The 144,179-nt window shown below is 38.8% G+C and overlaps 2 protein-coding genes across 2 annotated transcripts; both read right to left on the bottom strand.

Moving 5' to 3' along the window:
* Positions 1 to 364: 364 nt before the first annotated feature.
* ITGA1 (integrin subunit alpha 1) lies at positions 365 to 84,218 on the bottom strand. Its single transcript, XM_083353521.1, has 31 exons — positions 84,120 to 84,218; positions 61,390 to 61,510; positions 60,965 to 61,077; positions 59,401 to 59,489; positions 57,572 to 57,683; positions 55,896 to 56,023; positions 48,787 to 48,935; positions 48,395 to 48,545; positions 47,118 to 47,283; positions 43,430 to 43,503; positions 42,366 to 42,510; positions 40,719 to 40,861; positions 38,468 to 38,611; positions 38,072 to 38,329; positions 37,091 to 37,221; positions 36,287 to 36,450; positions 34,768 to 34,904; positions 32,857 to 32,967; positions 32,124 to 32,209; positions 30,153 to 30,288; positions 28,727 to 28,807; positions 18,758 to 18,834; positions 17,381 to 17,470; positions 16,037 to 16,139; positions 15,134 to 15,247; positions 13,370 to 13,474; positions 11,958 to 11,963; positions 11,650 to 11,847; positions 8,718 to 8,810; positions 6,961 to 7,077; positions 365 to 4,635 (listed from the first exon to the last, which is right to left on the bottom strand). Exons 1-31 carry the CDS (start codon positions 84,187 to 84,189, stop codon positions 4,591 to 4,593), a joined length of 3,657 nt encoding a protein of 1,218 aa, XP_083209647.1. The 5' UTR covers positions 84,190 to 84,218; the 3' UTR covers positions 365 to 4,590.
* Positions 66,113 to 72,347, bottom strand: PELO (pelota mRNA surveillance and ribosome rescue factor). The gene is made up of 2 exons (XM_083351022.1): positions 71,142 to 72,347; positions 66,113 to 68,703 (listed from the first exon to the last, which is right to left on the bottom strand). The coding sequence occupies exons 1-2, from the start codon at positions 71,865 to 71,867 to the stop codon at positions 68,272 to 68,274; spliced, it is 1,158 nt and encodes a 385-aa protein (XP_083207148.1). The 5' UTR covers positions 71,868 to 72,347; the 3' UTR covers positions 66,113 to 68,271.
* Positions 84,219 to 144,179: the final 59,961 nt, after the last annotated feature.

Genomic DNA, 144,179 nt, shown 5'->3' on the forward strand with positions numbered 1-144,179 from the left:
AGCTTGCCATTCCATGAGTGATGCTAATTTGTCAGTAAAGTTAAATTACAGTTCACTTGTTCTTTATCTAACACAAAATAAGATGAATACCTCTCATAAATATACAAATCTGGGTCTAATATAAAATTTCAAACTGTAAAGGAAGGAAATTAAGGCTTCTTTGTGATCCTATCCATACATGGATAGAATTAATAGAAAGTAGTAAATGTTTAATCAGCCTATCCTGAGGGACTTTTTCAAATGTTGGTCACCTACAGTCATTATTATTCATAGATCTTAAGTTGTATATCTTCATGTAGTGTCTGCTAAATTATGACTAAGCAAAGAGTCTTATTCACAATTTCAGACAGGATTGTGTAATTATATTAGTAACACACATATACATTCATATAATCTCCCCCACACAAATAATATTTACAGAAAAAATGGAAATGAATACATGGCATGTTACTTCTATCGATGCTGCAAGGCAGGAATCAGGCCTTTACCTCAACATGATATAATGGACAGATTTTTTTTTAAGCTCTGTATAAAATGGCATTTCACCGGGAGTTTTTGAAACAATTTGATGATGACTTTTTTTAAATACACAAGGAGAAGATTATTTTAGTGAAATTTTCTTGCATGGCATACAATATTCAGGAGCATATAGAGTTCCATGCTGAGCAAAAATCTTGTATGAATGTTCTGTCTTTATATAATGTCTGCTTTTTTTCCCTTTTTCCAAATTATGAATTGAAAATTGTATTTTGAACCCAATTTTGCATGGATAAAAGTCAAGTTGGCAGCTGCAAAGAAAGTCCACATGTTTATGTCCTCCCCCCACAAAAGTGGAGCTTTGATTATATTGTTATGTCCATCATCTTGATTTTTTAAATTGTGCCTTGTGGTCACTTCTGTGTCCAACACAGATTAGGGTTTCCCAGTTTGACTGCCAGTAATGGGGCAAAATGGATTCCCATCATTTGCTACTGCAAATTGGTTCTTAATACATCAGAAGAAAATTTATAATCCCAGTTCAAAACTAAATACTGTGCCCTAGAGATCCTTGATGTGCGTGGAGGTAATAATTATAGACACATAGATGAAACATTCCATATGAAAAGAAAATTAAATAGTGAAATTTCTATTTCAAAATCATGCATTTATCCATATGCTGCTCTTGAAATGACAGGTGCATGACAGTTTATTATACACAAAAATGACACAAGTGGGAGAAAAGGTATTTTTCACATTGTGTGGCATTGTACTCACAATTTATGACCTACTTTCTCTAGGGCATTTGAACAGTCTTTAACCAGAATATTTAAAAATATTGAATGCAATTGCTTCTAGGCCATGTTCCTATGAATATTTGAAACTAAATTACTTTAAAATAAGTACAGTGGCTACACCCTGCAATCACTATCTAAATAAAATCAGCTGTACCTTCAAATTAGCTGTGCCAGTAATATTTGCACAGCTAACATTGGACTTTTAAGCTGGACTTTGTCACTCTTGGTTAAGTTCAAGTAGATTTAGACCATAGTGTTTAGTAGTGGTTATTAGTATTCTAAACTGCTTAAAATATTTTATCTAGCCCAGAATACTTTATCTATACACTGTACTATGTACAGTACAAATTAATATTTAAGACATTAAATTTAGCCACTTAAATAATTCCTCAATTTATAAGTAGCAATTTAAAGTCCATTTGACAGTTTATAGCAGTGTTTCTCAAACTTGCAATTAAAAGAACAGTGGACTTCAACTCCCAGAATTCCATAGCCAGCCTTGATATGGGAAGACTGTACAACTCACAACGAAGTCACAAAATTTAAGGGCATCAATATGAAATACAAACATCCCTGTAATGCTTGAAAAGGGAAATACAATTTTGTTTACTTTTCAGTAGGGAAAACACTTTGTGCAAACAATCTGGATCAGTGGTCCCCAACCTTTTTGGCACAAGGGACTGGTTTAGCAGAAGACAATTTTTCCACAGACCAAGGAGGGTGTGGGGGGGGGGTGGTTTTGGTTTTGCTCACTGACTCGCTACTCACCTCCAACTGTGTGACCCGGTTCCTAACAGGTCACAGACCTGTTGTAGATAAAACTAAAACAGTTCCCTCGGTGGCTGGGGAATTCTGGGAACTGAAGTCCATACATCTAAAAATAGTTCTACAGGATACCTTGTTTTATTTCAATCCTGATCTGAATTCTTATTGTTTGTAATGCATTTAAATTGGAATTTTGTTGCATGCATGACTCAAAACCTCATCGCTGCTTTTCACACATATTCAAACTGTTTTAATTCAAGCTTGGGAAACATGTAAAAATAGAACTGAAATATTTGAAATAAAAGCTCTAGAAGCTCTAGTAGGAAATATATATGTATCCAAATGAAACTAATTCTGAGGAAATCCTGCTCTATCAATTTCATGATTTGTAGAATTTCCAGTGTGGGCCATTTTTTATTGCCTTTGCTATGTAATTCTCCAATAATAAGTCTTCAGATATATTTCAGATTTGGATTTTTTTTTAAAAAAAATCATAATGGTCTGTTTATGTACAAGAATTATTCAGCATAACATTTCCAAAATTCCAGTGGATTGATAAAATGTTAATATTTAACATAAATAACCGTAAGTATTCTAAAAGGCTATTTGAACAAATATTTAAATTACATCTATTGGCAGATTGATATGGGAAGATTGTACAATTCACAATAGAATTTATGAGCACCAGTATAAATTTCAAACATTCCTGTAATATTTGAAAAGGGAAATACAAAACTGATCACCTTTTCAGTAAGAAAAAGCATGGTGGCTAAAATAGCGACAAAAAGCATCTGAGGAAAATAGTGAAAATAAACCATTATGTGAATGCATAAATAACATCTATGATGGTCAGGCCATGTTGATTTTTTGTCAAAAACATTTATTGCCTTATTATAGTGTTTCGTATTACAGTGGTCTGCTGATTAAAAAAATGGAGCAGGGGAAATTGAATCCTAGTCTTGCCTAGGACCCTGAAGCCAGCTGGGCTAGTCATTCCCTCTCAGCCTTGGGAAGAAGGCTATAAACCTTTGTCTAGAAAACTGCATGGACTTCTACACATAGTCACTGATATGAAGGCAAAAAAAGTATCTTATTTTTCTGCTAACAAATCTTCAGGGAAATTTATCATTAGTGACTTGCACGAAGATCCATGTTCTCAGTGTAATAAAGCACTATGATTTAACTTTTTCAGGAAAACAAAAATCATTTTTCATATTTTCCACTAAATATGAAGCAATGTATTTTCAAGGATTCGTCATTAGTAATGAGAAAGCAGTGAAATCATCTGTGCAGATAGTTATTCTTAGTCTATTAGATTGAACACCAGGATTTTTTCTTTATTAGAAAACCAGTATTGTACTGCCTCCTGGTGGTCAATATATACAGTACCTGAAAACATTGCCAAGGATATACACTATGGAGGAATAACAGCGGGTTCAGAGTTAGGCATGATTGTAGTCTTATGACCTATTTCATAAGGGGAGGCTAATTTCCCCCTATATGAAGGAATGGCACTGCTTTCAAATTCATCCCTTCACTATAAATGAAGTCCTTTCTTCATTTCTTTACATGCACAAAATACTTAAAAGTTTACATTTCTAGAAGTAAACTAAATATAAGACCCTGTATAGACTTTTCTCCACACACTTTTAATTTATGAGAAATATAACCTTTCTGGTATTAAATCATAACACATAGCATTAACTAATTCAGAGTGATGTATAACAGGTTTTCTGTTTTCTGAATGTGCAATTTTCCTTCTCAAATTGGAGATACCAAGGAATGTACTTGAGATGCTCTGCATACAAATATGACCTTAGTCATTAAGTAATAATTCTTCTACAGTTTTACAAAAGGCAGGGAATTCCATCTGATGCTTGAAATTTTATGGTGTGCAGTTGCTAATTTCTGAGGGGTGTTTTTCCTCCTGGATAAATGTTTTCCAAAACAGTAGCATGCCCATCTTTGAATATAGGCTTCTTCCCCATTTAAGAATGATGATAAATCAAAGTTGCAGATGTTTCTTATGCATGTCAGACCTTGTTTGAAATCCTCAAATTCAATTCAGTAGGATGTATGCCCCTGTGCAGACATTAGAGATTCAAAGTTGTGGGTTGTGTTCTAAAAATAAGTGACAATATTAAAAATAAGGGGTAAAATCTGAGGAGTAAATTGTCTGTCTGGTATCCCTAGTTTTGAATACGCTTTGGCTTCAGAGTTGCTTGTATATCCATGAAGAAAAAGTTATCTGAAAAAAAGTTCCAAGGTCAGAACAGTCGTACAGATTTTTCTCTTCTGTTCGCCTGTAAAAAAAGGAAAAGAAAGTTTCCTTTCAGGATTATTTTTTCTATCTTTGGTTTGTTCATTTTCGTTTTCTTTTTGCTTCCTTTATGGCTCAGCATATGATGTTGTCTGAAATAAAACTTCTGTGACCTTTCCTACATTAAACCAAGGATTTGATTTATAGTCATATCTCAGAAGTCCACCTGAAGGCAGATCATTGTAGAACAGTTAAAAGAGGTTTTTTCCCTCCTTGTTCTGGAGTTTCTTCTCATTTCTCCATTTTCTTCCTTAAGGGCCTGTTGAAAAATCCAGCCTGCAAGGAAAGTAATGGGGAAAAAAAACATAGCTCAGATTAAAATTCACTGCATTAGACACAAAGGAGATAAGTGCAAAATCTTATAATGCAACATGTATAAATTCAGACTATGAGCTAATGACAGATTCCAGGTGTCAATTATTCCAATGCTCACCCCAATGCAAAAATGATTTTTTTTCACATTTTTTTTCCAAAAGTCGTAAAAACAATATTAGGACAAATATAAATTGTGAAAAATCCATCAGTTAATTTGATAATATATACTAGATTTATTCTGATGGAAATATATAAAATAACATACATGCTGCTTGGAATTAAAAACATTGTTTTTTAAAATTGTACTAGTGCCGTTTATTTTTCTACCTTTTTCTACTATCCTCTACCTTTTATTTCTAATATCATTTAATATTCCATATCCTCCACTTGTCTGTTACTAAGGCGCTATCTTAATATTTTCTCTCTTCTCTCTCCATTTTATTATACTGATACAAACTTGACTATGTTGTTGTTAGCTATGATAAATGGGTCACTTTGTGGTTACATTAATAGCAGTTGAAACAAGTACCGTATTTTCCAGCATATAAGATGACTGGGCGTATAAGACTACCCCCCAACTTTTGAGATGATTTTCAAGATTTTTCATCTTACATGCCGGAAAATCAGCGAGCCCGGGAAGGCACGCCCTCCCCTCTCACTGTGGAGGAAGCAGGGCAGGCTGACGTCTGGCGGGAACCGGCAGGGCAGTCCTGTGCACGCACGCACTCCCCGGCTCCTAAGGAGTCCTCGGGGAGCCATGGCAGGCGCCTCACGCTCTTCCCTCTTGAGGCAGCATCGGCGGAGCCGTTCGGCATCAGGCGGGAGCCGGCAGGGCAGTCCTGCGCACGCGCGCGCTCCCCAGCTGTTAAGGAGCACTCCTTAGCAGCCGGGGAGTGCGCGCATGTGCAGGACTGCCCTGCTGGCTCCCGCCCAACGCTCTTCCCTCTTGAGGCAGCATCGCTCCCCGGCTCCTAAGGAGTCCTCGGGGATGCTGCCTCAAGAGGGAAGAGCGTGGGGCGCCTGCCATGGCTCCCCGAGGACTCCTTAGGAGCCGGGGAGCGCGCGCGTGCGCAGGACTGCCCTGCCGGCTCCCGCCAGACGCCAGCCTGCCCTGCTTCCTCCACAGTGAGAGGGGAGGGCGTGCCTTCCCGGGCTCGCTGACTTGCAGCCAAGCCGGAGCCGAAAGGGGCTTTTCCTTCCACCCACCCTTTGGAATAGACGCAAGAGCTCCCGGGGTCTGGCGTTTGCAAGGGGGAGGGGAAGGGGCTGAGAGGCTCTTGGGGGTGGGAAGGGAGAGTCACGTTGGAGGGGGGACTGGACTAAGGAGGCTTGAAGTTGCTTTGCAAGAACGGGGGCGCTCGATTGATTTATGTACTATTTTCCGGCATATAAGACGACTGGGTGTATAAGACGACCCCCCAACTTTTGAGATGATTTTCATGAGTTAAAAAGTCATCTTATATGCCGGAAAATACGGTAATGAAACTACAGTGTATCTCCTAAGACAGTAAAAGATGTTTCAAGTTGTGAAGATCTTATTTTCTTAGCTTTGACAAGGCTACCATTTATGGACAGATGACTAATAACACTTAGCTGTTTTAACTGTTTTAGACTACATCACTCTGTGCACTGTGTTTCGAACCTGATGAGATGAATTTATTAATATGACAGCAATAAAGTGTTTTATATGAAACACTGGGAAGAAATGAAAAAATTCCCAGTAGAAGAAATTTGTAAAAATATATTTATGAAAATTGAAAACAGAAAGCTAAATAGTTAGCTTTCATGAAAAAAAGACACATGTGAGAAATAGTATTTAGGAAAAGCCAACTTTATAAGGAAGTGCAAGTTGAGACGAAAAGTTTAGCCTTATATATTGCATCATCTACTGTAATTCAGAGCACTGTTTTTCTCTTTTGGATTATCTTTCCATCAAAACAGATAATTCCATGATAACAATACCAATCTGAACAGCCACTAATCTAAGTCCAAAATATTTTGCATGTTTTTTTATAACATTTAGAATCTGACTGTATAAATATTAATTGAAGACCATTTAATAAGAATATATACTCCAGCTTTCAAAATCTTGGCATACAAAAACTGTCTTCTGAACCAAGTTTGTTTTCATTTGTAAGACAGAAAGCATTGATTTTTTTTTAATTCATGGGTGGCTCATCATTTAAGTGGCATTGCTTAAGCAGTAATCAGAAAGATTTTCTCCTTCTTGCCTTTGGCAACTCACCAAGGCTTCAGAAAAGGGAAATGTGGAAAAATGCATCATACCTTCCATAATGCAAATATAAGCAAGGTAAGAATCAGGAGCCCAGCAAAAACACTTAGCAGAATGACCCATAATGGCACACGGCCAGGAAGAAGCTCCTTTGAGATTTGAATTATTGTCTGAAAGATATTAAATCAACACAAGCATTCATGATTTCTCTAAAATAGAAACTGAGGCATCAAGACAAATAGAAATTACTTTTTTATTCATTAGAAACTCAAATTCTTTTGTTATCAAATACAACTTGGGATTGATTCAAGGGTTCCTGTTAGTGAGACAGGACCAATTATTTTTATCCCAGCAACTTTCCACTTGTCTTCAAAATCTGCTACAGATGTTGGATGAGAAACAGCCACTGGAACTATATATCTCCCTTAACTCTGACTCTAACATAGCTTTTTTAATGAATAAACCTGTTTAGGAAAAAGTTAAAAAGTGTAAATGTAAGTGTACAAATGCTAATGTTAGGAATATTTTAACTCTGATTCTCTCCATTCTATAGATAAATATTTGTGCCTTGGAAATAAAAGTGTGATAAGTCACATGTATCAACTGTTCATCATTTCAGGCATATTAATGCTCCAATTCTATACCTACATTATACTGTAGCTATAGTTCTAGAGTTGCTGATTTGCAAGTTGATACCTAACTCTTAATCCTAATAGAGGGTTTAGATTTTTTCCAAATAAAAATAGGTTTTATTGACTTATTGATTAAATTTATATGCCACCCATCTCTGTATTGAGCAAGGCAATTATATTCCAGTCCTGTTTAATATGATGCATCACATATATAACACATACATGAAAAATACAGATCTTCAGTTGTCCAATTGTGCCTGACAGTTTGACTCCTGAATTTAATGAAACTTTTTAATGTCAGTGAAATAGTAGCGAAAAATATAATAGGCAAGAAGTAATTTTATTTTATTTGTATGCCAAATAAAAATGAATACTTTCTGAGTATCTAGGTAAAGGTAAAGGTAAAGGTTCCCCCGCACATGTGTGCTAGTCGTTTCCAACTCTAGGGGCCGGTGCTCATCTCCGTTTCAAAGCCAAAGAGCCAGCGCTTGTCCGAGGACGTCTCCGTGGTCATGTGGCCGGCATGACTAGACGCCAAAGGCGCACGGAACGCTGTTACCTTCCCACCGTAGTGGTCCCTATTTTTCTACTTGCATTTTTACGTGCTTTCGAACTGCTAGGTTGGCGGAAGCTGGGACGAGTAACAGGCGCTCACTCTGTTACGCGGCACTCGGGATTCGACCCGCCAAACTGCCGACCTTCTGATTGACAAGCTCAGCGTCCTAACCCACTGAGCCACCGCGTCCCTCTTCTGAGTATCTATCAAATCATAAATATTCACCGAAGTAATATAATGCATGGTTGTAAAGTTATTTTTTAAAAAATGCATAATTTAAAAAAGCAACTAAACAGATAACTGCATGATATGGGCTGACATCTTACACATTGTACATCTTATGAATTATACCAATTATACGTATCTAAATATTATTTCTAGAAGGGCACTCACAAATATTTATTAATTTGTATAATGCCAACTGCTGTATTAAGGTTCGAGTAAAAATGCTAACTGAGTTGCTAGCAAATATAAAGCTAATGGTCTGAATGGTTACTTATAAATAATTTTTCTATATTTGTTGGGATTTTCCACCTAATTACAGGCAGATAATTTTTTTTTTCTGGCTAAATTGGCATGCAAATTGAATTTATGATATGCGAAATAAACTGCTAGAACTCACCTCTATTTTTTCATTTTCTTTCTTCAGGATCATTAATGAGTTTTCAGTCCTTAGACTTGCTTTCACAATGAGTTCTACACTGTGAATTTTTGCCTAGAATAAAATGGATTTGATAATGTTTATGCTTACGTTGATAGTTCCAAATTCAAAAGATGACTCAGAGAAGAAAATGATATTTATTGCTTATAAGAAATTGCAGGGGAAGGGCACATAAAGGAATTTGCCGTGATGACAAATAATTTGCTATTACACTCCTTTAATGGCCTTCATCAGGAAAATAAGCAGTATTTTGGCTTATTTAAGAAAATCTTTTCTTCTAGAGGTTGACACAAGAAGGGCCAAGGGAAAAACTATTGGCATCAAAATATTTGTGTCCCTCAGTGGACGCTGCAGTTTCAATTCATCTCAAACTCCACGATAGTCATCAAGGCATACCAGAGTTGGGAAACAAAATCTAGACTTTAGACAAATGTTGCCTACCATCTGGACTCACTTATTGTCCAGTGCTTTTAGTTGTTCCTCTCCTACAATTTCATGAGATGAAACTTTGGACCAAGGAGAAAAAAATGCTTGCAAGCTGAAGCCAATGATAGAACAGGGAGAGATTTTTCCCCCCCTTTCTACACAGCTTGTAAGGCAATATCTTTGTTGTAAAAATGCTTACAGGAAACCAGAAACATATGGTTTATAGGCTGCATATAAAGATTTGAGTATGTGCCATCAAGCTATTTTCCACTCCTAGCAACCAAATAGATTTTTTTTTGCAAGATGATCTGCCCCTAACCTATTCTTCCATGTCTCCCAAGATTGTACTCATGACCTTGTAACTGAATCTATCTACTTTGCTGCTGCTCTCCTCTTTCTTTCTAACCTATCCAGCATTAGAGCTTTCCCAGAGAGCTGGATCTTTACATAATGTGTCCAAAGTAGGATAATTTGAGCTTGGTCATTTGTGCCTTAATGGAGAACTATGTTTAATGATTCTCAGTAGTCTTTTCCAACCTTAAATTTCAAAGGCGTCAGTACTTTTCCTATCCTGCTTCTTTAAAGTCCAACTTTCACTTCCATAACATGTCACAGGAAATATCACGGCTTACATAATTCTGTTTGTAGATATAGAGACGTTGGAGCATTTCAATATTTTTCCCAAGACCTTCATGGCTGTTCTGTCAGACGGTAGCCTTAACTGATTGATCCTTTACTGTTGATGGTTGATCCTAAACAGCAGAAGCTCCTCACCACTTTGATACTTTCATTATCAATTTAAAGCTGTTGTTCTACCTGTTTGGGCTTCCTAATATGTAATTTTAGTCTTTTTTTTTACTGTACCCTTTGATTTTTTTTTAGTCCTATCACATGTCTGAATACTGAGACAACATTCCTTCTTTTCAATGGTATATTCCAGGGGTCTTCAAACTTGGCCCTTTTATGACTCGTGGAGTTCAGCTCCCAGAATTCCTCAGCCAGCCTGCCTGGCTGAGGAATTCTGGGAGTTGAAGTCCATGAGTCATTAAAGGGCCAAGTTTGAAGACCCCTGGTATATTCTCTTTTTAGCTTTAGCTCCCTGGAAAATTTCCCTGATGAATCAGTGCTCTAGTTTTGTCTTATATCACCTCTTGGCCTTGCTGGAAGAGGCTCCCTTATGGTGAACTGGGAAATCCTTGCCACGATGGAACAAATGGTTGCATTTCTGTTTAGGTCAGTCTCTGTTTCTTTGAATGTTAACAATATTAACTTTTACTGAAAAATAGTTAACTTAAATAGTTAATATAAAGACAATTTTGGTCTGGTTTCAAAATCAAGAATCCACCAACATCCATAAAAACTTTTAAGCGCTATCAATATTTTTCTTTTAGAGGAAAGAAGGCAATTCTTCTTTTCACTCTACTCTCTGTCTTAGTGAAAGGAAATTAATTACTACCTGGCTTTCAATAGAAAGAAAACTCTAAAGGTTATTGTTTTACGACATTACATGCTGTAATGTTTGATTGGCCTCAAACATATGTAGATGGGTGATATGTTGCTCATTACTTTAGCAGGAAGAAAGGAAACAAGGATATAAGAGGAGAATTTAACACATTCCTTTTCTTAAGTCACAACAGTATACAGGTAGTCCTCGACTTATGACAACAATTGAGCCCACAATTTCTGTTGCTAAGGGAGACAGTTGTTAAGTGAACTTTGCTATTTTATGACCTTTCTTGCCACAGTGGCTCAGTTTATAATTGCAGTTGTTAAGTTACTAACACGGCTGTTAAGTGAATCTGGCTTCCCCATTGACTTGGCTTGTCAGAAGGTCACGAAAGGAGATCAAATGACCCGGGACACTGCAACTGTCATAAAAATGAGTCAGCTGCCAAGAGTATGAATTTTAATTATGTGACCATGGAGATGCTGCAACGGACATAAATGTGAAAACTGGTCATAACTCACTTTATTCAGTACCACTGAAACTTCAAATGGTCACTACATGAACTGTTGTAAGTTGAGTACTACCTGCCGTTGTACACTCTGTGAAACTCAGTATAGTTTACTCTTCTATCTGTTACCATCGAGAGTTATTGAGCTTGAATTTCCAGACTCTCAGTATGGCTAACACCTGGGAATTCTGAGCATAAATGAAAATCAGTAACTCCATCAATTCCTCAAAAGTTGTACCCATATGCTCCGTTCAAATTTGGCTTACAGCAACTACAATAGCAATAAAATTACATGAAATCGAATATACATCAAGAAATAACTGTAAAAACATTTGCATCACAATAAAAAAACTTGCCGCCTGAACACATTATGTATTAATATAACAGCATAACAGTTCTTTCAGTAGAAGCTTCCTAGCCAGTATCAAGCAAGTAGCATGATGCATGTACCTATAATATGTATGTGTTTTTGACAAGATATCATTTAAAATTCCTAATAAATGGTAGCTCACCTTTATGAAAGTAGGCTTCCAGAGTCTGAATGAAATATTCACATGAGTAATATTTGATGGGGCTATAGTGCAGTTAATGGATGCACAATCATATCTATCACAATTCTGTATAAAAGACCATAGACACATCTCATTAATATATTTGCAAACTATAACTACCCAAAATAGCAAAATTGTAGATAACCTGACACATTCTCCATGTCATGCTGAAATAAGTATGAAATGTTCTGATAATAACAATGGTGACACCAGTAAAGTTCAGTCAGTGTTTAGAAAACTCATCATTTTGCATTCAGGAAGGCCCTCACTGCAAGCTATAATAAATAAAATAAAAATATGTTTCTAAACCTAGTAAGGATCATTCTGCTAATGTTATTTGTTTAAATATACTGTATATGGCTGCACATCTGGGTGCCACTTACAACATATTAAAACAATTAGAAGAAATATTAGCAAAGAAGGAAAACTACAATGGTCACTGAGGATAAAGCGAAACAAAACAAATAACAAACAATACTCAACGGGCCATATAACTCATTGTTTCTCAACCATGTTAAGATGATTTCCCATGCTGGCTAAGGAATGACAACAGTTAAACTCCACACATCTTAAAGTTGTTGACATTGAGAAAAACTGATTTAATCTTCCAACCCTAGCCTCCCAATACCTAGGCCTTGGAACACATCCAGGTCTTCAATGCTTTATAAAAGCATTGTTAGGACCACCACCCAAAATCACTCCTGTACATAATCTGGTTCCATGACATGAAGAACTTTGTAGGTGACAACCAGCATCTTAAATTGAATCCAGAACCATTGCAACTAATGGAAAAGCGATGTAACATGGGCATGCCAAAATGCTTACACTATTCCTTTGTAGCTTTTGGATGGTGAAGGGCAGACTGCAAAAATCCAAATGGGAGACGACTAAGGCATGAATAGTACTTCAGGTCCAGGAAGGTGTGCTCTTAGAATGAATTATTTTTCTCTGACAATGAAAATCTTTTGCATAGCCATGGCAGCCTTATTAACAGGCATCCACCAACATTTTCATGATAGGTAATTGTTCTAATTCAGACATGTCAAACACAAGGCCCGGGGGCTGGATGCGCCCGCGAAGTGGTTTCATATGGCCCACGAAGCCATCCTGGAAACAGTGAGGGAACGGCCCCCACTGCCTTGGCCCTGGCCCAGGAACCCTCCTTCTGCGAGAGACCCTCAGATCTGTCCCACTCCTGCCCAGGCCCCCATAGGCACCCTTGATGCGAACGATGTAGAGCTGGCCATGCCCATCCAATAGGCCATACGCACTCTAGGCACGCCCACCCAGTAGGCCACGCCCACCCTGGCTATACCCACCCGGCCCCCTGAGGGCAACCGCAATGCTGATGCGGCCTTCAATGAAATTGAGTTTGACACCCCTGTTCTAATTGATGATTAACTGAAAGTTGTTTTTTAACCTCCTCATGTGGAGAGATGGTGAAAATCAAATTTCCAAAGCTAAACATTTTAAAAGTCTATGTTATAGATTTAAAAACATTATTTACAATTACATTTCTGGCAATAAGAATATTATAGCAGGAAGAATATTACGGTTGCATATAATTGCTCTTAGCAAAAGAAAAATATACATATGATGATCAGTTCAATCCCAACTTAATGTTGAATACTAAAATGCATTATTAACTATTAAAAAAACCCATAAAATCAGGTATACATACTATGTTGGGATCTTTTAGAGGTTCTTGTATTCTTGATGTTGTGAATGGATTACCCATATCAATCTTTAACAAATCATTTGGGTGGCTGGATTGGCATTTTGCATTCTATCACAAGAAGAAAAATGTAATTTTATAAGTATTTTGCAATAATTTTAACAGAGAACTCTAAGTCTTTCCCAAAGATAATATCACCTGACTATTTTCTGGCCAGAATGCTTTAACTGCTAGAAAAAAGCATGATTGTCACCAAAGTTACTGTCCTCCAGCTGTTCTTAGAGTCACTTTTTCTAATGAGCCAGAAGGCCACTCAAAATATTGAGAAACACAGGAGCTGTGGGGGAGAACAAATCACTAGTTCCTTCTACCTTCATTTTTACAGATCAGAGTACGGTATATAAATTCTTAACCTCTGCTAGCAGCTTGGGGCTACTTTAGCAATTATTGTTTTCTTTTAGCATTACAATTTCTGGTGCTTATATATTTAATTTTGCAATTAATAAGAAAGCTTTATATAAAGTCTACAAAAGGATATATTGAGCATAATATGTAACTTTAGAACACAGTTTAAAACTTGACCAAAATTAAAATATATCAGAAATATTTCAGTTTTTCCAGTTGTTATATTCATACAATTTCTTTTTTTGGAGTTGACGTCTGTGCATATTGAGGGATGTCCTTTATTTTTTATCACTGTTAAGTAGTTTGGACTGAAAGGTAATGACTGAGCCTGTTATCCAGTGAGCTCCATGTTTAAAACAGGAATGAACCTGGGTTCCTTATCTGCCAAATTGGCACGTTCATTACTATACCTTTTTGGCTCTCTGAAATGCCCAAGTGGGTTTGTATTCCTATTTCCTCATTTCAATGCCTAATTATTATACCAAAACTCCTTACTTGGTACGAGACCAAGATCTGAGCATTTGAGACATGAGCATTGTGCGACGGGGTGAGTGCCTGTCTTTGCCTAGCTCCTGCTCACCTTGCATGTTCGAAAGCATGCAAATATGAGTAGATAAATAGGTACCACTTTGGTGGCAAGATAACAGCACTCCATGACATCATGCGGGCCACATGACCATGGAAATGTCTTTGGATAGTGCTGGCTCATGGCCTTGAATCAAAGAACAGTGCCGCCCCCTATAGTCCTCAATGACTAGTGAAGTAAAATTTGCAGGGATTCCTTTCCTTTCCTTTCCTTTCCTTTCCTTTCCTTTCCTTTCCTTTCCTTTCCTTTCCTTTCCTTTCCTTTCCTTTCCTTTCCTTTCCTTTCCTTTCCTCCAGGTTATATCTCCAGTTATTCCAGACATGAGACCCGTAATTCCCAATCAGTAGGTTCAGCAGATCTCTTTTCTTTCAATGATAGTAGCTTGACATCTGGATGGAGTCAGTTTGCAGAAGCCTCTGATGTGGCAAACCATGCTTGAAACTAAAGGCAAATAGTAATTTGTATCATGGCACGTGTTTTCCATGGTTATGTCTTATGAATATAGATATTGTATCTCTTTGGATTTAGATTATATAGAAAAGGAGACAAATTGTTTACCTAAATTATAACATTAGATAAATGAAACATTTTTAGAAGATAATTCCAGAGAACATTTCATATTTTATCTAATTTATTATAATAACCATTTCCTCCCATATAAATACCAATGGAAAGAAACACATGGAAGACTTACTCATTCAAAGACCTGTGTTGTGGAAATCAAAGTCTAATTTTGAACTGCAGAGCAGTGTTAGTTTATATATATATTGCCTATTTACCTCTGAATATGATATCCTGGTGAAGTAAAGGATTTGGTTTTCATCTGAAATATTCTTTGGAAATGAGATTTGCAGTGCAAGCTGTGGCTGTAAGAAATGTTCTCCTTTCTCAATCTAAAAAGATAAATGAAAGGCTAATTAAAAAATAACAATCAATAAATGTTTTTCCCCACTATTAACAGTTGCTATAGTCCCTACTAAACAAATAACCCAGTGTACAATTTTATTTCATAAAAGTAGATCTCCAACTTACCAAATTTGCATGCAAGGAAAATAATTAATTAAACATTATCTTAGAAATCGAAAGTCTATAAATTAAACCAGAACATATCTCTAAGGTATAGAAAATAAATGATCTATGGTATATTTCCAGTGGCCATGTTATATCGCACTGACACAATGACTTGTTCTGGTTGGTCGTAAATATGTTTAAATCTCAGTAAGATTTAAGATTCCTTCTCAATATGGGTTCAAGGGAAAAGATGAAGCAGGAAGAATAAGTGGCATTTATTTTTCAGTAAGGTGTCCATAACCGGCAAATGTTATAGTTGACTGGAAAGCTTCCAGATTTGAATGGATGAATTCTAGCTGTACCAAATGTCTGTCACCGAGCTCCTGCCAGAAATGTGAATTCATTTTGACCTTCTATCACAATGCCCATCACCCAAATCTGTTCTGAAAGTCTGGGTATCCTTTGCAGTAGATTTTTGGAGGCGTGCAGGGGAAAACACAGGATAGGAAAAATCTGTCAGGTAACCAGAAGTTCCATTTGCAGAAAGTTCTGTCAGGTTCATAGAAATTATTACAAACTGGCATAATAAAAATTCACCTGATTAAAAAAATACAGCACATAAATGTTAATTTTCAAAGTCCACAACCAGAAAAAGTGGCATTGTCTCTTACCAAGTAGTATATATTAATTTCTTCTCCAATACTATCAGTAGAATTAATTACTGCAGGTATTGTATCATTTGCAGCAATGATGATGTGATATGAACTAGGTTCTCTTAAAAAGAAATAAAATAATGTTAAGTGATTTAGAATCACAAAGAAGTCACATGTGTTATTTCAATTATCTATACAAAATGAAATGAAGCAATATGATAGTGTTGTTCTCGTTCAATAAAATATGAATTTAATAAACCTGAGATTTTTTTTCTGAATAATGCATAATTTTTCCCATTCGATTTATTCAGTATGAAATTGTTACAGTAATCCAGTTTAAACCAGATAGTGAAACACAATAATCTAATTCCATTCTCTTTAAATAGCAGTTTTCTGCCAGATTATTAAGAGATAAAATATTGATTAATTGAATATGTTTTCAGTGATGGAACAAGCCAGATAATACAGTATGCAATTTTTTGTCATATATACAACAGGGGTCCCCAACCCCCAGTCCATGGACCAGTACTGGGCTATGGTATGCCAGCAACCGGTTTGCACAAACAAGCAAAGCTCCATCCACGAGATGCAGGAAGCACACAAAACCACGCACTCTCTGGTCCACGGAAAAACCTTTCTCCATGGAACTGGTCCCTGGTGCCTAAAATGTTGGGGACCTCTGATATACAACATGTGGAACAGTTTGATTGCTCTATTGACTTATGATTGGTTGCAGCATTTTGATTGCTCCATTTACTTATGATTGGTTAATTATTATATTTAAATTTAAATTATAACATATGTAGGGTGTTTTATGGACTGGTCATTAAGATACTGCGGTGAAGATACTTCTTTCTTCTTTTCTGTGAAAGAATCTGAAAAATGACAACACTGTATTTCAAGATCTTTCACAGAGTAAAAACAAAAGCCAACTTTAGCACCATGCTTTGGACGTGAAATATCAGAAACAATAGAGTTTTTGTTTGTGTTTCTCTGTGTTTGTGTTCACGTGTTACATTAATGGATTCTGTATAAAATCAGGACTGGGAATAAAAAAAAGTATGTGGACTACCAGAATGGTACCATGGCTAAGGTTCAGCAACAGTCAGAATCAAGAGCCATTAGTAATCCATGGTCAAGAGAACTAAGGAGCAAATTAGGAAGTGATGCTACCACATGACTCTTGTTTTGGGGAAGAGGGGATTTTTCCACCTACAGAACAGAAAAAAACCCCTAGATGATCAGTATAAAAATAATTAAAATTAGGGAGGGATAGGTAGGGGAGGGGGAGGGGGGATTGTTAAAGATAAAATGTATTTTAAAACTTTTCAATAAAAAAAAATAATTAAAATCTAGTTATACCTTTTAAATATTAATCCACTTTCATATTTTACTGGAATTGAAATAGTTCCTCTGTTATCTCCAAGAGTCTCATCAAGTTCATCACTATCACTAGAACAAAACATATTTTAAAAGTTGCTTTAGACCACAATCTATTTTAACTGACAAGCTATTATATTCAAAACACCCACCCATGCTTTGCCTTATTGTTATGTTATAAAATTATTTCATTTTTATTTGTAAAGAAAAGAACACCTGAAGTGGAAAAATGTGTAACTTAAGAATCAACTTAATTTCTGAGAGCGAAGCCCAGATTTAAAATAGCCAATTAAGTATGGAATCCAAAAGAAATGTTTTTGGTGCAACAATTAATTAGTATCTATGCTGGTTTATCATGATTTGTAGATGTAATCAGCTACCATTGTGAATTCAGACATGTAATGACCAATGGAATTTAAGGGTAACTTAAGAATGTCAGCAGCCAATCAGATCATAGGGTCACTGCAAGATACTGATATCAGTAAAAGATTAATTCCTATAAAGAAGCAAGGAAATATTTTCTGATGTTAGAGGAATAGCAATAGCACTTAGACTTATACTGCTCCATAGTGCTTTATAGCACTCTGAGCAGTTTACAATGTCAGCATATTGCCCCCAGCAATCTAGGTCCTCATTTTACTACCCTTGGAAGGATGGAAAGCTGAGTCAACCTTGAGCCGGTCAGGATCAGACTCCTGGATGTGGGCAGAGTTAGCCTGCAATATTGCATTCTAACCATTGCGCCACTCCTAAACTTTTATTTCACTATAAATGGACAGAATATTCTACCCTTTGAATTTCTTTAGCAGATAGTAACCTTTTTTCCCCTTTTATTTTTTCTTTCTTTATTAAGTTTTTTTAATTTTATCCAAAGCTGAAAACCACATAAGAACATGGAACCTTCCACTAAAGTAGTAAATAATGAATCTATTTTAGGATTTAATAGTTCAGATGCTTAACTATACTTACACTATAAATGGGATTTACAAGTGTTAGAACTCAATTCAGTATTTCTCATTTAAATTAATATAATATTTGCCATTGGTGAAACTTTGATTAATTTCAAATTTACCCTTTATTAATCCCTTTTAACCATTTATATTACCATTGCTTTATGTATTATTTTACTATATTGCCATTAATTCTCTTATTACATTTTAATCATTCAATGAAGTTTATTATTCCATTTTACTCTTTTTATATATCACCAGTTAGCCTTTTATTCCAATAAATTATAGACTAATTTTTCTTCTGTGCAATCTTGATTCAGTGGAAACCTTCCATAAATTCACTGGAGGAACCCAAAATACAGTGGGCCTTGATTCAATCTAAAGTTGTGTAGATATTACTGGAACCAACCTTGTAACAGAAAAGTGAATTATAGTATTTTCCAGGAGGTGGGACACATTGAACTGGAATCCTATTTCAAAGAAAATCTAAATAAAAAGAAAGTACATAAAACGCCAGTGATTATAATTAAATTAAATAAAACTGCAATTATATTTTCAACAAAAATTGAATACAAATCATCATTACATTTTCCCTTAGTAAAAGAAATGTTTTATTTTTATCTATACTGAGCAATAAAATGAAGAAGTGTCAACCATCTGACTTGTTGTTGTTAGTTGCAAAGTCATATCCGACCCATTGCGACCCCATGGACAATGTTCCTCCAGGCCTTCCTGTCCTCTACCATCTTCTGGAGTCCATTTAGGCTCACACCTATTGCTTCAGTGAGTCCATCCAGCCACTTCGTTCTCTGTTATCCCCTTCTTCTTTTGCCCTCAACCTTTCCCAGCATTAGGCTCTTCTCCAGTGAGTCCTTCCTTCTCATTAGGTGGCCAAAGTATTTGAGTTTCAACTTCAGGATCTGGCCTTCTAAAGAGCAGTCAGGGTTGATCTCCTCTAGGACTGACCATCTGACTAGCAAACTCAAACTCATCGGTTTGTGCTTAAAAATTGTAAGCCGCCCTGAGTCTTCGGAGAAGGGCGGGATATAAATGGGATTTAAAAAAAAATCAAGGAATCTTCAACGCTTTGAAATACCATAAAAGATAACATTTTATTGAGTACACATCTCATAACTGAAGTAGTAAAACCAGCTCTGATTTTCCCATGCAAAAATCTGCCTAATTAACAATAGCTTCCCTTAACCCCCACCCACCCAGTGTTCACATTACCCAATCATATGTCTTTGGTTTGTTATGTCTCCATCAGACACCTGAGCTAGGGACCTTGGCATTTTTATAGGTTCTCACGGTCTGTGGACAGCTTCTTAGAATTCCGTTTCCTCCCAATGCTTTCTATCCCCTCTCCCATGTTTCTATGGCAAGTTGAGTGGTGATAGAAGTTATCAGGCATCTTAGCAATTCAACCTTGACTAGATAAGAATGTAAAGTCTGGAGTGTGTGTGTACACACACGCACATTATGAAGTTCTCATACACATTTGTAATGATTCTATGGAAATACAGATATATTTATATAAAGTCTGTGCATATGAAAAAGAAAGGCAAAATAATCCCAGTGCTATAATTCATTTAAAATTTCTGTTTTAATTTATAAATATTACATGCAGGTATGAACATGGACTTAACATTTGAAAATTGTTGCTTAAAATAATTTTATAATGCCCGTCACATAGACTACCTCCAACATATTATTAATGTTCAAATGTGGGCTATTAAGACTAAACTCTTTTTTTGAATATTCCCCTGAAATGGTAGAGACACATCACCTTTGTTAGGCATATGGTGTTAGCCTACAATGTTGGGTTGAAAATATATTAACCATGATGTTATGTCTTTAAGATGTTAATTGGCCAATGGGTGTGTAAGTGTTCTCATGGCCATAAGAGGGAGCTAGTAACGTAGTTTCTCTCTCTCTCTGAATTCACTGCTCTCTACTATTACTGTTTTTGCTCTGTTACTGTGATAAACCTGAACTGTGTATTGACCTCTGGACCAGTAAGAAGACTTTGTATTTTGGATTACTCCTTGGACTGTTGCTATTGTGTATGACCTGGACTGTTTATTTTTGACTGTGCATTTTTTGTTTTTACACCACCTTAAAGTAAACTACTTTTTGCTTTTACAACTCAGTGTACTCTTGTGGTTACTGTGTGACTCTTACTGCTCTCAGTACCCTTCCTTGTCTGTGCAACTCTTTGGTAGCACAAGGAGACCTCTGCACAACAAATTCCTTTAACAATCTTTATAAATAACACAGGCACCAAAAGAAGGAAATATGCATGGATTAGAGGGTGTCCCTGAAACTTGAGTATAGAGATGTGAGATCTGAAGGAAATATTTTAAAGAATAAGGAAGACAACTTTAACAGAAATATGCAAGAACTCTTACCTAGGCAAAGGATACAATACAAACAAGCTTGCAAGGTTCTATTACTATAGCCAATCTCCACAAAAAGCAATTTTAGCTTTCCTATGGGGTTGATTTCTTGGTCTGGTCTACCTAATGGCCAATCTTGCAAGTCTGATAATGTTGTGGACCCTCCCGTTCACTAAATAAGGTTGGCATCTGCCTGAGTCACTTCCAAATGTTAGATTATTACTGTTGATTTTAAAAAATGTTTCACTCCCCTTCTGAAAGCTCTTACATGTTTCTGACAAGCTTATGTCTCTTCCTGTCTACACATAAGAGTTAATTTTCCTCTGTTGCTTTAATACCAAGCAAACCAATTGTTTCTCTGTTCTATTCCACTGGGTTTCACTAGCAGGTTTTTAGCTTTCTTTAGAGGGTTTATATTGCATTAAACAGAAGGACAGCTTTGTATAAATATACTTCATGAACCATGCAGCAAAAAGCTGCAAGTAGTAAAGGTATTTTGCTTATAAGGCAGTGGAGAAGATATTGTGGGAAAGTTTATTTTTAGCCAAGTTCCTGTTGAGACAACTAAGCCAGATGACAGAATATGACAATCTGGTAAAAAGAACAGAATTCCACATAAATTATTTTTCTAACGTCTCAGTCATACAGAAAGACTAAGAAGAATGGCTGGATGATACCAGAACAGCTGTTCTGTCTTCACTGGTCAATGTGAGTGAAGGTAAGAAGTATATTTTAACATGAAGCATCTTTCATCCCATCATCCTAAAATGTTACAGCTGTTTTGGGCCTTGCTTTGCCTAAAGCAGGGGTGTCAAACTGCTGGTCCACGGGCTGGATGCGTCATGGTGAGACCACACCCACCCCATTGCTGGCAATGGAAAGAAAGTCACGATACGTCACGACATGTCATGTGACATTGCAAGTTTGACACCCCGGGCCTAAAGCATAACTAATGGAACTCTGACTCATTCATTTGATGGCATCCAATCAAAAAGGATGTCTGTTCCAGAGCATCAGGGCATTTCTAGAGTGGTCCTTGGTGGTCTCTGAGCTTGCTTGTTTTCTTGCAGACGTTTCATTATCCAAATTAGGTAACATCATCAGTGCCAGTCATGATGTTTCCTAGTTTGGATAATGAAATATCTGCAAGAAAACAAGCAAGCTCAGAGACCACCAAGGATCCCTATTGTCCTTTATCATCTCTAGAGTATTTGAAGCAGGTGGTATAAAATTGAAATAAGTATAATGCACATATAAATAAAGTACAAGGGTTTTTCTTATCCTGGAAATATAGGTAATGGAGGCTCACATTTAATATTTCTATGAGTACAATTAATATGCAATTTTTAAAATTGTAACTAGCAGTGACTGGAGAGTAGGAAGGACTGGGGCTGAATGAGATGGAGAAGGGAAGATTCATTATTTTCTTTGGAAGAGAGAAAGTTCTCTTGATGATGATGATAAGTTGGAAGGGACCTTGGAGGTCATCTAGTCCAACCACCTGCTCAGGCAGGAAACCCTAAACCATTTCAGATAAATGGTTGTCTAGTCTCTTCTTAAAAACTTCCAGTGTTGGACCATTCACAACTTCTGGAGGCAGGTTGTTCCGCTAATTAATTTTTCTAACTGTCAGGAAATTTCTCCTTAGTTCTAGGTTGCTTCTCTCTTTGATTAGTTTCCATCCATTGCTTCTTGTGCTTTGGAGAATAGCTTGACTCCCTCTTCTTTGTGGCAACCCTTGAAATATTGGAAGACTGCTATCATGTCCTCCCTCTCTTCATTAAACTAGACATACCCAATTCCAGCAACTATTCCTTATATGTTTTAGCCTCCAGTCCCCCAATCATCTTTGTTGCTCTTCTCTGTACTCTTTCTAGAGCAGGGGTGTCAAACTGCCAGCACCCGGGCCGGAGCATCACGGAGAAACCACGCCCATCCCATTTTCGGCAATGGGAAAAAGTTCCGATACGTCGCGCGACATTACGTGATGTTGCGAGTTTGACATGCCTGTTCTAGAGTCTCAACATCTTTTTTACATCACAGTGACCATCTTTCTGTGTATCTCTTTCTTTCTCTCTCTGTGTGTGTGTGTGTGAGAGAGAGAGTGAGAGAGAGCAACCAGAAAGAGAATGAATCATAGTTCATATATTTTAAACAATGATTTGTTGAATAAACTAACATTAGTTAAGTTCACACAAGAAGTTAAACCAGAAGGTGGATGGCTCTGGTCAAAAATTCTGTTACATTATTTCTCATCATTTTGAAATGGGAAATTAAAAATTTGTGTAAATGTGTTTTTAATTTTAAAGACAATGGGTTTTTTATAGTTTTAATTTCAGCTATAATTTTATAAGATTTGGAGAGCTGGACCTGAAGATCAGGGTGGTTTTAAAGGTGGAGGAAGGAACACCAATATACTATTTGGTTAACATTTAAATTAGCTGAAAATGCAAGTAGTGCAATGTCTAATAATGAAATTCAATAACCCTGAAGGTGAAGACTAGATTAAATATACAGAAGAGCAAGCTATGACAGAAAGTACATCCACCAGCCTTAGAACTGACAGTGAAGATACTGAAGTGGTGGATAGCTATTGGGATTGTCTACCTATTGGGACTGTCTATCAAAAGTAAATGAACAGCAGTCAAAAATATGTTGCAAACTAGGACTTAGTAAACAGTGGCAGCCTTGGAAAAGATATTCTAATACTGTGATATGCTTATGCCTACAAAGATCAGAATTGTTCAAGAAATGATTTTCTCCGAGACACTCTATGGAATAAAAGTTGGATTTTTAAGAAGGTAGGAAGAATGTCAGCTTTTTGGTGTGGCTTAAGATTCCTGAGAATACTACAGATAGTTAAGGAACAAATAAATAGATTATACCACAAATCCATCTCAAATTCTCATCCAAGGCATGAGAGAGCGGGCCTAAATTATAATATTTTGGCCCCATTGTGAGAAGACCTAACTCTTTTGATAAGTCCACTGTACAGTGCTGGGAAAAGAAGAATGAAAAAGCAAAAGATGATGACTACCAGCAAAGTGGATGGACTCAATTACAGGGTTGGGGACAGATCAGTCTAAAGGAAATATGTCTATCTAGTTGCTAAGAGTCAACATCTACTTGATGACCTATGTGAACTTCATTATTATTTTAAGCATAATAGTTCTTCCCTTTCAGCTTTTATGGAACTCTGCATAAAAAATTGCAAAATAAAACAAAATATGCACATGCTTTAATTTCCTGAATTATGAAGAATCTTTACAAAGTTGTAGTATATATTGGTATTTTTTTCTAATGTTTTTAGTAGAGAGTAGTACTATACTACTTGGCTATTCCACTCTCCTGTTTTTCCCTTAAGGAAGTAGAATATTTATGGGAAGTTCACATGATCTCACACATAGGCCAGAGGCCAGGCTTCCCACATATCCTGTCACATAAACTTCAATTCTCAGAGGAAGATCTGAATCAAGAGTCTTGTTGCCTGAACTTTGTCTAACTGAAGATAAACGTAACTTTGGTCACAAGCACTAAGGAAGCAATTGCTCTTATGATCACAAAACCATTAAGGCATGCTTGACTGATTTCTGTAACCAGGTCCATTTTGCATCTGGGAGTTAGTGATATATAAATACATATTACCCACAAAATGCAGCTTGGGGGCACTTTGACCTCTTGGAAAATTATTTATGTTCCCATATAGATCCCAGTCTGCTTTTATGATTTTCAGAATTCACATACGATAAACCCTGTGCAAGCCATTTGGTGTTATTGGAAAGGGACTTTCCGGAACTTTTGTATTCTTAAACCAGCATTGTTGCAATTTCATAAGAAAATAGCCAAACATGGGGAGTTCTGGTATATTATAATAGCATCTGGAATACCCAGACTTCCTACCCTTTTAAATATTCTGCAATTCAATAAATTATTCTTTTTTAAAAAAAATCCTTCCCTCTTTTATCAATTTATGATTAGAGATAAATTAGTAATTGGAATTTCATGTGAAATTTCTTGTGGAATTGACACCTTTACCTGATTGCTGAATTCACATAGGCCTTAGGTTTGTACAATATTCTCTAAGCAACAAATAATCTACTGTAACCAAGGTTAGATTGTTGTGAAAATCAATCAACTAGGTCTTTACTTGAGATGGTTAAGTATGTTTCAAGGCCAACCTTCTGTTCTTTTCAAGATCCAGACTAAAGTCCCTTCAACTCTGAACTGTTATTTTCCTGTTACTTTTATTGATATTTATCGGATAGATAACATTTGGACTAACGTCATCTTCCTATCCCATTATATAAACTAAATAAGAATGCAACAACTTTATCACATCTAACTATATCTCATCGCATCATAATTAAGTGCACAACAAGGTTGGATTCTCAAATGATCGAATTAATTAAGAATCTTCCTCATTAGACTTCTGGTTTTGTGCCCATAGCACATGCTATGCAAGAGTGGACTTCTGCTCCCCATGGCTAGTTTCATCCTCCTTGGGGGACCCTAAATGGATCCAAAGTTGCCCCGAAGAGGTGACCATGAAGAAGGGGCACCCTGTTGATCACGAAGTGACAACAATTGCTTTGTTGGATTCGGGAAAAGCCCTCCAAACCCGACAGGAGAAAGGCTAGTGTGAGATCAGTGTCTAGCCCAAGCTACTTGCAGCTGAAGTCCCAGAGCACGAACCTGAACATCAGTTTACAGCATACTTGGAATTGGTGAGAGTACTGATCTTTTTTCTTCTATCTAATGTCTAAGTCTTTGAAAAGATCCCCAAAGCAAGAAAACCTCCAGAAGTGAAGTGAGGCGACTATATCCCTATTCCCTTACAGATGGAAACGGTGAATTACTATTAAAGGAGGAAAGAGATATACTAAAATTTGATTTAAAATACTACAGTCTGGACAAATCTAGAAACTAAAAAACTGTCAAGATTATACCCTAAGGAATTTTTGATGGAATTATAAAAATATATAACAAAAATAACTTTTTGATTGAAAAAAAACTGAAAAAAGAAATTACTGACATCTAGTGGAGAATCAGAGAATAGAACACTAACAATAAGGACTCAGAATTTGGCAGAATGCCTAGAAACAAAGAAAAAGTTGTTTCTTTGAATTGCAAATAACCTTGAAGACAGCTGGGAACAAAGGAAGAGCCAGCTATTAGATTAAAAAGTGTCTGAAAGAAAAGAAAAAACACCTGGACTGTTGCTTAAATCTAAGAACTGTTTATGGAAAAGAAAAACCTTGGCTTTTTGCTAATCTTTTAGAGGAGAATCTACAGGAAGGATTTAAAGTGGCCTAACACACTGAATTATAATTGTGACTGACTGATAAATTGACTTTTGAATTAAAACATTGATGAAAGATTATTTGAAGGGGGGAGACAATATGGATATTACATACATATCAAAAAATGACAGGATGCCATATTCAATATTTTCTCCTGAAGGACTTAGCCTGGAAAATCAAGGGCCTCCAGAAGCAATACTTCAAGGCAAGATAAATGCTTTCCAGGAGGAAATATATGTAATGTTAGGACAAATACAAATGAATATAGACTCAAACCACAAGGAAATTCGAAACAACTTTGATGATTTCAATAAGCAGTGTGTTAGGATGCTGAGCTTGTCGATCAGAAGATTGGCAGTTTGGCGGGTCAAATCCCGAGTGCCACGTAGCAGAGTGAGCGCCTGTTACTCGTCCCAGCTTCTGCCAACCTAGCAGTTCGAAAGCACGTAAAAATGCAAGTAGAAAAATAGGGACCACTACGGTGGGAAGGTAACAGCGTTCCGTACGCCTTTGGCGTCTAGTCATGCCGGCCACATGACCATGGAGACGTCCTCGGACGAACGCTGGCTCTTCGGCTTTGAAATGGAGATGAGCACCAGCCCCTAGAGTCGGAAACGACTAGCACGCATGTGCGGGGGAACCTTTACCTTTACCTTTATTTCCAATCTAAATCTACAATTAAGAAACACCCAGGAAATAACAAATGAACAAATAAATCAGACAGCAGACTACAAATTAGAAGAGTATGATCAAACTGATGAAATAACAAAAGAAAAGAATAACAATTTGACACAAACAGGAAAAAATCTACAAGGTTCTGATACAACGAGAAAAATAGATTGGATTATAGAATTATCAGGAGAACCATCGAAGTTTGGGAGACAGAAAGTATTCATCTTACTTACTTCATCTTTTGTATTCCCAGCAACATTTGTAAAAATTCAGGAACTGCTGGGTAAGCAGATTACATCAACTTGGAAAATCACTCGGCAAGAGAAGAAGACCAGAGACAGATACAAGAGATTTGATTCGCCCTACCAGATGGTCTATTATGTGAATAAACATTTGTTTGAATATGGCTATAAAAGAATAGAGAATTTTGAACATAAAGGGGCCTTCTAACAAAAGGGTAAGAGATTTAAGTAATATAGTATGTTTTATAATATATGGGTTTGTTGTCACTGTGAGTTGTGGTGGTGGTGGGGCACGAAGGGAGGCTCAGCCAATCTCAATGTATACATGGTTGTACTTTGACAATAAAGGTTCATTCGTTCAAATGTTAAAATACCAGGTTGATGCAACTTTTATTAATATAAATGAAATATAAACTGATTAAAAAGGATGCTATATCTAGATACTATAAGATAGATAAAAAGTATAGTAATTTTATAATGCATGACATAAAATATTGGGGTGATGTACCTAAATGGGAAAATTTGGACAGTTATATGACCAATATGAAGAAATTATGACTGATAAGAATTGGATTGACTATAAGAGAATTTAAGCGAACAAAAATTATAAAAATAGGATGCATGCTGAACTTATGAGAATAATATAAGCTGAAAAAAATGTTATGTAGAGAGATTATTATTATTATATCTAATCATTTATATATTGAAAATATTAAGAATTATATTTTGGCTAAGGTTGAAGAAGGAAAATACAAATGTGAGAAAGGAAGATAAAAGAAATATATAATTAATTAATAAATGATATTATATTATATATTATATAATAATATAATATTAATTATGGAATTATCAAGTTTAATTATTATTGATTCTTAATTAATTATTATTGTCCTTTTTTCTTGTTAAAATATAAACCAAGACAACACACTCTGCACTAGGCACTGGAGATTGTTATAGTTAAAAACCAAAAAAAAATATTTATATAAAAAAGAATCTTCCTCATTTGAGAAGGTGCTTGAAGCCAAAGTTCTAAATATGCATTCTATTTGTTGCTTCTCTATTTATTTCCTCTTTACTTTTAGTTTTTTTACATTCTTGTTTTGTTTCCTGTGGGTTTGAATTGAAAACATGAGATATATTAATGTTTTGCCAACTAGTAATCTCTGTTCATTGTAGGATAGCAGTTGAAGAAATGTTGAAATATACACTTTTAATTCAGACACACAGACATGTATGCATGCATCTGCTTACATATAAATTCATACATACTATGAATTCTTAAAAAAAATGGCAATATGGAACTTTGAATGTTGGGCACTAGAGGGAAGCAGAAGGAACCAAATAATACAATTAAGGAGAAGAACACTTTAATTTGACTTACTAATGCAGAATGGAACATCATAGTGGAACACTGGACATATTGAAAGATATTTGTGAATAGTGGACTTAGAAGTTAATTTTAAGAGTGCTTACCATTATAGATGATTATGTTTAAAAGATGTTATGGAAAACGAATAGGTTTTACCGGATAAGACTGTGACTGATCTGAATGTGGATTTAAAAATGACAGGCTACCAGAATGATATAGAAAAAGATCCTACACTGGACAAATAAATGAACATACACATCACTTTTGGCTCAAGGTCTAAGCACCTCAAATTAAGTAGTGGTGGGAGGAGAACAGATATGTTCAAACATTATTTGTATTTGTTTATATTTACATATTTATAATATGTATACATCCCCGCACATTTATTGATGACCTTACCTCCTCCTTGGGAGACAGGAAGGGATAGCCTACTTTACAAGTGATGTTATGCCCTGTATCACAGCTGTCTTTTGGTATTTTCTGTATATAAAATGATAAGAAATCAATTATTTAAAAATAGTGATAACAAAAAAAATCAGTGCAACACATACCCCCCCCCCAAATATTTGCACATTAATCCCATCATTTCTGGACCATATACTGTAGTCCCAAACTTTGTGAACCAAAACTGAATTTATCTCCCTGTGCAGCTTCATGCCTGAGCAGGAATTGAAATTCCTATCATGTAGGGTCTAGTCAAGCCCTATCTACTAATCCACCTTGCTCTGTCCTCTGTCCTCCCCCAAACTCACAATTTCTTAAAGTGCTATTTATTTTAGAAACTTTCGTCAACACTAACAAGAGCTTCCTTATTGGAAGAGTAATAGCTGGGCATGATTTTAATTAGGACTCAAGGGTTCAGGAAAAGTTTGAGGGTCTCTCTTCATCTCCCATGGCCGATAGGGATTTATTCCTCATGTTCCTTATTCTTAAATAGAAATACAAATATTCACACATTTAACACGCAGGTCTTGATTTACTCTTAATCACTATAAGACAGTTTTAAAGAAAATAAAATCCTGCATGAGATTCAGTGCAGTTTTATACATAACAGAGGCACATTTCCCCTGAAAAGTGTGCAGAAAGTGACAAAAAGTGGGAGAGAAAATTAAATTGTATTAATTAAATGCAACAGACAGGATAGCTCTTTATGTACTGCATTCTATGGTCTTCCCCTTAACATTAAACTATGGGTTCAAATTCAAGACGTTTTGGCTACCTATATCTGCTTCATATATCTGCTCAAAACTAGGTGTCAACTGGATTAAATAAGGTTTGCTACCATGCATAGAACTCTGGCTTCAATCAATTATTTTTTTAATCAACATTTTCCTTTCCTGATAATGGTTACCAAACTTTGAAATCTCCACAGGATTGTTTGCAAAGAAACAATATATTGTCACATTTTGTATGTGTAGTATTATATTCATAGAATGGTTATTTTGTGGAGGGAAAAATAAGAGACTGTCTCCCATATGCCTCCTGCGGCTTCCTGAGAAAATATGTGGTATAAATATATAATAAATAACAGTCAGTGTAAACCTGGAATGCAGGAAAATGAATTATGGACATCCCAGGAACTAATCCTAATTTCTCTAAAGCTATTCTAAGCAAATGAGTTTTGCATTACTTTTCTCCCTGTCACTGCCGTTTTTTTTAATTTAATTTAATTTTAAGTTTTAAGTTTTACAATAGAATATGCCTCGGATTTTCTTTCTTTGATATTCACCATGCAAATGAACCATGGTCCATCCTCCTCTGGTTGGAATGTTAATTATTCCGCGACACTCCCCTCCCAGCAAGATGATAATTTAAAAATATCTACCTCAATTCCAGAAAAAATAATATTTGGAGAATGTTGCACATAGACTCTTGTATTGTAAGCACTATCTTTTTTATTTCTGACCAATATATGGACCCAGAACTTCAAATTATTCAATTTGATGATGAATGGAGATAAACTGAAAAATGTAAAAGATAAAGATAGCAGATCATAAACAAGTGTAAAACAGCTCTGGATTTTTATGTCTTAAACTATATCTTTTATTAAGTCAGCAGTATATAAGAAAGTGATAGTTGGCTCCCATGTAACTTCTCAAGATTATGCCTAGTTAACCCATGTCTTGCAGATCACATGTGTAACTTTCAGCTGTTCTTTGTGACTACGCAGTTCTTAGGGCTACTGCTGCCCATTCCTGGTCACAACCCAGATATCAGTGAGCACCTAAGTATGAATACATCTGTCCTATTCAGTTTGGCTGAATTTACCTTATCCCAAACATAAATCATGTTTATTTTTTAAATCACATTTATACAGCTGCCCATCTCAGTGACTCTGGATGGCGTACATAGTAATAATCAAGAATATACAGAGACCACTAAAACAACCAATTTAAAATAAAATTAAAAAACAAATTCATGTGTCAGAAAAAGTTGTCATAAATACTGGCTTGTACTCTCCTTATGCACTTTTATTATGTGAACACTGATTGTAAGTAACAGGGAAATGTATTTTGTACATACGTTTGATATGTACATTTTTAAGCAATTATTTTAAATGAATTGCTTTGCCACATTGTGAGACACAAACTTTGGCATGCATCTGCAATCCATTAGTGGCTCAAATATGAAAATTATGAATGGAATGATGGGATGGGAGGGAGCATAACCTCCCTAATGTCACAACCTTGCTAATTACATCCACAGAAGTACTATTGGAGAGAGAAGAATTTTTATCTTTTCCCAAGAGAGCCTAATGTAATTGAGATAATGGGAAGGAATTCTTTAATATTGCCCCACTAATGACCCCATATTTAGATCCATGAAATTAATTCCATATTTCAAAAATGGGTGTTCCTGCTACAGCAGTCTGGCTTTCTCAATGATAGCATGGAGAACTCTTAATTTTGCATGCATTCCCAATATGGAGATCTCTAGATAAAATTTTGCTTATGTTCAGCTTTTGTTCTACCTTCTGACTGGAAAATGTGCACCCCACTTCTAAAATAGGAATATGGTCGCCTCCAGCCTTCAATGCATAATTCTTGAAAATTTAGGAGCTGCAAATAATGGTAAGGAGGACTAAAGCTCCAAGTGACAGAATAACAGAATAATAGTTGGAAGGGAGGTCTTCTAATCCAACCCGCTACTCAGACAGGAAACCCTATACCATTTCAGACAAATCATTGTCCAATCTCTTGTGAAAAACCTCCAGTGTTGGAGCATCCACAACTTCTGGAGGCAAGTCATTCCACTGATTAATTGTTCTGTCAGGAAATTTCTCCTTAGTTCTAGGTCGCATATCTCCTTGATTAGTTTCCATCCATTGCATCTTGTCCTGCCTTCAGATGCTTTGCAGAATAGGTTGACTTCCTCTTCTTTGTGGTAGCCCCTTAGATATTGGAACACTGCTATCATGTTACTTATAGTCCTTTTCATTTAACTAGAGCAGGGGTAGGCAATCTTGGCTCTTTTATGACTCATGGACTTCAACTCCCAGAATTCCCTTCTCACCCCTCCCCCCATTCCTTTTGGAGACTCAGTGCTCATATGAGTTATCACATGATAAGAAAAAAAGGGACAGATGTAAGGGTCTCCTATTTTAGGCAACCACCAAGCAATTTCCATAATGTTTAGTTTAGTCTACTTTAGAGTTTCAATATTTTTTTTATAGATTTATCATTATTTTTATTTCTATTTTTGTTATATTTAACTCTTTAAATCATATTTTAAAAGAACATTATATTAGAAAATAGAGAGAGGCAGAGAGATAGAATTTATGTTTCCTTTGACTTACCTGTTTCCTCCTATGGTTGCGTTAGCAGTCAGATGTAGATCTGTGATACATTTGTTCTTGTTTCCACAGTCTTTTGTGAAATGTATCTGCAAAGAATTCTTGATCAGCAATGAAATGATTACACATTATCCAATCTCATTTCTCCTTTCCCTCTGGTCTTTGTCCTGAGTTCTGGAAAGTACTGCCTAGTTTTTAATAGTGTCATCATATTTACAGAAGAGCTGGGCTCCAATATTTCCATAAAGTATCTAATAGCAAGCCCAAGCTATGTATACATGCCTACCTATTAACAGTATGCTGAGAAAGAATGTAGCTAAAATGTCTTTTTCTTCCCCTGTCACAGAAAGACATTGATTGTGTTAAAGAATGGAGAAAACAAATAGAAATGTATAATTATAGAATAGGCACATGGCCATGTTCAGCCAAGCTTATAATAGCTGCCTGTCTTATTTTACTAAGGACAGGACCCAACTTGAGATGACCCAACTTGACAGGACCCAACTTATTTCTTCATTTTGGGAAAATGTAAGTGATCTCTCTAATCGGTCCTTATGTTAGAATGTTGCATTTCTGCTATGGCCCTTCTCACCTTTGGAACAAGTTGACTTAAAGAGAGGACAGAAATGAGTGGGAGCAGATGGAGTGAGTCAACTCACATGTAGAGGATCAAATTTCATGTATAACACTATACTGTAACACAAAAGTTAAACTTTTCCACATTGTAGTGACTTACATATTCAACTACTGAATTGGGCAGCTCACTATCAAGGATTGGTCCACTCTCTGGATCAGAAAAATTAAACTCCAGCAAAACCTTTATTGGGTCACGAAAGTCAGGCTTGTCCTGGAAAAAAAATCCGAAGCAAATCAAGCATTAGAATTTGCTCTTTCTTCAAGAACAAGAATACTGTTTACAACAATGAAATCTATCTCACACTGAAAATTATCTAGCAAGCATGGGACATGTTCCTGACAGTTACATGCTATTGCTAGGCAATCTTGGTTGTCAAACACAATAGATTTTAAAGATCTAGTTCCTGAAAATTGGCACAGAACAAAGTTTTCCATTTTGGCCTGATCCAAGGATGTCTAGAAACCATGGTAAATTATTGCCTGCTGCTACCTCCTCAAAATGTTAAAAAGAACAACTATTGCAAGGTAAAAGTTCCAAATGAGGAGCTTCTTCATCATCTTTGGCAGGTGAAGGTCAAAGATCCTGCTGTGCTGCTGGGGGGCACTGGGAAGTCAGGGACAGTGAGGGCAAACCATATGAAAAGCAAAATGGTCATAGCATGGATTAAAGTTGATTTGGATGCAGATGTTTAAGTACTATCATGGAAAGCCCCTCTGGATGGTATGAGATTTACTGTCTGGAAGTAAAGCCAACTAGCATGATTTTTCATATTAGGAGGGTGGTACCCAAACAAGATTACTTTTTTTCTTGCAAGTTATAAGCTTCACTAAAAATTCATGTTTTCAGGTCTAATTCAGGTCTAATTCATGCCCATAATTAGTTAACAAGCATTAAAAAGAATGATGATGATGATACTGATGACAACAGTGACAGCAGAAGGAATTGTCTCTAGACCCTAGTGCTTGATAAAAATTAAGATATTTCCTTTCCAAGTTTTTATTTGTAACTAATGAGATATTGCTGTGTCTCGTAAATAGTCTTGGTGAAGACTTTACCTGGAACCACAAACATTTATGCAAACATAAAATGACATGTGTTAATTTTCTGGGTTGGCAATGGCCTTTCCTTAAATACAGGTCTATTCAATTATTCTTTAATTGCATCTGTGCTCAGTTGTGATCATAATTGAGGGTTATGTATGTTGCTTTCTTGGCAAAATATGGAACAGTTCATGATTTTTTCCAGGAATGTTGGGAATGCTACCTATTTCCTAGTGATTTTGATGGAGGATGTTGGTTTTTTTTTTTACAAGACTAACCATGTTTAGCTAAGTGCTGCCACCCTTATAGGCAGTGGTGGGATTCAAATATGTGAACAACCAGTTCTCTGTGTGGATGCCATTCTGGGCTTGGGAACAAAAAATTAACTACCAGTTCTGCCGAAGTGGTGCAAACTGGCTGAATCCCACCACTGCTTATAGGTAAGTATGTGGGAAGTACACAATAAGTTGGGATAGAGGGCATGGCCTGACACAAATCGTCCATTTGTCATAACAGGCCCCTCAAGTTGTGGTTTACCATCTCAACATGTGACATATTTCCAAAGTTCTGAGCTTCAGCCATCCACCATATTTAACCTTCTATAAATGCATATGGAAAATGGAAAAATAATGCATATAGAAAATGGAAAAAGAAAGATGGGGAAGATATTCAGGTGATTATATATATATTTAAACTGTATATTTTTAAGGTATTTTCTCCATGTAAATATCAGTATGCTGTAATCAGTCTGTGATAATGGAAGTGAATATACAACAGTTTATTGTGCCATTTTGAACTTGATAGTGAGAGCATAGTGAGTTACAAGGCTATTGTCCCCAATGAGATCAATATTAACTTCCTATAGTAGACCAATACAATAGAAACAAGCTATTTAAAATTGTTTAATAATGAGATAAAGGCAATTATAGCAATAAACAAAAGAGACAGCCACTTTATATGATTTACTTGCCAACATGTAGAAGTTGTGCTTAATACATTCTGAACCTCTAACTGTGATGTTGTTTTGAATCTTCCGTTCATTTGCTTCAGCAAAAAGTGTTCGAGACACCTTTCTTTGTGAATCAAGGGTAAGCCAGTACTGTATATCTAGGAACAACAATAGGAGCAATTAATTCCATATGTAAAACTTTTCTAAAGTAGCTCTGTATGAAAGCTGCTCATCTGTTTCCCTTCATTAGTTCTATCACTTTTAAAGACTATGTTAATACAATGTGAGTGTATCAACTATAATATGTGTAGCTTAGAGCTGTCATGTTGCATTTCTGGAATTCTGTTAGTTAGGCTTTGGGGTTGAAGATCTTTACATTGATTGATCATGTAGCTTTCTTGATAGTTGCATGGAAACAACTTTCTAGTTCCTGTTCTGCTCCAGGTTATGTTTCAGTTCTTTCAGTTTAACTTTCTGAAGGTCCCTCCCTCTAAGTCCTAACCCGTCCTGATGCTACTAAGCTTCCAAATCTAGACAGGTCAAGGCTGCTATCTGCTGAGGCAGACCAGTTCAGTAAAACTAAAGGCAATGGGCCAAAATTTTAACAAAGGATATACATTTCCTATCCTACCATTTGTGCAAAAATATTAATTGTCCATGGACAGAATGTGTATCTAATTGTGAGACAATATGTGGTTGCTCACATACACTGAAACAATTATTTATTCTCCTCTTAAATAGAGTTTAGTTTCCATTTCATTCTCAATTCTAGGATAAACCTCTGAGGATCATCATTGGGGTTTTTCCTAGCATTCTATATCCTGCATAATCATCTAAATAAATAACTATGATTATCCTTTGAATCCTGAATACTGTTGTTAAGGTCCAGGGGATTTGGAAAGGGAAAACTTTAATTATTAATGAATCTTCTGTTTCTTTAGGTCAGGCATGTCAAACTGCTGGCCCACAGGCCGGATGTGTTACGCCAAAACTGCGCCCACCCCATTGCAGGCAATGGGGAAAAAGTTGTGATACGTTGCGATGTTGCGAGTTTGACATGCCTGCTTTAGGTCATTTGAATTGGTTATTTATTTGTTCCCTTTATTCCTCATTAGTAAAGTTCTAAGTAAAGTGATCTTTCAATCCCTACTTCAACTTCTAGCCAGTATGAAATACAATATTATAAAACCATTTAAAAACTTCAGTTCTGTTTTATTTTTATGCAACAAAGGTATGCCCAAAGTGATGGCCTAGGATTTAAATCTTTCAGCAGACTACCAAAGAACCGTTTAGAAGTCAGTGTTTTTTTTATTATTACTGCTGTGTTTTGAACAATAAACACAGAAGCATCCTCAGGAGAGTTGTCAAAACAGTCAAGGTAGCAGCTTTTTTTAATGTTTGTTGTATGCATGACACACATAAAAAGAAAAGGCATGGAGATTAGTGGTCACCATCTTGATATTTGACACCTCCTCCTCCCAGCAGAAGTTTCTGGTAGAAAACATCTGTGCAGAGTTCAGAAATCTGGATGTCCACCTACCTGTTTCATTAATTGTGATGTCTTTTGACTTTAATCTGACTTCAAAACAAATTGTGGAGTTAATATACACCTTTTGTTTTTGTATGTCACTGCTTAACTTCTGAATATCAATTTTGTTTGGTATGAATTTCATGGAACCATTTACTTGGGCAACATCTCGAGACCTAAAACCATTCAAGAAAACAATTAAGGAATATTGCAAAATGTTCAGCATGTTATAATATTTAGTGGCATGTGTGCTTGCTTGCTCTGAGCTGAATATAAGAACTGTCTGACAGTATGCTGAGGGCAAACTAATCTGGAAATTTCTTCAGTAACTTTCTAAGACTTTCATGCATAGAAGAGGGTTTCCTATGCTTGTATAAAGCCCCAAACATTAATATTAGACAGTCCTAATATTATTATGAACTTGATTTCCTCTCTCTCTACTTAACATTTTTCCCCAATGTTTCTTAAAAAAGAGTCTATTTTTGTGTCCACACTATGACATATTTTTGCTCAAGATGTCAGCCTGCCACCCAGTTATGCTATTTTCCTAGATTCTGCATTCCAGTTTTCAAGAGTTGTTTTAATTCAATCACTCAACATTTTATGCAAAACACAATCAGCTGATTTAGGGTTCTCAGAAACTTCTGAAAATCATGCCAAGTTCTCCAGCCATGCCAGTACCTCCAGCTCTTCCTTAAGAATGGATATTATTCCCTCAGTTACATTCACATATGACAAAGAATTTAGTTAGGGAATACAACTGATGTATTACTGATAACAAGGTTGAAGTTTAAACTTAAATTTGAATACACCTACCAGAAAAGGGCTGCTCCTCCTAAGCCTCCAATAGTGACATCTGTAAGTCCATCTCCATTTAAGTCCATTTCACCATGTATTGACTGTCCAAAAAATTTCATCTTTTCCCCATCTCCACCAGAAGCAATACGCTTTGAAGAAGCACAGTTTTATTATATCCAACCAGAAAAATATATTTAAGCAAATTACAAATAGATAATTGTTTGTGATTCCAGATCTTGCTCCTTTATAACTCTCCCAAATCCCTACTAATGCAGAAAATAAGTAATGTTGAATAAACAATGACATTTATGTAGGAATGATGTCCTGCCTAAATAACAGAAGGATACCTGTATGATACTTCTTCATGGGATTTACAAAGGAAGGTGGTGAGTGCTTTAGATTCTTCTTAAATGCCAAAGATTGATGAAAGATTTTGAACAGCAAGAAGAAGAAATATAAATTTGGACTATTTGATCAGGAATAAAGTATTTGTTTGATATTTGTGATAATTCCTAATGCACTGAAAAGTGATAATTTGTGGATTGTGCATGGATAAAAAAGCTATGGGAAAAAGAGCTTTTTTATTTGTAATTTTAAAAGAGGGTGAAAATTAATATATTAGCATAGACTCAGGTTGATAAGGGACGGAAGTCACTTTTTTATTATTGTCTTTGTTTCTTTTTTCTTTTACTGTTCTTTTCTACTTTTTTCCATGTTTCCTTGCACTTTCTGAACTTCTCTTTAGTTTTTTCCTGTTTAGTTTGTATTAGTTTTTATTATGTTTACTAAAACCTTCAATAAAATTATTTTTAAAAAACCCTGGAGGATAGCTATAAACTTTGAACATTGATTAATTCATATACACTTGCACACAGCAACTATATTGTGTTTTACGCTACTTCTTCCTTTCTGCAAAAAGGGAATACTTTCCAGAGGCTAAGAATGCCATAATTAAACTACTCTTGGTTTTGGAATGAGACAATTGATTCTGAGCCATACCTGGGCATATTCTTTCTTTATACTCTTCCCATTTCCATGATAAACATACACAGCCCCTCGATGATCATCTTCAAGAGGAGCACCTATGACTATATCATTAAAACCATCAAGATTGAGATCCTTTATGGGAGCAATTGATGTCCCAAAACGAGCTCCGCATGGTTCATTTTTGTGGTGATTTGTGCAATCCTTCTCCTTGTGTACCAAACAGCAAGTCTGCTTTACAGGCTCAAGTGTCATCTGATATTCAAAGGTTTTCTGTTAAGGCAGAAATAATGCACAAAAAGATCCATCTGATTTGTATTACAAGTTATTTTGATAGCCTAGACATGCAATCAATTGATGTTAGACTCTCACTTGAATTCCCAATCCATATGATTTTTTTAGAATCATTACCTGGTTCAAAGAATAAATGTACACCTTGCCTTGTTCTTCTTTCTCGGTCCCCATGTACATAGGTGCTCCCACCAGAAGAAGATCTGTATATGTATCCTTGTCAATATCAATTGTTGTGATAACACTTCCAAAATATGATCCAATCTGTGATTTTAAAAATAGCACCCCATTGATACATGTTAATGTATAACAACATTGGCATTATAAAAGCCACAGGTCCTCAAACATCATGGTATCATGAGCCTGAAAATGATATTTTTTTGTGTGATTTCCCCTACCAGTGAATAAAATAATGATTTCATTTGGATTAAGATTGGATAGGAATTAAACAATCAAATTAAAACCATCTTTTTTTAATGGCAAGGGTGAGATTACTTAGTTTTTCACAGTTTTTGTGTGTGCATGTGTGTGTGTGTAGATGCACAAAGAAAAAGAAAGAAAGAAATCAAGCTTATTTCAGGTTGAGAAAATAAAATTAACAGGTGGCCACTAAGGAAAGAAAATTATGCATTACATAATCCCCCTGTCTCCCCACTTTGCTAAGTAATATAATTCATAACTTGTATGGGTTGTGTATAACTTTTAATATTGGAAAATATATCAATATGAAGTGGGGGTGGGGGTGAGGACTAGATAAACTATTTTGAGGCCCTTGGTTTGAGATTGAAAAATGTGACTTAGAACACTAGAGGTTGGCTGTTACTAAAATCAGAATATTAAGAGAAATACAAAAGCATAATCCATAAATCACATAGGTGCAGAAGTGAAATTCAGCCAGTACATATTCTTGTTTCAGTGCTGCTACTCTTACATAAAAATTGTTGTTGTTGTTAGCTGCGAAGTCATGTCCGACCCACCGCAACCCTATGGACAATGTTCCTCCAGGCCTTCCTGTCCTCTACCATCTTTTGGAGTCCATTTAAGCTCACACCTTCTGCTTCAGTGACTCCATCCATCCACCTCATTCTCTGTCCTCCCCTTCTTCTCTTGTCCTCAACCTTTCCCAGCATTAGGCTCTTCTCCAGTGAGTCCTTCCTTCTCATTAGGTGGCCAAAGTATTTGAGTTTTAGCTTCAGGATCTGGCCTTCTAAAGAGCAGTCAGCGTTGATCTCCTCTAGGACTGACCAGTTTGATTGCCTTGGAGTCCAAGGGACTCGCAGGAGTCTTCTCCAGCACCATAGTTCAAAGGCTTTAATTCTTTGGCGCTCAGCCTTTTTTATGGTCCAACTTTCACTGCCATGCATTGCAACTGGGAAGACCATAGCCTTGACTATGCGCACTTTTGTTGACAGGGTGATGTCTCTGCTTTTTAGTGTGCTGTCTAGATTTGCCATGGCTTTCCTCCCAAGGAGCAAGCATCTTTTAATTTCTTGGCTACAATCCCCATCTGCAGTGAACTTGGAGCCCATACATAAAAATGCCTTCCTTCAAACATGATATTCTGTAATTTGTTGTGTTACAAGTTGCTGCTGGATAATTGTATTTAGTTGTGCATGCAAGTTTTGCTATGCACGTGGGTTAGGACGCTGAGCTTGTTGATCAGAAAGTCAGCAGTTTGGCTGGTTGAATCCCGAGTGCTGCGTAACAGAGTGAGTGCCTGTTACTCATCCCAGCTTCTGCCAACCTAGCAGTTCGAAAGCACGTAAAAATGCAAGTAGAAAAATAGGGACCACTACGGTGGGAAGGTAACAGCGTTCTGTGTGCCTTTGGTGTCTAGTCATGACGGCCACATGACCACGGAGATGTCCTTGGACAAGCACTGGCTCTTCGGATTTGAAACAGAGATGAGCACCGCCCCCTAGAGTTGGAAACGGCTAGCATGCATGTGAGGGGGAACCTTTACCTTTACCTATGTGAAACTTTCCTTAGTATAGACATTTTTAATACGGACATTTTGAACTGAGAATTGCATCATAAAGAGGTAGTTAGAAAGTGCAAATAAATTCAGTTTCTTTAAGAATGAAGATAAACTAAAAAAATCCTAATATTCCTATAAAAGAACTTAAAGCATGTACTGTATATTAGTAATTGTTAAAATAGATATACAGTCATTGACAATTGATGCAATAGTTTTGAATGAAATCATTACTTGTAATTCTTTTCTTGAGTGAATATGTGGTGCACATAACTTTATTATTATAAGTGCTATTAACCTTTGCATTAGTTAACATTAAAAATGGAAATATAGTGAGGATGTGCTTACTGATTTTTTTACCTCCAGCAGTAGATTAGTGTCATAATACATACTTACCTGTTCACCACTTAATTTCTGAAGTATTTCTATTTCAGTGTCCTTCATTCTATATATGATAACTTGACCAGTGTGATTATAACGAGGTTGCCCTGCAATGTATAGCAGATCTCCAGGTACTGAAGCTGAACTGACTGTGTAACCTAAGGAATCAGAGAATAAGCACTTATTATAGTCATATCATTTAATAGCTACTTTTGCTTTACATGCATACATTTGTCTTACAGCAAATTGCCTACATGCCCAACCTTTTTTGAGTCCCCATTCTACCCCACAAAATCTGAAAGGAATTTGTCAATATTGATTCTTCTTTACCAAAATGTCTCCTGTTTTTTATGCCTACCTGTAGAAATAGTTTACACCAACTTATAAAGAACAAGTATTTCTGGGTTTCCTAAGGATATCTATTTAAGAATCCCTGTTATGCCAGCCTTCCCCAATATGAGTGCCCTTCAAATATATGAATATCAGCTACCAGATTTCATTCCAAGCTAGCTGGTAGTATCTGAGAGTTGAAATTCAGATTGCAAAAAGATGCATTATCCGCATTTTAATTATCTGACTCAGAAGAAACATTTACCTTCTCCCAATAGCTTGTGCCTATCCACTAAAAGAAAGTTTGAATTGTCTCTGTTCTCTGAAATAACATCCCCTGGAATCAGTTTATCATGTATACTTTTGGTGTTCCATAAGCCAATTAACTGAACACATCAGTAATTTTATATTTAAGTTAGTTAAGAACTCCTAGCTGAAGAATATGTAAACTCAGTTATTTGTTTGCTTCCAATTTGTGGACTTCATAAATTGAAGTCTTGAAGACTTCATAACCTCTTATTATTTAGGACAGAGAATCTGAGGGGTGACCTTGAGGAAATAGGCAAGAACTGTCATATAAACAAAGAGGGCTGAAGCATTCCTTAAATTCTGGGAAAAAAGATTGTGTTTGAAGAGCCCCAGACAGACTTCTCCATGGTTCAGGGAGGAGAGTTAAAGCACAATGGGGCTTGTTGTTATTATATCCTATCTCAATATAGCAGTGTACCAGTGGTATTTATATTCTGATCTTGTTTATTCCAAAGGGCAGACATTAACTCTGATTTTCTTCCTCCAAATTAACTATGGTATCTGCATGGCTGCTTCTACAGAGAATAAAGCCACAAATAATTCATTCAGCTTCTTTGCAACACACACACACACACACACACACACAGAGAGAGAGAGAGAGAGAGAGGGGGGGGAGAGAGAGAGAGAGAGAGAGAGAGAGAGAGAGAGAGAGAGAGAGAGAGAGAGAGAGAGAGAGAGAGAGAGAGAGAGAGAGAGAGAGAGAGAGTCTCCAAAGCCAATACATTAGGGTGCCTTGTTTTAGAAAGTCCATCTAGTGGCATAGATTTCCTATAATATATCCAGAGTACAATATGACTGTTGGAGTGAAATGGCCAGAATTTTAGGATTTAATTTTTAAATATGATTTTCTAAATTTAATTTGATTCATAAAAATAAAAAGAAGAAAGTATCTTCTAGTAGTAGATCTACTTTCTGGATCTAATGTACAATACAGCCATTGATATTGGGAAAGCCACTCTTGATTAAAACACTTTGGTATAAATTATTATAAGAGTAGGACAATCAGCAGTCAATTTTACTCACCTAAGTAAGCTGCAAGACTTTCATTTCTTTCTGAAAAGTTGCCATCAAATGCATTACTTGTTGGTGTTAGAAAATTGCTGTCCTTTAACATGACAACAGTCCCATTCCAGTCATATGCCCCAACTGCTCCAAGCATGATCCAGTCCTTTACAAAAATAGCAGAGAAATCATTGCATTACTATATTCTCGGGGAGATTTATACTGGGGAATAAACCAAAAAAGTGGACTATGTTGGGCAGCCAGCTTATGGGCGGACAAAGTAGAGCAATTCAGTCATACATCAGTATTTGATATATAACAAAACAAAACAAAAGAAAATATGAATTCAGAATTGGTATGCCAGCATGTATTTGTTTCAGATGTTTAGTAGGTTCATAATCAGCATCTTTAAATGGAAATCCATCAATATTTTTGGTAAATATGAGACATTACTAAACAGTTTTCCTGTTTTAATTTAATCTGATAAGTGAATATAGAACATAGAATAAAATCTTATAATTCAGCTCCTTGCTCATGCAAGAGACACTATACCATTCTGAATGAACAGTTATCCTTGAAAATCTCCAGTGATGGAGCATCTACAATTCTGAAGGTAAGCTGTTCCACTGATTAATTATCTCCATTAGGAAATTTCTCTTGTATTTTATCTATGCTAGATTAAGTTAGCATCTCAGATATCATCCTGTTTCATACATCCTGTTCAAATTAATCCTAATATATGGAATCAATATTTTTTTGCAATTTCAAATCAGCAAGTCATCCTGAATAGCCCTAGTTTCTGATGCCTGCATATTCCTACTGAATATTTTGAATAGCTGTGATATCCAATAAAATGCCATAGGAACATGTTTTGTTGTTGTTGTTCAGTAGCTAAGGCATCTCTGACTCTTTGTAACCCTATGGACCAAATGGCAACCCAGTATCCTTGCCAAAATAACCTATGGATAGTATCAAAAGGAGTAAGGTACTTTCAATAAATAAGTCAAAAGTTATTGCAGTTCATAAAGATTATTTTTTATAACATACCCAGTTTTTTTCTTTCTAATTGAATTTAGTTACTTTACCTGAGAATAATGGGCACTGAAGCCAATTTGAGACATTTCCATTTCAAAAGAGGCTGCCTGTTGATCATTGGTAGCTGTAAAACAGGAAATATTTAGTGTTTTAGCATAGTTGGTTGAAAATGCTAGTATGACTGTAAGGAATTGGAAACAGGAAAAGACTAGATTAGGGGTTAGGAATGTCCAGACTGACCAACACATTAAATATTTAGACATGTATCTGAAGAAGTGAGTGTGGTATCCTGAATCCATATTTACCATAGAGACTGATACGGTGACATTTAGCTTTGAGGCCACAATTTATCACATGCACACAGTAGATAAAACAGTAGATAAAACATTTAATTCACCAGAAAAGCACAAATTTATGCCCAACTTTTCACTTGTTACAATACAGTATGTAATAAGTCTTATCATCCTTGAAATTTTTCTGCATTAACTTTGAAAGATTTGTTTTAGATGAAGTTCGTTATAGTTTTAACCTATGGCAGCTTCAGCCTCAGCCTTTTGGAAATTAGGACTCTCAAGAAGTAGATTCATGCTTTGGTTCAACATTTTTTTCAAAGAATTCCTATGGAATTCTAATGACTGAAATGTGAAAAAAGCTATGTTTATAAAAATCATACAACTATCTCTCCAGAGTCCCAAGAGGGATGGCCCTTTCTCAAGAGACCAAAAAGAAAGCAACACTTGGAATCATTGGTATGCAGGAAAAAGGCAAAGACAGAACTTCCCCAGAAATTCACAGAGTATATTTAATAGTTATGCAGATAGTTGCTTTAGCATGGCAAGATTTCTATCAATAGGTGAATGTAATAAATAAACTAGTCAGAAGTAACTCTAGGTGTCGTTCTTGATTTCTTAAGCCTAACGTTAATCTTGCCATTTTCTGTACTCCTAAGAAGAAGGGAAATCTTGAGAATGGTGACAGACCTGCAGGAAGCACCAGTTTCTTTGCAGCAGCTAGCAGACACATTGCTAGGACATCATTAAAAAGTTGACACACAGATCCCAAATTATTTACAACCAACCAACCATTGTGCAAATTTTGCAACAGGTGGGACAGAGTGCTCTACAACCAGTGGGTGCAGCACTGTCAGGCACAAAAGACTAGGGTCACATGTAAAGGTTCAATTAAACTGATTTATTGATAAAAGTCTGCGTAGAAGAATCTTTTCAACTTCAGCATCTGCTTAGAATTAGATAAGGGTTGGACTGCTACATAGGGATTCTAGGCTGATCCCTCTTTTCACTTGACCCACAGGTTTGGTCATCTGATCTCCTACAGATATGCTGCCATCCTCCATGTCTGAGGAATTATCCCTGCCAGGTGACTCCTTGGACGAAGCTACTCTCCTGACTGCCCCTAGCTGCATCATCGCTTCTGCGTAAGTCTGGAAAAGCAGTAATGTGGGAAGAGGGTCTCATGAAACTCGATTTAAACTGGGTTTATATATCCCTCCCTGACTCTGTTTCAACTTTTCTAGTCGGTCATCTATAACTATGCAACACTGATACAATCCCTCCAACGCCTATGGAAAGTCCCATGTCATTATTTCATACTGCTTTAAAAAATTGTGCCATTATTTAAATATACGCTTTTTTCTCTTCACACAGTATGAAAATTGCAAGGAAAACTGGGGCTACATGTGTTACTTTCTCTTTTGCACATATATAACTTCCTTGGAACGCGACCCATGTTTATAAGCAAGACAGTGGCTACTTTTGCAGAAAACAGGAGCAATATATATCTTAATTGAGATAAACTAAAACACTGGAAGCCTTTAGATACAAACATGGTTTTCATAAAAAAAACTTTACCATTTGAATAAGGTTCATAACCCAATATTAGTAATGAAATGGCAATTCGTATATTTTGATGAGTGCATTTTTATATTTATTGTCTTTCTGGTCTTATGGTTGTGTTTTCCATAAAGAAGCTTAGTTTAATTACTCAAAAAAAAGATCGACATAAAGTATAAATGTAAAGTATACACAGATGTTTTCCTTGCTGGGGAATATAATCACTTACACATTATTTGGATTTCTGCCTAACATTTTAAAGCATTAGTAGTGCATTAAGCACTGCAGAGAAGAACGGAAGCAATCTTCTTGCTGCCAAGATAGTTTATAAATGAAGAACAGGATATGGATAGGGATTGTAAAGGATTAAGAACAACCGAATGGAGGAAATTGACTAATATGGAACATGTCACAGTTTAAGTGACAGCAAACTCAGAATCTCAGATGAAAAGATATCAGTTCAGTTTTGTAAAGTTATGATTCCAGAAAAAGGGAGGGGCGGAGAGATGGAGGGAGGAAGGTACAGTCCATCAATTCTCATGTATGAATTGGTATGATTAGGGCATTTATGTTACATGTTTTTTACCTGAATCTGAGATATCAATTATACAGTTTGGTCCTAATTGTGACACAGAGCAGCATGGAAGGAAAATAGACTAAGTGCATGGAAATACATTATCCAGGTTCAGATAGGCCACCATCTAGAGGTTATAAAGGCAGGTGATTCTCAATAAGAAGGTATGAGAACAGAGCTTAAGATAAAGGCCTCATTCTTTCCCAGCACAGCACCTTTCCTAATCAGGATTGCAACTCCCAGAATTTCCAAATCTGCATGAACCTTAGAGGATTTAATATGTGTAATTCAACCATAAAAAGGTTAAAGGTAACGGTTCCCCCGCACATGTGTGCTAGTCATTTCTGACTCTAGGGGCTGGTGCTCATCTCTGTTTCAAAGCCGAAGAGCCAGCGCTTGTCCGAGGACATCTCCGTGGTCATGTGGCCGGCATGACTAGAAACCAAAGGCACACGGAACACTGTTACCTTCCCACCGTAGTGGTCCCTATTTTTCTACTTGCATTTTTACGTGCTTTCGAACTGCTAGGTTGGCAGAAGCTGGGACGAGTAACAGGCGCTCACTCTGTTATGTGGCACTCGGGATTTGACCCGCCAAACTGCTGACCTTCTGATCGACAGGCTCAGCGTCCTAACCCACTGAGCCACTGCATCCCTTAATTCAGCCATACAGTGTACTATATACAGAGGACAAGAATGGTTTTATAGCTGAAGAAGATTTAAACCCAATAACAAGTAACTATTTCAAGACATTAATATGCAGATAAATCTACACAACAGATTAAACAAGCCTCCCATTAATAGAACCCCTGGCTATGCAATCCCATCACAATTTCTGTAATGAAGTGCTGCTTCTCTTATCTATCTGTTCCCTAGGCAGCATCCCTTCAACTCTTCTCTCACATAACATCACAATTTCTGTTGTCACAGATCATCCCAGTTAAGTATCCATTTGAGTTCCAGAAGACTAGCATCAGAACTCACTACCAGAACCTACCTTCATGTCATAATTTTGGGAGAAAAGGAGAAGCATTTTTTTTTTTGGCCATCCCACTAATCTGCAGAGTACATGGCCGCTAAAAATAAAAATTACCATCACAAAAATACTAGAAAGTTTTACTTCCCAGAACTTCCAGTAATAAAGTACTTCTCCAGTCCAATCTTAACTCCTCTAGCCAATGGATTTTGAGTTAGACTAGGACTAGGTATCAGGCCTAATACGGCAATTATTATTTGCTTACAACAAACAGAAAATCAAAGTAGATTAATAAAACAAACAAAACAACAGAAGCAGAGGGGGAAAAAGCCCCCATACCTTCCAAGGCAAATATTCTTTCTCCAAGAGCTTCAACAATTGTAAGGAGAGCTACTTCATTTGAGACGTTAAAGAAATGCTTTTCAGTTGGCCTGCTTGCGATGGACTTGATTTCCTCCACTAATTTCTCAGGGTTTCGATTTCCTCTGTTATAGGAGCCAAGAATCTGTGGTATGCAGAAAAAAAAGGAAGAAGCAATTTTAAAAAGTAATGGTCTACATGTTACTAGTAGCTCACAATTGGTAACATGTAAGAAACATAACATGGCACAGTCAGCAACTCTGTCATAGACTTCAACCTCTAGAATAAATGTAGTGGAAGTGGTTGGCCCAGACTAACAGCATTCAGATCTGAACCAAGTGTGTGCTCATCAGAAATTTCCCACCAGAAGAACAATCTAGGATGACCTTCCCTAACCTGTTGCCTTTATTTAAGGATTAAAAGACTGAAAATTCCCAAACAATGTATTGTGGATTCTGGAGGTCAGATGTTATGTGTGTTATGAAAATTACATAGGCTAACCATGACCAGCTCTACAGTATATAGTTAAAACACAGAATTATTATTTCCTGGTCGAATATCACCATATTTGAAAAATTCATTCTTCGAACACATTGATTCCATTGTATGTAGCTATAGCATAGTAACCTAAAAGTATTATTTTTAACAGCAAGTATTAAGATTTTGGATTGGGATTGGGGATGCTCAGATTCTAAGCTACCCTGAAGCATGGAAACATGTATGATGATTTTGGGCTAGTTGCTTTCTTTTAGCCCAACCTATCTCACAGCATTGTTGTTATGGAAGTAAATAGGAGGATGTCCATTATATATTCAAGATACATAATGAGAGAGAGATACAGATAGATAGATAGATGATAGATAGATAGATAGATAGATGATAGATAGATAGATAGATAGATAGATAGATAGATAGATAGATAGATAGACTATAGAAAAAGTGGGATATACATCTAAATAAAAAACATTTGTGTGAAACAATGAGTATTGACCTTCGTGATCTTGCTGCAACAGTTTTCCTGAAGCAGTTTATTTTCAGCAAAGAGAAATAGAAGAACATGTCATTACTAGTAGAGTCAACATGCACTTTAAACAAAAACATGAATCCAATGAGTAATGAATAAAAAAATAGCATGTTGCTAATATTGGAAGAATACTAACTCATCAAAAAAGGATTCTTTCCTCAAGGCAAATGAAAGAAAGGGAAAGAACCATTTCTAGATATACAGTACAGTTTTTATACTAAACATCACTTACAGCAATAGAAAATCTCTTTATATTGTCTTTTTCACAATCATCAATCACTTTTTGTAATCGGTAATTGTCATGAGATTCTCCATCAGTCACAACTACCATGACTTTTTGTACCCCTGGGCGGGCCCCATGAGCTTCTGTAAATGCTTCATTCCTAAAATGAGAGTGAAAACCTGTAAATCTGCAGACTGTAGACAAGGACAAAACATAAATACCAAAATCAGCAGGAAAAATTTTAAAAAATGGCATGGTGGATGATTCTATAGGCCTTTGGTTTGAATTTTCAGGGCTCCCCTTATATTCTTAAAATCAAGTTGTACATGGACGAGTCTGTGGAAGATCAGCATAGTTCTTTACGTAGGTTGATACTTATTTATAAGGCTGTAGACACTTACCTTGCTGTTTCAATGCCAAGAGCTGTCATGGTCTCGAATCCTTCTCTCTGTTTAATTTTGCCTGCTGCTACAAGCACTTCTTCTGTGGTTGAATATGTGTTGAGATAAAATTCATGGGTTACATTTTCTCCATATTGAACGATCCCAACCTAGAATTACAAAATCTTCTGCTCAGGAAATCTTCACAATGATGCTATAATTCACAAGACAGCAACTGAAGAATTTACCTTTCAGTTAAAGACAGAAGACCACCCACACTATTAAGAGGTATTTTTTTGTTTTATATGGTAAACCAGAAATGTGGTTTACTAAGAATAAGCATTAGGCTGTTGGACAGAGTTCAATGATACAGACTTGATTCTTCTTGCCACTTGAAGCATCTAAAGAGAGCACATGAAGTCTTGTCTCACTCCTTTGCAGACTTGGAGTAAGTCTGTTTCACCATGTTCCATTCAACTTGTATCTTATTGTCTTTGTACAAGTTTCTGAGAACATGAAACCTATAAACAATAAGAACTTCTGGGATTCTCATTTTCTTCAGAATATTTTACAGCTAAAATCAATTCAATTGAAGGTCTTTCCCGAATCAATGAAGCACATGTTGATGGCTTTCTCAATTACTAATGGCATTAACAATAATCTTTTCTAAAGCCTAAATATCTACTATTTCTATGTAGAACTCTAATCTGCATTGGATGATTATTTTGTTAATGTGTGAAATTAGACAGCATACTCTGTTAAATTTCCTTCCTTTGATGTAGATACCTTCACTATATTGGCTATTCTACAGAATTGCTGCATAGATTGGTTGGATCTTCTACTGATTCTTCCTCTGTAAATGTTCTTCAATTCCTATAACCTTCCTACATATTAATGACACAGTGTGTTCTTTTCTTCTATTTCTTAGTCTGGCAGTGTCTTTCCACACCCAACTTTAACAATATGTTTGATTTCATTCTACAGTTCCTCTGATTTTTCCATCAATGAGCTCGGAACTTCAAAGTGATTCCTGATGTTTTCCTTGAAAATGATGGAAATCAAAATAATCAAAACTATACTGTGGAAATCTGTTGGCTTTTTATTTCACTTCAGCTTGACCTGCAACTTGCACATGATCTGTTGCCTAGCTGGTCCCAAATATCTTTCCTGTTATAATTGATTTGTTCTACCACATTGTAGTAATAATATAGTCAGTTTGATCTTTGAGTACTCCCTTTATATAAGCATCACAGCTTCTTTAAGCAACAGCAAACAGGTGGATTCCTATAATTGCTAATCAATTCTCTTTATAAAAGAAAGGTGACGTGTAACAAAATAATAGTGTTTTTTCCCCAAATACCCCTTTCTTCATTTTCAGCTACTTAATTTTATGAAAGGATCTGGTCTAAATGTGAGCTTCGTAATGTTCCACTAGTATATTTTAAATGTATGCTCTACATTGATATTTTGAATACGGTATGCTGCCTAGTCCAGCCATTGAATGCTAATATACTCTGTCTTGGCATGTTTACCTCTTATTCATCCATTATTAAAACTCTCATACTCTTAAAAGACTGAACATTAATACAACCTATCCAGACATATACTTTTATAGCTGGATCAGTTTACATTCTAGCTTTTAGTTTTCAGATGTGTTTCTCAATCTGTTTTATAGCTCATCCCTTTTAGTACAAACATCTTTGTTTACTGGCTGTCTTTGATGCAATTAAACTGAGGAATGTAAGGGTCATTAAGAGTCAGGAAACTGATTAAGACCTGGCCTTTCCACAAAGCTTTTGGAGACTGAGATGCTTATATGTGAACTATTAAAATATTTCTCCTAAGTTGGGAAGGAGGTTGTTCTGTGTCATAAGGAATGTGAATATTAGTGAAATTCTATCAGTCTCTTTTCTACCAGTCCAGTGTGTATTTTTCCATATCTTCATTTTTTGATACTTTGTAGGCCACTTACAAACATTATATAGAAGTGGCTTACAAAGTCTCAATATTGAGTAAAATATATAAAGAATTTGCATTTTACAAAAATGAGCATAAGAAGAATGTTCTTCGAGTTTCTGATGATATATATTCACCTGAAGAACAATAATGAAAAAAAAGGTTGCATTTCTCTTGCCTATGGATTCCTGCAGCTGGTGCTTGTTGATCATTAAGGAAACTGGGATGGACATCTGCTCTGTTGCAGCAACATTCTGTTTTCAGTCCTTAAATTTACTGGATACATTCAATGTATCTGATTCTATTGATCTTCTACTTGAGAAGATTGTGTTCTGTGCAGATTGGATAGATCTCTCCCATGCTTGTACAATATATAATGTTCCCCTTGAAATGTTTTGCTGACAGGTGGTTGTAGGGATGTATGCTTTATAGTGATGGCATCCCAAAGCAGATTCCTGTTCTTAGCAGTTGATTTGGAAACGAGGGCATGCACGCCCCTACTCACACGGAAGGAACTAAGATCATTTCAGCTTCTTGAAAATTCTATAGAGTTCTATCATAGGGAATAATGGGAAGTTGAAACAAAGTTATGACTTTCTTATTTTTGAACCTACGACTACAGAAATGGATGGCATGGCAATCCAATCCTTGATGACAATCTACATTTCTTCCATGGACATTCCAATAATATGTATTTATTTAATGCATTTTATGCATCTCTAAGGCCATTACCTTCATCCAAAAGATCAACCCCCCCCCTTTTACTTCTCCAGTACACTGTCCACTTTTATCTATTCCGGAGCTTAAAACAACAAAACTTCACCTATACCTCTTCAACTCATCTATGAATTCACAAAACATGCTGGTTCATTTTATCTTTCTCTTCTTGATATTTAATATTAATCCATTTTTAATTTTCCATTTGTTGTTTTCCTAAGGCTTTTTACCTTTGTCTAACAGAACAATGTGATCTTCATATTTTAAACTGTTCTTGGTTTGACTTCCAATTTTGATTGCAGTTGTTATATATTCTGAAAGTGCCATTCTTGAATACATTCATTGTAAAAGCTAAGCAGATGTGGGGACAATGGGTATCCTTGTCTGTTTATTGTGTTTCTCCTAACTCCACCCTTCATTGTAAAAGTTCTTCAAAATAATAATCAGAAGTTCTAGCATGATCTGCCTCTTAAAAACCTTAAATGCTCCCTTCAATATCATTTTGTGTTAGTTATCCGATCATGTATTCCTCTGCCTTTTCTGAAACCTTCCGGCTCATATGGCAATTTTCTGACCATATATGGCTTTATTCTTCTTTGTAAGATCTTAAGCAAGCCTTTGTTTGTGTGAGGAATGAGTGTAATATTTTGACAGTATGCGAATATACAGCATTTTTCAATCTATGTCCCATGGTGTTGTTTCATATTTGTTGACATACAGCTGTTTGTACTTTAGATGTTTCTTTTCTGAAAACTTTCAACAGTTCAGTCAGTTCATCTCTGATGCTTTTTCTACAAATAATTTATTGCTCTCGTATATCACTTGTAAGTAGAGTCAGTTCCTAAATGCATTTTCTCTATATAAATTGATTTATGTTACTTATTTAAAAGATTTCTATTGCCGGACATCTTAAGACACAACTCTGAGTGGTCATGCAAATGTTTTTTTGTCATTCTATACTAATCCTAATTTCAAGAGATTTCAGTATAGCCTTTCAATTGTTCTATAACCACATTTTCTTTCTCTATTTCCTGTCTCCCATATGCACATACTGTATATTCCTATCATGCTATTTCTTTCAAGGTAAGCAACATTATATAAAATATATAAATACAAAGTAACAAAGCTATGAGACAGGAGAAAACAAAAGGAAATCTAACTACATCTAGTTTACAGCTCCCCAATTCACTATATTTATCCATCCTTGCAAATCATCTTGCTTTTAGTACATTCCCATGCTGATTCATACATTATTTTTTGGTCTTTGAACTTCTCATTTTCCTTTTTCTAAGATCTCATAGGCTTCTGCAACTTTTTCAGTCCTCTCCTTCCTCTCAATTGATATGCTTCTTTTATGCCTTAGCCCTAATTCATTCTGTAGTTATGATCAATCTACCTCAATAAACATATTTTATTTAAAAAGGTGATATACTTTTAATCACCCACTCATTCTTGATCTTATCTCTTCTGCTTTTACCACACATACTTTTTAGGCACCCAACTCTTACTGCGTGCAGCCACGGGCAGAAAGACATGGTCACCGTGGCATTGTCTCCACCCAGTTTTATACTACAAAGTGCAACTGTTGGTACAATGGAAGAATAAAAAGCATGCAAAGAGCATCCACCCAGCAAAATTGCCTATCAGCCTCATGACTGGGAATTTGAAGTCGCTTGAAACAATTAAAATGTCTCAGCAGGTGGCAGCACCTGGAAGATTTTGTTTTGTCTTAGATCAGACATGTCAAACACAAGGCCCGGGGGCCGGATCCGGCCCGCGAAGTGGTTTCATGCGGCCCGTGAAGCCATCCTGGAAACAGTGAGGGAATGGCCCCCACTGCCTTGGCCCTGGCCCAGAGACCCTCCTCCTGCCAGAGACCCTCAGATCTGTCCCACTCCTGCCCAGGCCCCCATAGGCACCCTTGATGCCAACGATGTAGAGCTGGCCACGCCCACCCAGTAGGCCATACGAACTCTAGCCACGCCCACCCAGTAGGCCACACCCACCCTGGCCATACCCACCCGGCCCCCTGAGGGCAACCGCAATGCTGATGCGGCCCTCAATGAAATTGAGTTTGACACCCCTGTCTTAGATGCTTAACATCTTCTGATACATACAGGTGAAACTCGAAAAATTATAATATCGTGCAAAAGTTCATTTATTTCAGTAATGCAACTTAAAAGGGGAAACTAATATATGAGATAGACTCATTACATGCAAAGCAAGATAGTTCAAGCCGTGATTTGTCATAATTGTGATGATTATGGCATACAGCTCATGAAAACCCCAAATCCACAATCTCAGAAAATTAGAATATTACATGCAATCAATAAAACAAGGAGTGTACATAGAACAATATCGGACCTCCGAAAAGTATAAGCATGCATATGTACTCAGTACTTGGTTTGGGCCCCTTTTGCAGCAATTACTGCCTAATTACGGCATGGCATGGAAGCTATCAGCCTGTGGCACTGCTGAGGTGTTATGGAAAACCAGGATGCTTCAATAGTGGCCTTCAGCTCTTCTGCATTGTTCGGTCTCATGACTCTCATCTTTCTCTTGGCAATGCCCCATAGATTCTCTATGGGGTTCAGGTCAGGCGAGTTTGCTGGCCAATCAAGCACAGTAATCCCATGGTCATTGAACCAAGTTTTTGTGCTTTTGGTAGTGTGGGCAGGTGCCAAGTCCTGCTGGAAAATGAAGTCAGCATCCCCATAAAGCTCGTCTGTGGAAGGAAGCATGAAGTGCTCCAAAATCTCCTGGCAGATGGCTGCATTGACCTTGGACTTAATGAAGCACAGTGGACCAACACCAGCAGATGACATGGCTCCCCAAATCAACACAGACTATGGAAACTTCACGCTGGACTTCAAGCATCTTGCAGTGTGTGCCTCTCCATTCTTCCTCCAGACTCTGGGTCTTTGGTTTCCAAATGAGATGCAAAAGTTGCTCTCATCAGAAAAGAGGACTTTGGACCACTGAGCAACAAACAAGGTCTGTTTTTCTTTAGCCCAGGTAAGACGCTTCTGACATTGTTTGTTGTTCAGGAGCGGCTTGACAAGAGGAATACGACATTTGAAGCCCATGTCCAGGATCCGTCTGTGTGTGGTGGCCCTTGATGCACTGACTCTAGCCTCAGTCCACTCCTTGTGAAAGTCCCCAACACTTTTGAATGGCCTTTTCCTGACAATCCTCTCCAGGCTGCGGTCATCCCTGCTGCTTGTGCACCTTTTTCTTCCACACTTTTCCCTTCCACATAACTTTCTATTAATGTGCTTTGATGCACCACTTTGGGAACATCCAACTTCTTTTGCAATTACCTTTTGAGGCTTTCCCTCCTTATGGACGGTGTCAATGATGGTTTTCTGCACAACTGTCAGGTCAGCAGTCTTCCCCATGATTGTGATTCCTACTGAACCAGACTGAGAGACCATTTAAAGGCTCAGGAACCCTTTGCAGGCGTTATGGCTTAATTAGCTGATTACAGTGGGACACTTTGAGCCTAGAATATTGCACCTTTTCACAATATTCTAATTTTCTGAGATTGTGGATTTGGGGTTTTCATGAGCTGTAAGCCATAATCATCACAATTGTGACAAATCACGGCTTGAACTATCTTGCTTTGCATGTAGTGAGTCTATCTCGTATATTAGTTTTCCCTTTTAAGTTGCATTACTGAAATAAATGAACTTTTGCACAATATTCTAATTTTCCGAGTTTCACCTGTATTTTGAAAGAAAACCTTCAGGAAACAGCAGGGCTGAAAGCTGTGGTGGGCAGTAGGGGAAAAACATTATGGAAGAAGGTAATAGCATATATTACTTCAAATATAATTTCAACATTTTATAGCTTTGCACTGGCCATAGATAAAGCAATGAAACAAATGAAAGGAGAAGTTTCTCCATACACCTGTACAGAACCAATATGATTTTCCCCATAGACGTAGCATTTAACACATGGTTCTTTCATTGCCATGTCTGTGTTTTATGCAAATATGCATGTGCCTTTGGTATCTAAATGAATTTATTTGTTTGTTTGTTTGTCCTATTTGTAAACTGCTCATCTCTCTCAGACATATTTTGTTCATTTACAATAGGGTTCACTTTTTTATTGGAATTACAGCATAAATGTTTCTTAGCTTTGTACAATGCTTGAAGTGGTTTTGGAAAGTTACTCCTAATTTACTCCTTCTGTTGATGGCTGAGAATGTCTGACTCAACCTCTGACAAGTTGATTATTTGTAATACAGTTTTTTTTTTACAGATGATATGGTACCCTTAACCATTCGCTTTGATAGCTATGCATTAACTGACAAGCTATAAGAATTTTCTCATCTATTGCAGAACCACTGCTAGGATTGGTAAATTAGAAAAGTTTATATTATTGCAGGTATCCTTGATTGTATAGCTATGCTATAGATAAAATCAAATCAAATATAAAACATTTGCCTTAATTACCTGTGTATCATAGGGGCCTATACTCATATTTTGCAGTATTCGTTTCAAAAAGTTGGTGACATCTTTCCATTCAAAAATACTGTTAGATCCATCAAGAACAAAGACAATATCGAGCTGGGACTTGCATTCTGCAACAGGAAACATAAAATAAGGAAATGATAGAAGCACACAGTGGTTTTTCTGTTAAATTGACACTCTTCTACTCCTTTAATTCTAAAATAAATTACTCATAAGAGATATGATGTATCTCAGATACAATTAATATGCAACATGAACTGCTCTGAGTTTCTACATTCCATTGCACTATTATCTATTTTTCTAGTATAGTTTATACAGTAGAGACGTACACAATGAAGCACATCAAAGCAGAAGTTCAAGGATGAAGTTTTTGAGTTGCTATAATTTGAATCAGTGCCTTTGGAAAATGTGCATAATGAGGTTCTGCTTGGTGAATGGAAATGGAGGTTTATCTTCTATGGTTATTATGAAATTCATTGCTATTTTGGACCAGTCATTCCCTCTCTGCCCAGCCTGAAACTCAGCCTATTTTGCTTCTAGAGGAAATGTTGGACTCATTGCTTGCACCGATATCGTGATGCTTTGGTTCTGAAGCTTGTTGCAAATGGATGGTGATAAGTCATCAGTGCAGGAGATGGAGCTATTGATCCAGTCTAGAAGGTTTCAGATTAAAAAGCTACTAGCATCTTGAGATATTCCGACATGGCCTAGAGTAGCTTTGTAGACAGGGGAGAGCATGTTCTGGTTAATGGGTATTTCATGAATACTGGACCTTTGCCCAGCTACACGGAGATCAAGAAATATCTCAAGAATAAAGAATGTTTTCAATTTTCAATGATTCATACCTATGTTTAAAATGTGATTTTAAAATATAAACAGTTTTGTTAAGATTGCTGTATAGACATTATATCTATTGTACTTGAAATGTTTCTTTCGTGTGTGTTTTGTGTCCACTGCTAACCATTTTAGCTATTTCAAAATGCATAATTATAGAAACAAGCTCTTCATACAGCTTGTCACACACTGTAGTGATTGTCTTGAAGAAATCACAGATGCCTCTAATATTTAGAACTTATTAAGTCTAACTACATGAATGGTTTGCTGGCTCTGCAGGGGACTTGAATAGAAAAGAAAAGTAAAAGTATTGGGAAAGGACATTTGTTGCAGTTGTCCTCAACCAAGGAGCAAATTAAAGAAAGGAAGAAGGAAGATGGTAGGTTAACAATCATATCCTCCAAGAAGGGCTTCACAAAGTATTTTTGAAAATAATGTTTTTAATATGATTAAAATGTCATCTCTGCTTCTGGGAATCAGCACAAAGAATGGAGCCTTGTGTGTCACAAAAACCAATGCAAGGACAAGTATTTCTTCTTCTTAAATTAAAGAGGCATTCAGCTTTCTGTGATGGCTTGAGGATTATTTTTAGATTGATTTTCATTTGTGAATAATGCTAGGAACCTGTTTATACTAAAACTAAATTTCAGGGACAGTAAGCATTTAAGTAATATACAAACAAGGATACCATTTACCTAACTTGGTCATGCCAGTTGCCTTGAAAATTAGTTTATAATTCTGATATAACTCTGTGTATATATTAGACTTTTTTCAAGCTCCATCTGCGTTCAACAGACACAAAAACAATTTCCATATATACATACCTCGCAATGGAGCAATGGAATTTACAACTTCAAAATTGGAGCTAACGTTGGAACAGATGCCTGTTGTATAATAGGAATGTCCACATTTATAAGCATAAAGAGGCCCGCATGCCTTTGATAAAGAAAAAAATAATACTTTTTACTGTTTAAATAATTCACCATATTTTATAGTAGCTATTTTGATATCCACAATGGTTGGAAATATGCTTACTGAAGTCCTAAATGAAAACTATAGAACAATGCAACAACAATATGATGGCACAGCCACAATAGAACCAACCAAAGGGATCTGATCCAGTTTTGGAATTCTGTGCAGGTATTACAAACAGGTATATCTAATTCTAGATTGTGTCCCGTCCTAGGTCATTCCAATATCACAATAGAGACATGTGTTACTCTGCTTTCATTAGAGACACATTTGCCAGCAATGCGCCTCTGGATTTTACACAGAACAAACCAGTCAGTCGTTGTGAATAATAATAATAGTAATAACACTTTTTAGCACATTATAATTGCTATTGGAAAAGGTACTTGTAAATCTGTCTCAATGCAACCAGCATCTCCATAACCTCCCTATTTTTCTCCTTGGCTCATCCCAATTTAAATCTTGTATCAGTTTAGCTAATTCAAGCATCTGAGGATATAAGTTTTTATTCATGAAAGCTTAAACCTTATAAATTAATTTATTTGAAAATATGCTACCAAATTCTGATTTTTTTTAATTCATAGGCTAATACAGTTCTCCTCCTTCAATAATTACTCCTTGGCATGGAATATAAAGTACCATGGCATGGAATATAAAGTAGTTCCAAGAATCTGTGCTGGTTATCTATGCATCAGAGAGGCCTTTCTCTCTATTTTATTAACAGTGGTTGAGTCCATTTTTAAGGAGCAGAATTCAATTCACGGATCTTGGAGATCTTACTTCCCACTAATCCTGCAATTCTCTGCACTACCTGAACATTTGTAGCCATGCTGGCTGGTAATTCTGGCAGTTGAAGTCCACATGTCTTAATGTTGCCAAGGCTGAGAAACATTGCTTTAGAGCATCACTTAGCATGCCATGACAAGTGGGAGAAGGAGTGGAAGAAAGATGGCAGCACTGGCTAAAAGTCGGTCTCCTCATTTCCATCTGTAGAATCATTGCTGGATCTAGTGCACAGGTGTCAAACTTGCCACGTCACGTGACATGTTGCGACGTAATGCGACTCTTTTTGCATTGCCGACAATGGGGTGGGTGTGGCTTCGGTATGAGGAAACCAGCCCGTGGGCCAGCAGTTTGACACCCCTGATCCAGTGTGTCACATGGATGATGATGATGTCATCCATTCACTCATGTTTGACTCTTGGCATTTCTACAGGCCAGGTTTCTCAAACTCTTCCATTCCTACTCTACTTCCTTAAGTTGTTCTATGCTCTGGCTTGTGTCAGCTTTGATGGTGTCCAACTACCATGTTCTTTGGCGGTCTGGGTTCCTTTTACTACTAACTCTTCCCAACATAATTGCTTTCTCCAGTGAATTCCCCAGCATGACATTGCCAAAATGAGTGAGATATAGTTTTGTGATTTTGCCTTCCTTATGTGGATAGAAATAGTCTTCAATTATTGTGTATAATTTCCCAAAAGTATTTAGATTCCAACCTTGTCAGACCAAATCACCAAGTTTAATATTCAAGAGTGATAGAAACAATATCCGGGCAAGTTCTGTATTCCTTCTATAAATGGAAAAAATATTCATATGTGGAAGCCTTTCAGGGTAAATATTATAGTATTGATTATAGTAAATATGCATATTGTTTTTTTATTTTCCCCAAGATGTATATGCTCACCAAAAACCCTCCTTTGGGATTCGTCACTAAGGTTGACCCAAGAGTCATATTCTCCTTTACTTCTGTAACTTGAGGAATTGAAGTGTCAGCTATAGATAGATTAAAAATAAAGTTAATTATGGGAATATATGCAAATGAGATATTAAATCATGTGATGTTCAAAATGCCAAATTTGTATGCAAAACATGGATCTTTTCGGCTTCTTTTCCTTTGTTCTCCCTGTTCCCTCTTGGTTAAAACTATGAAATACAAGTCAAATGCCTGGCTTTCATCCCAGAATCTTTTGTCTGGGATAATGGTTCACATAGTTTTCCCGAACCTCAAACAGAATGTCAAAATAGCAACAGGGTGACAGTAGAAAATATGAATCCATTTAAAATTGAAAATTAGGAACAAATAAACTTTTTTCATTTTCTGTATAGCTCTACTGTTGGATCAGTAAATTATCAGCTGTATACATAATATGTCAGTGGGCAATAAAGGTTATGGGAACGGCAATGTAGCAGAACACACACTAGTTGCTTTGTTAGCAAAAACTGTACAACTGATATTGGAGGAAGTTTTTGGACCTTTGGTAAAAGATTTCGAGAAGTAGCAAATATAGCTGAAAGACCCGTTACAAAAAGGGGAAATGAGTGGAAAGAGAATATTGGAATTTACAGATGGTCCTCAACTTACGATCATTGTAACATGTCATGCTGTACACATCCCAATCATTTAACTGAATTTTGGATGCTTGGGAATTGGCTACAACAGGTAGCAGCATCCTGCAGTCATGTGATCATGGTTTGCTTTGTTTTTTGTCTGTTTCCAGCATTTTTTTGCTGGAAAATGACTTTGGAGTTATGACTACAGATTTGCTTAACAACAGCTATGAAAATCTTGTAAAATAGGGTCTGTCATGTGGGTGCCTCAACTTATGACGGTAATGACTTATAGCAGGGGTGTCAAACTGCTGTCCCGCAGGCCGGACACGTCATTGGGAAACCACGCCCACCCCATTGCCGGCAGTGGCGAAAAAGCTCCTATATGTTGCGCGACGTCAGAAGTTTGACATGTCTGAATTATAGTGTAGTCAGAAATACTGTTCTAGTCATGATTGTAAGTTGAGAACTACTTGTATACCATTTATATAAAAAAGCTGTCTTGTAGCACCCTCCTCCTCTTTGCAGAGGACTAATTTCTTTTTATCACCTCACCTGTTTAGTGAACGTCCTTTGATTATGATGCTTTTTATCTGCCCCCAACCTTCGTTCATTTCGCCGGGATCTGAAGACCTGGCTCTTTGAGCTCTCCGGCCTGGCTGAGAATTTTTATCTGGGGTTTTTATTTTTAGGGATGATTTAATCTTTTTTTTAAATTGTTTTTAACTTTTGTACTGGTTTGGTTTTAAATACCCTGTAAACCACCCTGAGTCTTTGGGAAAGGGCGGTATATAAATCTAATAAAATAAAATAAATAAAAATAAATAAATATCTCTGGCCTTTTAGTTAAACAAGTTTTGGCTTCTAACTTGATTTTGTTAGGGTAAGTGAAATTGCATTTTTTTCATTGACTTTCTTACCTGGCAGGTTTAATTTTACACATGGCAAACCATTACCCTGTCCTACAGGGCACTTATAGACATCACCTGTTTTCTTTTGGGGCTGACCAGCCAAAGGAGAACCAATAAGCACCCTGCAGAATGATAATATATATACTGTCAGTGCAGTACATAATATTTGCTTTGGAACATTAAATAAATGTAACAATTTACTATCTAACATAAGTTGCATGTAAAAAAGCTAGTGGGATAAAAATGTGTTTACAATAGCAGATAGGAGTATCAAGTTAGAGCAGCTTCTCTAGTTAGTTATTCTTTGTCTGAAAACCCCATAAGGTGTTCATTATGGCCTATGAAATCCTAAATGTCTTAAGGAATCATTAAGTTATAGAGGTTTGGGAAGGGATGAAAGGGGGAGACAATAATTAACTAATTAATAATCTCACCATTTTCCCTCTTCATTTTCAAATTGCTGCACACTATATCCAAACATGTCTTCCACAGGACCACTAAAAGTCATTGTATCTTTCACATCAACATTGAATGACAAAGAGAGATGCAGCAGAACTGTTTTTGTAAAAAAAAAAAAGGGAAAGAATGGAGAAGATTGAACCAGTCTCAGTGATAAAGTTTACATGCTGCCTAAAGGACATCAGAAATTTGAAACTGAAATACATTCTCAGCAACAGTGATCTGGAAGACACATGACACCACATTATAATAGATACATTGAAGGCTTCCTATTGGACTGTTGTGTGTTAAATTTGCTACTTAAGTGTACTGTTAAATAATAAAGCTTTTTTCGAATCAAATATTCTATTGGCGCAACAGCATCTGGTCAGTTTTGTGTAATGGATAAAGTATGGGATTTTTATTGGGATGGAATATAGAAGATGGAATATAGGATTTGATCTGAAAGCTATCTGCTGGAAGATTAGTGGGCTTCCTTCTGCAGTTGGTTGGCCACGGTGAAAACAGATTGGTGGATTAGATGGGCCATGGGTATGATCAAACAAGTCACTGCAGATGATTGCCAAAACAATATTTATATCTTTCCTCAGCCGTAATACAATTTGTCATGATGTCATATTGTCAACAACTGTGATTGAAGGAAAGGAAACAAAGGCAGAAATAACATAAAGAGACTATCTTACACTATTCAGTGATGAAAGAAAAAAATTCAAAGCATTGTTGTCTAAAAGACAGACTATTTTGTCTTTAGTATAACCTCTCCACAAAGGCATTAGAGACTGTTATCTAAACATTACGTACTTGGTGACTCATAGTGTTATTTTTCTTTTTCCTAGAGGATTTAGTTTGATTTACTATCAAACACATTTTGCTTTAATGTAGGATAAATAAACCTGATCACGCACCATGATTGCACATTAAATATACAACAGCGAAGTTCAGAAATTAATATTTCACAGCATTGTTCCCCGATATGTGTGCAACTCACTCTGCATTAGGCGCAAATGAAGAAATTCCAGGGCAATGTGTTTTGATAAGGGAAAACAGAAAACTGAACTTGGCTCCCGGCAGCTGCAAGGAAATTAGGCAGTTTCCTGGAAAGTGGATTATCTTTGCCATATTCCAGGATTTTTTTTAAATATATTTTTGAGTTTAGCGTTACTTTCCGTCTTAGTTTACAGGCTTGAGTGTCTCCTATTCAAGGATTAATCAGATCAGTCCCTTGTTGTTGTTAGCTGCGAAGTCGTGTCCGATCCATCGCGACCCCATGGACAACATTCCTCCAGGCCTTCCTGTCCTCTAAAGTGTTTAAATTCATAAAGTTCTATGATGCAGAACATTAATGGCAAAAGAAAACAGAAAGGAAAGCACCCCAAATTTATGTTAAAAATTTACATGAGCAGATATTGTTTAAGCTGGCCCTGAAAGTTATAGTTTCAGTTCAAACCACAAATGAACTAGGAAGGAATTCCACAAATCAGGTTCTAGTACAATGAATGTCCTCTTTGAGGTCACCACACTGGGAAGCAAAGCAAACATGACACCTTCAAGGTGGCTTCTCTGCTAGATTTTAAATCACAGGCACTTAGGGAAAAAGTGCTCTGCCAGGCTCCTGAGTGTGTTCAGTCCCGTGTCAGTTGGAAAGAGAACACAGTGATCTTTTGTGCATTCTATTTCTTTAATGTATTTGGCACTGAAGACATTTCTTGTGGATTATGTGCTCAGGAACATAAAACATTGTAAGAAGTTGTTGATGTTTAAGTGATGCTAGGATTCATCATGCCTTTTATGACTGCCTCATCGAATTGCTCAGGGCCATTTATAGTAATAGAAGTTGGGGGGAAAAAGACTGCCCATTTCCATTAGTATTCTTTTGACTCATGAAAAAATAGCAAATACTGCCGAGGCAAAATAGCAAATACTGCCGAGGCAAAAAAAAATAAATTCTTTTTTTTTAAAAGAAATCCTGGATAGTCAGAGAAGATAAAGAAGCACTTTTTTGGCTTTGCTGTTATGAAAAGTATGCAGAAGTTTTAAGAGGAAGTCCACTACAAGCGGGAAGGAAAATCCAAAACTTGTATACGTGAACAATTATTGCTATTTAATGGAAGACTAATGTGGAGGTGTCCCTTCTGTGTATGCATGCATGTCTGTGCACGTCCACTTTATTCCCCTCTTCCCAATATGATCAGATTTTGATATATGCGCAGGACCATGCAAACAGACTAGAAAGGGTTTACAATACTCAGGAATATGCTAAAAATTGCAGTAGTTTGAAACACTTTTTAAAAATACACCTTCCTATCTGGGTTGCAAGTATCTACACGACTACTAGTGGACAGCAAACAGACAGAAAAAATGCTTCTGATGTCCTCTAGTTCTCTTCTGTATTTTTAGTTAGATGTTGTAGGCCTATTTCAAACACAGTTGTTTATTTACAACCATTCATTTTGCAACCGTTTAAAAAAGTGACTTATAACCAGTCCTTATAATGAGCATCCCATCATGTGATCAAAATTCAGGTATTTGGCAATCAGCATGTATTTGATGCTTACATTGTCCTGGGATCATGTAATCACCATTTGCAATCTTCCCAGCTGGCTTCTGACAAGCAAAGTCAATGGGAGGAAGCTGGATAATGTCTGCATGATTCACATAAACTGGAATGATTTGCCCAAGAACTGTGACAAAAAAGTTCAGAAAATTGGACACGACCCACAACCACCTTACTTAGCAATGGAAATTCTGGTACCAATTGAGGTTGTAAGTTGAGGACTATCTGTGAACAGAAAACACCACACCATAAAGTGGGCATTCTCATTGGTCCAAACTCTTAACTAAATGTTGAGAAGGGAAAAATTTGAAAAGTGAAAAACAAGAAAATGAAGCAAAGAAAGAGGGCATTCTGGATGGCCAGATCCTGAATAAACATTCAATACTGCAATATTTTGCTGTAGATCCCATTGGATCCAAGCATTCTCTCATGCTCTTCATCTAAGCCAACGTTTTTCAAATTTGGCAACTTTAAGATGTATGGACCTCAGTTTGGCAACTTTTAAGATGTATGGACCTCAGCATGTTCCTTGAGAAATTCTGGAAGTTGAAGTTCACATATTTTAAAAGTTACAGGTTTGAGAAACATTGATGTGAGGCAACCAAGAAATGCAGAATGGAAGAACTATGCAAGTAATAATGCTTAATTAAGGATAATTGGGACTGAGCAGGTGAATTATTTGCTTTTGACAGATTAAATGAACTGTTCAAATCAATTAATATAGAAAGAAAAACAGCACAATCATGTCCTTAGTGTATGCTTGTATAGCCAGTGCACATTTTATTCATAAGCTCACCATTTTTGCTCTAATACTAAATATATATTGTAGTAAATAATATTTTTCCCATCTTCTCTTTGAACCAAACAGTTATTTGAATACCAGCCATAGTATGCAGCCTTCTGGTAAAAGGTCAGACAGTAGAAAACCTTATCTTGGTCCACTATTCAATAATCCTCTAACAAATGCTTCTAATTTCCTTTCAGATTTTTGCTGCTAAGACTATTTCAGTATTATAAAGCTAGCATGTTTAGAATCCTCTGCCATCTGAAAAATATGCTTTTTGGCATTCATTGTGGAATTTTCCTCAAGCCCTATTGACCAACTTCAATCTGAACTATTTAAAGGCTACATCAGAAATGTATATTGCTATTAATTTCACACTTGGCTAAAAATCAGAATTTTTGATAAAACCTTACACAAAGCTTTCTATTTATCAGTGAAACATGCCTATTTATTCCTATAACCATAAAAGAACTTTTGTTTAAGTTCTCTTCCAGTTTTTCTGTCTACATCTTTAACCTTTGCTAAAGAAGAAACTGAGATTTTCAACTATTACTCATAAACAATAAATACATTAAAATACTGTTCTATCTATTAAATGCAGGCAACAAGTAAAACAATTAAATATTTTGCAGAAAGCTTCCTTGGATTTAATAGACCATTAAAATCTAGCATGTAAGATTGCTCTCTTCACAGTAACATATACATTAGCAGTAATTTATTCAGACTGCATTTAAATGGACATAAATCAAATTTATTTTTGTAAGTGGATAAAGCTGAGGAATCTGGGGGGAAGCTCTGATGCATAAAAATGGAACTTGTATAATTATACAACCCAAGGCAATATAACATGGTAGACTTGAATTTGATCATGGGACTCAGGGCGGTGTACAGGGCAATAAGTATTAAAAGACAAAAGTTAAAAAACAATTAAATATTATGCCTGATATATACAATAATTAAAACCATGTTAAAACCCCAAACCCAAACCCATCAAACCAGGCCGGATTGCTCAAATAAGTAAGTTTTTAGATCCCGCCAGAAGGAGCAAAGGTCGGGGGCCATCCGGAGCTCAACCGGCAAGCAGTTCCACAGGTCTGGTGCGCCCACAGAGAACACCCTCCCCCTGGGGGCCACCAGTCGACATTCTTTGATCGGAGGCACCCTGAGGAGGCCCTATTTGCAGAGTTTTTATCTTTTGAGGGCTTTTTTCCATCAGAAAAGATGGCTTAATGTGTGTGTGTGTGTGTATATATATACTGTATATATATGTGTATACATATGTGTGTGTGTATAAATCTGTATCTCTGTTTACTTATTCTTTGAAAGAGAATTTGCCTTACAATTTCTTATAGATGGAATGTGTAATGAATTTCCAACAGCTATTTACTGTATTTAGCCAAAAGGTAGATAACTCTGAATTTAAAATACTACCCTCCCCCCAAAATAGTATTTTGAGTGTTTGTATGCACACACACACACAGAGATGACAAAATTTCTGTATAATCCCAATTTATGTTCTTTCAACCCAGTTCAAACCAATTCTAAGTATTTCTCTCTCCTCTGCAATGTGTACTCATGATATATTTATACATGCAAGTGTGTACAAATAATTTAAAGAAGTCATACATTCTTTAAAAGGTGGGATAAGGACAAGAATAAATTCATATTAACTGAATTAATAGTTTAATAAAAAAATTGGTTCCAAAATTAGGGACTGCAACTTCCTCACTGTTTCTCACAGAAATGACAAGAAAGAAAAAAGATAATCAGGGAATGGGATCGGTGAGGTAAAAGGGTAGCAGCTGCCCTGGGAAAGGATGAAAAGAGAAAGAGAGGGGCAAATCTGGATGGTGATGAGACCATGGAAAGAAATAACTGGCCAGCGATAGAAAGAAAAGGGAAAGAAGTCTTGTTATGAAGGTTAAATTCCTATCAAACAAGAGGATACAGGGAAATCTTCACAGACACCATGCTTTTCACCTACATGTACAGCTGTTCCTGCCTTTCCTTCCCAACAGTCCTTTTATTCTTTCCACCAAATGTAAGGGTTCCTCTTCTATTCACAGGAAATTCCAGGAAAACCTGAACCACTACAGACAGAATCAGGCATCCCCATTTCAGTTCTTAGGAGCCCTTAAGCTATGACAGAAATGGATAATCTTTTAGAGACTGAGGTGCACACTTAACGTTTAGGAAAAACCATAAATAAAGTACTGATGTACATAGGTTGAATTGGGATTTTTGTTCTTCTAAGCTTTGGGAAAGCTCGCAATACAATTAATGTGTTTTTCTAAAAAAAAACCACTCAGAAAACCACACTATCCAATCAAAGGAAGCTTAGGAACTGCATCTGTACAGTTTTGTCCTGATGATCATGGTGGGGTGTGTGGAGAAAGGCACATTAGAAAAAGGTTCTACTTCTGATTCTAGATGCTTCTGTTTCCCAAAGACTGAGAATTCCATTTCCCTAGTTTTATTCTATCAGCTACAAAATATAATGTGTCCTAAATCAGGGATCCCCAACCTCCAGTCTGTGGACCGGAATCAGTCCGCAGCATGCCAGAAACCGGTCAGCACAAACAAGCGAAGCCCCATCCACAGGATGCAGGCAGCACATGAAACCACACCCCTTATAGGCTGTGGAAAAACCTCTCTCCACAGAACTGGTCCCTGGTGCCCAAAAAGTTGGGGGCTGCTGCCCTAGAAGTTAACTAATCCAAAGCAGTTCTGTGGTTTGAATATATAAATATGTCATAGCTGCAAGCCTCATTGTACAAGTATAAATACAAATAATTAGGTACAGTGTTTATGTTAAGTATGTTAACTGGAACTGAGCTATTTGGTTAGGTTTGCCAGAGCAGCTAACAAATGTTTCCATTGGAATTGAATCTCCCCTCAACTCTTAAAAAATAGTGTACACTCAAGTTATTTAATAATATATTGTTAGATCTTATGTGATCTCTTATCCCATTAGCTATGTCAATATAGTTTCATTTAAAACTATGAATTTAAAATTTCATTTATAATAAAAAAATGTTTGAATAGTCAGTTGCTAAAATGGAAACATCTGATGTCCCCCCAATAAGTACGTAAGTTAATAACTTTCAGAGTTAAAATTATGACAGATTTATACTTGCCACATATCTTTCTGACTGTTTGTACTGAGTGAAAATTTTGTCTTTCCAACATAGTCTTTATCAGAGCAAAAGGTTATACAAATAAGCATGTTATTCTTCTTGCCTGATACCAGTTTATTGTTTTTGCATGTTCCACAAAGCACCATAATTGTTTGCCAATTAGTTAGGTCACCCCAGTTTTGCTGGGGGAAATCCACTAGCACTATTACCACAGCAACAAAAATGCATAAATATCAAGTAAACAAAATGACAATGCGGCTAGTCATTTTAAAAAATATCATTCTCTATTTTTTTTGTTTGGTAAGCCATTTACTATTGGGGACAAAATATTACAAAGGAAGAAGTCTCATACAGTAGGATAAGGGTAAATATTTTTCCATCGTCAATCATCTTCAGAACTAGATTCATCTTCCTCGTCAGAAAGTTCTGCAACAGGAAAACGCAGAATAGCAGCTACACCTGTCAGTTGTCCAAGCTGTTCCCCAGATACATGAAGGCTAGAGAAGATGCGAACTGTGCCCATATTCTCACGCACACTATCTACGAGCCGGACATATCGACTACGAGTAGGCACATCCTGATGCCTAAAAAGTTCATCACTGATCAACAGAGTATCAATAGCCATCGCTTCATTAGCCTGTTCCACATGTTTGAGACCATAAAAGGCCCGATCAGGCTCATGTTGTAGCATTTTGTAGAAATCATCTAAAGCTTTGACTTCACCAGCTGCTTTGGTATCAGCAAGTCGACTAGTCAGAGCTGGGTCACAAAGAGCTTCTTTCAGTGCGTATTTATGTCCTGATGATGAATGCACCTAGAATATGAAAAATAAAAAAAAAATGTAGCATCTACTGTGATAATGATTAGTTTCTTTTGGAAACTGAATTCCCAGGAACAAGTACAGGAACAACAAGAACAAGTTGACTTACAATTAGTCATTTAGTAATCATTCAAAGTTACAATGGCCCTGAAAAAAGTGACTTACTACCATTCCTTGCACTTACGACTGTCACGGGATCCCTGATGGGCACATGATCAAAATGTGTGTGTTTGGCAACTGGCATGTATTTATGATTGTTACATTGGGGCCATGTGATCATCATCTGCAACTTTCCCAGCCAGCTTCCAACAAGCAAAGTCAATGGGAGAAGTCAGATTCACTTAACAATCATGTGATTTACTTAATAATTGCAGTAATTTTGCTTAACAAAGGCCATAAAACTGGTCATCACTCACTTAACAACTGTGTTGCTTAGCAATGGAAATTTGGTGCCAATTGTGCTTATCAATCAAAGGCTACCTGTAAAGGTTTTTAAAATATATGGAAAACATTCTTATATTTTTTTCTTACCTGGGGAAAACAATTTATCAATCTGAAAAAAACCTGTCAGATCATTCAAAAAGACAATCCAAGTATCCTCAACTTACAACCACAACTGAGCCCAACATTTCTGTTGCTAAGTAAGACAGTTGTTAAGTGAGTTTTGCCCCATTTTATGATCTTTCTTGCCAAAGTGGTTAAGTGAATCACTGCACTTGTTAAGTTAGTAACATGGCTGTTAAATGAATCTGGCTTCCCCATTGAGTTTGGCTGTCAGAAGGTTGTAAAAGGTGATCACACGCCAAAGGGACACTGCAACCATCATAAATACATGCCAGTTGTCAAGTGTCAGAATTTTGATCATGTGGCCATAGGGATGCTGTGGTTGTAAGTGTGAAAAATGTTCATCAGTTTTTCAGTGCCGTTGTAACTGAGCAGTCACTAAATGAATGGTTATACGTCAAGGACTACCTGTATATACAACTGCTGAAAAATTACAAGAATACAATGTCCTATTCGGATTTTGCTCTGAGGTTACCTTTGTCAGCCAGGAGTATTGTATTAAGTATATTAACTGGGAAATATGCCCAGTTGAATAGATGTACTTTTGCAGAGATACGAATCAAGCTCCATATTCCTTCATAAACTACATATTACTTATTGTACTTATTATATGTTTTATTGTGAGCCGCCCTGAGTCCTTCAGGAGATAGGGCGGGATATAAATCCCATCAATCAATAAATAAATAAATAAATATTCATCTCAAACCAGTTCTTATTTGTTTTATAACGAACTTGCTTACAACCGTTGCAGCAACCCCATGGTGATGTGATCAAAATTCAGATGCTTGGCAACTGGCTCGTATTTATGACGGTTGCAGTGTCCTGGGATCATGTGATCAGCTTTTGCAACCTTCTGACAAGCAAAGTCAGTGGGGAAGCCAGGTTCACCTAACAACCACGTTACTATCTTAACAACTGCAATGATTGACTTAACAATTGTGGCAAGGAAAGTCGTCAAATGGGGCAAAACTCACTTAACAATTGTTTCATTTAGCAACATAAATGTTGGGTTCAGTTGTAGTCGTAAAGTGAGGACCACCCACACATCGTAGTTTAAATCAGAGCAAACACATTTAATTAAACATACAGATTAGGGCTTCACTGTAAAATTGTTTCAGTTAGCTTAAATATTAGACCATTCTTTTCATAAATCTATATTTATAGATTGGGGATGATGACCTAGGAGAGACAGCAAGCCCCTCCCTTTCAGTAAAAAAGCAATCAGAAATAAACACAGGTAGGCCTCTCACAGATAGATTTCATAAACCTGACTGCAGTAACAATATTTATAGCCCCATTCATCCTTCTAAAGCAGGGGTGTCAAACTCAATTTCATTGAGGGCCGCATCAGCATTGTGGTTGCCCTCAGGGGGCCGGGTGGGTATGGCCAGGGTGGGCGTGGCCTACTGGGTGGGCGTGGCTAGAGTGCGTATGGCCTACTGGGTGGGCGTGGCCAGCTCTACATCATTGGCATCAAGGGTGCCTATAGCGGCCTGGGCAGGAGTGGGATAGTTCTGAGGGCCTCTGGCAGAAGGAGATGGGACCGGGGCAAGTGCCAATGCAGTGGGGGCCGTTCCCTCACTGTTTCCAGGAGGGCTTCGGGGGCCACACGAAACCACTTCGCGGGCCGGATCTGGCCCCCGGGCCTTGTGTTTGACATGTCTGTTCTAAAGGGTCTTTTTTTTAGTTTATATACAAATTATGGGCGATTTAGGTGATCCAAATTTCAGTATGTCATTAAAATTACATAGAAAATTATTATTTTTTTTAAAAAAATTACATGGTTAGGTATTTTACATCTCCCTTTTCTATATACCACACAGCTCCAGTGGCTAAAGATGATATGAAGCACCTTAACTTCTAATTACCTGTAAGAATTTGGAGCGATTCTCCAACAACAACTTGTTGTCGGTCTTGACAGCCTGCTGGAACATGTAGTCGCAGAACTGCTCTCTCACGAAGCCCGGGCTGGCCACCAAGACACACTTGACCACGTCGAAGTTAAGGTGGCGCTGAATGGCCTGCATCACTTGCTCGTAGAACCTCTCCAGGGCCCGGTCGTGCTGGGAGCAGTTCCCCCGGCGCTTTCGAGGGATGTTGACCTCGATCTTGGCCCGGGTCAGCGTCATACTGGGGGTGACGAGGCAGACGTGAGCCAGCCCTTCCTGCATCACCACGGCGGCCAGGTCGGCGCTCCAGGCCGGGTCGCAAGCTTGCTCGATCCGCTCCAGCACCACGCTGTCCCACTGCTTCTTGGCCAGGGTGAACTGCCGGTTGGGCTCCAACTCGATGGTGTGATAGGCGCCCATCTTGACGTACTCGTTCTCCTGGATGTTGGTGCCTTTGACGCGCAACTGGCAGGCCTGCGAGTCGAAGTCGATGGTCTCCACGCAGAGGGTGAGCGTGGTGCGGATACGGTTGCTGCCCACGCTGCCCGTCGACGACTCCGTCTGAACCTTTCGGATGGTGGAGGCCCGCAGGCTGTCGCCCACCTGCAGCAGGTTGTAGGCGTGCCATATATCCTCGGGGTCCTCGGGGATGAGCGTCACTTGCCCGGCGTTATCCTTCTCGATGTCCTTCCGCACCAGCTTCATCGTGGCTTCAGCGGCCGCAAGCCGGGATCAGCCAAAGACACGCTCCTATGCCGGCCTCTTCTTCTCTCCTCGGCCTGCAGAAGCCGGCGCTCGGCCCTGCCGATCGACCCAGCGACCAGCCTCGGGATTCAGCAACCACCGACCCGGGCCGGGCAATGCGGCGGGCGGGCGGAGCGCTAACAAGCCGCGGGCTTGGATTGCTTCTGGGCGCTCCGGCCAAGCTCCTCTCAGCTCCTCGTTGAATGGCTGGCGTGGAGAGAAGCCATAGCCAAGAGATGGGAAGCGTCGAGCAGGAGGAGGAGGAGGAGGAGGAGGAACAGGCCGGGTCCCGGACGGAGCGTACACGTGACAAGAGTCCTGAAGGGGAGTGGCGGGACACAAGGCAAAGGCTGGTTGGCTGCCGGCGTGCTCCGCTGCTGGGCTCTACCCGCGACAGCTGCGGGAGGGAAGAGCTTCCCTTCGTCCGCTGACGTGATTAAGCCGTATTCCGTTAAGGCAGGGGTAGGCAACCTCGGCTCTTTTATGACTCATGGACTTCAACTCCCAGAATTCCTGAGCCAGCTTGGCTGGCTCAGGAATTCTGGGAGTTGAAGTCCATGAGTCATAAAAGAGCCGAGGTTGCCTACCCCTGCGTTAAGGAGAGAGGCTGGGGCTTTGAATGGCGGCGGAGGCGTAACTGCCGGTGACTTCCCGCCCAAGTAACGTTTAAAAGCTCGCGTCGTAACGTGGATTTCATGCATCTTGCGTTTTGTTGTCTCTGCGAGCCTTTGCTTTCAAACCCAAAAGAGGCTTTGGGGACGTCAAGATAAGCAAATGAATCGGTTTTAATCCCACAACACGGTTACGCAGGTCTGCTGAAGCCTGGTTTGATTAACTGCCCCGTTTTCCGTTGCTCGCTTCTACTAATACAAGTAACGGGCTTCTTTTAAGGGGTACTCAACCAGGTTGGGAGTTAGTGTGATCCGTGAACAGCCATTCTGGCCCAGGGTTTTTAGGGAGTTTTTGTGCACTTGAGGTTCATTTCTGTTTTCCATATGAGGTGCGGAAGATCAGAAGGCAGAGAGAGGCTCAGTACAATGAAAACAATCTTTTAAAATGCAACATAGAATTATTTTAATATTCTAAGCATCTTTCCCCACCCATTTTCATTAATTGGACTCAAGTGCTTTGAGGAGCAATATACACGTTGGCATGGGATTCAGTGAGAAATGTTGAATGGGTGTGAGATTAAATGATCGTTTGCCATGCTCGGGGAACTTAGTTTAATAATAAAGCATGTTTCCTTATTGATCAAGGCACAGTACTGCCTAAGGCCCAAATGGAAGTTAGTAGGTAAATCATTTGAAGGAACATATTTCTAGGAAAATGATTTTAAAATAAACATTCCATCACGTAACTCAAGTCTCCCGCTATGCTCAGATGGAAATTGAGAGTCATCTTCTCCACTACAGCATAAGGATGGTACATATTTTATGCATTACTTTTAAACTGGAAAACTAGTCTTTAAAAGCAAATGAGGATTTTCTATGAAAATCCTTACTGATATTCAACATTATTATTCATTATGTATGTACAGGAAGAAAAGTCATTACAAAGGAAACATCCACAATTTTTTAATTTGAGCAAATTTAAGAGGGGGAAAAAGCCTTTATGCCATAAGAATAATGGAATGCATTGAATTTCTAAGTATATATAAATTGCTTTTATGTGGTTCTGTTGGTTTTGGTTTCAGACTTCCACAAGAAATTAATGGTGATTCATTGCCCTTCCCCTTTATGTAATAGAGCAAGATCCAAAATTAAAACCTATAATTAATAGTGTCCATGCCAATGCAGTGTATATATTTTTCCAGTTAATGCAAACTGAGGTAATCTCTGATGGGAGCATGATAACTGAGTATAGAAATATATGAAAAAGAAATATATTTCTTAACTATATAGAAATACTGTTTGCATGTAAATTTTCATGTTAGTTTGTTAAGATGAATGAACCTATTGAAAACCTTTGAATTTTGTATGAATTTAGCAATCTAATCACTTGTCCTTTTCATATTGTTGTTCAGTTTTTACTGGTCTTTGTATAAAGGGATGGTGCAAACACGGTGCCAGGAAAAACTTCTGGCATTGACTACTTTCAGGATGTTTCTTGACAGTACATGCCTTATTCCAAATAGCATCTAGTCAGACAGCTATTTGAACTATTCTATTGTTACAATTTTAATATTTACCCAACATTTGAAAAAGATGTATCAACAGCTTTATGTAAGGGCAGCACATCATATGAAATCAACTAGATACTGTTCTTATTACTTTGGCCAGTTGCTACCAATGTGTTTAGTGCTTTTTCTTCAAGCCTCCTTCAGTCTGGAAAGCCTTACTCGGGCATTAGGTAGCAACAGGAATGTGTTGGATTATGTAAGTTATGTATCTAGCTTGTTGACCTTGTTTCCTTACATAGTTCTAATATTCCAGAGATGATTTACAATACCAGTATTTATTGTAAGCTTTAACCAGAGTGTATATGTTATGGGAAATGTACTGAGCATTATTTCTGTGACTTTATTTACCAAATGAATGATACATAATGACAGTGATGTTTAGATTTACTTTTGCTATGGTTGGGGATTCAAACTTTTCATTGGTTGCTTCGTCCTTCCAACTTTCTGTTTTATGAATTTGGATTGCTTCAGAACAGTCAGAAACAAGAAATATATCTGAATTCCCACTCAGTCTCTAGAAGCAGGAAGTTGAAAAGGTCCAAGAACAGACAATTCCTGAAATCTGATACCATATTACAGGAAGTAAGCTTTGTTAGAAAGCTACAAGCCTATTTATTCTTCTGTAGTGTAATTTAATTATTCAGGAAGTTAGGGATATAGAGGAAAGGTGTGCTCTTGAGTCTGTTTGTATGAAGAGGAAAAGAGAGAAAAGCAGCCAGAACTTCTATTGTATAATTCTTTGAGGAAGCAGAGTTAAGATCAGTATTGCTGTGCAGGTCCAAATCATGCCTGTGATAGAAAACCTCCAGAGCATTAGCTGTTACTAAATATTCTTGAGCTCTGGCGTGATCGCTTTTTATGTGCTGTGCATTTTCAGACGGGTCTTTTTTGTCACAAGCATTTAGCATTAGTATTAATACTTTTACTACTTACTACACATGCTTGTCTTTATAGTGTGTCTTTATATATTAGGTTCTAGGCATATGGTGCCAGTTGGCACTAGTGCAATTGTGGTACCTAATTTCATAACAGCTGAATTTCCATGGTTTCCTGTTTTTTATTTTTTAATTCTTTTAAATAAACCTAAACGTGGAAAGTAGCATACTGCAAATCAAAGCATCAACCTTCAGTATTATGTAGAAGAATGTTTGTGGGCCCTATATATACTCTAAAAGGCCTTCTGAGAATATAGAAATAGTGAATGGCGATAACCCAGTGATTTTGGGGTAAAACAAAGAATTGTTTTTCCCCAAAAGAATAAGAAAAAAAATCACATAAAAGCTCAGAAAATAAAGGGCATTCTGGGAGTTAGTGCTGGGAACAACCTTCAAAAATTGTTTTCTATGCACTGAGTGTTTACCACTGATTCCATGTAGGTATCATAGAACAGGTTTTTGAAATTTCAGATGTTCCCACCTCCCCTTGTGGTGGAATGAAAAGTTAGCATATGCACATTATATCATATCTTTCATTCTCAGACTTTGGGGCTACTGTTAACTGCATTTGATAGATTTTTTTGTGAATCCTAGTGCAAAGTATCATTCATTTATACAGATTGGTTGCTCTAGGAGCATTCATTTGGCAAAGACCACTGAATTTAATTTGTAAGCCCACTTGTTTAAGTGAAGGGAAAACAGCAAGGCTTCTTTCTAAATAAAATATCAGTGATCTAGATTATATATAATTCAGCATTTATTTTCTTTTAATAACTGTGTTGAAATCTGCTCAGAAAACAGTTTGGAAATCATTTAATGCAAACGGGGTTTCTCAACCACCCCAGTTATGCAAAAAGATGTAAAGAGAATGTCTTGCCAAGAATGAGTTACAAAATACATTAAAATCATTGTTATATTGCAATTTTATTATTAGAATGTTTAACTATAGTAATACTTTTCTTATTACTACCTTATTGCTACCTTTGAAAAATGCATTAAAATATCTAAAATATAAATGTAGTTTTTGCTGATTTAACATACTACATGGTATGTTTTCCCTCATGGTAAATTTCTGATAAATTTGGTGGATTTCATAGTAAATTTGAGAGCCAGTTTGGTGCTGTGATTAAGGCATCAGGCTAGAAACCAAGAGTTCTTATGCCTTAAACATAAGGCTGACTGAGAGACCTGGAATTAGTCACTTTCTCTCAGTCTTAGGAAGAAGCAATGGCAAGCCACTTCCAAAAAGCCTTGCCAAGGAAACTGCAGGGACCTGTCCAGGTAGTTGCTTGGAGAACAGATTGACTCAAAGGCACCAAATAAATGCATTTTTTTAGTTGATTAATATTTTTTCAATCCATCATAAAGATTGTTCTACATGTACAAACCTATAATTTTTCATTCTTAACATAGTAAAAAAGGGAGCAGTGTTTTTCACTAAGAAAATACTGACTGAGTTAAGTTTCCAAGAATAATAAAAACACTTAAGCTAATTATAATCCTCCATCGTTTGGAGTATATGAAAGGCCAAATTTGATGATGTACTTGTAGGACACACACTATTTCTTTTGCTAGAGAGACTGGTATTAATTTAGAAAGACTTTTTATTCTGATTTTTTGGGGGGGTGGGGATACCCCCAAAGTCCAAAGCTATTATTTACTTTGGCAATGAAATAGAAATTATTTGATTAATAGGGAAAAAAGAGTTCTTAGTAGCATGTTTAGAAGAGATGGTGGCATTTCATAGAAATCTGTTATGTGTAGTGTAGTTCACAGTGAGACAGATTAACCACAACATTTTTAATGTATTATTTCAGTAAAGAGCATTGACCATCAGGCTGCTTCTTAACTAAATGAAATAACTTCTGAGATAGATATTATTTGGGATGGTAAATCTAGGGTAAAACTGAAAACAACAGAGAATTTGAATGACTGGGAATGCCTGCACAAAGTAGTTGTTTTAGAATCATGTTGACCTTATAAAAATGACAGTGGATTATGCTTGGAAGCAGAATTTGGTCACGTATATAGGTTCAATTATAAATTATATTGGCTTAATCACGTCTCAATATGTTAACATTTCATAATGTCTTGCTTTAGTTCAAAAGTTGCAATGGAAAAGATAAGAGTATTTGATCCTTCACATGTATAGTCAAATGTTTAATTTGAGGAAGGAAAGTTTGGAATGCAGGGTGTATTTCAGGACTATACTTGGTCATTAAACTTGTTTATTCAGCTTTCTACAAATATGCTTGACCCTTAGTTACAGAGACAAGAATACATTTGCAAATGCACACTTTGAGAAACACATGATTTACAACAGTGGTTTCTCCTGGTTTAGAACATATTTAGAATATTGTAAGGTGCAGTTTGTAAGACTGTTGAAGATCTTCCAGAAATTTAAGTTACTGCAGTATGTAGGAATCAATTTTTGTTACCCATCTGGGTTTTATATACGTTCATATTTTTCTGGTATTGAAAGGTTTGCATAAATTGGCATCTTTTTCCAGGTTTGATGCAAGATATTTTAATTTTTAGATAGCCTTTACGTAAGCGATGATCAACCTACTTTTGGGTTTGGGAGTACATTTTTTTCTAGTCAGTCTTTGAGGTTGCAGGAGGTGTAAGCTGTAATGAAGTGAAATAAGGAGATGAAGTCTCCTTTTGGTCCAACTAGGAAGGGATATAAACACAATTTATATTGTTGGTATATTGGTATATATTTTTTTTAAATCTTTGGAAAAAATCATATCTCTGAAATTAAATGTTGGGGATGGCAGGAATGGTAAAGTTGATTCTGAGAGGATGATTTCAGCACAAGAGTTGCAAGTGAGCCATTTCTATTCTAAAGTGATGAGTGTTTAAGATGCTTCCAGGTACATTGTTTACTTTGATTTATTTTATTTAGCAAATTTATATGATTTCCTATCTCATTTAACTGACCCAGGGCAATGTGCAACAATGGATTATTCTACGTTATTGAGATCCAAAGTGGTCCTTTTGAGAGTATCACCACATTTAGATACCTATTTGTTAGGTTCTAAAGATAGAATATAGCCTGAGTTAATTCCTAGAAATGGGAATGTGCTAAGTTTGGAACTTTAATATTAGGAATATGCGTTAATACATATCGCAAAAAATAATTTTTTATTTTCTAGTGCTTTTTTAAAAATTGATACCGCTCCATTTAATACATTGCCTTGAATAATATTTTAATTTTTTCTTTATATTAATTTTATTATCAAACATGCAGCATACTTTAGAGAACTGCAACTTTTCAGGAGTTCCACAGTTTATATGGGCATTATCATGGAGGCAGATCACTGGAGATAGAAAGTATTTCAGTGATATAATAATTTATACATGTATGCAGGCTAAGGAGAAGATTCTACCCCATACAATTTCTTTTGGAATCTGCAGTGCTCCATTGGTAGCAGAATCAGTTCTGTTATCATGCTTCACCCAAGTCAATGCTGTATCTAGCCAGGAATTTTAGCACATTCCTGGAAAGGAAACCAGGTACTGCAGACTTCAGCATTTAAGTTTCTATATAGCAGTCCCCAGCTTCAAATTGTATGTCTCTTTTGGCTTTACATTGTAATGTGAGAACTTCTTTCTCAACAGCTAGAGTATTTTAAATTGTTACTGGTATTTGTTACAGGAATGGAAAGATGACTTAGGTCAGGGGTAGGCAACCTCGGCTCTTTTATGACTCATGGACTTCAACTCCCAGAATTCCTGAGTCAGCTGACTCAGGAATTCTGGGAGTTGAAGTCCATGAGTCATAGAAGAGCCGAGGTTACCTACCTCTGACTTAGGTCATTTCCTTCTGAGCTTGTTAGCTTTAGTTCTCATACCTGCCTTCCTTCTTGCCTGAAGTAGCTGTGAGAAATTTATTTCCAGTTGACTACATGTGGTTATGGAATAAGATTTAGAGTATGGAGTTTAAGATGCATGTAATTATGTTCAGGATCTGATAAGGGATGGAATAGGGAGGAGGGGAAGGAGTTGTAGCTATCCAGGTCATGAGAGGAGGGAGTTTCTGAAAAGCTAAAGTTAGTTAGACTAAAGCTAGATAGGACAAGCTTTAGCATGGCTCCTAATGCTTTTTAATCATGACATTCTTTTTTTAGTAAAAGGAGGTTTCTTAGTGTATGCAAGTATATTCTTATAATTAAAATTGTTCTTCTGTAAGCATCCTAAGTATAAAAATCCAAAACAGCAACAACAACCAAAAATAAAAAATACCAGTAACAATTTCAAACTGAGCATACAGGGGGACCTCCCAGTTACTGCTTCTGGTCACACAAAAACAGGAAATCTAATAAAGTTAACATGTAGTCTTGAACTGTCAACTTAAAAAAAAAATATCTGCTTGAGCAGATCTAAACATTCATACTACCCTGGACTCTTTCTTTGCCTCGTCCTGTTCTAAGGAAATCACATAAGGATCAAGATTTTGGACTTCTGGGGGGAAAAATGGCCAACTGAATTTGGCTCTGCTGAGAGGAGAACTGATGATTGTGGTGGAAAAAGTTAGTGATGGACCATTAGCTTCCAGCTCTTCAGGATTCATCTCTTGCAAGGAGAGGACTTGTAATTGCCCACAAGTGCTCCACACAGTTGTTCCTCCCGAAGAGACCACAAGACAGCAGTCCCTGGCGTTTAGAGCCCTGCAAGACAAGGGAATGCCACCATTGCCCAAACTGCACTTTGTACCTTTATTTACACCTTTACACAGGATGCATATGCTTTCTTTCTTAATCATTTTTGGAAATAGCTCATTAACTGCTTTTCAGTTATTAGGAACCTGGAACAAGATTTTTTTTTACAGCACTGGGTGAATTTCCTTTAATCCTTTCTAAAATAATTTTTAACACAAATTTAAGGACTTTAAAAATCTTTTTTGGAATAAACAGCAAAAGGGCGATTATAACATTGATTTTGGAAAGTTATAAATGGACTAGGAGTCCAGATGGAGTTAAGATTTTGAAATTAATTATAAGAATCCTTCACATGCCCCCCTTCCTCACCTGACCTACACCCTATTGAGAATTAAAGTCTCCTTAAATGGGAGACTTATGGTGAAGGAAAACAGTACACTTCTCTGAACAGTGTCTGGGAGGCTGTGGTTGCTGCTGAACAAACTGTTGATCGTCAACAGATCAAGAAACTGACAAGACTCCATGAATGGAAGGCTTATGACTGTTATTGAAAAGGAATGTGGTTATATTGGTCACTGATTTTTTTTAATGTTAAAAATGTTTATTTGTACATTTTGAGTTGTTTATTATTCTCACTTTAACAGATGCAAGTAAATGAGATGGGCAAATTTTTATTTTTCATTTGTATGATAATTCTGCACACTTATAATTGCCCAATAATTGTGCACACATATTCATCAAAGAAAGCCAAAACCTCATTTTACTTTCTTAAATATTCAGGTTTGAGGTTTATTAGCATTTTGGATTGACCAAGAGCACTATAATTGTTCAATAAGAAAATTAATCCTCCAAATTACAACTTGCCTAATAATTGTGCCCACAATGTAAAAATACACCTTGTTCTTCATATACTGCTTTGCATAACTGTGAACGTTAAAGATTAAGAATCAGGCCAATTTAAAGTTTTTTTTATTTGGATAAATGACATACTGCAATTAAATACTGCAAAAAGCAAATTGAGGGTAGGTAAGAGTAAAAGGAATTTAAGGGTTTATTTCAGGTGAGGAAGGGGGGCATGTCATTATTCTTTTATCTTTAAGGCCTTTACTGGCTAGCCACACAGTGGAATACTTCGATGCAATGCGATGGAGCATTGCCCTACATAAAAATCATGGTCTTCCTGAAAGATTCAGACTTTTCCTTACTACTGCTTTAAAAAAAGTGTCTTCTAAAAACTGACAGCAGGTTTGGGAATTGATTTTCAGTCCATCTTCAATCTGAAAAGGTCCAACTAGCTCATCTTTAATAAGCCTTCCTTACTTTGGTACTGAACAACTTGTGCTTCTGGGCACTCCAGGTAGGCTGCAGTTCTGGAATATGACAGCACTAGAGGATAATGGGTTTCTGGTAGCTTCACGTTTGATTCTTCTCAAATCTTTGGCAGTTAATGTGCATCTTTTTTTCTCAACACGTTTCTTGTGATACTACTGTTGACTATTTGCAACAAAACATTTGATGGTTCTGTGATCACGCTCCAATATCTTAGCAATTTCAAGAGTGCTGAATCCCTCTGGAAGACTTTTTACAATGTCTGAGCCGTGGTGGTGCAGTGGCACAGTGGTTGGAATGCAATACTGCAGACTAAGTCACTGTTCACTCCAGGAGTTCAATTCCGAGCAAGGTTGACTCAGCCTTCCATCCTTCTAAGGCCGGTAAAATGAGGACCCAGATTGTTGGGGGCAATATGCTGACTCTGTAAACAACTTAGGGGCTGTAAAGCACTGTGAAGCGGTATATAAGTCTTAAGTGTTATTGCTATTGACTTTTCAGAGTCAGTTAAATATCTTTTTTGGTCCATTTTGCCTGAAGAAAAGAAGCTGCCTAATAATTATGCACACCCTGATATAGAATGTTGATCTCCCTAGGCCACACCCTCATTACACATATACACATCACCTGATACGCTTATATCCACTAAGCATTCAAGTTTATACATGAAAATGATGATATGATCAAAATATTCACTTGCACACAGTATAGCATAGTGCATAGTTTGAGACAGATGAGTGAGAAGGGAAAAAGAAATAAATGCAGAATAACTGGGTGGAGGTGTTCCTAAAGTTGAAGACTGACAAGTCCAGCTGCTAAATGTTGGTAGTTCAAAGGGACAACCACAGTGTAGCCTACTGATGGGCGCCACTGGTAAATATGAGTAACCCAAAGAAGTGACCCCAGAAGGTAACTACTGACAACGTAGTTAAATCAGGAAAAATATTTCTAGAGTATAGGATTGACTAATTATGTCTATTATGTAGTATACCGGTACTATTAACTATGACTAACAGACTCATAGTTAATATAGGTTGTGTAGAAAAAGGGTTTACTACAGGATGACTGTAGTAGCAATAAGAAGAGAGATTGTATTAAAGACAATCCAGCTCCAAGTAATACATGTCAAGGCCATATACGAACCCTGGCAAAACAGTGGCTGGATAAGTAGAAGAAAAAAAAACCTGAAAATGAATCTTCATAATTCACAATTTTATTCATAATTATCCTTGTAGTTTCGAATAGTGAATTTTTAGGAATGGTTGAAATGTTCCAGATCATGCAGCAGTTAAAATGTATATATTATGTCATGTCAAATGCAGCTTCTTGAGAAGTTAGTTTGAATTAGGAATATATAATCTCTTTGGGATCAATATTTCACTGACAAAACTAATATTTTGAGAAGATAAACATTGAGGCTTTTCCCTGGTCTTTAAAGTCCCTTGTGATCCTCTAATCACCCCAGCTTACTTTTGTCTTCTGCCTGGGTGGATGGGCATCTTCCCATAGCCACCCATCATACCTATTTTCTTACAAGCTATACAACATGTATTTGTGGTCCAGAAATTAAATAAATATGGTATACAATGGTGTAGCATGTCATGTTATTAGATAGATAGGTAGGTAGGTAGGTAGGTAGGTAGGTAGATAGATAGATAGATAGATAGATAGATAGATAGAGATAGAGATAGAGATAAATTGATGAGACATCCAAGACAACATTTGCAAGCACACTGGGAATGACTGCTGCCTAGTTCTGATTCAGACAATCAGCTGCAATAATGCATAGATTAGTTAACTAAACAATAAAATCAGGCATCTCTTTTTCTACTCTATCATATCATACACTCTATCTATTCTCTACTATATATATATAGCAATAGCCTATATGAATGCTACACAGGAGAGGATTGTAACTATCCAGAAAAAGTGGAATATTCCATGCTTTGCTTATTGCTATCTTTCAGGAACTTGGAGAGGTACGGTATATGATAATCAACAATGCATTTAACTCATTAAGAACTTGCAGATTCAAGCTTTTTGTCCTTTCAGTTCATCTGCTTTTGTATATACTTATTTTCTCAAGCTAAAGTTTAACAGTAATTTATTCAACTCGGCGTGGGTGGTACAAAATCACATTTTCCAAGGGTCTAGAAATGGAAAACCATAATGACATAAAACCAACTTTACCACAAATACCATACCAACAAGAGTGTACCATCACCATATAATTTTGAAAGTTAGAATAGTGCGATATATGCATGCAGCATATTATAATTACTTGGGAAAACTGAATTACTGTAATTAAGCATTAATAAAAAAGAAATAAAGACCTTCCACAAGTGAACACAATTGAAACATTAATCTGTTTACCATATACTGAGCTCATTAAAATCAAAGTATCTAGAGGTTTATGAAAACAAATTATAAAGGATATGAGCAAAAAAAAGCTCTTTACCCTTTAGGAAGAAATCTGCAAGTTACTCACTACCTTTGGAAACATTATTATCCAACACCTCCCCCCACACACCCTCTTGCCCTCTTTGCCCATGCATTTCAGTAGAATTACTCTTCAGACCACAACATTCTAAATAATTATGACTATTAATTTCCTCTCTTCCAGGTACAACTTGAATTTCACCACACTGCTTGCTTTAAGAAATCCTCAAGAACATAACATCCGTAAATGGAAAGACCACATGTTTTCTTGGCAATTTACCCAGTGACAATGCACTATTTTACTCCTGGGCACTTTAACTAGGCACAGTTCACCTCTCCCTTTAGCTTGGCTTAGTAATAGAGTTGAAATCAACCAAGTTTACCTTGATGCACACTGCAATCTCATCTGTCTAGAGAGCATTCACTTGCAAATCAGTCTTCCCTCTTTTCCTTTTTTTTCTGTTATTTTTTTAGTGTAACCACAGGTGTTAGTATTAAAAGCATATAGGTAGTAAAGGCAGCTTAAGTCTCTGAGCACTGACTCCAAAAGAGACAAACAGGAAGAAGTCAGAGCATGAAATGCATAGTTCTGGGAAAATCCTAAAAGGGGAGACATTGTTCACAACTTGGCTTCAGTGAAAGCTTCATAAGTTAGAAAATAACATACCTGTTATTCCCACACAAGGGATGGAGACTTGTGTGATGCTGGAGGTTGCAATGAAGGAGTCAAATCCCATGGCTGAAGTGTAACAGGAAACCTTGTGGGAAAACAAGCTGAAGCTGGAATAGAAGTTATGTTGCTCACAAGACTGCTGCTGCTTCTGGTCCCCTTCTGTATCAGCGGCCGCTGCAATTGAACCAGGCATTTCCTGTTTGTTGTCCAAGTCCCCCCCCCAACACATGAAGATGAATGGTTCCCTCCTCTAATAAGCCCCCCCTCCTTCCGTTGTCCCAAGTAAGTGCTGAGCCTTTGAAACCCCCATGAGGCAAGAACTCAGTCAGGAGACATGTACAAATAAAGTCAGATATTTAACAGCCAGTGTTTAGGCTAAAGTCTGCAGGCTAGCAAAGCAAACCTTAAACGGATATCTGTGTGCTTATAATTAATGGGCGTCTTTAGCTACTAGGCAACCTCTGAAAATACTGAAAGTTAAAAGGCAGGTTTAGGGACCCCACCTTTTTTTGCTTCAGACTTCCTTTTTAATTTTTTTTTTAAAAAATGCATTTCTAAATGTTCTTTTTCACAAGAAACAAAGCTGTACTATATGAGTAAAGTGTGGTAAAACTTCAAGATGCATTCAAATGTCAGACTGCCTTTGGTTGAATTTTATTCCACTTACATCATTCTTTAAAAATGTCCCTGTTCAACCTAAAGCAAGGCTTTGTGCAGGAGTTGTGGGTGTGGTTGACTTCATGAAATTTTCTCAAGACACTAATTTTGCAGGGTGATAACTGCAATTTTGGTGTGCTTTTTATTTAGGATAATTAGATCATAGTTCAGTATTTTTCAACCTTGGCAACTTGAAGATGTCTGGATTTCAATTCCCCAGCCAGCCAGGTCAGCTGGGCAATTCTGGGAGTTGAAGTCTGGACATCTTCAAGGTGCTAAGGTTGAGAAACAGCCATATTCAGGTTAGTATAAATTGCTTTATTTTCTCTTCTCATCCAGTCCTCAATCCATAGTCAGTAACTATCTTTCACTTTCAGTTAACTGACCAATAGGAAAATCGTGGCAAGATAAAATGACACACTGATAATGAAGATATCTAGATACTTATTTTCTCATCTTTTTTTTCCTATTCTAAACGGAGAAATGGAAATGACCAGAAATATTGGAATTATACAGCAAGAATTTTGTGAGTATGCAAAGAGATTCCTTCCCTCCAATTTTTCACTGTTATCTAAATTTTAGATCAAGTAAGATTTATAGAAGGACATGCTTGTTGAAAGAGTCCTTTGTTTATAAATCAATGTAGTGAAATCACAAATATATTTTGATAAACATACAGGTAGTCATTGACACATAAAGGTCACAGAATTTGCCCAGTACAATTACAAGTTGAGAAGGTTGTTACATGAGATGTCCATGTGATCACCTCATTTAATGACCCCCAGTTTTGCTCTCCCCGACATGGTCATTAAGTAGAGCACAGGGTGCCTCAAGGGTCAGGGTGACCCTGCCCCAGGTTCGCCTGCCCTGAACCTCCAAGGCCTCTCCCATCCCTGGAGGCACCCGATGCTCCGTTTCCCACACCTTGGGACTCCACAGGCCTAAGTCCTGATTTTCCCTTCCACTGGGTCCCTGCAGGCCTTACAACTTTTGAAACCAGTTGTAAGTCAAGGAGTAGCTGTATTATTCCTTATGTAAAAGTTTTTATTATTTTTTCCCCCATACATACAGTAATAATTTTTCAACCAATGTGCTGTCTGAGTTTACATTCGCTAATACATATTTAATTCCTAATCCTTTATTCTTTCCTCTAGCCATCGATAAAATAAGTCCCAAGTTTGATAATATTCCATTTCTTCTTTTTCTTTCAGTCTCATAGTCAATCTGTCCACCTCTGCGCTTTCTAATATTTTTTTTGATTATTTCTTCATCTGATGGTAGTCCTTCATTTTTCCAGTATTGCGCAAATATAATTCTTGCTGCTGTTGTGACATGCAAAATCAAATATAAGCTTTCTTTGTTAGTCTTTCTGGCATTATACCTAATAAAAAAAGTTCAGGTTTAAAATCTATGTGTTCTCCCAACATCTTTTCTAGCCAGGTATGTATCTTTTTCCAATAATTCTTTACTTTGTCACATGTCCACCAAACATGATAATATGTGCCCGACTTACATTTCCAACATCTATCTGACAGCTGTATTATTCCACTTAGAAGTAGGATGCCCACACAAACACTGGTGAGTAGCTCATTCACAAGTACAATGCAGAACTTTTACAGAGGGTCAAACTCTAGTACATACAAAGGCTTCTCTTCTGAATTCAAGGCCTGATAGATTAGGGGTTAGGTTGCTAAACAATGCATACGCAGCTATACATGCAAAGGTTTCTCAGATGCAGACGTTGCATGAAATTTGTGGATGACTAAAGTCCTAGTGTGATGTTACAAGAAGCAGGGGCCATTTACCACTGCTTGTGTGGTAAATTCTAAATGTGCCTTATTTGTTGGGGAAACAAATGATTGATTGTCTTAAAAGTCACAGTCTGTCCTGGGCTACTAAGGACTTACTCTGCCCACAAACATTTATTGTCATTGCGCAAATAGAAGCTGCTATTAGTTGGCCTACCATGTTAAAATGATTAGAGGTTTCCTATACTGTTTTTGATGATAGCTAGAGAACTAATGTTTTTGGTAGCTTAGAATCCTTGTGTAAATTGGAATGCAGTGTTGAGAAGTCTCTACTTATTGTGTGAAAGTAGAAAGTAGAGAGCTGTAAACTAGCTTCACCTGAATTTTTTCTCTTGCATTCAGTCATGTATGATTCTTGAAGACTAGCTGAACAAGTCCATGCAGTTCTCTTGGCAAGATTTTTCAAAGTGGTTGTTGCCATTGCCTTATTCCTAGGGCTGAGAGAAGTGACTGGCCCAAGGTCATTCAGCTGCCTTTACTCAAATGAATTCCTGTTGTTATCTCCAGATTTTATCTCCGGTCACCACTTTTCAGACTATTGCAGGAATTTGCTTCTCTCTCTGTATGTATGCAAATATTTACAAGCAATGCCTAATCTTTGAAGACAGATAATATGCTAAATCTCCAGTGTTCTCTCATTCAAATGAGCTAACATATGGACATATACAGTATTCTAGACTTCTCATCTTTGAGAAAAATAAGGATTATGGAAAAGAAAATTGAGATGGAATATAATTTTTTTGAGATGATCTCTCTGTGTGAGCCAAAGTGGAAGAATAATAGGAAGCTTAAAAAAATATCTGAACATTTTAGAAATGGAGACAATTGTTGGCCTTTTCCCTGAACAGAAAACTGTACAATATGACAAAATCTGTTCCAAAGCCATTTGGAAAACCATTAGGCAAAATGTTTGAAATTAGCTTCTTCACTACCTATCACATCGCAGTTACTGTTAAAGTGCTATAAATTGTCAGGAAAACATCAATCAAAATTTCATACATGTTTTTAGTGTTCTTTCAGTTTTCTTCCTTTCAAAAATATGTTGATCAACTAGTAAACAAATCTTGGGATAATCTAGATTAGAATCATTAGCAGTTTTTGCATTCTGAATGATTGATATGCTTGCTTTGGCAAGTAAGGTGCCAGGGTTGCAATTTTTTTTGGAGGCCTTGATGAATTTTTTGCTTCCCATTTTTTTCTAGTTACTTTCTTTCCAAAGCTTAGATCTTATAGTTAGTCTTTGATCTTACTAGTATGTTATGTTATTGTTTGTGAAACAGTGGGAGCTAAGATGACATCTTGCTGTAGTGCTACATACGAATATAGTGCAAACCAGATTGATCTCAAGTGTTTGAATAAACTTTGTTTGCCCACACCCTTCTGCTCTGGAGCTAGAAATTTGGCAAATGAAAGTTTATGGAATTTTCCTCTTGTTCCTTTGAGGATAATAAAATGCATCTGCTAAGGGTCACTAACACAAATTAACTGTGGTTACTATTTCTGTTTTGGATTTTATGAGAACATTTGAGCTACTTTTTCTATATTTCAGAAGGGGCCATTTTCAGCAAATTATAATATTTAAAACTGTGTCTAACAGCATGCAAGAATTCATATCCTACATCTGTAATACAAATACTGTACATCTATTTAGTTAATCAAGCTAATAAGAGAGAAAATATATAAATAGTAGTTAACAATATAAGAAATTTATTCTCCCCTCCCCCTCCGAAATACGTACAAAAAGGGAAGGAAAATATTTTAGAAAAAGCAATACCCTCCGAATTGAGCAAATGCTATATTTCTACATGTTCATGTATGATTGACAGTTCAGTCCAAGGCAAGAAAAAGTGGTTATTGTTAATCTTTTTACAATCTATTTAAAAAGAAAAAACTGGTATCAAGCATTAAATCCACATGGAGCTCCATTTCCATCTGTCCTGTTTGCCATTATTTGCTCCCTAGAGACTAAAATGGATGTTCTGGCCACGAACAAGGAGTGTATATTGGAGGTGGTGGCCTTTTGAGAGCTGTATACAATGAAATTTCATTTTGATGTATGCCGATTGGTGTACATTCAAAGTGACAATAAAGTTGTTGTTGTTATTATTATTAAACATCCTTCTGCAGAAATTTCTAATTCATTTTCCGAAAGCTTGTATGATTATTTGATCTTGATTCTGCTGGGATAGCATAAAAGAACTTCGAGAAGACTAATAAAATAAATAACAGTTAAGAACTAGCAGGTAAAGCAGGCTTGGCTGTTTGACTGCTGTGCCTTTTTGTAATGAAGGAATAAATAAATCCAAAAGTGGCATTGTTAAGTGGGGATGTTGTCTCACTCTTCATGTTATGACAGATAATAACCCTTTGTTTTCCTGTTTTCTGATGGTTGTAGACATACATTTTCTTAATTAAAATTGGCAGCCTATTTCACTATTCACATCCACTAAGTTTATTTCTGTATAATGAATAAGAAGGAAATTCAAAATACACTTCTGTTCAATGTAAATCGTTGTTCAGGGTATTCTTGTCTTTCAGAGAAACACAGGATTATAGAGTTGGAGCACTGAGACCGCTGATTAAACTTTCTCCTCATCACAAGGACCCATTGTTTGTTCATTCTATTTTATTTGTATGCAGTGGATTCCCAAAGGCTCTGGTCAGTTGACAGTCTTATCACTTAATATGAAGTAACATCTGCAATCAAAAATGACACTCAAATATGCGTAAAAATAATAGTACAATGTAGAAGTCATGTACAACCTCCACTTTCAGTCATTATCTCTTCTCCTCCAGTTCTAGATGGAACAGGTATGTCTTGACCACTTTCCTAAAGCTCTAAGAGGACATTGCTGACAAAATCTCCATAGGGAGGGAATTACAAAGTGTGGGAGTGGCAATCAGAAAAATCTCTTTCTGAGGCCCCATCATACATCAGTCTTATAAAAAACAAGCCCTGAAGGAAGGTGAGTCTATTCAATCAGATTGAATGGGAATAATAATAATAATAATAATAATAATAATAATAATAATAATAATAATAATAATGATGATGATGATGATGATGATGATAATTTTATTTATATACCGCCCTTCTCCCGAGGGACTCAGGGCGGTGAACAGGGCAAACATATAAAGATACAAAGATACAAAAGTTAAAAAGAATTAAACACAATGCCCAGCTAAAACAATAAATAGATATATTAAAAACAACAGTAAAATCCCAACCCATCCCCCATCAGGCCAGGCCGGCTTGTTCAAATAAGTGAGTCTTCAGATTGCGTCGGAAGGAGCGAAGGTCGGGCGCCATCCGGAGCTCGACCAGCAACCGATTCCATAAATCCGGGACGCCCACAGAGAAGGACCTCCCTCTGGGGGCCACCAGACAACATTCTCTGACCGGTGGCACCCTGAGGAGACCCTCTCTGTGGGAACGCACAGGGCGGAGGGAAGTTGATGCCGGCAGAGAAAAGGCAAAAGAGAATTCACTGTATCACAATTAGTTTCACTGTAAAATAATTCTTATTGTTTGGAAGGTTTTAAACATTCAACCAAACTCTGTTTCCCTGTAACTTAAACCCATTATTTCATATCCTGTCCTTTGGAATAACCTTCTTCAATGCACCATTCTTTCAAGTATATGAAGGACATTATCTTCATTGTCTTCATTTCAGATAAATACATTATTTATTTTTGCTAACCTTCTTGGAGCTATCTGGGTATGTATACTTCAATTCTCCCAAATGTCAGAAAGTGGCTAGTTCTAAGAATTCTGACAATTGGTTCTGGGTGGATGGTTCCAACTGATGTTGGTGGAGGAGGAGAGTTCATGCCCTTAGCATCACAATGTGTGGTACCTCAGGGGTCAGTTTATTTGCCTGGATATCATCTTCATGAAAATACAGGGAGAAATCATACTTTGGTTAAGTTATCACCAGGATGCAGTGGTGGAATTTAGCTGGTTCGCACCATTTTGGCAGAACCAGTAGTTAATTTTTTGTTGCCCAGGCCCAGAATAGATTTCTGGAAGCGGCATCCACACAGAGAACTGGTTGTTTACATATTTGAATCCCACCACTGCCAGGATGTTAATGATACATGTATACATTTCCATCCCAGGCCAAAGAGGAAGTACATTGGAAATCTTGACTCAGGATCTGGAAGCTGTAAGGGATAGAATGGGGGGGGGAGAGGAGAGGGAGAGGCAGGCTCAAACTGAAAGCCAACAGGCAGTCATAGTACAGGAGTCCTACCTGCTCCTTATGGATTTTGCTTCTCTTGAAAGAGAAATGTAGAATCTAGGGATTCTCAGGATCTTACAACCCCTTTTAGTGCAGCAGGTAGAAATCATGTCCAGGAAAGCCTTCTGATGGTTTGGGCAGATCTGGTTGTGATCCTTCTTGAATAGAAGACAGTGATTTATGCCCTCATTAAACTACTACTATAATTCAGTCTACATGGGACTGCCATTGAAGATGACTGATAAACTACAGGTGGCACAAAATGCTGCTATCTACAAACAGTGCTAATCAATAAACCCTATAATGCAGGGGTCCTCAACCTTGGCCACTTTAGTCTTAAAGTGGCCAAGGTTGGAGACTGCTGCTATGATGCATAAGCCAGGGGTGTCAAACTCAATTTCATTGAGGACCACATCAGCATTGTGGTTGCCCTTGGGTGTGTGTGTGGCTGGGATGGGTGTGGCCTACTGGGTGGGTGTGGCTGGGTTGGGCGTGGCCTACTGGATGGGCATGGCCAGCTCAACATCACTTGCTTCAGGGGTGCCTGGGTAGGACTGGGACAAATCAGGGTGTCTGGCCGAGGAGGATGGGACTGGCGCAAGCACCGGGACATGGTCCTTCCCACCCTCCCTCCCTTCCTCTGTTCCTTCCTCCCTCCCACCCGCCATTCCTCCCTCCCTCTGTTCCTTCCTTCCTCTGTTCCTTCTTCCCTCCCACTCTCCATTCCTTCCTCCCTGTTCCTTCCTCCCTCCCTTTTTCCCTCCCTCCCACTCTCCCTTCCTCCCTCTGTTCCTTCTTTCCTTCCCCCATTTTCCCTCCCTCCCATCCTCCCTCCCTTTTTCCCTCCCTCCCACTCTCTTCCTTCCTCCCTCTGTTCCTTCTTTCCTTCCTCCATTTTCCCTCCCTCCAATCCTCCCTTCCTCCCTCCCTCTATTCCTTCCTTCACCTTCTCATCTCTTCGTCCCCCACACTCAGGAAGGGGTGATGGAAGGGGGAGAGATTGCCAGCACCAATATGCTGCTGCTGGCCATTCCTATACCATCTGGGTGGGTGGGGGCACTCCCATTGAAAGGGATGCCTTGTGGCTGCAAGGCTGGAGGTGCTGGTGGGGTGGTGCTGATCTACAACCTGGTTTTGTTCATCAAAGCCAGAATGCACGCAGCCTAAGATCCTCTGTCCTGCACCCCGTGTGTGCGCACAGGAGACGGCCAATGCTGGCATCCTGGCTGAAGTCAACCTGCAGGGCAAGACAGTCAGCAGGGAGGCCAGCCTCTATGTGCACACGTACCCAGGAGATGGGGTGGGGCCACCCCGTGGATTTAACGCTGAGTGCATTCTGGCTTTGATTTGTACAAATTCACATATAGCAACCAAAGAAACGCAAGCAAAGTAGGGAAAAGAATTCTACTTACCGTGTTTCCCCGAAAATAAGATCGGGTGTTATTTTTTGTTGTTGTTTTACCTCCAAAAGAGGCACCAGGTCTTATTTTGGGGGTGTTTCTTTTCCACTCATCTCCGGCACCGACAGTCCCTCCCAGCCAGCCCACTTCTTCTGCGGCTGAAGGAGCAGCTTTATTCTGCAGCTCAGAATGGAGCTTGGGCCTGCATTTTGCAGTGAGGCCTTTCCGGAAGGCCTCTGCAGCCGATAACTGAGCAATGGATTCAATCCATAGCTTGGTTCTTGGCAGGAGAGGCCTTGCAGAACTGAGCTAAGGATTGAATTCATAGTTCAGTTCTCGGCTGCAGAGGCCTTTTGAAAAGGTCTGACTGAAATACAGGCCTGTGGACACTGGAGAAGAAGTGGACAGGCAGTTAAGTGGGTCCAGGGTGCGTGGAACAGCTCCACTCCCACCCCCACCCTAGCTTGATTTTTTGGTGTGTGACTCGCCCCAAAACTAGGGGCTTATTTTTGGGGTAGGCCTTATATCAGGTTCACCCCAAAAATCAAGCTAGGACTTATTTTGGGGTAGGTCTTACTTTAGTGGAAACACGATAATAAGAGCAGATACATCCTTAATTCTGACAAACTCTGCATTTAAGAAGGCCAGAGCCATCCTTAATATAATAATGTCATTATAGTGAATAGTTACTAATAATTTGTTACTCATATTTGTTACTAATAATTTGTTACTCATATGGCGGGTAACACCCAGGGGTAGGGCCTTCTCAGTGGGCGCGCCTGCCCTTTGGAACCAGCTGCCCGCGGAGCTTAGGACTGCCCCTGACCTCCGTTCATTCCGCCGGGACCTGAAGACCTGGCTCTTCGAGCTCTCTGGCCCAGGCTGAGAATTTTTAATTTTAATTTTAACTGGGTTTTTTATTTTGTCTCAGGGTTTCATTTAATCTTTTTAAATTTGTTTTAACTTTTGTATTGATTTTCTTTTAATATCCTGTAAACCGCCCTGAGTCCTTTGGGAAAGGGCGGTATATAAATCTAAATAAATAAATAAATAAATAAATATTTGTTATTGAGACCAAGTTGTCTTTCCAAATACAGTTGTTTTCATCTGGAGAAAATAAGTCAATTGATTAGAATTTCTGTGCCTCTCTTTTCCTTAAGGCTATGGATGATAAACAGCCTTCAAGAAAAAAATTAAAAGCATAAAAGAATGCCAACCAAATAAAGTTGTTCTTGTTTTACGATCGCATGCATTTTGTGACAGTAGAGCTATCTGTTTAGCAATGAGTCAAAAGCTCTTTTTACAGTTTTTTCAAAATTGTTGTTTCCCGAATGTCTCTGGTTACAGTGGTCGGGAGATCCTGGATTAGTTTTGTGAAAATGTTCCACTTCTTGAGCTTCAGATTTATTTATTTTTATTGTTATTTCACCTCATTTAAAGGAGAGGGCAAAAATGCAATAATTTTCCTAGATAGTCTAGTTGGAAGTGAACATCATACTCCCTCCCAACAAAAGTGAAGTCAATCCACCTTGATGTACCTCAGATTTGGCGGGATGATTTCAGACATTTTCATATCCTCTAACCATTCCACGAAGATGCCTGCATATCCCTTTTCACTGATATGCCTTGACATGCCTTCATGACATTGTGATGGTTGTTTTGGAATAAGAAATCAGGCACAAATAGATTTTTGTGGCTGCTTTTTCAGATATTTATTAGTTTAATATCTTTCAAATACAGGCCCTGGCCCCTTTCTTTTAGCTTAATGTCATTCACATCATTCTCTCAGTTACGGTTACTAGACTTAGCCATTTAGCTATGTCTCTTGGCCTTTGCTTTAGAATTTAGTTAGCCCTTTCTGGGCCTCTTAAATTCTTGAAAACTTGTGTGGGCTAGGGAACCTGTCCTTTCTTCATTTTGGTTTGCACAGTCTTTATTCAGCCTTATTGTCACTTAGCCTTCTGTTTTGGGTTGAAGGGATTGCTGGAATAATTAAAAGAGAGGGAGGTTAATGGGTTTGTCCATCTATTGAAAAGAAGTTTGGAACTCATTTGTTTTAATTTCTTTGTTTCTTTCTGTTTGGTTTTTATATTTTTCTTTGCTCCTTCCTTCCCTCCCTCCCTCCCTCCCTTTTTTATTTATTTATTTATTTATTTATTTATTTATTTATTTATTTATTTATTTAGATTTATATACCGCCCTTTCCCGAAGGACTCAGGGCGGTTTACAGGATATTAAAAGAAAATCAATACAAAAGTTAAAACAAATTAAAAAAGATTAAATGAAACCCTGAGAGAAAATAAAAAACCCAGTTAAAATTAAAATTAAAAATTCTCAGCCTGGGCCAGAGAGCTCGAAGAGCCAGGTCTTCAGGTCCCGGCGGAATGAACGGAGGTCAGGGGCAGTCCTAAGCTCCGCGGGCAGCTGGTTCCAAAGGGCAGGCGCGCCCACTGAGAAGGCCCTACCCCTGGGTGTTACCCACCATATGAGTAACAAATTATTAGTAAATATTCAGTATAATGACATTATTATATTAAGGATGGCTCTGCCCTTCTTAAATGCAGAGTTTGTCAGAATTCAGGATGTATCTGCTCTTATTATCGTGTTTCCCCGAAAGTAAGACCTACCCCCAAAATAAGTCCTAGCTTGATTTTTGGGGTGAACCTGATATAAGGCCTACCCCAAAAATAAGCCCTAGTTTTGGGGCGAGTCACACACCAAAAAATCAAGCTAGGGTGGGGGTGGGAGTGGAGCTGTTCCACGCACCCTGGACCCACTTACCTGCCTGTCCACTTCTTCTCGAGTGTCCACAGGCCTGTATTTCAGTCAGACCTTTCCAAAAGGCCTTTATTAGATCATTTTTTTAACATAAAAATATTTAATAAAAAACATTTTTTAAAAAGTTAGACCTTGCCCCATTGGTGCAATAGCAGCGAGTTCTCCTACTGTTGCCTCTAGTTCTTTTATCATCACTTAATTCATCTCTTTCCTCTTCCTGTTCAGTTATGCCTTTCCTGCCAGCAAGTCCTTCCTTTGATCTCAAGAACTTTGGTGGGAGGATATGAGTCCAAGCGGCATTGATGTGGGGACATGGTCCCACCTCTTTGTCCAAACAGCTATTGATAACAGCTTGTGTAGACACAGGCAAGACAAGGCTGGTCTAATCTGATCAGGCTACTGCACTATGTCTTTACCTCTGGAGGCTAGTAAAATGGGGCCCTTATACTAAGCATTTAGGTAATAGGCTCATGCTATCTTATCTTTTTGATTGCTCGATTTTAATATGATTTAATTTACCCCATGTGTATTTTGGTTAGCTTGGGCATTTTTATGATTATAAGAATAACAAGAGTCTTTGCAGATTTTGGCAATGTATCCAATGCAACAGAGTAAACTGCCTTCCAGAAAGTTAAAGAAAATTCTCAGATTTTTTTTATATTTATTGTGATTCTTAAAAAAACAAAAGAATGATACTCCAAACAGCAACTATTGTAGGGTAAGCTATGTTTCTGAAGGTTTTTTGACAGAGAACCTCTCTTTCATGCTCATCCTATACTTTTTCATTATAGGACATACTTAAATTCTTTGGAAAAATACAGTGCTCTGCCATTACGAAGGTAGCAGACATTCCACCTTGAGATTCCTAGTGCAGGGCTTTTCAACCAGTGGTACGGGTACCACCTGTGGTACATTAGTACCTAGCAGGTAGTACGCGACCATCCTAGAAAAGTGGTAGCTGGGGAGGGGAATGAGCTGAACCGGTGGTAGCACTGCACAAGCCTGAGCAAGAGATGGCTGGAGCTGCAGGGCTGTCAGGGCTCAGAGGAAGCGCCAGGATCAGCGCCAGGCTCTAGCTGGAGCTCGGTGCTGATCCTGCTGCTTCTGCTGAGCCCAGAAAAAGCGCCAATCAGCTGGAATGTTTTAGCATCTCCAGGATCTTGTGATTTACATTCAGATGCTTGGCAACTGATTCATATTTATGTTGGTCACTGTCCCAGGGTCATGTGAAGTGACCAAAATCTACTGTAATCACCCAGCAGAGGGGGGGAATAAAAACCAAACACCCACCCCACCCCACCCCCGCTGCCAATCCTCAACAGAAATGCTCACAACAATGAAAACCTCAGACAGGAGGAAGAGTGCTGCCGGGCAGGCAGTCAGGTGTCTTGCTCGGCTGTGGCTTAGGGGACACTTTTTTCAGTGCCATTGTAACTTCGAACAGTCATTAAGCAAACTGTTGTAAGTCAAGGACTACCTGTACTTCATCACTTTTTTCCTTTTTTGGGGGGGGTCATCTAGTTTTTGACACCTTGCTAGGCAACTGGTGGTACTCAGATGTTGCCATATCCTAAAAGTGGTACAATGGGTGAAAAGGTTGAAAAGCTCTGTCCTAGTGGAATCTCAATCACTTTCTGTAATGTTAGATTCATCTAAGAGGTTTCTATGTATCATGAACTAATGGACATTTTCATATAAAAGTATGGTGTATTATGGTATCATTTTGCATATTACTTTCTCTAGTATTTTTTCCCTGTAACATGCAATCTGGGGCATATTCTTTTTTCTTAACTAAGTTTTTGTGTTCTATATATGAGGAATCTAACTGAAAAACCTTTATTCTGATTCTGGAACCAAAACTATGGTACCATTGTATCTCCACAATGTTCTGGCAGTAGATAAATGTTGATGGTGAGCATTAGACTTTATTCCTCCCATTCAGTCTTTGGAGGGCTGCTAGCAGACCAGACTGGTAGGTAAAGTCAAGACACTGTTGTCATTCATCCTTCTCTCCACTGTACAATTTAACAATAATATAAAAAGTGGCTGTCAGCAGTGCTGCTGAGATCTGGGTGTGCTGGCAGCCATTGTTTGAAGACTCTATGGTTAATTGTAACTTTCCATCTCAGCACTGCTAACATTCATTATTAATAATAATAATAATAATAATAATAATAATAATAATAATAATAATAATAATAATAATAATAATAATAATTTTATTTGTATACCGCCCTTCTCCCGAAGGACTCAGGGCGGTGAACAGGGCAATACATGTTAAAAAACAAGAATACAAAAATTAAAAGAGATTAAACAAGATGCCCAAAAACTATAACAAGTTAAAATACATAAAAAGCAATAAAACCCAAACCCATCACCTATCAGGCCAGGCCGGCTTGCTTGAACAGGTAGGTCTTTAGATCGCGCCAGAAGGAGGGAAGGTCGGGCGCCATCCGGAGCTCAACCGGAAGATGGTTCCATAAATCCGGCGTAACCACAGAGAACGCCCTCCCCCTGGGGGCCACCAGTCGACATTCTTTGACTGGTGGCACCCTGAGGCCCTCTCTGTGGGAGCGCACTGGGCGGAGGGAAGTTGATGCCGGCCGCAGGTGCTCCCTGAGGTATTCTGGACCCATGCCATGAAGGGCTTTGTAGGTCATTACCAGCACCTTGAATCTCACACGGAAGACAACTGGGAGCCAATGCAGCTTGCGGAGCAAGGGTGTAACATGGGAGTATCGGGAAACTCCCAACACAACTCTCGCAGCTGCATTCTGTACCAGTTGGAGCCTCCGAGTGGTCCTCAAGGGCAGCCCCATGTAGAGAGCCTTGCAGTAGTCCAAACGAGAGGTCACGAGTGCATGAGTGACCGTACGCAAGGCATCCTGGTCTAGATAGGGCCGCAACTGGCGCACCAGGCGAACCTGGGCGAAGGCCCCCCTAGTCACATTTGCTATATGGTCTTCTAAAGAAAGCTGTGAATCTAGGAGGACTCCCAAGTTGCGAGCCCTATCTACGGGGGGTAATAACTCACCCCCCATAGAAAGAGATGGAATATTCTGAATATCCCGAGATGCCGGTACGCACAGCCACTCAGTCTTGTCAGGGTTGAGTCGAAGCCTGTCATAAGCCAGTTTTAGCAGCTATTGGTTTAATTTTGAACTAGTCAACTGTTGGAGCCAAGTTACACCAGCAGCTTCTATGCAGCAAGTACGCCTATCTGGACCCTCCAGTGCATGATCTCTCAACTGGACATAGTATTTATTCTTTCTCCTGGAAAAGACACATGGAGGAGCCCAGACTTTCCATTCTTTGAAAGACCCTGTAATATGATTTCAGCTCAGAACATAACAATAGGCTTCTGACATGCTTCAATTCCTCTCCCTTTAATGATGTTTTATAACACATGCAAAACCTTTTGATGAGAATTTTTGCTGTCACTGTTTGATACTGGACTTAAGTGAAGGAATAAACAGCATTAGAGCCCTACTGAATAATACAATACTTATTTTTCCCAATTTTATAGCGTTTCTGCTGCCTGAATTTCCCAAATGCTTTTAGTTCATAGAAACCAAATGTCAGTTTTATGGGAGCAGTGTATCAGCAGACTTGGTTCCCCTGATAGCTATTCTGACAACACGGCAAGCCCTCTAAAATGATTACAGCAAAGCATTGAAGTGCATTCAAACTGGCCTTTAAAGGCTTGAAGAGTGGACTTAATGACGGCAATCATAGGTGTATGAAGGATTAGTTAAGGAACATGGGTACTCACACTGCATTATAATGAATGGATTCTCGAAACAAAGAGAAATAACAAGAGATTTGTTTTGATACTAAAACAGATAGGCCACCATAGAGCACATTTCCTCTTGATAATAAAAGAAGGATTTAGTTCAAGGAGAGCAGAATAATGAAAACAAAATTCATTTGATAAATACATATATACATATGTACATACATACATATGTACGTACATACATACATCTTTGCTTCAACCATAAATTCTGTGTAGTTCTAGTATGAAAACAACCACTTGGGAGATGAAAGAGGAGGATACAGGAGCAAAGCTCTTTTTAATTATTTATAGATGTAAGTTCCAAAAGTATTGGTTATAGATGATTATGCGATTATGGGTGGTGCACAGGCAAATGACCTGTCTTATTTTCCTCTTGTTAATAGCACCTCCCCAAACTGCAGCCCTAGCCTAGTATATTTTAATTCAAAATGAATTTTAAGACCTCATCTTCAGTGGGGAAAAGTTGCATGAAATAGTCCAGAACCTCAGTTGCTTTGTCATTTGCTGAGGAAACCATGGGAAATGTTTCTGAAAGCTAATTCTTGGTGACAAGCAACAGGAGGTAGATATATTTTTAATGCCAATGTAAACAGAACAAGTATGCAAAGACTTACTTTTCTTTTTAATAATAGAAAAGATGGATGGCTTTTTCCAGGGCGCAAATAAGGTGATAACAAGGTTATTGAATTTTACTTTTCTTGTTGCCAAATCAACACAGAGGAAGTAAGAACTTCTATGACTATCATAGAATCATGACACATAAAGATTAGAAGGAATTTTGGAGATCATACGGTTTAATCCTCCGGCCAGTACTGGAATCTATTGTTACAGTATTTGTGATAAATGGCTATTTAACATGTTTAGATATGAAGGAGAAAAAGACTACACATAACTGTAAGGCAGAATAAAAGGCAGTGAGCATGGTTGGAAAATGGGAAATGAGGGGGCAGGGAAGACGTGGTTTGTGTAATAAGTGCTGGATTTTAGAAATGTACTCCATTCAATAGCTTAGTATTGTTGACAGTTCTGTTGTACCTGTGGATAATTGTTTATATCCTGTATGTGTTTCCTAATATATAACAGCTGCAAAAAATTAGAGTTACAATTAGAGGTGGAAATTCTTTTTGTAACTGGTTGCCACAGAAGGAAAGGAATCTACTCGGAGGTCTCACCGTGGGTGGAAAGCTTGGCAGATTTGATGAGAATAAATGCTATAGGAGCTGAAGGATTCTGCCTGGAAAATATTTGAAGGCAATCAACACTCCTGGTTATGATCAGTTCCTGTATTATAACAGATGGAAGCTAGACAGTCATCAAATTCTATGTAATTACTTTTTGCTATACTAAAGTTGGAATAAGTCTAGGTGAGTTCTCTAAGAATTCCTTTAAATCCTTTGACTGTATTATTACTGGGCCAAATTTATACAGGATGAACTGTATACAAGATGGCCCTACAAGAAAATTTATCATTTTCCAGGAACATTTTCTACATGTAGTTTTTTTAATGCTTAACAGTTTATGAAAAGCTGCATACCGTACTTTTTTAAAAAAATAAAAAATCCCTCTTATCAGTTCACAAAGAGTTTTGAAAGTATGAAATTTGGAAATAGCATTGTGCCAAAATAGTGCAGGAAGCGTCAGAAAATGACAGACTGTATTGTTTCTTGTATCATCAGCTCAGATACTGGAATCGTGTGTATGTTCCAGCCATATGTTGATTTTGGATCTGGATTGGTTTTAATATATTTCATAAAATTACCCAGGGACTGCTAAGCACACTAAAAGACAGTTAACCTTCATTTGAAGTGAGAAATAATTCTTAGAAAATGATAATCTTTTCCCAAGGATTTTCTGAGAAAGTTATTATGTAGTGAGCTGATTCCACAAGGGTGGACAGTCATTTATTTGGCAGCTGAGAACAGTACTTAATTTGGATTTTTTTTTGTAGGGGATGAGGATTGTATTATGCTGGGTGAAGATGATACAAAAGAGGTTGGGCCGTGTGATGCATCTATTCAGGACCATATATTCACATGCTTGTGACAATAATGTACTATATAATATTCTGGAAATCTCTTTTGGTATGGAAGGACGTGGAAGATTTTCTTTATATAGCTGTATATAACTGTGCATACACTACAGTTTCTCTGTGCTTTCTGTCTAACAATGTCAGGAAAACATTATTCAGTGGTTCAGTCAGAAAATAGCCACAAAATGAAGGCCAGGATTCTATCCAATAGTTGACAGCAAAGCTGGCTGGGCAATTCTGGAAGTTGAAGTCCACGTGTCTTATAATTGTCTAGGTTGAGAAACACTGATTTACAGGATGATCTTGAAGACCCTTTCCAATCTTTGCATTCTGTTCTTCTATGATTAGTTTGCCTATCACTATTGCATATAGACACAACTTCCAGTGCAAAGTTTATGGCTGTATGTTCTATATCCTCATGTGGAACAAATGTATAGGTCCTTACTACTGTAGCTTCATGTATATTTTATGTTGAAATTTCTTACTTTAGCTTTTGGTGCTAAAATATAGTACAGAAGCATAGAAATTTCTTTTTCTCAACAAAGAGATATACTGCTAATTACTTATATGCTATATTTAAAACAATGGTTTATCAGAAGGCTTGTTAAAAAAATAAAGATAAAGGCCAGTGCTGAAATACAAAAATAGAAACGAACAGTGAAAACAGAACCAATTATTATGGATTTGGAGAGATTAAAACATTTTTTAAAAAAAATAAATAAATCCTGAAAATGGCAACACAGAAAGACTGCTACTGGTATATCACTTTGTATTTTACAGAGTCATGCTATCACCCTTGAGAAGACTTAGTCCTAATACAGATTGTCCTCAGTGACCACTCAGTGATTATACTGGCACTGAACAAGGAGACTTACAATGGTTCCCCAAATTGAGGCCATCGCCTGTGGTCAAATGATCAAGATTTAGGTGCAACTGATATGCATTTATGACAGTTGTAGCATCCCATGGTTATGAGATTGCCATCTGTGACCTTCACTGCTGGCTTCTGAAAAACAAAGTCAGTGGGGAAGTCAGCAGGAAGTTGCAAGTCTTGATCATGTGAAGTTGTGCTTAATGACCACAAACAGAACTGCTGTTGTAAGTTGTCACAGTCATGTGATATTTTGTTTTACTACCAAGTTGCTTAGCAGTGAAGTTTCTATCCCAATAGCTGTTCTTAACTGGAGACTACCTGTACTCTCTAATCACTAAGTGCTGTGTGAATGGAGAACATATAAGGCAAGTTTATACAATGGGAGGATTATTTTCTCCCAATTTAAGTCTTTGGTGGCTGTCTAAACTGAAAATGATTATTCTCCAAACATGGTTTTTGTAGAGTTCTCTTTTACAAGATTTATTGCATTACAGTAATTCCCACAAGTGAACTATTTTCCACTTAGAATACACTAGACAACCAGTGACCCATTGGGTCATCTGTCTTTCCATATATACTGTAGGCTTGCATTAACTTCACAAACTTCAACAGAGCCTTAGTGAAACAGCTTCCTCCTCCTCCTCTCCCTGCCACATTGCTAACAGGAGAGGGAATTAAGGGAGCCATGGAACACAAAACTGCACCCCCACTTTCAATCCCAGCGTGTTCCCAGGGGCCCCATCCTTCCAGGGAGAATGTGGCTCATTTGTCGACACACTCCCCTACTTCTCCAGCAGGTATCCAAGTCACTCCCTCATCCTTCTCTCACTATCCACTGCTTTTAAGGGATTTCAAATTTTGGCCTTGGTTCCAAAGTAGAGACTCTCCACTCAGCCATCAGGCCTTGCCACCAGCACCCAGAAGGAAGTGACAAACAGGGCGGGGATAGTTCCACATGAGAAATGGGTCCTGGATTTTGGAAATATCCTGAACTTAGACCATGTGCGGTACCTTGGTTTAAAAATTGTTACCTGTTTTGCCCAGCTGAAGGTTACAAACAGACACAGGAGCATTAGTGTATAGATAAATGTATCTCTATATAACTTAGGGAGTTTCTAGCTTTCTCATTTTTTTTGTCAGATAAGGAAACACACTTCACAGAAAGACCAGAAATATACAGAAAGCGCACTGAAGATGTCCCCCCCCAAATGGAGACGAAACATTTGCAGCCAAATAGCAAAGCTCAGAGATGAAACCTACAACTTTTCCTTCTAACAGCCTTCCTTTGAACCTATGAAGAAGCAGATCTCCAATAATGAGGGAACTTGCAATTGCCTGTTTACATAATTGTTTTTTGTGACTTCATTAGTCTAAAAACTAATGCTTTCAGCTTAAACCTTTGAAATAGTAGTGAGTAGTGAGTGTCCTGATAGTTAAGGAGCATTCTAAGCATATCGGTAGTGTGTGGGGCTAAGGACTGCTATAGGTAGGAGCAATTATGTAAAGTGTGGGTGTAGTACCATATCACAAACATCTGAGAGCCAGTTTGTTGTAGTGGTTAAGGTATCTAGCTAGAAACTGGGAGTCTGTGAGTTTAAATCCCACTATAGGTACAAAGCCAATCTCACTGTACACATGTTGTACTTTGACAATAAAGGTTCATTCATTCATTCAAAGCCAGCTGAGTGACTTGGACCAGTCACTTTCTCTCAGCCCTAGAAAGAAAATTCTTGTCAGGAAAAATTCAGGGACTTGTCCAGGCAGTCTTGGAGAATTGCACCCCACATTATATACATGGGTCAGGCTGAGATGATTTATGGTTTTTCCCCCTTTCCTTTGATAGAATGTTGAAGTTCAGTACATGTGCTTGTTTTCATGTAGTTCCCTTACTACATCTGGCATAAAACATTTTAGTTGTTAGTAAATCAATTAGAAAATGGGAATTAGAAAATGGGATTCAGCATCTGCATACTGCTCTCAGGCTTTTATTGCAGCCCATATTACAGCTGAACAGAGGACTGTATCTGAGCCAGAGCTAAGGTTAGGGTTAGGGTTAGGGTTATATTCTGTTATTTATTTACTAGCTGTTAGTATACTATTGTATTTATTTGCTTCACTGTGTTTTTGTTTGTTTTGTTCATTTAAATTTTGCTAATTATTGACCAAATAAATATTACTGATATTGAACTGAGCCAGAAATAACTTATTAAGCAATATATTCTTTTCACAATTTTGATTACACCAGAAGAGGTGGACAGGATCATGAGGAGACTGAGTTCCACTACGTGTTTGTTGGACCCATGCCCCTCCTGGCTTGTGTATGCAGCTTGGGAGGGCTCCAGGCATTAATAACTGCTTCTTTGAGGGAGGGTACGTTCCCTGCCGCCTTGAAGGAGGCGGTGGTGAGGCCCCTCCTCAAGAAGCCTGCCCTGTACCCGGCTATTTTGAACAACTATCTTCCGGTCTCCAACCTTCGCTTTCTTGCAAAGGTTTTTGAGAGCATGGTGGCGCATCAGCTCCCTCTGTTCCTGGAGGAAGCTGATTATCTGGACCCGTAACAATCGGGCTTTAGGCCCGGGTACAGCACGGAGACGGCATTGGTCGCGCTGGTGAATGATCTCTGGCGGGCTCGGGATAGGGGTTGTTCCTTTGTCCTAGTCCTATTAGACCTCTCAGTGGCTTTTGATACCATCGACCATCTTACTGTAACGCCTCAGGGGGTTGGGAGTGGGTGGCACTGTTCTACAGTGGTTCTCCTCCTACCTCCTGGGCCGCTTGCAATCGGTGTTGACGGGAGGGCAGAGGTCCGCCCCGAGGCCTCTCGTTTGTGGAGTCCCTCAGGGATTGGTCCTCTCTCCCCTCTTGTTCAATACCTATATGAAGCCACCGGGTGAACTCATTCGTGGTTTTGGGGTGGGGTATCATCAGTACACTGATGATACCCAGCTTTTTCTTTCCACCCCGAACCAACCCAGTGATGCCCTCAACATGATGTCCCATTGCCTTGACGCGGTCCGGGTTTGGATGGGGAGAAACAGGCTTCGACTCAATCCCGCCAAGACTGAGTGGCTGTACATACCGGCATCTCGGATTAACCAGTCTATTCCATCGTTAACTATGGGGGGTGAGGTGTTATCCCCCGTAAATAGGGCCCGCAACTTGTGCGTCCTCCTGGACTCGAGGCTTAGTTTGGAAGATCATATAGGAGCCGTGGCCAGGGGGGCTTTTGCGCAGGTTCGCCTGGTGCACCAGTTGCGGCCCTATCTGGACCGAGACGTCCTATGTACAGTCACTCATGTGCTTGTGACCTCCCGGATAGACTACTGCAATGCTGTATACATGGGGCTGCCCTTGAGGACCACTCGGAGGCTTCAGCTAGTGCAGAATGCGGCCGCACGAGTTGTGATGGGGGTTTCCCGATACTCCCATGTAACGCCTCTTCTCCGTGAGCTGCATTGGCTTCCAGTTGCCCTCCGGGTGAGATTCAAGGTGCTGGTGATGACCTAGTGTTGTGACTCAGGGTCAGCCTGTGGGTCCGACAGCCGGCCGCGATGTATCGGAGGACTCAGATGTGGGGGAGGAGGGAAACGAACCGGCTGATGATGATTTGGAGACTTTGCAGAGTCCTCAGCCGGGAACCTCTGCTCAGCTGTGTGAGCCCGAGAGTGCGGAGGATGATGACCCACAGCTGGCCCTGTTCAAGGACGCCCGACGCAGGAGGCAGTCGAGCAGGGACAAACAAAGAAAGGCTATGGGACTCCTCGGGAGGAGGCACAGGGAGACCACGCCCTGAGCTCTCTATAAAAGGAGTGTTTGGGGAGGGGCTGGTTGCTGAAAGCAACTCTTTTGCTTGAGAAGATAAGCTCTTGTGTGTTTACTATTAAATCTTGGCAGAAGCCTTTTAGCCTTGGACGCTTTCCAGTCTCTTCTTTTGAAATAGGGGTTGAGAGAAGAGGGCTGGTTCAGAACAGTTTGCTTTCAGCCCCCCACCCCTTATTACTACGATGGAGCAGCTTCTTGCCGAAAATGCCCAGCTCAACCAGCAACTCACCTTGCTGGCCACTCAGGTGGCACAACTGCAGGCTCAGGTACATGCTGCCCCCCCACCCAGGAGGAAATGTCAGATAGCTATGCCGGATAAATTTGCTGGTAATCCAGAACTGTTTCCTGCCTTCCTGGGACAATGCCAGCTTTATATCAGCGTGAGAGCAGCTGATTTCCCCACTGACCGAGATAAGGTGGGATTTGTGTTGAGCCTTCTGTCGGGAGATGCAGCTCGTTGGGGCACGCCTCTGTTGGCACAGCCTAGCCCTTTGTTGGATAACTTTGGGGGGTTTTGTGACCATATGCGCCTCATGTACGAGGACCCAATTAAGGCGCAGACTGCCACCCGACGCCTGAAAGCTTTGAGGCAGGGTCAGCGCCCTCTACAGGCCTATATCAGCGATTTCCGGCTGCTTAGCCAGGATTCCGCCTGGAATGAGGCTGCGCTCGTGGATGCCTTTCAGGATGGCTTGTCAGAGGAGATGTTGGATGAGCTGGCCCGCGTGGACATTCCCTCAGACCTGAATGGGCTGATCCATCTTTGTCTGCGGATCGATGCCCGGCTGCAGCAGCGTAAGAGTCGCCGTGCCACCCCACAGACCCCTGCCGCCCCTGTTGTGCGTGAGCCCCCAGTCCAGAGGGAGGAGCCAATGGAGCTGGGTGCCGCCAGGTCCCGTCTATCGGTGACGGAAATGGACAGACGACGATCGGAGGGGTTGTGTTTTTACTGTGGGGACCCTGGACATTTGGCTGCTTCCTGCCCGAAGAAGCGTCAGCGGGCGTCAGTGACCAAGCCTGCCCCGAGAAAGTCTCCTGCTTTGCTATCGGGAAACGGCCCGAGCCCGATCTAGACGGTGTGAAAGATCGGGCGACCCACAACAACCACACCGAGCGACGCCGTTCCGACGGTGCCTGTGAACCTCCACGGCATTTGATTTTGGAGGCACGTCTGATCCTTCCTGGCAAGCCAGAGGGGATTCCGGTCCATGCCTTAATTGACTCTGGGGCTACCACTAACTTTATGGATTCGGCCTTTGTGGCCAAATGGGCTGTTCCCCAGTGTCCAGTGGATCCGCCCATGCTTGTGGAGACCATCGATGGTCGAGTGCTCCTGTCCGGGCCTATCACGGCCGCCACGCAACCCGTGTGTATGGCCATCAGTACCCATGTGGAGGCCATTCAGTTCTACGTCACTTCGGATCTGCACTTCCCCGTGGTCTTGGGACTGGCGTGGCTCCGGGCGCATGATCCACAGATCTATTGGTCTCAGAACTTGGTCACCTTCCCAAGTTTGCAGTGCGTGGACCACACCCGCCATATCTGTGCCGGCCAGGTGGAGGGTTCCCCAGGGGTTTCCTTGCCTCCCGAACTGTCCGACTTTGCTGACGTGTTCAGCAAGTCAGAGGCGGACAAGTTACCCCCGCACAGGCCCTACGACTGCTCCATTGACCTAGTCCCTGATGCGCCTCTCCCAGTGGGGCGTTTGTACTCCATGTCGGAGCCCGAGTTGGCTGCATTGCGGGACTTCCTGACGAAGAACTTGGCTCGTGGTTTCATCCGGCCCTCGTCCTCGCCAGTGTCTGCGCCCGTGCTCTTCGTCAAAAAGAAGTCGGGCGAGTTACGGCTTTGCTGTGACTACCGGAAACTCAACGCTATCACGGTGCGTAACCGCTACCCGCTGCCCCTCATCCCCGAGCTCTTGGACCGACTCCGGGAGGCTAAGATCTTCACGAAACTGGACCTGCGTGGAGCTTACAACCTCGTCAGGGTTCGGCCGGGTGATGAGTGGAAGACGGCGTTTGGTACTCGCTATGGACATTTCGAGTACACGGTGATGCCGTTTGGCCTGACCAACGCCCCCGCTGTGTTTCAGCATTTTATGAATGACATCTTTCGGGATCTGTTGGACCAGTTTGTTGTGATTTACCTGGACGACATCCTGATTTACTCCCCGTCGCGTGAAGCGCATCATCAGCATCTCCGTCAGGTCCTGCAGCGCCTCCGGAAACATCGGCTGTTTGCCAAGTTGGAGAAGTGCCAGTTCTACCAGGTGACCATTGATTTCTTGGGTCACCGCATTTCTCCTGAGGGCATCGCCATGGAACCGAGTAAAGTTGAGTCGTTGCAGAGTTGGCAACCCCCGCGTCGCGTGAAGGATATTCAGCGACTTCTTGGATTTGCCAACTACTATCGGACATTCATCCCTGGCTTTGCTGCCTTGACAGCCCCCCTCACCCGGCTCCTGCAGAAGAAGACTCGGTTCCAGTGGAACGCCCCCGAACAACAGGCGTTCCAAGCTTTGAAGGACGCCTTCATGAAGGAGCCCATCTTGAAGCATCCTGACCCGCAACGGCCGTTTGTCGTGGAGGCGGACGCCTCCGACATTGCCATTGGGGCCGTGTTACTCCAGGCAGCGACGCCCAACGGTACCCTTTTCCCTTGCGCGTATCACTCACGGAAATTGAATCCCTCGGAGCGCAACTATACCATCTGGGAGAAGGAGCTACTGGCCATAAAGGCGGCGTTCGAGGCTTGGAGGCATCATCTGGAGGGGGCGCGGCATCAAATCGAGGTCCGGACGGACCACAAGAATCTGGAAAGCCTGCAGACCGCTCGGAATTTGAACCAACGCCAGATCCGGTGGTCCCTCTTCTTTGCGAGGTTTGACTTCCGGGTGCGGTACATACCAAGCGGGCACAACCAGAGAGCGGATGCTCTGTCCAGGAAGCCCGAGTACACCCGAGTGGAAGACAAGCTTCCGCCCAGGACCGTGATCCCCGTCGAGTCTTTTGCTGCGGTGCGGGAGCCGGTGGATATACGGGCTCGGATCCGGGAGGCGCAGCAGCAGGAGGCGTGGGTGGCTCAGCGGAAGGAAGAGGTGGGGCCAGATTCGCCTTGGTCGGTCACGGATGGACTCCTGTATTATCGTGACCGGCTCTATGTTCCAGGAGGGCCACTCAGGGGACTCGTCCTCAGCCAATGTCATGATAACCTGGCTGCGGGGCATTTTGGCCTGTTCAAGACTCTGAACCTGGTCTCCCGTACATTCTGGTGGCCCCGAGTCCGACACGATGTCCAGTCTTATGTCACCTCCTGCGTCCCATGCAGGCAGGCCAAGTCAGCGACAGGGGCCCCGCCTGGTTTACTGCAGCCTTTGCCAACGCCCAAGAGACCCTGGGGGGCTGTGTCCATGGACTTTCTGACGGATCTACCCCCATCCTCCGGCTTCACGACAGTGTTTGTGGTGGTGGACATGTTGACCAAGATGGCGCACTTCATCCCCTGTCGCGGCTTACCGTCAGCTCGCGCCACTAGTCGCATGTTCATCCAACAGGTGTTCCGGCTGCACGGCCTTCCCGATAGAGTCGTCTCCGATAGGGGGGCCCAGTTTACAGCCCGCTTCTGGCAGGAGTTGATGCGGGCGTTGGACATTAAGGTTTGCCTCTCGTCCGCGCATCATCCTCAGACCGACGGGGGTACCGAGAAGGTCATCGGCATCTTAGAGCAGTATCTGCGCTGCTATGTTAACCTGCAGCAGGACAATTGGGTGGACTATTTGGCCATAGCCGAGTTTGCCTTTAACAACTCGCAGCACACCTCCACGCAGATGACACCGTTCTTGGCCAATGTGGGTTATCACCCCCGGTTTTTCCCCCTTTCTCCCGTGGACTCACCGGAGCCGGCAGCGAACGAATTCATGGCGGAGTTACAGGCGATCCATCGGTTGGTGCGACGGCAGCTGGAGAAGGCCAAGGCCGACTACAAGAGGTTCGCCGATCGGTCGAGAAGGGATACGCCTCCACTATCGGTGGGGGATCGGGTCTGGCTGTCCACCAGGAACCTACCATCCACTCGGCCGACGAGGAAGCTGGACCACCGATACCTTGGACCGTTCCCCGTCGAGGCCGTCATCAATCCGGTCGCCTATCGTTTAACTCTGCCACATTCCCTGCGCGTGCACCCCGTCTTCCATCGGTCCTTGTTGGTCCCCGAACAACCGGCTTGTCCACTTCGCCAAGCGGAACCTCCCCCATCAGGACCTCGTGATGGCGACAGCACCCCCGAGTACGAGGTCGCCAGCATCAGGGATTCCCGCTGGCTGAAAGGTCGCTTCCAGTACCTGATCGAGTGGAAAGGGTACGGGCCGGAGGACTTCACATGGGAAGACGCGACCGCCGTTCATGCCCCTGCGTTGGTGACTGCGTTTCACGAACAGTTCCCATCCCGACCGCATCCGGATCGGCAGACCCGGGGGAAGGGCCCTGCGGTGCGGGATAGTGTTGTGACTCAGGGTCAGCCTGTGGGTCCGACAGCCGGCTGCGATGTATCGGAGGACTCAGATGTGGGGGAGGAGGGAAACGAACCGGCTGATGATGATTTGGAGACTTTGCAGAGTCCTCAGCCGGGAACCTCTGCTCAGCTGTGTGAGCCCGAGAGTGCGGAGGATGATGACCCACAGCTGGCCCTGTTCAAGGACGCCCGACGCAGGAGGCAGTCGAGCAGGGACAAACAAAGAAAGGCTATGGGACTCCTCGGGAGGAGGCACAGGGAGACCACGCCCTGAGCTCTCTATAAAAGGAGTGTTTGGGGAGGGGCTGGTTGCTGAAAGCAACTCTTTTGCTTGAGAAGATAAGCTCTTGTGTGTTTACTATTAAATCTTGGCAGAAGCCTTTTAGCCTTGGACGCTTTCCAGTCTCTTCTTTTGAAATAGGGGTTGAGAGAAGAGGGCTGGTTCAGAACACCTATAAAGCCCTAAATGGTATGGGTCCGGATTATCTTAGGGAGTACCTGCTGCCAGCATCCACTTCCCATTGTCTTGTGTGCTCCCACAGGGAGGGCCTCCTCAGGGTCCCGCCGGTCAGGGAGTGCCGGCGGGTGATCCCCAGGCGGAGAGCGTTCTCAGTGGGCGCACCTGCCCTATGGAATCAGCTGCCTGTGGAACTCTGGATCGCCCCCGACCTTCGTTCGTTTTGCCGGGACCTAAAAACTTGGCTATTTGACTTAGCCGGCCTGGACTGAGGGGTTTTAAGGTTTTAAATTTTAAATTTTAAACTGTTTTGGGGCTATTAATTTAATTTTATTTTAATTTGTACGTTGCACTGTTTTAATTTGCCCTGTAAACCGCCCTGAGTCCTTCGGGAAAAGAGCGGTATATAAATCGAAACAAATAAAATAAATAAATAAATTTTGGATGCTGCATTTCCTACTACTTTTTCTTAGCTGAGCCTAGTTAGCACAGGCAGTAGAAGGAGGCTGGTTTTGTGAGACAAAGTGTTCCAGAGACAGCAGGCCACAGAGAAAGGGTAGGCATTGTAATGTATTGGGGTTTTTGCTTGTACTAATTCACGTGTCTGTTTAAATGCTGCATTAACGGTTGCTCATTGGTGTGTATGTGTACTGACTTAGTACTGACTAAGCCAGACTTGTTGTCTCCAGGACTATCATTGGTAGATTTGGGGCGGGAATGGCTTCCTTCAAATCTATTGGCCGCCACCTAGTGGCCAACCGTATAAATAGCTGCGCAGCAGCCACTGTTTCAGTTCTGTTCTGCTTGACTTCAATAAAGCATGTTACTGTTTGGAACCTTCTGTCTTGCTCAATGCCTACCAAGAACAGGCTACACAACAGGCATAGTACAAGAGGCTTTGTAATTTTGGAATTCCTTATCCTTAATACAGTAAATATTTGGAGCTAGTCCTCTCTCTGTTAGCCTGGTACTCAGTTCTTGTCAAATCATAAATCTTCCTAATCATGCCAAATTTAAAAGTAAAGTTTCATCCAGGATCAGAGTGGCCAGCCCTAAGCCCCTATTCAAAATGCTGAGCAATTAGTGAAACTGCCAGTTGTACTAGCAAAACCAGCAGAGAAATGCAGCATTCCATTAGCAGGCAAGAAAGAAAATGAAGCTAAGACCTGCACCCTTCCATATTTAAAAAAAAGATGGAAATTGAGAAAATGAAATAAGCTTAAAGCAATAGTAACTTTCTATCCCTTGCTTTCCTAGGATAATCTGAAATAATTTAATGAAATTACAAGAATTTACTGTCCAGTTCTTTGTGTCAAAGTCTAAGAACTGATTATTCTCACTCTGTTCCTAGCAGTCTCCATATATGGAAGTGAACTTATAGCACTTACAGTCTCTAACAACATACTTCGAAGGCAGCAAGATTTCTGTTGCGCCAATTTGTTATACACATCATGCCATAAAGACAACATTGCTTGTTATTATTCCTTACCAGCTAATTCTAAGCCTTTTTGTTTCCAGAGAAATCTAAATCTAATCAGTGGCTAATGGAATAGGAACTGATTGTTTGCCTAGCAAGGAAGAATCCAGAATGAACAGAAGCTGGAGTTTACTGGACAGGAAAACTACTAGAAAACTACTATCCAGCTGTAAGCAATTAATTGAACTACATAGTTGCTCTAAATAAGAAAAAAAAATTTTTTCAAAATCTCAGAAAAGTCCTAAAGACCTGAGGCTTACATTTACGTATGTGTATGGACAACTTATGTAATTAATGTAAAGAGCCTTGGTGGAGCAGTGGGCTAATGCCTCCTTAAGTAACACCAGCTGCCTGCAATTAGTGCAGGTTCGCATCCCACCAGGCTCAAGGTTGACTCAGCCTTCCATCCTTCCGAGGTAGGTAAAATGAGGACCCAGATTGTTGGGGGCAATTAAGCTGACTTTGTAATAATGCCGCTTGGGGTGTGTGTGAAAGCCCTAATAAGCAGGCATATACATAGAATGAAGGCTACTGCTAAGCTTGTAAGCCGCCCTGAGTCTTCGGAGAAGGGCGGGATATAAATGGAATTTAAAAAAATAAAAATAAAAAATAATTATCATAGGTTATTTCCTATATACCTAGACTGCATACATGACTGTTTTTACCAGAGTTACTGGCATTTGCTGCTTAAATAATGTAACAGCGAGTTGATATCTTGGGGAACCATAGCAACTAAATATATTACAGTCAAGAGAAAAATACAGGTAGTCCTCAGCTTACAACAGTTCATTTATTGACTGTTCAAAGTGACAAGGGCACTGAAAAAAGTGACTTGATCATTTTTCACAGTTGCAACCTTTGTAGCATCCCCATGATCATGTGATCAAAATTCAGATGCTTGGCAACTGGCTCATAATACTTATGACCATTGCTGTGTCCCAAGGTCATGTGATCACCTTTTTCAACCTTTTGACAAGCAAATGGGGAAGCCAGATTCACTTAATAACTAGGTTGCTAACTTAGTAACTGCAGTGATTCACTTAACAATAGTGGCAAGAAAGGTTGTAAAATGAGGCAAAAGTCAATTAAGAAATCCTTCTCTTAACAACAAAAACCTTGAGCCACAAAATTTATGGTCGTAAGTCGAGGACTAGTTATAGTTTTTGTAGTTACAGTTTTTGTAGAAACTTATCACTTCACTTGCACTACAACCAGCCCCTATTATCCATAAGCCTATGAGAAAAACAAACAGAATTGAATTCTAGTAGATGTTTCTTTAGCTTTACTAAACAGGACACCTTCCATTCATTCCCCTAAGTATAGCTTTGAATAACTAATCATAGGTTGGCAGATATAGATCATAGTTCTAACCTTGGCATAAAGCCTACAGTCAGTTCTGATCTGCAGGATATTGGTGCATAAAATGCAAAGGTAAAAGCAAACAACTCTACTTTAATAGCTATCATGGCATATATTGTATGCTTCCATGGATTATATCTGGAATTCTAAGTAAGCATTTAATTAGATGATCAGAAGGGATGGTCATAATCATTTCTTCATAAGCGGTTACGTGCTTCTTGATTCTATATTGTCAGGACTGACACAGGAATAAAAGAAAGCAGCAGTGCTTCCCAGATTGATATGATCTTTCAGTAAGTATTTCAGAAAGGATAACCATACTTCAGCTGTGAAATCTGTCACTTCTATAGGTACATTGTTCTAAAAGCTTTCATGTTACAGAGCAGTGGTGGTCACTCGATCTCTAGAAGGTTCACCATCACTGTTATAGAGATTACCTTGGGCAAAAAAATATATAGAGCTAAATGCTTCAGAGGTGACCAACATTCTATTCGTTGTTGTTGTTAGTTGCGAAGTCGTGTCCGACCCATCGCGACCCTATGGACAACGTTCCTCCAGGCCTTCCTGTCCTCTACCATCTTCTGGAGTCCATCTAAGCTCACGCCTACTGCTTCAGTGACTCCATCCAGCCACCTCATTCTCTGTCGTCCCCTTCTTCTAGTGCCCTCAATCTTTCCCAGCATTAGGCTCTTCTCCAGTGAGTCCTTCCTTCTCATTAGGTGGCCAAAGTATTTGAGTTTTAGCTTCAGGATCTGGCCTTCTAAAGAGCAGTCAGGGTTGATCTCCTCTAGGACTGACCGGTTTGATCGCCTTGCTCAGAGCTAAACTTTGTGAACCTTTAATGTTTCTATTTCTAGATTTGTGATATACCCAAATAAAGGGAGGTGGGGAATGTAGTGCAATGTGATCCCAATAGGAATGAATAGGAAAGGGAGGAGCGGAGCCAATTTTTTATAATGAGAAATTAATACCCAAACAGAACAATTTAGTTAGGAGATGTGAAGTTTCTAGCTAGTGACAAAAGACTATGTGTTGGTTATATATTTATAAATAGTTATTGCTATTTAGCTTGAAAACTCTATTTTTCAGTATAAATAATAAATTTGCTTTTAATTTTGCAGATTTATGAAAAAGCCTTTTTCTTCCAAAACTTTTCTTCTGATGTTTTTTTCTCACTGGACCTTAAATCAATCACTTATTCCACAGTACATTTCCCCCCTATTGAATGTGAGATAAGGCAACAATAACAGCTGTATTTGTGGTCATCCTCGGTGATGGCAATAATATGGATTAATTTCAGGGCGACTGTTGCTTTTGGGTCTAGATGACACAGATTACTTTCTCAGCTTAGAATAAATACATTGGTCATGCTGATTTAATCAAAATTTGGTGCTTGTATTGGCTCAGGAAGATACCCTAGATTTATTTTAAGGTAGCTTAATATGTTATGCAAACTCTTGAGTATTTTAACATCTTACTTAGTCATACACAGATTTTGTAATACTTAAAAATACATGAAAAGTTTCTGCTTGCCTTAGAATTTGGCACAATCTGTTCAATCCACTGAATGTACTGTACATTCTCTTCTGTTTAGTCTGCAGTTTGATAATCAATGCACAGTTTACAGCTTCCTAGGAATAGATAGTCATTGTCTGTTAATGAGTTCGGAGAAGCAGGAAACACGGAATCATTTTGATCCTTCCTATGAAACGGAGCCAGTTCTGTTTCTAAATGAAGTAACAAAGCTGTTGTGCATTTGATTTCATCAGTTTCCTTTGCTTCCTTTCTTTGGTATATTGAATCTGAGAAAGTTAACTTTGCCCATCAAATCACATGATTAAGCATCTGGGTTAACCCCTTTCTCCCTCTGGTCTCTTCCACATGGTGGACTTCAGCTGTTACTCTTGTATATAAACCAGTTGGAAATGAAGCTGGTTTTTCTGGATTTTAACTTTTTCCTCCACTTTGGTCACAACAATGCTCTGGTGTTCTGCCCAGTTCACGCTTATGAAGGTCATTAATAGTTGGATTCCCTTGTTTTTTTTATTCTCCTATTGGATGGGAAAAAATATTAATTGCTGCCTTTTCCTTAGGTACCAATAATTCTTGACTTACAACTGTATTCATTTAATGACTGTTCAAAGTTACAACAGTGCTAAAAAGTGATTTAAGTCCTCACACTTAATGACCGTTACAGCATCCCTGCAGTCACATGATTAAAATTTGGACCTGGCATGGACTGATGATGTTGCACTTTCCTGGGTCATGTGATCACTATTTGTAACTTTCCCAGCTTATCTCGAACAAGCAGTCAGTGTCCATGGGAGAAGCCAGATTTGCTTAACGATCACATTCTGGTGACTTTTTTTAGCAACCATGACAGAAAGGTTATAAAATAGGGTGCGACTCATTTAACAACTATTTTCCTTAGCAAGGAAAGTTTGGGTCCCAATTGTGGTCATAAGTTGAGAACTACTGTATGTCTTTTGGGGATTGAATGGAAAAAAATTGCACCAAAGCTATAACATACTGTCGTTTCAATTTGAGAGGAAAATACCAAAACTGTTATGGAGGAGAATCATGTTAGTGTATTTTCTCTCTCTCTCTCTCTTTCTCTCTCTCTCTCTCTCCATCCATACCACACAATTACTGTTGTATTAATGAACCTGCAAATAGAAAACAAACAACCTTTCCCTGTGCAGTGCAATATTTGAGGGAACACCTGCTGCCATCATCAAGCTCCCTTTGTCCAGTGCACTCCCACAGGGAGGGTCTCCTCAGGGTGCCGCCGGTTAAAGACTGCCGGCGGGTAACACCCAGGGGTAGAGCCTTCTCAGTGGGTGCGCCTGCCCTGTGGAACCAGCTGCCTGCGGAGCTTAGGACTGCCCCCAACCTCCGTTCATTCCACCGGGACCTGAAGACCCGGCTCTTCGAGCTCTCTGGCCCAGGCTGAGAATATTTTTAATTTTAATTGGGTTTCAATTTTCTCAGGGTTCTATTTAATCTCTTTTAATTTGTTTTAACGTTTGTATTGACTGTTTTTAAATACCCTGTAAACCGCCCTGAGTCCTTCGGGAAAGGGCGGTATATAAATCTAAAATAAATAAATAAATAAATAAAATAACCAGAGGGTGGAGGGGAGAGGAAGGGGGATTTCTGGCACTGTGCACAGGAACCAATTAGAGTGGAGGCATTTGTCAGCAATGAAATGAAGCCCAATAGATGAACCAGACTTTTTAGTAAGTTCCAGGAGATGTATTATTCCAACTTTATTTTATTCAAGTTACTGTAAAAGTTATATTTTCTTTTTCCTTGCTTTTTTGGCAGGAAATTCAGCTATATGAGATCACTCAATGACAACTCTTCTAAAACAATTAAACTAAAACAATACCGTGATCTAGAGGTAGCGATGACAGTCCTGACTGTGGTGTTATAGACCATAATTTATTTTTTAATTAGGAAAATAGTAAAGAAAGTTCCCCTTCAGAATTTGAATAGGCACATACTGTAAAGGCAGTTATAGTAATGTTTAAAAAGCTTCAACTATTCCTTTGTTGTAAAATAAAGGGATACGAGATTGGACAACCACTTGTCTGAAATGGTATAGGGTTTCCTGCCTGAGCATGGGGATGGACTATAAGACCTCCAAAGTTCCTTCCAACTCTATTATTCTGTATTCGGTAAATGTTCTGGCAAATAGGACCAGTTAGCCTATCTACATTATCCAAGAAAAGAATGAACTATCTGTTTCTGAAAGTAGAACAATTTAGAGATCTTTGGGATAACCTTTTACGTAAGCTTCAGTATCCCTCTGTAGAGAACCTTGATTTTGGGAAGCCTTCAGTCATTCCATCTCATCAGAAGGTCAAACCAATCTACAGTGTTGTGTTGGAAGACAACTCCCTTGTTTGTCTAATAGGGTAATTATGTTTTCATTCTGAACCTGTCTCTTCCAGGTTGTCTGAGTTTACTGTTTTTCATCTGGGATAATTGATTTGTGCCCCGTGTCATTGTTCTACCATCTCAAGATGCAGTTTTCATATGAAAATTTGTTCTTTTTTACTTCTTCCTAATACTCCCTCCCCCAAATGGTGACGTATGCTAGAAAGTGATGAGAAGAGCGAATAAAGATAGTCCTTGAGATATGACCAATCACTTAACAGCTGTTTGAAGTTTTGACAGACCCCACCTTAAAAGGAGAGAGCAGTTGTAAATAAAAAAATGACAGAAAAGTGCTGCACAGCCCTGTTGCTCAGCAATAGTCAAGGTTGTCTTCACACAACACATTTGATTAAATTAGCCCATTGTCTTGGATTCCATAATACCTTGATCTATCATCCACCCAAAAGATCTCAGTTAGTACAAGATCAGAAACTAAAGGAAATTCAGCCTGTTGAAAAATGCAGACTCTGTCCGTACTTGATTCAAGTAAGTATGTTGTGTGAAACTACTTTAATATCTTATTAAAAATTCATTTTAGGAGGAATGTGCAAGAATTGTTATTAGGACATTTTTATCTTGCAGTTTGAGTTACGTTAGAAGTTTATTTATTTATTTATTTATTAGTTTTTATAAACCGCCCTTCTCCCGAGGGACTCGGGGCGGTGTACAGAGGAAGGACGAAGAATACAGACCGAACAATAAAATAATAAGAAACACTAATGAACACAAACTGGGACCCCAATTAACGCTATCATGCCAGGCCAGCCTGCTGGAACAAAAAAGTTTTTAAGTCGCGACGGAAGGTACGGAGGTCAGGGGCCATCCGGATTTCGGTAGGTAAGGTGTTCCAGAGGGCTGGCGCACCCACTGAGAATGCCCTCCCCCTGGGGGCCACCAGCCGACATTCCTTGAGCGGTGGCACCCTGAGGAGGCCCTCTCTGTGGGAGCGCACAGGACAGTGGGGTGCTGACATCGGCAGAAGGTGCTCCCGTAGGTAGTCCGGACCCATGCCATGTAGGGCTTTGAATGTCATTGTTAGCACCTTGAACTTCACACGGAAGGCAACCGGAAGCCAGTGCAGCGCACGGAGGAGAGGTGTGATATGGGAGTATTGGGAGGCTCCCAAGAGTGTCCGTGCCGCCGCACTTTGCACCAGTTGAAGCTTCCGAGTGGATCTCAAGGGCAGCCCCATGTAGAGAGCGTTACAATAGTCTAGGCGAGATGTCACAAGGGCATGGGTGACTGTACGTAAGGAATCCAGGTCTAGATAAGGCCGTAGTTGGCGAACTAGTCGAACCCGGGAGAAGGCCCCCTTGGTCACAGCTCCAATGTGGTCTTCCAGGGAGAGCTGCGAGTCTAGGAGGACACCCAGGTTGCGGGCCCTATCAGCAGGGGGAAGTAACTTGTCCCCAATGTTAAGCAGTGGGACGTTCTGAATCTCCTGGCTTGCCGGTACGTACAGCCATTCAGTCTTGTCCGGGTTCAGTTGAAGCCTGTTTCTCCCCATCCATTCCCGGACCGCTTTCAGGCAGCGGGACATCACGTCTAGGGCATCACTGATATTGTTAGGAGTTGAGATAAAAAGCTGGGTGTCATCAGCATACTGATGGTACCCTACTCCAAAACTGCGAATGATCTCACCCAGCGGTTTCATGTAGATGTTGAACAGGAGAGGCGAGAGGACCGACCCCTGAGGGACTCCGCAAGCGAGAGGCCTCGGGGTCGACCTCTGTCCCCCTGTCAGCACCGACTGCGAGCGACCCTGGAGAAAGGAGGAGAACCAACGCAGAACCGTGCCTCCCACTCCCAGTCCCCTGAGGCGTCGCAGCAAGATACCATGGTCGATGGTATCGAAAGCCGCCGAGAGGTCTAATAAGACTAGGACAGAGGAATGGCCCCTGTCCCGGGCTCTCCAGAGATCATTCATCAGAGCGACCAATGCCGTCTCCGTGCTGTAGCCCGGCCTGAAACCCGATTGGTACGGGTCTAGATAAACCGCTTCATCCAGGATCTGAGGAAGTTGGTGCGCCACCACGCTCTCAACAACCTTTGCAAGGAAGCGAAGATTGGAGACTGGACGAAAGTTATTCAAAGAGGATGGGTCCAAGGTGGGCTTCTTGAGGAGAGGTCTCACCACCGCCTCCTTCAAGGCGGTGGGGAAGTGACCCTCACTCAGAGAAGCAGAGATGACCGCTAGGAACCAGCCTCGTGTCGCCTCTCGAGCTGCATAGGCCAGCCAGGAAGGGCACGGGTCCAGTAAGCATGTGGAGGAGCTCAACCTTCTCATAATCCTGTCCACTTCCTTAGGAGTTACAGGATCAAATTCTTCCCAGATGACGTCGACAAGACTGTCCATGTCTTGTTCTTCCATCTCAGCCCAGTTGGAGTCCAGACCAGTTCGAATCCGAGCGATTTTATCCAGCAGATATTGACCAAATTCCTCGGCTCGACCCTGCAAGGGTTCCCCCCTCACCTCTTGGTTTAATAGGGAGCGAGTCACCCTGAACAAGGCAGCCGGGCGATTATCTGCGGACGCGATGAGGGTGGAAAAGTAGTTGGATTTTGCCACCCTTATCGCAGCGAGATAAGACCTGGTGAGGATTCTTAGTCGCAATCGGTCGGATTCGGATCGACTGGACCTCCAACGGCTCTCTAGGCCCCGTCTCCGACGCTTCATCTCCCGGAGCTCCTCGGTGAACCATGGGGCTCGCTGGGATCTGCGCCGGGTCAGAGGCCGCAAGGGTACAACTCGGTCCAGAGCCTCCGTGGCTGCCTTTTCCCAGGCTTCCACTAAGGCTTCCGCCGAGCTGTGAGCAGGGGGTGCATGCGAGTCCCTAAGCGCTGCCTGGAACTTACCAGGGTCCATTAGGCGCCTAGGGCGGTACCATCTGACTGGCACCGTGCACCCACGGTGGGGGGTGGCAAGGGGGAAGTCTAGCCGCAGGAGGTGGTGATCGGTCCATGACAGGGGCGTAATAGTTGTGGCACCCCCACCGACATCATCACGCCACCGTCCAGACAAGAACATCAAGTCTGGGTTGTGGCCTCTCTCATGAGTCGGCCCAGAAATTATTTGCAACAGGTCCATGGCCGTCATGGAAGCCATGAACTCCCGAGCCAGTTCGGACGATCCTCCCAGGGACGGTAGATTAAAGTCGCCCAAGACCATGAGTCTTGGGAATTCAACCACCAACCCTGAGAGGACATCGAGTAGCTCGGGTAGGGCTGCCGCTGCACGATTAGGTGGTAGGTACGCCAGCAGCAGACCCAACTGCGCCCCTGGGCCGTATCTCAGTAGGAGAGACTCACACCCGACCATCTGAGGGACGGTGGTCTCTCGCGGGCTAAGGGATTCCCTGATGATAACTGCCACTCCCCCGCCCCTCCCATGAGCCCGGGGCTGGTGCAGTACCTTGAAACCTGGCGGGCAGAGGTCCACCAGAGGAACACCCCCCTCTGGGCCCAGCCAGGTTTCCGTGATGCAGGCCAGGTCCGCATGCTCACTCTCCACTAGGTCACGAATGAGGTGAGCTTTGTTAGCTGCGGACCTTGCATTCAGGTAGACCAGCCTTAGCATGGGAGGGTGCGCACCTTTGCTCCCGGGTCCTCCGGGGGAGAACAGAGGGTCGGAGCGTCTCACCGCCTGTACAGGGCGGAGATGACACTCCCGGTGACGATACGGCCCTCTGTCTGTGCACCTTCTGCCATTCCCCACCATCCTAGGGATGGGACGTTTGTCAGTACGCCACTGGGTGTTATCGGCGACTGGTCCTCGTTGTACGCCGTCGCGAACGGCCGTGGGCCTGGCATGCATTATGGTGGCTGGAAGGCGTGCCTTTCCCGCGCAACCATAGTCTTCTCCCTCCCCCCTCCCTAACCCCACAAAAAACTTAACTAAGAACTTAATCAGGGGCCTCTTGTTGGGCTTATGCTGGAGGCCCCTGACCCTGCCCGGCCATCTCTCAGAGGCCCAGTGGTTGGGCCCGTCATCAAGATTGGATGTGATGCAGGCGGGTCGCACCCAGGAGAGTGGGGAACCCCTGAGGGCGTGCAGTGCTATGCTAGAGTATTGAACGAGCATAGTCACAGGTGGTTCCGGGAAGGCTGTCCCCTGGATGGTGAATTTGCAGGAGGGTCGAGTCGGGTAGGTGCGTATCTGGATCGTCGCCCTGCCACTGCCACTTGGCCGGGCGAACCCCCAGAAGCAGGCCACTCCTCATCCTCTCACGATGGGTTGTGTCTCTGCTTCCGGAGGTGGTCCAGAACGTACTCTGGGTGAGGCATACCCCATAGAGCTCTCACCTCTATGGGGTAGCAGGTGTAAGGCCCAGCCACTCTGCCACTGTGGCTAGCACCCAGGCCCGTTATGTCCTGTGGGGAGAGAATGGGCAAAGATGGGTGAGAGTGGGCAGAAGGCAGGATGGTCCGCGGCGTCTCCGCTGATAACCTGGAGACGCCGCCGTCACCCGGGAGCCGATGGGGGGGCCGGGGCAGAGCAGAGCCTCCGGCCCCTCCTGGATGGCCAGGGGGGGGCCTGGAGCCGCCCCGCCGCCACCGCCATCGCCGTTGCCAGGCTCCCTGGATCAACGACCAGCCTGGGGGCTTGAAAATCGTCGCCGCAGCCGCTGCCATCCTTCCGCCGGGGCCTCCGCCGCACAGCTGATCGGCGGAGGCGCCGCCCTTGCTCAGCAGTTGACAAGCGGCAGAGGCAGGGCGGAGGGTGCTGGCTCCGTTCATAACGGTCGCCAGCGGCCCAGGCGGCGGGGCAGGGATGTCCTGGCACCCCTGCAGTTGTTTCGGGAGGCAGCGGGCGGCATAATTACCCAGCTCATTTGCCCAAAATTTTTGCCCCACCCCAGGGGTCCATTGACGTCCCTGGGGGGCTCCTGGGGGGACGCCTTCCTGTTGGGGGCTACGGAGCTCTCCCCAGCGCGTCCGCCATCTTCGGAGCCGGCAAAAAAAAACAAAAAAAAAACAGAGTTCAGTCTATGGTGTATAAATATTACCTTATAGAGAAAAGTTACTCTAGTGTTAACATTACTAAATATAAGATTTAAGAGTTTTTTTTAAAAAAATAAAGCAAGAATTTTCCCATCATTGCATTTCCAAACACAAAATGAACAAGTTGGCATGTGTGTCACACAGGAATGTCTGAAATTTGTTTTCATTTGCTTGGAGTTATTTTCAGACTTTTAAAGTATCAGATGTAGATCAAATTGAAGATCTTCTGCTATCTAGTGGCTGTATCTTGAACTGGCAAATGCAGACCAACTGCTTGAAAACATTTTTTTCTTTACTATCTTTGCATTTGTGTTTTACTCCTTGCAAATCTCTTGAGCATCAGGATTTCTGGTTTACATAAACTTATGAAACACTCGGTATTGAATTCATGTACATTACATTATTCATTAAAAATAGCATGGACAAACAGTGATTTAAGTATCACGAACTGCATAAGAGTTTGGATGCTCCATTTAAAATGTCACCTGGACAAAATCTGAGTGGCTGAGTTCACACAATGAAGTATGCAAAACAAAAAAACAACAACAACATTTTTGTTAGAATCCTGCATGAACTAGGTCCTCATATTAAGATACAGCATGCTCACTGAACATAAGATTTGTATTGCATTAACCAAATTTAGCTTTTACCATGTTGTATGATTGCAGCAATTCAGCACTCTCACGTAAACTCAGTTCCTAATTTTCTCATTATAGAAAAGGAGTCCAGGCCATCCTCTTTAACCAGTTTTTCTGCAACAGTTTGAATTAGTTAATATTTGATTTTTTTATCCTATTTTATCTTTTACCTATTGGACTTCTTAACATAAAGACTGGATAGAAATAAAACGAATGTTTTCTTTGAACCACAGTCATAATCAGTAAAATAAGTTTTTATAATAGTGAGTTTAGATCTAGACTACAGTCAAAATGGATATTAATTTGGTAGGTAGATAGATTGTTTGAATCAAATGTTTTGTAGATGTCTATGTATTTATGCTTATGTTAAAGCGAATGTGCAAGATAGAGAGATAGGCAGACATAACTGAGGATATATAAAAATAAAAAATGAAGGGATCAATTTTCCATCCCAAATAATCTATAGAGGTGGGTAATACAAGATCAACATGGGATGTTGAGGGATAATTGAAAAAGAAAAAAAAATCTTGTTTGGAAAGAAAGAATGATTTAGCTGGCAGGTATCTGGGAGTACCATCCATCCATCCATCCATCTATTTAAAAACCATCACAATTTAAATGATTGGCACACAATGTAATTATGGAATCTGGTGCTAAAAATTTGCTGATGCTAGAAAAATCTACAAGGATCGGTACTGTGTGGTATAGGAAGGTGTCACAGCAGATCAGGATGACTTTTAATAATGATTAGTAAACTAGACATGGACATCAAAATTATGAATACTAAAATTACTGTTGTTATAAGGTCACAGTAACAGAATCTTGCAAATCTGAATGTGCCTCTCCCCTCCTGCATTTATCCTAAAAAGAACTAAAGATGAGTCAAGTCAAAGCTGTTTTCTCAAATACTTGGATTCACATTTCCTTTATTGTTCATTGTCTTGGCTGTGGCTGTTCCTTCTCTTCCTTATGGTTATTTTCACAGCCTATTACAGTTGTTTATTTTGGAGTTCTGTGCATAAAAAAGGATATCCTGCATCATTTTTCCGTCATTCAATGTGTTGAAACTTCAAAACTCATTCATATGTTGATAGAAAATGTTGATGAGACTCTCTTGAACAAAATGTGGTACTCATGTATTGCTTTAGTTACTTGGGAGGATGGGGGAAAGGATTCAGCTGGATACACTGTTTTTTTCATTGCACAATCATTTCTCTTGTAGTCCACGATTTTCCAGGCTTCTTCCATGGTGATATTTCAAACCTGGAAGTATCAGCACTACAGAGTAATGGAAAGGTGACTATTTATTTAATATTTATAAATAGGTCTAACCAAGAACAGTAACATATGAACCATGTCCAACGGGGTTGCAATAAGTTGCAAAGAGAAATCAAAGAGGAAATAATCTAAAGGACCCATCAAATAAGGCTGGGGGTGGGGGGGGAGTTTCTTTCAAAGGGGAAGAAATCTTTTAAGAAACTTCCGAGCTGATTTTGGAACAGTAGCAGATTCTTGTTTCTCTTGACCTAGATATAACCTAACATTTTTGGCTTATTTATAGTTGTAGGATATTGCAATTTCAGAGATTGAGTAGGAGGAAAGTCTTGTTAGTTTACAATAGCAAAAAAATTAAAAAATAAATCAGGAGTCTGGTTGCACCTACCTTCTCTGACTAACACATTTTATTTAAAGGCTTAAGCTTTCACGAGCTGCAGCTTATATGTTTTAATAAAATGTGTTAGTCAGAAAAGGTGCTGCCAGACTCCTTTTGATTATTTTGCAAGTTCAGTGGTAATAGAACAAATGTGAGATTTCTGTCTTTCTTAGCTCTTGGTATTCAGAAGGATGGGGCACTTGTGACTGATGCAACTGGTATCTTCAATGGTCTACATAAGTTAATGACTGCAGTATGACAGATACTCTTCCCCACTGGAAGAAATAATGCTGACATGGCCTTTCCTGCACTTTCCTTTATCACTGCTGGTGTTTATTAGCAATCAATTCTCACACTTCCATTTCTCTATATTGTTGTAACACAAAGTCACCCTAGAGGTCCAAGTGTATTGTGAGAGAACAGTGGAGCTGAAGATCAAACCTGCACACTTTATCAGTTGCATAACTTCTGGTTTTATCATGATTCCAAGCAGGGCAACAGGACTATAGAAAGAGTGAGTCTCTAGGAAGTCCCACCAAATCAGTGAATGTTACTTCATCTTTGCACTTTATGTGCATAGATTCTTCCAGTGTAGCCACAAGAAAGGAACACATCTGTTTCCCTGCCCTGACATGTTTCATCTTCAAGCCTCTTAAAAGCTTTCACTTCCTCTGGCAGATGCCCAAGATCAACTACACCTGAAACCTATTAAGAGGACAGTCAGAGAAATTCTTGTTTAAATGAGACCAAGAAAATCCCCATTATTTATCACTTCCTTCTCTGGGATACACTACTGTTTTGAAGAGCTGGTGTGTGAGTGTGTGTGTGTGTACACATACAAACACACACACAGAGAGAGAGACAGAGACACACACAGAGAGAAATACAGTTTTGTTCTTTAAGTAGGAAATGATGATTTTTTAAAAAAAATTCACTTGGTATTTCCCAGACTTTGCTGTCTATGGAATAGAGAGAAAATTCTATAATTGAAGCAAAATCCAAAGTTCCACATTAATAAAGCACCAAGCTTAGCTATTGCAGTTGGACAATGTGATATGTAGGATGGAAATGGCACATGTCTCCCCAGTTACTATTTATTCATCTATTTATTTATAGGACACCCAACTCCACAAAAATTTAACAAATTATAGTAAGTAACATAGTTCCACACCTGGACATTTTTGGTTGTGTCAAAGCTTTTGTTACCTTTACTTTTTGACTCTTCACCTACCTCATGGACATCTTCCTGGAGGCTTCTCTGGTATTCATTTATTTAATTTAGATGTAAATTTAGGTGTAGATCTGAAACTTTACTCATGCATTCTGGATGTATTATTCTATGCATTATAATCCATCATAAAGTCCTCTCTCTATACTAAGTGAAGTAAAATAAAGGTAAAGGTGAAATAAAGAAGGCCCCACTGTACCCCCCACACACTGCAACTTCCATCATGCTGCCTTCCTCTCTGCCACACCCCCTTTCTCCATATGTACACTAAGCACAGTAAGTCCTATCTGAGAAAATATCACAATACTCATGATAGAGAGTGAAGTTAAATATGAAGTGAGTACCCATGTACCTTTCATGAAAGGCAAGAGGATAGAGATCATTGACTCTCTTGTTTTTCCTGGTAGCTTAAGCAATTGGTGGAGCCTTGGTGGAGCAGTGGGCTAATGCCTCCTTAAGTAACACCAGCTGCCTGCAATTAGTGCAAGTTCGAGTCCCACCAGGCTCAAGGTTGACTCAGCCTTCCATCTTTCCGAGGTAGGTAAAATGAGGACCAAGATTGTTGGGGGCAATAAGCTGACTTTGTAAAAATGCCGCTTGGCGGGGGCTGAAAGCCCTAATAAGCAGGCATATACACAGAATGAAGGCTATTGCTAAGCACATTGATTTGTGCTTTAAATTGTATGCCGCCCTGAGTCTTCGGAGAAGGGCGGGATATAAATGGGATGAAAAAAAAATATTGAGCTGTCCAGCTAAATAAATGTCAACCAAATGTTAGTCAACAAGTGTGGGAGACTATGAAATGAGCAGTGAGTGCCACATGTATTAAACACTGTGTTCCTCCCTGAGCAGAAGTCCTAGTGGACATTTGTTACAAAAAGAGGTTATAGTGATAAAAGACCAAATGAGAAAAGATACAGGTACTGTAAAGCTTATCAGAACATCTGCTCAGAACAGATCTGGAATATTTAATTGGCATAGTTTTGAAGTTCTTAATTTAGACATATTTTTAGTTTTAGTTTCCTTGGTGTCTCCGTAAGAAGGGAATTGATTTTTTTGCCAGATTTTTAATTTTTGGAAATCTTTTAAAATTAATATCTATATTATAGGTGAATTACAGTAGGTCTCTCAGATACATAACACATTATTTTTTTTTTACCATGATTTCAAACAACTCAATAATAATAAAAATAATTAAAAGAGATGGCATGTGAATTATCACATCATTTAAAGTGACATGTAAAGAGAAAGAATGGGGTTGGAGATTAATTAATCTTTTATAGGTATCATAGCCAAACATCAAGGAAAATTAGAAGTGTAAAAATGAAATAAAATTGACTTTCTTGAAGGCTTTTATCAAACTGTGCATTTGAATTCAAGGCTTTTATGTGGGTAAAAGTTTAATTAAATACCTATAAATAAAAATGTGTCTGAAAGTTAAAAATGAGATAAGAGCCGCTAGGTGGCACTATTATATAAAGCGAGTGAAATATTGCCAAAAGAAATTATTTTACTGCTCAACTTGTATAGAGAATCAACAATGAATGGCTGTTAGGACAAATGTTAATCCAAAAAGTATTGATTCTTCATCCACCACCTCCATTACATTATCTTTTCTCTCATTTTTACCTTGTACACCAGTTTTTGTTTTTCTACATAGAGATGTAATAGGCGTTTGGTTATATTTGTTTATAAAAATCCTCGTGCATACCAATAATTTGCATATTAGATTTATGTGTCTATTATCCTTTTTTCATTAAAGACCAAACAAAAGCAAGCTAGAATGCAGCAGCTGGTTGACCTCTGGGCTTGGAAGCCAAACACTATTGGATTTGTTTAGTTCTTGGGTGGTGAGCACCAGGGAGTATCAGGGTTACTGGCTAAATTAAGAAGTAAAAAAAACATTCTGGAAGAAGGATGTGGCAAATCAATTTGGCATTATTCAGCAGTGTCCATTGGGTATGGACCATTTCCTTCTTCTGAACTGTTTGAAAAAAAAATAAACATCCCACTAGTTCAAGATTTGTCAGCCTTGGCCATTTTAAGATGCATGGTCTTCAACTCCTAGGATTCCCTAGACAGCATGCTGGTTAGGGAATTTGTGGAATTGAAGTCCATACATCTTAAAATAGCCAAGATTGAGAAACACTGCATTAATTCAATGTAATATCAGCTGTACCACCTGCAGCTCTTGTAAGCATCCATCCATCCATCCATCTTGTCCTCTTTCTCTCTATGAACCATGGAGGAAACATCTTGCTCAATCTTGCTCTATTTATTAATGTATGTTTTCTTTTATGTTTTCTTTTCTCCTGAACTATATTGTGGATGTATTAATAGGTTTAATCCTTATAGTTGAAAATGAAACAGCTATTTTGCAAAATGTATAAAACACTAGTTAAAAAAACAACAACAGTTGATGGTTTTTTCACTGTTCAACAGTAATTCAATGTTTTCAGTCAATGGTTAAGATTTTTTTGTGAGTTAGTGTGTTTGTTATGCATACATTGCCCTTGTGGGTATGTAATTCAAATAATGGAGTTATTTAGTAGCCAAGCTAAGCGTTTTGCACTAACACAATCAGTGTTACTTATTAGCTACCAGAGGTTCTTCTGGACATAACTTTGCTCACAGACATGTTTTTGGTACTAAGATTTTCTATTCTTCCTGCTTAAAGTTTACTGATTCTTTCCTTGCCAGGAGTAAATGTAACTTCCTCCAGAGAGACTTCCATTGCTTTTATATGTTTTGTAGCAAAAGCTCTATTGATTTTAGTATCTAGTATGCCTTCTCTTGTTTCTTATACCGTATTATACTATATTATACTGTATTTAGTGTTGTAACTTTCCTGAAGGGTTAGGGTTTCCTGAAGGCCCAAACCAGGCAAAAAATATGAAAATGACCAACAAGATCATTTGGGATAAAAAGATTCAGCATCATCCACATTATCACTTGGTTAATCTGGCATAGGCAGCTGCTCTTATCAACTTGTTCTGTTAAAAATGTAATAACACCAGTTGATGGGAATTTCTAGATATAAAGAGGTGACAGATCCAGTTGCAATACACATACATGTTTACATATTTGTTCTTGCCCATGTCATATATGTGGTAGAACATTTCAATTGCCTTTTAAGTTTTTAATTGAGTACTGCTGAGGTCTGTATTTTTGTGCACTTTTTTATATTTTGAAGAGGGGCCTGGGGAGACTGCCAAGAACTGTGATTTGTTATATTCACCTGCTGGCAGCTGATTCATTGGCATCATATGTGCAGCTATCAAAGCTATTTTTCCCACTGTTCTAGTGAGGCTGAAATGCTGCCATTTCTGCTTATATTCATCTGCCTGTTTGACACCTGCATTAAGCCTACCTATACTCAGTCCAGCTGCATTACAAGCAATTGGTTTTTACTCATGTTAAGAGAAACTGGATCTATAAAATGCAGAGCACAACAGTTATGGTGGCAAAAAAAAAAGAGATGGAAAGCATGTGCCATGGAAGATCAAGGTTTATGCCAATGCTGTTTGTCCACAGGACAGCCCTAGGTGTCCAATAGAAGCCACAATGTCACATGCATCATGCCACCATTATACTAATGATATGCATTATGTAATTCCTATCAGCGGCAGGATATAATTTGCTCAAATTACAAAAATTTGCATCCTACATGGGATGACAAAACAATGCTCACAAAATCAGTTCCGTTCTTTTACCTGGTCACACAAGCCTGTGGAATAAGCTAACTGTAATTCCTTGGGCGTGGCAGTCTCCAGCTCTACAAATCCTCTTTGTGTGTGTGTGTGTGTGTGTATATGTATATATGTATATATGTATATAAATAAAAAAAATAAAAATAAATAAATAAAACCTTTTATTGTCAAAGTACAACATGTGTACATTGAGATTAGCTGAGCCTCCCCCTGTGCTCTCTCCCCCCAACACACAGTGACAACAAACCCTCCATCCCACCACACTATGTGAACCAACTACACCACACACCGGCCTCCCAAGTCAACTCTGCATAAGATTACATCCCATTCAAAAGCCTAACAGCCCACGGATAAAAGCTGTTCTTCAGCCTGTTGGTACGGCTGGCTATATTCCTATATCTCCTACCGGATGGTAGGAGAGTAAAGAGATACCGTCCAGGGTGTGAGTCATCCCTGAGAATCTTCCTCACTCTTCCAAGGCAACGAGCCCTGGCGATGTCATCCAGTGGTGTCAGGGAACAGCCCACAATGTCTTGTGCTGTGCTCACTACCCTCTGTAATACTTTCCTATCCGCGGCTGTCAGACCGGCATACCAAACCACAATACCATATGAGAGGACGCTCTCTATGGTAGACCGGTAAAAGAGGGTCATTAGCTGTTGTTCTACCCTGTTCTTCCGCAAGATCCTAAGAAAGTGAAGCCTCTGTTGGGCCTTTCTAGCCACCTGGGTTGTGTTAACTTTCCAGGTCAGATCTTCACAGAGGTAGACTCCCAGAAATTTAAAGGAGGAAACTCTCTCTACACAGTCCTCCCCGATGTAAAGTGGGGCAGGTTCCTCTTTTTTTCTCCGGAAGTCTAACACCATCTCTTTCGTCTTGCTGATGTTTAGGTGCAAGTTGTTGTTACTACTATATACTATGTATATATGTATATATGCATATATGCATATATATGTATGCATATATATATATATATATATATATATATATATATATATATATATATATATATATATATATATATATACATATATATATATACACACACACACATATACTCTCTCTTTCTGTCTTTGTCTCTCATACCCTTAAAAGGAGAGCCAACCATGAGTTTAGATGTATTTCTGGTTATAGAACAGCAGAAATTTTATAAAAGAATGAAAAATCTTACAGTCTCTATGAAACAAAGATGATTCTTCTGTACCTCCCTTTCACCAGAGAAGAATAAAACGTTCAATTTTTTTTCTCTTTGAAGACTGAGCTGAAGAAGCTTCTTGGATGAGAAGCGAAACGTCTTCAAAGAGAAAAAAGAAAGTCCAGTTGCCTTGTGAAAAAGCATCTTCGAGACCTTTGGGACAACCATGACCTGGATGACTGAGAATCTCCACAGACATTATCACAAATTGTTGTTTTTTTCACCCCTTAGGATGTTACAGGAAATTTATGAGGAATGTCCACTTTCTCTTCTGATATTTAATTTGATTTTGGAAACATTGAACTCTTTGATTAGTCAATCAAAGGATACTTTAAATATCAACGTAGCTGAAATTGAATATAAATTATTGTGATGTGATAATGATTTTTTTATTTCATTTGTGATATAATAATAATAATAATAATAATAATAATAATAATAATAATAATAATAATAATAATATAAGAAGAAGTTGGAAGGGACCTTGGAGATCATCTAGTCCAACCCCCTGCTCAGGCAGGAAACCCTAAACCATTTCAGGCAAATGGCTGTCCAGTCTCTTCTTGAAAACTTCCAGTGTTGGAGCATTCACCACTTCTGGAGGCAGGTTCATTATCAAATGTTACAGATACTGTATAGTACTTATCAGGTTATTTTATTAATTATGATAAGACTAATAGTTTTCCTATTGGATCTTAAGTATCAATAGATTTTTGGGGGAAAAAATAGGACTTCACATTTTGTGAAGCTAATTTAAACATCTCAGAGTAATTTTTCATAGACTTATTTCTTTGTTGGTAGGATTAATAGTTTTAATTTCTTGTTTCAGATTAATATTGATATAAATAGATTAATTAAAAATCCCCAAAATATTATTCTAATAACATTATCTAAAAACTATGCAAAATCTTGCAAAGCTTTTTAAACAAATTGATAAGATGTTGAACGTATTTCTCTAAAACAATTTTACCCTCTAGTTTTCTTTACTGAAATTGTGACTTCCACGTGACGATGAAGTTTTTTATTTTGTTATTTTCAGTTATATAAATCAATCATAGACCAACACATAACTAATAATATAACAATTATGCTAAGATAGAAATAAAAACTCATAGTTATAGAATAAAATAAGGTAAAGATAAAACTATAAGGATAAAATGACATACAGGTATTAAACCACAAAAGAATTCTATAAAATTACAATTAGATTTCACAACAAATAATGTAAATGCTGTAAACTAAGACTTATAACTATAAAAGGACATAGGTAATACTAGAATTTATTCAACACTATAAGAATGCAAGGCTATACAAATGTATATCAAACCTAATGCTCTGCTGAAGCGCTTCTAATGTTTGTTGGAATTAAAACCATTATGTTCCAGCCAATTATAACAAAGGAATAGCAAAATAAAACATAAGATTGTGGTGTGTATATTTAAAAGGAAAAAAGAGGGCAAAAAAGTGGGTGGGAGGAGAAAGAAGGAAAGGAGGATAAAGAAACAGAAAATATATTGATTTTTGGAAGCCTAGCTAAGGCTCAGCATCAGCTCAGTTAGAGGAGTTGTTTACGTTGAATCATAACTCTAACACAAAACCTGGCTGTGTTGTTTGAAATCTCTGCCTCCTGATCAGCTAGCAAGACACTAAGGTAGTCAGCCATCCAATCTGCCTGAATATTACGTTATACATGATGAAATATACATTGTTTATAGATTCCTATTTTAAAAAAGGGCTAGGCACCAACATATAACTCTTTTTCATTTTCACCCTCATCAAAAGACAGAATCAAAAGAGTGTTTTGATATGTTATACAACCTTCCCTCCAAGACAGCAATGTGAAGTTAGGTGTTGAGCTTCTTATTGACTTTTATTTCTTTGTAGAACTTAAGTGATTTTATCTCAAAAACCATTAAGGGTGTAATAAAAAAGCCACTATTTGAATTGCTTAATAACTTGGCAGGGATTTGGTCTCTGATATACTTACGTTGTTTTTCTCTCATTAAAGTAGCTGCATGGCTATGAATAATATTGGTGAGAAAACTTATGTTTGATTTTGATTCTCATGAGAAGTTGGCATTGAAATCACTGATGATTCTTTCTTGAGGGGTTGTGGGCAAAAAAGGATATTCCCACTTTGGATCAACTTACTAATTGGTCATTTAAAACAAAATACATTGGATTCTTTAAATGTGAGTGCTATATATATGCTAAAAGATCTTTCACCTTGAGAGTTTAGGCCTCATGGAATAGCAACATTCTAAAATTGCTGACATTACTGGGATAGGTTTTGGGGTTTGATAAATCTACAGTCAATTGTAATGTACAATTGTAAATAATATTTAATGTACTTAATACTACAGTATTAAGATAAAAATAGGGAAACTGCAAGTAATTAGGAATAAAGATTTGGCACACTGTAATAACAAAGCAATAGGTTTGCATTTTAAAGAATATTCCATTAGTAGCCCAAAACCTTGAGTTGGAATTCAATAAAAGAGTGCACTTTGTGTTGCTAAGACCCTAGACAATGTATACTATTGGCTGGGTTTATTGAACATACCTATATAAAATTCTGTTGAGGACAATGACTCATAAATTTGTGTTAAGGTGGTATTATTCTGGTTCAATATTCATATTGTTGTTAATAATGTTGTGGGAAAAGAAGTAGAGTTAAATTATATTCTACAAATTTGGAATATATCAGCATATAAAGTACTTTGACTTTATCGTGTGTAGGCTACAGCTACAAATGTTGTATTTCAATGCAAATAGGTTTATGCTCTGTTTTGATGTATGAATTAGCCTTCTCTTGACATTGTGGAACGTCCAGTTAGAATTATTGTGTGTTATCAAGAATTAATTTGTTCTTCAGAAGTGAAATTTTCCTTCCTTCCTTCCTTCCTTCCTTCCTTCCTTCCTTCCTTCCTTCCTTCCTTCCTTCCTTCCTTCCTTCCTTCCTTCCTTCCTTCCTTGCTCCCTCCCTCCCTCCCTTCCCTTTATTTATTACATTTGATTAATATTTTGTGTTTTTCTTTTGCATATCAAAACTACATTTTTTTAAAAAAAAATAAACAGATTGCCATTAAGAACCACAAGGTGGCAGTATTGATATTTGAAGTTCTTACCTTTGCATTTCTGTTACATCATGAAAGAACTTCCTACAGGTGTTATTCCCAGAAGGTATAATATGAATTAGTGTATTACTTGAACTACTGGAATTATATTTGCCATTATTTTTAATAAATGCTTACATCAGACTCTACTTGCACTATAGGTCTTCATTTCTTGTTCCAGTTTTTATAAGGAATTCACTTTGACTTGTACTCCAAATTATCTAATTTTTATAGAGAAAAGAAGTGAAATTTGACACACAACTATGCAAAATCTGTAAGTAATACAGTGGGTGGTGTACTGTCTTTCAACCTATTTAAACAGAATCTTTGGCTTGAAGTTGAAGAAGAACCGATGGGTGTAAAAGTAAAGATGCATGATTTTATCCATTTCCTTGTTTTCAAATCTTCATTTTCAAGGTTGTAGCTTCTTTTATGCAATTTTAAGTTACAGTAACCACCAGGAGGCACCACATCATAAATTTCACTCTTATTGGGAATGTTCAGACATGGTTAGCCCGATCTTTTTCTGTGGGGTTCAAATCCTGTACTATGAACTGAACTCAGAGATCTTATCATTTTATATGGGTATATACAGTACATTAGCTTTGGGAGGTATTGAAGTCCTGGCATATAGCAATTGCAGGAAGCAATATCTTAGAAGCACTATCAGAAGAGGGACTGTAAATGCCATGTTGTTAGTGTTTCTTATGGCATGAAAGAGTGAAGAAGTTATATAGCTAAGTTTACACCCAATTTTATGTCCTTTGATGAAACCTGCTGTGCCCCAAATCATTTATAATGATATCTAAGAGGAACTGAATCTCCTTCATACCCTTAGATGTACAGAAAATGTTTGGTCTTTGGCTGACAGGAAACTAAGGGAAAGAAACCTAATACCATTTGCATTGAACCACTGGCAAAGGCCAATGGTCAAATCCCATGGCACATGTGATGAAACTCAGGTATCTCAAGAAATGTACTCTCTATCCGATTTAATCTCCTTCTATTCTCCCCCACATTTTAATATCCAGGAATAGACAAGGGTCGAATGAAAGGTAATAGTTTGACTTCCATTAGTTCAGTTTAAATAGTAATATTTTAATAAATCTAACAAGATAACAATCCTTGAAGTAAGCTCTTTAGTTACTCTTATGTACTCCTCCACATAATCGCCATCACTTGCTATACCCTTCTGCCAGCAATGGACAAATCTCTTAAAGTCATCACAAAAAGAACTTCACATTTTGTCTCTTCAACCAGACCCTAGGTTCTGTGCACTACAGGGTCGGTAGCTAGATTTGCATATTGTTTCCAGCCAAACATGATTTCATTGTCTATGGCTGGGAAAGCAGTCCATTATATTTATTCAATAAACGTGGCTTAGAGCAAAATATGAACTCAAACAGTAAGTAAGTCACTTGGCTGAAGTAGGTCTGATCAACTTTTGAAAGCTGAGCTTAATTTCTCTTTGCACTGACCCCTCAGTGTGGTCAGAACAGGTTTAGGAATTACAGTCTCCCTTGATCTTTAGATTGCACAATTCTCTTAAGCCTTAAATTGCTGCCTTTGTAGGATTTTGCATGCTTATTTTTATTTTTTTTGAAAAACAGCTGAAAATGTAATGAAATTCCACTGGGCACACCTCAGGAGGAAAGTGCTTTTCAACCAGTAGAAAAGAAAAAAATAATGGAAATAAGAAACCATCCTCTCTAAAATCCACTCTAAAATCTGTTTTGTTTTGATTTTTGCTCCCTTGCTCTACTTGGGTGAAAACTGCATAATGAATCTTATTTATAGAAATGGATAAATATATGGTTACATTAGTAGATTTAAACTGAAGCTGCTTTTGTGGCTATCGCCTGAAGTTTGGGAATCTGTTGAAGCTCTCCTTTATTTAGACCAAGTGAAAGATTGCCAGAAATCTAAAATTAAGCTAAGATTGGATTGGACTGTTTAATACTGGAGTGTTCTTGAGAATTTAAGGTATGTTATTGCTATATCTGCGAGATGCAAAGTTTTCTTAGCAGCAGTAATTCTGATCAGATAATGGCATCCATTTGGGAAAAAGGAAAGCAGTGGTCATAATGGTTTGTTATGTTTTCTACCATGGAGCCAACATTTGGTCAGCTATATTATTGTTGCTGGATAAAAGACTAACTGAATGGTTACATTTATTTTTATGATCATTGGCACCTATCTTGTAAGTAAGTCAAATTATTATCCTGCAGATGTTTTTACTAGTTCATGACTGAGTGGTTGGAGAAGAGAGATAAAGATAAGATAACCGTTATTGTCACTTTTTTCTGTGAACTCACTGGCACACATTAAAATATGTATACATATATGTATATGGCATACACATACATGCCTATACATATAATATATACACACACAGAGACACACACACACATTAATCACAGAGCATTTAAAATGCAAACTGGAAAAAAGAGTCTTGAAAGTTAACAAGGTTGATACTATCTGGTATAAAGCTATTACAGCTATTCTGTAATAACTAGATTACAGAATCTAGTTATTCTGCTTTGTGAGGCTGCCTACCAGAAGGTAACAAAGAAAACTAGTCGTGGACAGGGTGTGTAGCATCCCAGACAATGCTGCAGACTCTGGTCAAGCATCGCTTATAAACGATGTCCTGCACAGAGACTTGCATTTTTAAAAATACCTTCTTCTCTTACAGCTTGTTTGTTATGTTTGATAGATTAGAAGCAATAAGAAACATTTGCAAGCTGGCTCACTCAGAAGTTTATGTACTCACTATCAAAATATGGATCTATCAAAATAAATCATCACAGAAAAATAGTTTAAAAGAAGCTATAAAATGGAACTTTCTTCTTCCTCCTTTTATTTAAAATATGCTTATTTTATTGATCAGTTTAAAAGTCAATATATACCGTACTTAGAATAAAGCTTTTCATAGCCCTTTTCACAAAATGCAATCCAAACCAATTCTGTAACCTTTGCAAAACTTAGAATCATAAATCAACACAGGGGAAACAGCTCATTGCATCATGCAGCAGAAAATGCAAAGTATTACCCGGGCAGTATATTAAAAACAAATAGCAGGTAAATCAGATAACAAGACTTGACAAGTACCAATAGTGATAGGCTCCTTGGAAGCAGTTCAATCACCTTTGACAATATCACCATCAATTGCAAAACACAGCTTTACTTGGAACAGCTTCCTTCCTGCAATGATACCTTTAACACCATCAAATAACTTCTGCCCATCCCAAATCCTTGGGTAGGACTCAGTAGGGGGATAAAAATGCCAAATCCAGTCTAAAAATCTGGCTAACTGTGCAACTAACCATAATAATTTATTAAACTTTTTTGCCACCCAATCTAGGTGGCTCACAATACTCAAAAGAAATTGCAAGAAAATCAATGCAACATAAGAAATAAAGAGAAAAATTGCAAGTAAAATGAAGTGTGGATGGCTTTCAGTCATTGAAGCCCTTGTCATCTCACATTTGGACTATTGCAATGAGTCTAGATGGAGCTATCCTTGAAGAGTATTCTTGGGGCCCACAGGGTGGTTCATGTTACATACACTGCTGTTCCACAAGCTGCATTGGTTGTCAGTTTGCTTCCGGGTACAATTCAAGGTGTTGTTTATTGCCTTTAAAGGACATCGAAGTGACACATACTATTACTATCTCTCTGTGTGTGCACGCATGCACGCAAGTGTCTTTAAATCAATTTTTGACTCCTGGTGACTGTCTGGATAGGTCCCTGCAGTTTTCTTGGCAAGATTTTCAGAAGAGATTTGCCATTGCCTGTTTGCTAGGTTTGAGAGAGAGTGACTGGCCCAAGGTCACCCAGTGGGCTTCATTCCTGGAACAGAACTAGAAACACTTTTTCCTAATTTCTAGCTCGGTCCCTTAACCACTACACAAAACTCACTATCTAAAAGATACAAACTCTCTCACACACATACACACACATAATATTTATAATAATTAAAACAAGTAGTTCCCTGTAGTTTCCACTATACAAAAATGGCTCTCTAAAAGGCACACATAAACACATGCATGCAGACAGATAAACTCCCATACAAAAACTATAATTCAAAATAAAGTGTCTTTTGGGAGTTCCCTGTAGTCTCCAACATTTGTGGTGTTATAGTGACAATGAGCTAAGTAACTGCAGAATGCTATTATTGGTTTATCATTCACACTTTGAAACAGCATCTAGGCCAACAACAGTAACTTTGAGGTCATTGACATCCTCCATGGTGTACAATAATTTCTTTTGATGCATCTTTACCCACTTCATTAAAAAGCACCAGAAAGTTATATGATCTTACTTTTGCAAGAGCAATTTTAAGTGAATTGGGTCCTGTCCATATTGTCCATATTATTTATTGTGCTTTTATAAATTATGTAGTTATTTTTGTTCAAAGTAATGAAAAGTCATGGTAGCTTAAAATTATGGGTGGAATATGATAGACAATCAATAATGCAATTTTAAAAACATTATTTGCTGACTATATTTTTAGCATCTCCTTTGTTTTTCATGGAATTTTAGGGAAAGGGGGAAACAGAGATGATCTCTTTGCATTTGTAACATTCCTGCATTTCATTCTTTTTTCTTATTACAGAAAGCTATTAAGAAGTGGGGAAAAAGAATCATTACTCAATTACTCTTGTTTGGAAGCAATAGGATCCCCTTGGAAGTATCCAAGGTTGCTTCAGTGTAATATGTTATTCAGCCATCAGTGACATAAAAATGTATTTCTGGAAAGTTCTTGCTAAACCCAATCCTTTAAATCAGACATGTCAAACTCAAGGCCCAGGGGCCGGATCCGGCCCACGAAGTGGTTTCATGTGGCCCGCGAAGCCATCCTGGAAACAGTGAGGGAATGGCCCCCACTGCCTTGGCCCTGGCCCAGAGACCCTCCTTCTACCAGAGACCCTCAGATCTGTCCCACTCCTGCCCAGGCCCTCATAGGCACCCTTGATGCAAATGATGTAGAGCTGGCCATGCCCACCCAGTAGGCCATACGCACTCTAGCCATGCCCACCCAGTAGGCCATGCCCACCCTGGCCATACCCACCCGGCCCATACCCACCCGGCCCCCTGAGGGCAACCACAATGCTGATGCGGCCCTCAATGAAATTGAGTTTGACACCCCTGCTTTAAATGATTTGAAAGTGGCATATTTACCATGCACAACCTCCACAATGAATCTTACAAAAAAGTGGAACAAATTATATAAATGGTCTTCCTGATATTGAGAGGAAATTGAGAGTGACAGACAGGATCTATTAACAGTTTATGAGATGTATCTATTTATGCAGAACCATATTCCATAATTACTATTCTACCATGATGACCCGATAGAGCATTGGTATTAATACACTATTTAATGAAAGTTTCTTGATGCTCAGCAGGGTTCCTTTGGAGAGTTATTTTTAGATTTTATCCTTGTTTTCTGTGAAAAATTAGGAGGTAATATCAGTTGTAAAATTTTATTATTTATATTGCATTTGAGAAAATGGGTTCACATTCACGCTGGAACTGTTGCTGTTAATCAAACAGTCCATAAAAGCATGATAATGTTGTTGACTCAAAGCACTGTTGAAATTATTTCCCCTAATCAGATGCTAAGCAAATAGATATATAGCCTGTATTTTTAGTTAATGGTGCCTTTAATCGATTTGGAAAACACTAAAAAAGGGAAAGAACCCTATGCTATCTTCATAAATATTTGTCCCAAAGTCGTATATCTGATTGGTCTGAAAGCTCTACTTTTCTGGTTCCTGATTGGTTCTTTTCTAGGTTCCTTATTAGCCCTGGAAGAGATATGATGTCAGTCAAAAGGATGTTTGGGAATCATGAAATAGCAGAGATAGGTCTGGAAATGAAAGCAGAAAGAGATAAAGTATTAAATCCTTGTATGAAACATGTCACAATGAAGTTTTAGGCAAATGCATTTCTCCAACTAGCTGACGTGAATATTTTTGTCCAGAACAACAGCTACTTCTTCAGTACTCACACTTTAACAAAGGTGGGCAACTTTTGGTGACTTAGAATCACACATAAAGTTTGGGGCAGGGATTGTATTTGGATGATGAGACAATGAGAAATGGCAGGGATTTTATCTTTTGTAAGGAAAATGCTGTGATGTGAAAATGTTTCTTTTAAATTATGTTAAACTTATGGTGTAAATGGCATTTGATGCAAAGACTACAGCAAAAGATTTGGGGCCTTATCTTCCCTTCTTGCTTTAGGGGCGACTAGAGCTTTTTAGCAAAAAGTACTCATGTTATATAACTAGGAATTTCAAGAAAAAACAACCACCCCAGCAATTTATCAATGTGATCTTTTCCCCCTGATCATCGCTCAAAGATGAAACGTGAGCTGTCAGTCACCCATATTGTCTTGATTATCACGGATTAGCTGATCATTGAGAAATAATTTGGGATTTCAACCAAAGAGCATTGAGCTTCCTTGATAGCTAAAATATCTATGTCTGGTTACTGGGACGACTTTGATACTGTTTTTCAATTTGGTCATACAAAGAAGAATTAAAAAATCAAGAATTTCCAGCCATAAATTTAAACTGGAATAGAAACAGCAGTATCCAGGAAGATCTGGATGCTACATTGTCCAACAAATCTCAGACCTGAATCTGACCAATATATGAAGAATGAAATGGTGTTGAGCCCAAACCATAATAATCTATTACATTTTTGTCCACTATGAAATAGTGACACTCCTCTAGGTCTTCAAGCAAAGATTGTAACCAAAGCTGGCTACTAGCTTCTTTTAAATGCAGATACCAAGGATAAAACTGGAATTTTTGGTGTGCAAAGAATAGGGTTGCTTCACATCCATTGTCTCCCTTTTCCAGTGTTTAGGTTTAATATTCCAAATATTAGCTTGTATAGAGTAAGAAATATCAAGTATGTTCCTCTTGAACTTTCCACATCCAGATGATTGCTTCAAATTGTAAATTGCCAAACTCTCATATATAAAGTTCTTATATGCATGGATAGACATATACCATGGAACTTTTACTGGTGTACCATAGTATACCACCATTCAGTTCTTAAAGACATCTCATGAAAATACCCCAACAACAAACAAAAATAGGGCGGAGAAGAACAAAGTAATTTATTGGTTCTGGTAATCACATTAAGAGATAGATAAAATTAACTGCCTGCAGTGGTGGCAGGAATAATCTGTCTTCAGTTGTTGAATTCATGTATGTAGAAGGATAATAGAATTGTAGATTCAACCTGGAGCTAATTCAGTTTTTCCATGTTTCATGACACAGTTTCAGGGCTGCCGAAAGCATACACTGTTCTCAATTGTGATGATCTGTACACTGTTTTTTGGGACAACAATGCCTCTTGGCTAAGCTAGAGGATTATGCCAACATACAATAGAGTTTTGCCAACAAACAATAGAGCCACTGAACTATAAATAGGCAGGCATGAAACTGATTCTTTAGAGCAGAAAATGACCCAGTTTTTTGATAGTAGACTGATTCAATTAAACCCACTGAAAAACAACTGTGAGACAATTCAACCTACAAATAAACATGTTCTAGGAAGAAAGCAGGAAGTTGTCCATAAAGAAGCATATTCACAGGCCAATTAGAGTATATTAATCATAGGGATAATATAGATAAGATATTTATCTCAAAAATCTTCTAATCTTAAGTTTATGGTCATCAAAATTGGGATTCAAAAATCTGGATAAGCACCAGATAGTAAGAAAGAGGTAGAGATTTTCGTATCTTTATATTTGCATATAATGCTTATCCAGATTTTTACACCTTATAACTGATCATGTATTCCATCTATAATGCTGTTCTTCTGATTTTTGTTTGTAAAATATTTGAACAACAAGTACTTGATTTTACCCCTCAGTTAAGATGATGTTACATCTTTCAGTAAATGTTGGAAGTGAAAGTGATGAACTACAAAGTTCTTGTTGCATGTTCCTTGGAGATGAGGCTTGGCATAGGCTTTTTCTGTGATGATAATAAGAAATATCATGTGCCATTGCTGAGTTTATCTGTATGCAGAATTTTTAGTAAGTGTAGTGATAAGATTCTTTTAAGATAATTGCTTGGCACCCAGAAATGATAAATAAATTTACACATTTGTTCCTTGGCTTTTATTTCTGAATTTGTATATTAAGCTTCAGGAGAAAAGGAGATGTCAGAAGAAAAGGAGAAAACAGGCATACTCTATGCTGTTGTAAAGGCAACCTGATCAAGCCAGGATCTGCAGTTTCAGATCCAGTTAAATACTTACCTGATATACTGTATTTCCTGCATGTAAAACTTATATGTGGAGGCCAGGACATTAGTTCAATCTATGGATATGATAAAAGTGAAAAACAGCTGTAACTGAAAATTCCCCAAAGACCTTGTTATTTCCTTCATGAATTTGTAGGAAAAAACTGCTAACTGTTGTTTTACACATTATTTAAGATGTTCTAGGAACTATTGAACTATTTTCCTGTATGTAGGATTCTTTCATTAAGCATGAAAGACTTAATGAACTTGATAGTTACAATGTTTTCTTAAGAAGCCAGTATCACCTTTATTTATTTATTTATTTATTTATTTATTTATTTATTTATTTATTTATTTATTTATTTATTTATTTATTTATTTATTTTGAGCCTTGGTGGTGCAGTGGTTAGAATGCAGTACTGCAGGCTAACTCTGCTCACAACCAGGAGTTTGATCCTGATCTTCTCAAGGTTGACCCCGCCTTTCATCCTCCCAAGATTGATAAAATGAGGGGCAATATGCTGACTCTGTAAGTCACCTAGAGACTGCTGTAAAGCATTATGGAGAAGAATAGTATTTTTGAATTTGTTTCAATAATAATAATAATAATAATAATAATAATAATAATAATAATAATAATAATAATTTGGAAGGGATCTTGGAGGGTCATCTAGTCCAACCCCCTGCTCAGGCAGGAAACCCTATACCATTTCAGGCAAATGGCTGTCCAGTCTCTTCTTAAAAACTTCCAGTGTTGGAGCATTCACCACTTCTGGAGGCAGCTTGTTCCACTGGTTAATTGTTCTAACTGTCAGGAAGTTTCTCCTTAGTTCTAGGTTGCTTCTCTCCTTGACTAATTTCCATCCATTGCTTCTTGTCCTGCTTTGGAGAATAGCTTGACTCCCTCTTCTTTGTGGTAGCCCCTGAGATATTGGAACACTGCTATCATGTCACCCCTCACCCTTCTCTTTGTTAAACTACACATACCCAATTCCAGCAACTGTTCCCTATATTATTTTAGCCTCCAGTCCCCCAATCATCTTTGTTGCTCTTCTCTGTACTCTTTCTAGAGTCTCAACATCTTTTTTACATCGTGGTGACCAAAACTGGATGCAGTATTCCAGGTGTGGCCTTACCAAGGCATTGTAAAGTGGTATTAGTACTTCATGTGATCTTGATTCTATCCCTCTGCTAATGCAGCCTAGCACTGTGCTCACTTTTTTTGGCAGCTACAGCACACTGCTGGCTCATGTTGAAGTGATTGTCCACTAGGACTCCAAGATCCCTCTCAGAGTTACTACTATTGAGCAAGGTACCACCTATACTATACCTGTGCATTTGATTTTTCCTACCTAAATGTAGAACCTTACTTTTTTCACCATTGAATTTCATTTTGTTAGATATCGCCCAGTGTTCGAGTCTGTCCAGATCCTCCTGTATTTTAAGCCTATATTCTGGAGTATTGGCTATTCCTGCCAGCTTGGTGTTGTCTGCAAATTTGATGAGTTCCCCATCTATCCCCTCGTCCAAATAAGGTTAAATATATGAAATCAAAAAATGGTGGGCAGATTGGCAAATATATCTTGTGACATCATGCAGCAAACCTCTCCCTTATATACACGTGAGATTTCCTTAATTCATTATCCTTGTGGTCTAGTTATGAACCACTAGAAATTAGCTTAATGATATTCCTTAATTTAGTGCTATTATGGAATTTGGCACAGTGTACAAACAATACTAGTTACATCCAATAAAAATGAAAAACAACCCTGAATATTGTGATACTATCTTCTTTGAATTACTGTAAGTCAGAATAAAAAATCATCCTAGTTGAAGCCTATTTTCATATCAAGACCGAAACCTGTTATAGTGTAAGCATAAAATTGCAATATAGTATAGAGACAGAGGCACAAAAGCAGTAATTATATTATGGAAAGACTGCTTGCAAAAAAGGCATGTACACAGTAGGAATTGTGTATTTAGAAATGCTGCAGTAGGCTGAATGCCTACTGAAATATTTAGGAATTGTTTTGCTGAATTTATAACTGGATATGGAAATGGGCTGAGTCAAATTAACAAAAACAGAAC

The sequence above is a fragment of the Vipera ursinii genome (genome assembly GCF_947247035.1).
Source record: "Vipera ursinii genome assembly, chromosome: 2".
Taxonomy (NCBI): Eukaryota; Metazoa; Chordata; class Lepidosauria; order Squamata; family Viperidae; genus Vipera; species Vipera ursinii.

Coding starts and splice junctions, on each gene's coding strand:
- PELO (XM_083351022.1), bottom strand. CDS start 71,867: ATGAAGCTGGTGCGGAAGGACATCGAGAAGGATAACGCCGGGCAAGTG. Junction 68,704..71,141: donor ATCGCTCCAAATTCTTACAG/GTAATTAGAAGT, acceptor TTCATATTCTAG/GTGCATTCATCATCAGGACA.
- ITGA1 (XM_083353521.1), bottom strand. CDS start 84,189: ATGGGATTTGACTCCTTCATTGCAACCTCCAGCATCACACAAGTCTCC. Junction 38,612..40,718: donor AGAAATTAAGTGGTGAACAG/GTAAGTATGTAT, acceptor TTAAAATCACAG/ATTGGATCATATTTTGGAAG. Junction 32,968..34,767: donor AGCACAACTTCTACATGTTG/GCAAGTAAATCA, acceptor TTTTTTTTCCAG/GACAAGCCTGACTTTCGTGA.